The sequence below is a fragment of the Sinohyriopsis cumingii genome, chromosome 12 (genome assembly GCF_028554795.1).
Source record: "Sinohyriopsis cumingii isolate HCF-2022 chromosome 12, ASM2855479v2, whole genome shotgun sequence".
NCBI classification, from domain to species: Eukaryota; Metazoa; Mollusca; class Bivalvia; order Unionida; family Unionidae; genus Sinohyriopsis; species Sinohyriopsis cumingii.
The window spans coordinates 107,699,109-107,824,241 of record NC_142972.1 but is presented as its reverse complement, the minus strand read 5'-3'; the positions used below and the strand labels follow the sequence as shown (position 1 = coordinate 107,824,241).

At 34.9% G+C, this 125,133-nt stretch overlaps 1 protein-coding gene across 2 annotated transcripts; it reads right to left on the bottom strand.

The window, feature by feature from the left end:
• Positions 1-56,763: 56,763 nt before the first annotated feature.
• Positions 56,764-123,047, bottom strand: LOC149787216 (tetratricopeptide repeat protein 38-like). 2 transcript variants are annotated; one of them, XM_089977716.1, is made up of 14 exons: positions 122,908-122,986; positions 118,584-119,410; positions 112,461-112,538; positions 103,886-103,967; positions 103,428-103,587; positions 101,579-101,752; positions 97,151-97,226; positions 93,581-93,700; positions 86,959-87,057; positions 85,759-85,840; positions 77,628-77,793; positions 66,513-66,666; positions 62,851-62,924; positions 56,764-57,793 (listed from the first exon to the last, which is right to left on the bottom strand). In XM_089977716.1, the coding sequence occupies exons 3-14, from the start codon at positions 112,482-112,484 to the stop codon at positions 57,697-57,699; spliced, it is 1,308 nt and encodes a 435-aa protein (XP_089833842.1). In that variant the 5' UTR covers positions 112,485-112,538; positions 118,584-119,410; positions 122,908-122,986; the 3' UTR covers positions 56,764-57,696. The 2 variants fall into 2 exon arrangements, with proteins under 2 accessions (XP_089833842.1, XP_089833841.1); XM_089977715.1 differs by lacking the exon at positions 118,584-119,410 and having other exon boundaries at positions 122,908-123,047.
• Between the last annotated feature and the right edge of the window lie 2,086 nt (positions 123,048-125,133).

Genomic DNA, 125,133 nt, shown 5'->3' with positions numbered 1-125,133 from the left:
CATGCTCACTTCTTACATTAGTTCTAAATTAACTTATATTCTTAGATTAGTGACACTCAGTGTCTTTGGCATAGGTAGCCACAGCTTGTATCAAAAGATTAAAGCCAAGACTTTTTCAGTCATCAAAACCTCTCCAGTGTTAAACCTGTTGTTAAAACTAACTAGCTAAAACAGTTATTGGTTAGTATCAATCGTGGATAATGATCGACAAATATTGTCTTCACACGGAGGTGCACAACACGATTTGTTTTTCGTACACAGATAAAATGTTTGTGGTCATTGTGTCTTCATTCTCTGAACGAATTACTTGTAGTGTTGCCTCCTTGTAAGATAGAAGTCGTGGTTTCATTTGAACATTAAGATATGAACCTTTAATAGCAATTGGTTCGTTCATTTTCTTCAGGAATGCAATGTGTGGACGCTACGCAATTCCGGCGTCTCTCCATAAAGAATGTATTGGTCCCTACTGGTAAATCTTTTGTCATCTTCCTCGCAGTAGTTTTTTGTACACAAACATTCTTGTGATACTAGTAGTAGTATCATCCTTGATGATGATACAAGTGAATGTATTTGCTCTCTCTGAAATCGTGTCATTGCAAAATTAAATTTTCGCGAACGACTCGAGTGTATACTTTCAACGTATACAAGGAAATAAGATGTTTTGAACTTTTTATATTTCAGGAATTTCACATACCGTCGCTTTAAAAAGGCATGCGCCTTATATAACATGAATTCTGCTTTTTTCTGGTTGAAAGCCCCTGTCCGAGCTCTTTTCTATCCTGCGGTTTCATTCATGTCGGCATTCGTTCTCTCAACAGGATGGCACGGGCTTAGCACATGTGATCTGATGAGTTGTCATTTTGGACGATATTGAGTTTGGTACTGCTAATGTCGTCCAACAATAGCAATGTTATGTGTCCTCTACCTCTATGAAGTGAAACGTTGGTCAGGTGAAGTGTGGCTTTTCTATCGGTGAGGTTAAACTAGTCATTGCATTATCGGACGTGTCTAAGTTTGGCGATGATGTTAGACAGTGTTAATGCTACCGGTGTACTAATCTCGATTCCCACAGGAGACTTCAAGCTATTGTGAGGAGTGGAGAGTCTCAAACGATCCTTCCCTTTAGCATGGCGCTGTCTTTTTCGTGTCTATAACAAGGAAATCCGTAACTTTGTTATGAAATCTATTGTATCTCTGGTGGCACTTCAAATTTTAACTAATGAAATTTCACCGTGTGTGTGTAAGCCGTGGTTCTAAATTTTGTGAACTTCAGTTTTGGTTTCTCTCGAATGTGATAATAATTTTCGAGAGCTAGTGAAAGGCTGCCTTTCTTAGTAGATCTGGACTCGTTTGGTCTTGTGACAGAACTTAAGGGTGTTGGTTCAGGCTTGCTCATTTCATATTCAAAGTCAAAGATTTGTCCTTCGGCAAACTCTTTATTTAACTCATAGAGCGACACCGAAAGTCAGCGCTCTCTCTTGGTTTCATTCCTTATTTCTTCTCAGAAAAGCGTAATATTTTCATTTCGATTCAAAACTTTCATTGGAGTTTCTAAACTTACGAGCAATAATTTGTTAGACTTTCAGACTATAAGTAAGAAATGGAAGAGTCAAAATAATTCGACCTTCTGGTCAAATACTTATAGACAGTCTTTCTAAAGTGTAATTCAGATAAGACTAAGGACTATTCCCCTCGAGAAAAAAGTCAATACAAGTGTCAGGAGGAAGTACAGTTTTCTTTAGAATGCCACAACTTTAACAATAAAGAGCTTCAAGAGAATAGAGAGAGACAAAGGTCAAAATAATATGTTATCATTGTCAGGGAAATGGACATTGGACTTCACAGTGTCATAAGAAAGCAAAGAAGATATACTGGAGGAGGAGAGTTCTTCACAAACAAAACGAAATGCATAAACTCAAAACAAGATGAAGTCAATGGAGATAAGAAAAACCACGCCAGGCCAGAGAAGAAATACAAACTAAGAGCCGGACAGTGAAGGAAAGAAAGGCAATGGACTTGTGTGATGTGTTTTTGGATGTTTATTCCTAAGGAATCGTGAGCGTCTCTTTGTCCTGAATTTGCATGTCATGGATAATGAGTTAAAAAAAAAAACAAAGAATGAACTGAGAAATTTAGACATTTTTCAAAACTTTAGTTGCATGATTGCTTGGGTTGGTCAGTATGATACAACAAGCAACAGCATCTTGTCTAATATTATTGGAGCATTTCTTTCCTTTTTAGACCATATTAATTTTTCGAACTTTAGCATTAGCTGCTTTGTGTTTTGGCATTGTTATCAAAAGTGTGAAAAAAGACATCAAGAACAATTTATATAGCCTGTGGTGAATAAGATGGCAGTAAAGTAGTTGACAAAAGTGAAATCATACCAGCCACACCATCTATGAGCAAAATAATAAATCTTTGTTAATCCATATTATTTCCTTTTTGTATTTCATCGCCCCAGATTCAGACAGAATTTACAGAAGGAACTGTAGATCTTAGTTTCAACGAAATCTTTAACCACTTTGTCGTATCTGTTTTCCTACTTAATTGTTGTTGAACTCCCGAAATTGTTTATCAGATTTAATTTACAAATAAGTTTTAATACATCTGTTACTTTGTGTCCTTAACAGATTTGTCTTACTGATTGTTGAAGATACAGGTTCATAATATCTGAAGAAGTTTAATTAACCATGCACAGCCTTTATATGTGAATCATTTGCAATCTGCTTGCTAAACAAAACAAACATGTTCACCTGTTTGAATAATCTACATTTTTTATAACGTTAATTACATCAGCTATCAATTTTCTGTTATCATTTAATAGTACCCTCTCCGTTCTTATATTAAATTTGCAAACACGAACATAAATAGCAGGTGCAAATTCCTCGAAATTGATGCACAGTATCGTGTTCTTCTGAGATATTTTCAAACAAAACTTTGTTGGCTTTTTTCCCTCTTGTTTCAGCGATTACTAGAGGTTATACGTTACTGCCGACATATTAACTAGATTGTTTCAAATGGACGTTTTTCCTATTTACTTTTGCAATCCACCTAGTTCAGTTCAGTTTATTATACTATGTCATGTCACACTGTGATCAGCACATAGTTATAAACTATCATTGTCAAATAATAAATCTCAGTTATCAAAACTATTTAATGTGCGAAGGAAATATTTTCAATGCATTACACCTTCGATCCCTAATAATTTCTCTCCTTAAATTCATTGCAATGATACCTTGATTAAAATGAGTTACACAATTTTGTATTAAAATTGTAATCGCAGGAACGAGGGGTATGTTGTTATTCTAAAGTCATTTCGTTGTAATTGTAACTCTAACGACCTATTGCAGTTTTAAAGTATATCGTTCTGCCATCGGAATTTTTTTCTTCTTGGGATGCTGATGAAATAATTACTTTAGAAGTAGAATTAATTACTGTAACCTTAGAAGAATAGCATAAGTGTGTCTTTTTTTATCTAAAGTTTTCATGTGTTTCATGGATGCTCAGGCTTTGCATACCTTTGTCTCAAATGTTCAATCACTCGTGTATTATACAAATAGTTTCGGATTTAGTGGTCTTGTAGGTAACACAAATAGTGTTGTGGGTAACTTTCATGCATTTCTCTGATGTTCGTTGCGAGAATGAATTTATTTATCTCGAAGGTTTCATGCATTATTTCTGATACGAACCATAAGAAGAAAATTATGTCTTAAATAATTTGTATCGTGTAAGCTAAGAATGTATTAATTTTATATGTATGTACAGGTATGTTACTGAATCGCTAATTAGCAAAGTAACGTCGTATGGACATGGAGTAAATTCCATTAATTCATTTGTATAATTAAGATGCGAATTCCTTTCAACCAAGAATCGATAATATTAGCTATAGGAACATGTGTCAACTGACAGTTTAACTAGTAAGTTCTCGCCCACAGCGGGGTGTGATAGTTACCTAAGAGATCTAATTGTGACATGTTCCAGTAGGAATGCAACTAGCGTCTAACATGAGATTAACATATGAGGATAGGGTGTGTATATCGATATCTGCTTTCGAACCGACCATATTAGCTTTGTTCTATCGAATTGCAATAAGTAAATAACTGACTTAAAAGAGTGTGAATTGTTTTATTACAGGAGAAGCACAAAACAAAACTGCAGTGTATTCGGGGTTGTGTATTATATTTATATTTGAAGGAAACGTAGCTAAAAGAATGTTTTATATGCGGAAAACAGCACAGACTACAACCAAGACGGCAGATGACCCGCAGAGTATAGGTGAGAAAGAGAAGGAAAAGAAATACGGCAACGCCGACCTATAAACAACATTGATTTTGGAAGGCTGGAAACAGCCATGTGCTGCTGACAGGCCGGCAATTTGAGATCGATCTGACACTCATTTATATGATAACATTTGTTATATCTGTGTAATAAAACGACTAATTGAATTTCGCATACATTTTGTAACTCTGTTTCTAAGAGAAAGTAAATCATTCAAATATCATGTTCAATTTCCTTTTGTTTATGATTGATTGAATTGTCATATTTTAAATACCGGGATTTGTTGTGTTCTATTCTCTATATATCTGCTCAGATCTCCGTTATCCCATCGCCACTTATATTGACTCATGTTTCGAGGATCATACAGTCGGCTTAAATAACTCGGAATGAGATGGACCTTCAGAATACAATACACAATCATAGTTGTTTATTTCGTCTACACTAGTAAAAGCAATATCCACGAAATTAAATCCGACACAATTGATGCGCATTGGTCTCTCACATTTCAACGATTTTGTTAAAAAATGCACCGTCGTACAAGTTTGATTTATTTACGCTGATGCGCTTTATAACAGTAGACTGCTGTATTGTGGACGGCATGTTAAAGTAAACCGCGTATAATAGAACAATCGGTTGATAGGACTCTCTAGGAACAGGGCATGATCTGGAAAACTGATGTCAATCAAAACCGTGAGAGAGAAAGATCGTCACTTTGTTTCATAATTAAAAACGATATATGTGTAGAACCTTGCTACAGCTTCTAAGAAAACTAAATAAAGCATTAAATAAACCATAGTATCAGTAGACCAAAAAACCTAGGATTTCACATTGCAGCTCTCACCTCCACCCACCCACTCCCGCCACGTTTAGAGAATGTATTTTATTATTATCTTATATCACTTCAAAAACCTCAATTCTGAAAGGATATCATTGCAGGTTTGCTTTAGGTTACTTGGTGTAGTTTCTATTCCAACGTATGAGTATAGCTTAAAATCTCATTTACTTCGATGGATTTTCACGTGAATTTGTCCCTTGCGCTATGAGAAAGAGACAGAGACTGAGGAAAAATGAAACGATGCAGATGTTAATGTAAATAATAATAATAATAATAATAATAATAATAATAATAATAACAACAACAACAACAATAATAATAATAATAACAATAATCATAACAACACTAATATTACAAATAATAATAATAATAATAATCGAACATGCCTTGTTATTATTGACTGCTGTGATACTTTTACCCAGATATATATATATATATATATATATATATATATATATATATATATATATATATATATATATATATATATATATATATATATATATACACAGGGCCGGCGCCAGACTATCTGGCGCCCTAGGCAAGGTTAGATTCTGGCGCACCACCACCCCCCCCCCGGAAAATATCAGGTGTTTCGGTCAGACTGAATCTACCCGATTAATTGTCCCTGTATGAAATAAACAAGGATAAAACGACCCTAAATAAAACAGAAATGTATTTATTTATTTTTCAAAACTGTTGTTGATTTGGAGAAATGCGCCCCCTGAAATCAGCGCCCTAGGCGGCTGCCTAGTTTGCCTATATGGTACCGTCGGCCCTGTATGTATATATATATATATATATATATATATATATATATATAGAGAGAGAGAGAGAGAGAGAGAGAGAGAGAGAGAGAGAGAGAGAAAGAGACAGAGACAGAGAGAGAGAGTAAAGACATGAATCAAAATGGCAAATAAGACTACAAATAAGGAAACGTGGATCGGGAAAATAATACATATCAAATAAAAACTAACAAACATCATTGCAAACCTGTGTAAAAACATCCTTGTTATATATCAATATTTCTGAAAATGTAAATGTGTAATGAACCTTGCGAGTTGTTTATGTTTCCAAAATCAAAACCCTTCACATCTTTAGATTTACCATGGATCGGTCAATAAGTATGGTGTAGAAAAGAATGGGCTCTTCGTGGCTGAAATATTACAGGGACCATTGTTAATGACTTCAAAACGAGACGTTTGTAATCTCACGCACGCTCATGTTGACAAAATATATTCTACCCATAAAAGGCATGATAACTGCCGCAGATCTCTGCCTTGTGTTCCATCATTTCATGGTTTGCGCAGCGAAGCATATGCAAAAGTAAAGTTTCAAATTAAGAATCTTTTATTTTAACTTAAAGCTGGCTAAAGTGGATTAGTTGTCAGGAGACTAAATATGACCTGGTTTGCATACAATGGCCATCATCCATCTTCTTTGCATACATAAGCTGTCCGAGGCAAAAAATATGACATTGTATGAAGTCAATGAGACAATTACGAAAGACAAGGTTAAAGATGTCAAAGCACATTACCGAAATAAGGTCACGTTGATCTGGAAAATAATAAAATATGAAAGAAACGCCTATTAACAACGTTGCAATCCAGTGTAAAAAAACAGCACATATCTATCCCGAGTTTTGAAAATGTAACAGTGTAAATAATTATGAGAGTTTTTATGTTGCCAAAGTCAGTCTGTCACTTCTTAGGATTATCATGGTTTGGACAATAGGTAAGGTGAATGATTATAAAGAGCACGTCGTGGCTGTGTGGACAAGAAAACGACACGTGTCATTATCGGTAACTTCACAACCAAAACTTTGCAAGCTCGCACACGCTCTTGCTGACAAAATATTTTCTGCCTTTTAAGGTATTATAACTGTGGAATGTCTCTGACGAGTGAGTTGCCCCAATTCTTGGCTTGCACAACAAAGCATATGCAAATGAAAAATCTCAAACTGAGAATGTTTCCTTCAACTTAAAGCTAATCAAAGTAAATTAACTGTCAGACATATAAAGGTCGAATAAAGGAGAAACCATCAGACACGTGTTTTGCATACAGTAGATGTCAGTGGACACAAAATATATAACTATACAAAGAGCATCAGACAATACATGCATGCATTTGCTGTCAAATGATTACATAGGTCTGGTATACGAATAATATAAGACACTTGCTTTGTACGACAACTATTTCTTTTTTAAAAATAATAGAATCTTAAAAGACCCAAAATGACTGCCTTTACATTACAATTTCAACCTAACATTTTTTGCTGTAACTACTTATGTACACAAAAATACAAATTATGCAGACTATTATTTAATCAAGGTATGCATCAACAAACTTTGTCGGCTGATTGCGAATGCATACGTTGTATTCGTTCAAATTATCTCAAGTGTTGAAATAAAGAAAGACGGTGCGGAGATTCATAAAGCATAAGAGGTTCAATGCACCGAAAAATCTTAATCTAAATTTCCCATTTCGTGTTATAAAACCTAAATGAGATCAATGATATCTGTATAACAAAGATAAAATAAAGTCAATACAATACAATACTAATGTTTTACATATAATTAATTTTTCAAACTATACTAATAATATTACAACTACTACTTACTACCACTACTACTACTACTAAAACTTCTAATAAACTTCTTGTAATAAGAATGATCATATAAATGTATGGTAATAAATCTACCAATATATGAATGAATCGACATTTTCTAAAAATGTTCAACTATTACGATCTGAAAATAATTCGTTAGTGGGAAGCAAATAGATGATTAAATGCATAAAACATAAATTAATTATTATGAAAGTGAGTGATGTTTTACTTGCAGAACGCTTTACCTTAACAATGCCACAGAAATAAAGTGGCAAACGTGGCAATAAACCCACGCTATCATATAATTATTACTTCGATAATCCCCAAGAAATACAAATTACAATATCATTTTCCATCAGCTAGTAAAAGCAAACCAGGTTCAATGAAGCAAACAAATTTAATCTAAATTTCTCTTTTGGTGTTAAAAAACCTAACTACATCAAAGATAACATTATTTTGGAGGTAAATAAAGTCAATGCAACACAGCGCGAATATCTTTGTCGCTAAACTCATCCAAATTATTAACTTTTATTAAATAATTACTCAGTTTTCCAGATTCAGCTGATATATTTATTATTACGCTTTTAGATGTTATTATTTTTTCAAGCTATACAAGTAATAATAATAATAATAACAATAACACAACAACGACAATGATAATAATGTATGTGTATTTATCTACCAATAGCTGCATGAATGGACTTTGTCTGATAAAGTTCAACTAGTACAGTCTAACAATAATTCATTAAAGGGAAGGAACCGGATGAATCAATGCATTTAGCACAATATACTTACCATGAAAGTGTATATATTTGTAGGTACAGAAAGTAACACCATAACCTTGCCATATAAATAAAGTGGCAAACGTGGCAATGAAACCACGCTAATGACATATAGTTGACATAAAAAGCTCCAAATTTTACTTTTGCGGTATGAATAATTGGACATGCAATATTTTGCAGCGACCTGGCAGATGATTACTTAATTTGTACAAACCCTTTCCTGACAGGTAATCCCAATTGTGATTTACGATACAGAACAAGATTTCGGAGATCACCGTTGATCAGTGGCTGATAGTATTAAAATCATAGCACTAACTGGCAAAAAATTAAAGATCTTTTTACAAATTATACAAAAGTATATTACGACTGTATGGTACATAATTAAGTAATAGAAAAGAGCGAAACACAACAAGGAACTTCAAAAAGGAATAAGGGAACCAATCTGTGGTTGGAAAGAAGGAAGAATGTTAGAAATATTTTACTAGTGAAAGAGTGGATGTTAACTGCAGTAGTATGGTCTTTTGATTATAATGCAAATTTCACAACCAAACCATATCGTTTCATATTAATCAACAAATTAAAGTATATAATAAATACACGAATACACATTCACAACAGAAGATATATATTTTGTTTTATTTTGAGATTTTTGCATCTGTTTTGAGAATACAACATTCTCAAGGTGGAAGAATATTATGTAAATATTCTCAAACAAACTGGTAAAAAAGTAAGAAAAAATAAATATATTAGGATTTTTTCTATAGTTTTGAGGACTTGGCTGTGTATGAGGAATAAAAAGAAATTCAATAGAAATATTGACACTTTGGCTTGAATATAATGATATGAATAATACAACAATGTGAAAAGGTTATATAATAACCTAATGCATCCACATTTTCAGATTGGAAAGGATGAGTGTATTTTTGCACATTTGAGTCCATTGTCTTGCAATAATTTTTTCCTGTCTTCTATTTGTATAAGTTGCACCGCATTCAATTGCATTGTTTGTTGACAAAATTTTGCTGGGTATCTGTTTCGCTATTTTTTTTATATTTTTCTAGAAACAATATAGTCAACTTTATTCGGCATCCAACGTCCTCGGGTGGTTAAAATATTATATTGAGTAAGGACAATTTTTCAGCACATTATGATCTTTTTCTAAATCTGTACTCTGTTCATATTGTGACACTGTACTCTGTTCATATTGTGACACTGTACTCTGTTCATATTGTGACACTGTATGTAGGTCATTGCTATTCATGTGCCCTATTCGGTTTATTTGAAGTAAAACTATATATCACAAAATAGATATGCTGTTATCTTGTATTTGTATGTTCGATGTCATTCAGAGAGTAGGTCTCAATAGTTTATCTTGACTTTGTGTTTATTGGTATTATGCAGATGTAAATTGTTTCTTCCCCTGGGGCACAATTTGTTTAGAATAAGACTTTGAAATAGTGTTTTGTATCAGAGCTGCTGTCAAGTTGTGCGCTGATGTGTATATGTGTGGTTCTCTCTCTCTCTCTCTCTTTTTCTCTTTGTCTCTGTCTCTCTCTCTCTCTCTCTCTCTGTCTCTCTCTCTCTCTCTCTCTCTCTCTCTCTCTCTCTCTCTCTGTATGTCTCACTCTAAATCTCTCTCTCTCTTTCTCTCTCATTCCGTTTTTCCAAAGCACTTGATCGAAATAAGGTCTCGTTCTCTAGGAAAATAATAATTGTGAGAGAAACACCAATAAAAAACATTGCAAACCTGCTTACAACAGATCATATATATAAAGAATTCTGAAAATGTAAAAGATTAGATAATTTTGAGAGTTTTTATGCTGCCAATATTAGGCCTTCGAGTGTTTCGAGTTATCATAGATCGGACAATATGTAAGGTGGAAAAAAGAATGAACACTTCATGGCTCCATGGATAAGTCATTACACATGACATTCTCAATGACTGAAAAACAAAAACGTTGTAAACTCGCACATACTCTTGTCGACAAATTATAATCTGCACATAGAAGGCATCGTTATCACAACAGAGCATATCCAAGAGAAAAGTCTCAAATTAAGAATGTTTCCTGCAACTTAAAGCTGCCCAAAGTACAGTAGCTGTCATACTTAACGACGACTATTTGACACTTGCTTGGTATATGCATTCTGTCATTCTTTGTATAAAATTTGGAACCTTAAATGACCCAAAACGACTACATTTACATTGCATACGTTTTGCATTAACTACTTATGTACACAAGTATACAAATTATACAGAATAATATTTTGATAATTTATACAGAAAGAAATTCACTCTTTAGCGTCAATGAATTTAGTCGGCAAATTGAGAATGTAAAGTTCAAATTATATATATATATATATATATATATATATATATATATATATATATATATATATATATATATATATATATATAATGAAAATAGAGAAAGACGGAACGGAAATGTTTTCCTAATGGATTTAGATTTTTCAAAACCTGAAAGATGATATTTGGGCTATCATATAATTATCACTTTGATAATCCCTTAGAAATACAAAATACAAATCCATTTTCCTTGACTTATTAAGAGCAAACCCAGGATCAATGCCGCAAACAAACTTTATCTAACTTTTTCTTTTGGTGTTATGAAACCTAACTAGATCAATGATAACGTTATATAGGAGACAAATAAAGTCAATGCAACACAGCGCGAATATCTTTGTCGCTAAACTCATCCAAATTATTTACTTTTATTAAATAATTACTCAGTTTTCCAGATTCAGCTGATATATTTATTATTACGCTTTTAGATGTTATTATTTTTTCAGGCTATACAAATAATAATAATAATAATAATAATAATAATAATAATAATAATGATATTAATAACACAACAACGATAATGATAATAATGTATGTGTATTTATCTACCAATAGCTGCATCAATGGACTTTATCTGATAAAGTTCAACTATTACAATCTAATAATAATTCATTAAAGGGAAGGAACCGGATGAATTCAATGCATTTAACACAATATACTTACCATGAAAGTGTATATATTTGTAGCTGCAGAAAGTAACACCATAACCTTGCCATATAAATAAAGTGGCAAACGTGGCAATAAAACCACGCTAATGACATATAGTTGACACAAAAAGCTCCAAATTTTACTTTTGCGGTATGAATAATTGGACATGCAATATTTTGCAGCGACCTGGCAGATGACTACTTAATTTGCACAACCTATTTCCTGACAGGTAATCCCAACTGTGATTTACGACATAGAACAAGGTTTCAGGGATCACCGGTGATCAGTGGCCGACAGTATTAAAATCACAACACTAACTGATAAGAAAACTAAAGAACATTCATTACAAATTATACAAAAGTATATTACGACTGTATGGTACATAATTAAGCAACAGACAAGAGCGGAAAACTGCATGGGACTTAAAATAAGAATAAGGGAAACAATTTCAAAGTGTGGATGGAAAGAACGAAGAATGCTAGAAATATTTTACTAGGTAAAGTGAAAGAGTGGATGTTAACTTCAGTAGTATGGTCTTTGGATTATAATGCAAAATCCACAACCAAAACATATATTATTATATTAATAAGCAAATAAATGTTTATAACAAATTCTGATTTTAGAATATTCTCAAAGTGGAAAAATATTCGGTAAATATCTTCAAACAAACTGGAAAAATTAAGAAAAAAATTAATATATTAGAATTTTTCAATACATTTGAGGACTTGGCTGTGTATGAGTAATAAAAAGATATTCAAAAGAAATAATGACACTTTGGCTTGAGTATACTGATTCGAATAATACAACAATGTCAAAGTTTATATAATAACCTAAGGCGTCCCCTTTTTTCAAATTGGAAAGGGTGTATTTTTGCATATGTGAGTCCATTGTCTTGAATAAATTTATCATCTCTTCTATTTGTATAAGTTGCACCGCAGTCCTTTACATAGTTTGTCGACAAAATTTGACTGGGTTTCTGGTTCGCTACTTTTTTATTTTTTTAGAAACAATATCAGTTAAAATTATTCTGCATCCAAAGTCCTCGGGTGGTTAACATATCATATTGAGGCAAGGACAATTTTTCATCACATTATATCTTTCTAAATCTGTACTCTATTTATGCTGTGATTCTGGTATATACGTCATTGCAATTCATGTGACCAATTCGGCTGATTTGAAGTAAAACTATATATATTTACTTTATAACATTTAATTCCGTTTGACTGAGGGTGTCATAAAATAGATATTCTGTTATCTTGTATTTGTATGTCCGATTGTCATTCAGACAATAATTAAGTAGGTGTCAATAATTTATCTTGACATTTTGTTTATTGATATTTTGCAGATGTAAACTGTTTCCTCCCCGGGAGAACAATTTGTTTAGAATAAGATTTTGGGATACTGTTTTATATAAGAGCTGCTGTCAATTTGTGCGCTTGTGTGTATATGTGTGTCCTCCCTCTCTTTCTCTATGTCTGTCCGTCTGTCTCGCTCTCTCTCTGTCTCTCTCTCTCTCTCTCTCTCTCTCTCTCTCAATGCGTCTTTCCAAAGCACTTGATCGAAATAAGTCTCGTTGATTCCGAAAAAAATAATTGTGAAAGAAACACCTATAAACAACATTGCAAACCTGTCTAAAAGAGATCATATATATCATGGCAGATGATTACTTAATTTGTACAACCTCTTTCCTGACAGGTAATCCCAACTGTGATTTACGATACAGAACAAGGTTTCGGGGATCACCGTTGATCAGTGGCTGATAGTATTAAAATTACAGCACTAGCTGATAAGAAAACTAAAGAACTTTTCATTAGAAAATTATGCAAAGGTATATTACGACTGTATGGTACATAATTAAGTAATAAAAACAACCGAAAAACTACAAAGATCTTCGAAAAGAAATAAGGGAAACAATCTGAATATGTGGTTGGAAACAACGAAGAATACTAGAAGTATATTACTAGATAAAGTGAAAGAGTGGATGTTAACTTCATTAGTATTGTGTTTGGACTATAATGCAAAATTAACAACCAAACCATATCGTTTTATATTAATCAGCAAGTAAATGTATATAATAAAATACACGAATACACATTCACATCTGAAGATATATATCTTTTTTTATTTTAATTGCTTTTGCATTCTCAAAGTGGAAAATATTCCGTAATATTCTCAAACAAAATGGTAAAAAAGTAAGAAAAAATAAATCTATTAGAATTATTTCTACAGATTTGAGGACTTGGCTGAGTATGAGGACAATAAGAACAAATTCAGTAGAATTGACACTTTGGCTTGAGTATACTGATATGAATAATACAACAATGTAAAAAGGTTATATAATAACTTAATGCATCCCCTTTTCTCAAATTGGAAAGGGTGAGTGTATTTTTGCATATGTGAGTCCATTGTCTTGCAAAAAATCTATCGTCTCTTCTATTTGTATAAGTTGTACATTGTATGTCGACAAAATTCGGCTGGGTTTCTGTTTCGCTATTTTTTTTATTTTTCTAGAAATATTATCAGTCAAATTTATTCTGCATCCAACGTCCTCGGGTGGTAAAAATATTATATTGAGCAAGGACAATTTTTCAACACATTATTATCTCTTTCTAAATATGTACTCTGTTTATAATGTGACTCTTCTATATACAGCAGGGAGGGCGGACAGACCAGGTTTGTTTCCTCGTTTGAAGGCTCCCACGAGAGAATCTTTTGTAGAAACCTCTATTTTCAAAATTAAAAGCTTCTACGAGGTGTTATTTTTGCTCCAGACACATCGACAAGATCACATAGGTCCGGACCCACTGCTGCCACACACAGGTGACAAAATTTTAAAATATTTAGTCGAGACCAATCCGTAATTTTTTTCATTATTATAAATTAAAATTATTAGTATATTAATATTTATGGATGTCGGAGAACCACACTCTGCTAGACTAGCACGAGAGCGACTAGAAGTAATAAAAAAAAACATAAGGGCAGTTGAAGACGCGAAAGAGGGATTTACTGAGTCAACCGAGTTGTTATTCAAACCAATAACTAAAGCCACTGAACGAATTCTACTTGGAGATGTTGAAAATGCTGATGTGAGAAAAGTAGGTATCCTTCCTATGTTGAAACAAATTGAAGAACAAACTCGACCTCAACCTGCACCTGCAGCTCAGCCTAAACTTAAACTTAAATCTAAAGTTAAATCTAAAGTTAAATATAGACCTCAAACTAAGCGTAAAACTCAAGTTGAAGAAACACCTGAGGGCGACACAGACATAATTGATGATGATACAGAACAAATTAGTGCTAGTGTTACTGCTATCGAAAAATTTACCGAAGATAGTATTAACGGTATAAGAGCGGCCAAAAATAATGATCAATTAGCTATAATTGCCATAAGAACATATAGTCAGCGAGGAGATATTTTAAAACCTGAATACGCTGATAAACCTGTAGGCCGTGATACGTGGTTCAGGTGGATATATAATGTCTATCATGGAACTAATCAGGCTAGAGCATCTGATCCTAGATTTATTGAATTTAGTAACGCAATAGATACAAATCTTGAACAATTACATCGACAAGCACAACAACATCCTCCTCCACAAAAACAAATATTTCCACATGAAATATTTACCGAGAAGGCCCTTGATATTTTTAATGATCGAAGTAAATTAATTGATATTGCCATGCAGGGTTATAATCAAGGAAAAATATATATCTAAAACCTGAATTTGTTGAGCAACTTGGAGTGGGTGATTGTATTCCTGCGGTATATTTTGCTTCTGAAAAATCAGATATTAATTTACGTGATTCGGGATATAAAAAATTTCTTACTGAATTATCCGACGCAAGAAAGAAACCTCAGCAAAACACTTTACCGTTGCAAACACAAAAATTAAGAACACAGGGTATACCCTCAGTGATGTTTAATAAAAATGTTTCTGTGACCCTGAAAGATCGTAATAGATTAATTGAGATTGCAGCATTTGATTATAATCAGCGAGAAAGATATTTGGTACCAAGATACGTTGATGAAATTACGGAAGATAAATGGATTCCATATTTATATTTTACTCATAAAAATAAAAGAATTAATCCGGATGATCCAGATTATAAAACATTTATTGAAGAAGTAAATGAGATGAAACAACAACCTAAGGAAGATTTTTATTCTCCACCACAATCTCCCGGTGTTACCGGTAGCGGTTATAATTCTGTCTGCCCTGATAGTGTCATTAATGATGTATCACGATTAGAGGTTCTTATTGGTGGGAAACGAGCTGGAAATAATTCATCGGAAATAATTAACGAGGCAACTGATATTTGTCAAAGATTATTTCGCGGTGGCGTCATGGATGTTCATATTTACAAAAATCTCATTGATGAAATCATCGACGACTACAGCGACTAGTTGTTAAATAGATACAATTAAATATAAAATGATCGTTCACAAACATCATCGTAGACCTACGCAGGTTCGCTTAGTAAACGCTCGGTTGCCCATGTACAGAATTACTTACGGAGACGGACTAGGTGATGTTGTTAAAGATTTCATCACAAGAATAGCTCCTAAAGCTGGATCTGTTGCAAAACAATTATCGATGAAGGCTATGAGCTTCGTTCGCGATAAAGCCGCTACTGCTGCTAGTGATATTGCCATTAAAGCTTTTAGCGCAGTCAAGGACAGAATAACAAGTTTGATACGCAGAAAAAAAAACCTGACGCTGCTCCGGTTATAGTACCTAGCACCGAGGTGATACCTAGCGATGTTAGTAAGGTAATAATTGATGCAGCAAATCAAAAACTAGCGGAATTAGTGAATCAGGAGGCAAATCAAATAATAAATACCAGTGCGATATCGGGTGGTGTCTTCGTTTTAGAAGATAATCTTTATAATAAAATGTTTGCGGGGACATCCAATGAGGCATTTGACATGGATGAATCTATAAGTAAAGATACGTCGGTACATGATTATCAGCATTTCTAGTACGACGCAGTAACACCAAATAGCAGTAGTCGAGTTGAAATTCAGGTTCATGACACAACCAGATATTTTCTACCGTGTGAGGCGTTTATCGAAGTTGCAGGTGAAATTATAGAAAACGACAACACCGTATATGATGCAAATTTCAGAGCAGGATTTGTCAATAACGGTATTATGGCGCTATTTAAGAGCGCCACATACATGATTGATGGAAGAGAAATCGAATCAATTAGCGATAATGTTGATATTGCTACGACAATTATAGGCCTAGCAAGATACTCAGATGATTTTAGTAGATCGGCTGGCCCAAGCATGAAGTTCTGCAAGGATAATTCTAATCACGCCGACGATAGACCATATTTCATGAGACGACCAAAAAAACACTCAACTGCTGCTAATGACGCTGATGTTGAATCAATAGTTATAGGTACTAGTGCTACTTATAATTTAGGTTTTTGCTGAGGGTAACGGTATGCTATCAGGTAATCGTAAAAGATTTTCATGTACAATTCCATTATCTCACATATTCGGATTTTGCAGAAATTTTAAGAAAGTAGTTTTCGGAGCCAAGCACACGATTGTTTTTTATCGAAAAGGTGATAGCAATGAAGCCATCTGGCGAGAGGGTATTGCTGATGCTGCTGCTGATGCTGCTAATAACGGTAAAGTAATATTATCTAAACTCGCCCTGTGGATGGCAGCAATGACTCCATCAATATCTGAAGAAAGCAAATTACTCTCATTTACGAATCAAGGTGGTAAATCAGTAATGTCATGGTTGACAACAACCACCGATAGTAGTACCCCTAGCAAAATTAACGGTAATTTTACTTGGCACATGGCATCACAGCAAGGTGTTTCTGCACCTAGAAATATCTTTGTTGCTTTTCAAAATATTAATCGATATCATCAGCAGCGTAGTCATATGATAGTTGATCAATATGGTGCCAGCGAAATATCGTTGCGAATAAATGGGCAACAGGAACCATCTGAGAAAATATCGTTAGATTTTGCTAATTATTCAGTGGCTCGTGCATATCATGGGTTTTTGAGTTTTATGGGACGAGATCAAAATGTTGACACCGGATTGCAAGTATCACAGTTAGATTTCTTAAAACTTTACCCGATCTATTATTTTTCATTAGAACATCTCGATTTGGTAAAACAATCTGTCGTTGATATACATTTCAAAGCTAGAATAGCTAATCCGACTAACGATGATATTACAGCAGTTGCAGTCATACTTAGCGATAGAACTATGATTCTTGAAGGTATTGGCGGGAGAATGAGAATCATTGATGTCCCAGTAGAAGAAAATGTGAAGATTAATTTAAATCAATCATATAATCATAAATTCCATACGATCATGCTAGTGTGACTCTGACTCATGATCAGATAAAAAAACTCCAATCAAATGTAACAAAAATGTGCGGAGCAAAATAAACATTAAAAAATGTTCAAATTCAAGGTGGTCCAAATAAATTATCGCTAACTAAAACTCAGCATAAAAATTTTACTAAAGCTAAATCAGCGAATACTGGTGTTCACATTGATCTTTCCCCGAGCGCCATCGAGGATATGATCAAAGTGGGTGGCTTTTTCCCGCTTCTAGCTGGGTTGACACCAGCATTTATTGCAAAGGCAGCAATTGCCGCACCGATATTAGCAGCAAAAGCTGCACCGCTATTGGCAAAGGGCGTCGCGTTAGGTGCTGCTTGGTACGCAGGTAGCAAAATAGAAGAAAAAATAACCGGAGGAAGGTACGGTAAAAAAAAGGACTTGGCCTAAGGTTGCCAGGAACGCCACCGCAATGGTACGGAAAAGGTCTTCGACTACCAGGAACACCTCCGCAATGGTATCCGCGGATCCGTTAAATATTTCGCCGATGTCAAATTTTGATTTATCTAACGCAGCTAAAAATAAAAAAAATAAAATTCTTCAGAGGTGTATTTATGCGAGATCAATTACCAGCTCAACCAAATCCTAACGAAACCGGAATTATAAATCTCGATGACAGTATCTGTCCTGGAACACACTGGGTCTCTTACGCGATAAATCCACGCGAAATTATCTACTTTGACTCACACGGGTTAGCGCCAACACGAGAGTTTTTAAATTATGCGAGACAGTTAAATGTTCCAATTTGGTATTCAACGTTACCGACGCAGACACTAACCGATCCGCCAATATGTGGCAGTGAAGCAATTAATGTCCTTGATGCAATATCAACGTCAACAAAACCATACCATAAGGTCATACTTAGTTACACATCTGATAAATTAAATCAATCGCTGATAAATAATGGTTGACATTTATGGAAGATCTCTATCATCGCGAACACTAAAAAAACTCCCACTGATGTTGATTTGTCGAAGTATGCAACAAAGGATGACCTTAATAATATATTAGCGGTATCAGGAATAGATCCCGACGAGCTTGTTATTTTTCAGGATCAACATGGAAAATTAAAAACGAGTAACATCAAATTAGCTGATATAATTCGACGAACCGAGTATAGCGCCCACGTGAGCGATTTTACTAGCATCCAGGAATCTATCAGACAAATTAATGAAAATGCCAGACGAGTTAATGCAAACGCCGCTGAAGCTGTCAAAAACACCGCTGAGGCTATTAGAAATATCGATGAATCTATCAGACAGATTAACGTAACAGCCACGGAAACTACCACAAGAGCCGATGAAACTATCATAAAGGTTGATGAAAACGCCGCTGAAGTAAATAAAAAAATAACCGGAATTAATAAAAGAGTCGCTGATATCAGAACCACCGTTGATCTTTTTGAAGGAACTAGTGTATTAATTCCAGAATTATCGAGAAAACCGGCTTTATTAAGATTCCACCAGCAATAACATCATCGCAGGTCAATAATATGATATTTATCACAGCAACAGGCTCATCAATGTGGACGCCAGAAAATAATACCATCAATTATACCGCAACAGTTACTGGCGTGTACCGGTTATATGTTTTTTCCAAAACAAGATTCAAAATTATAGCTAAAGAGTATGAGTGGAGACATCCCAGCGATAGATTTCTTGTATTTTTAACTATTTTGATGAATAAAAATGTCGAAGAAATATTTACACTGGAACCTCCTGAAAAATCGGTATTATTACCAACACCGTACTGGTGGTGCATGGAATTTATCACTGAATCACCTCAATTGTTTACTGTATAAATATAAAATATGAGCGACGCGTCCGAGTACAGATACAATCAAGCGCATTCGTGGCAAGATTCGTTGAAAAATATCATCGACACGTACCAGGCAAAGATAAAAAAAATATCAACGTCGATTAGTTATCATCGACGTGGTTGTTTATTCGGTATCTGCAACCGTGCTGGAGCTAGAATAATATTATCCGCGGTAACAATGATGGCACCAGTCGCTGTCACAATCTGCAATTTCGCGGCAACAACGATCGCGGGAGTCCTTAATATTATTGCAAAAAAATTGTGTTCTTGCACGAATGAAAAACTATCTTCATACGTGCTTAAATTATAGCGGCAACGGTCGCGTACACAAAATTATCTTCGCTGCTGTCAGAGAGCCTCAATGACGGAAATATATCTGATTTTGAATTCTCAATGATGATAAAAATTTAAAATCAGGTAGATATTAAAGCTACAAATATTAATAATGTCGGAATTAATGCAGCAGATTGCGACAAATACAGACCCACGCAGAACAACAATGATCTCGGCAAGCTCGACTAATTCAGAATTTAACATTAATTTTCCAACAACAATTTCCGCCGACGAGATCGCGCTGGCACAATTGCGAGTTTATCACAGCTGGCCTAATATCAGGTCTAAATCATTTGGTGGATTATTATCAAATAATTCGATTGTTTTTGCTATTAAAACTGGACCTAGTACCGATAGTACTCCCGGTAATCCGGATTGGACTGTCGTTGGATTACCAACAGGTAGTTATCAAATCGAAGAGATCAATAATGAATTATCATATAGAATAAAAAATATAACCGGAGAACGACCTGGAATAAAAATATCCGCGCACGAACCAACGTTAACTTCGATTATCGAGATAACTTCACCTAATTATGCCGTTGATATTTATGCGAGTTCAATTATAACAGTACTAGGTTGGCCTGAGGTTGCGCCGCCATCACCACCAGCGTCACCAGAACCTAAAAAATCAGATTATATCACTGACAGAAAATCTTATCATAATATTGGAGTATATTTCGAATCGTTTTTGGATAGAATAAAATTATCTTCGACTACTGATTTTATAATGAGACCTATTAAAAATATATTATTTGTTTTTCGTGGTAGTTCTAATCCATACATTACGATAGATGAAGTTGGTGATTATTTTGAAGAAATTAATCGGGCGCATAGGGAACAACTACGGCTATTACGGCAGTATTTTCAAGAATGTATCTTTAATGTGTCAGGTTCATGTAGCGAGATTATCAAGCGCGTAGAAGTAATTAATCAGCTCGCATCCGACAAAGAATATATTCACCAGCGATTAATTCAGGTAATAATTGATAATAAATCAATCCAAAAACAACATTTGCTTTAAGTGTTCTCGCTAACCGAGGCGACGTTGCCAGGTTTTAAATTTCACGGATACAACGTTGACGAGTTAAGAGAATCCGTCAATGACCACGTTGATGAATTATTTCCTCAATTACTAGCAGCGTGGATAAAAACATTACCGCCACCAGCTATACTTAGGTATAATAATGATCAATTTGGAGGAGGACGGCATATTTCACCAGGTTTCTGAAATATAACGAACGTCGTCGCAGTTAATCTTAATTGTGACGTCGTCGAAAACAGCTTCAGTCAGTGTCAGATCGGGCTCAACAGGGATTTATTTTTTACTCATTTTCGCCAAAAGAACCTCCTGGATTCTTAATCGTGCAAGAACCAATCAATCTGGTTTATCTGCGGTGTCATAATAGTTTGCTATCGAGAATTAATTTCTCGTTGACGGATCAGTCTGGAAATCTACTTGATTTATGTGAGGAGACGTTAAGTATTAATTTGCTGGTAAAATCCTGAAGATTCCTGAACATCTCTACGTGAATAAAACAGCAAAAAGCAGATAAAAAACGGCAAATACTAACAAAAATAATTTTTTAAATTCTCATTTACCATTTTTCTTAATTGTCTCGCGCGGGTATGAATTAATTTTTTTGATTCATACTCGTCAGACAACTCCGATCTGATCCTCTCGACGGCGTTAGATAGCGCAACAAATTCCTTAATTTGTGACTCATTAACGGATGCCAACGACTGACACATCGCTGACTGAATCTTTTTTGTAAATTTATGTTCACCCGGTAGAACGTATCTACCTTCATGTTTGTTTTGCGCTAACGCGTCAAAGTCAGCGATGATCTTTTCGGTATCCAACTCATCTGATAATTTTATTTTTTTGTTTTTTAATTCTTCGATGGCGTCGATTACATTATTGATATTTTCTTCGTTCATTATACTGAATACTGTATTTCTAATATAAATTTTAATGAATTGAGTTTTCTAATATCAGAGGAACATAGGAAAATTTGATCCATTCTCCAAACTTGTATGAGAACGATGATTTGGTTATTTTTTCTGCAACATGTCGCACTGAGGCTGAATTAATGCCAAAATGTTTTCCAGCAGAACGCATCGACTGAAATATCATCTCCTCACCTGTTTCCACGTTTATTGATTTAACTGTTGTGATTTTTGAGCATCTACCAGTATTACCTCGTATGTTATTCTCGCTCGGCGTAACCGCCTGGAGGTTGGATATGGAATTGTTTAATTTATCTCCGTCAACGTGGTCAATCACGATGCCATCTCTGATTGGTCCATGAAAACACTCGAAGACAAAGCGATGACATGAATATAGTTTTTTTCCGGCACCAAATTGGAGATAACCAGCATTACTAACCACACCAAGTGGTTTTCTTAATTTGTAGTGTCTAACTACGCCGTCGCATGATGCTTCGTAGTTATCAATGATTGGGTGCTTCCTGAATATGGAATTCATATACTAATTATTATTTGTCTAGATCAAAGTTTGCTTGGAAACCTATTTAGATGATCCTCCTCACACTTGATAATTCTGTCATCGTCTTTGATTTTTTTGTCATAATGTCTCTTTAGCTCTCGGTAGCGTTTTCAGCCACAATTTGCACATATTCGATCTTTTCCTCGTATTCCAATGTCACATTTTATACATCTGATTGGTCCAGGATGACCTCGACGAATAGAATATAAATGCTCGCCGCAGAATTCACCTCGGCATGATTTTCCACAACAAGTCAACGAACCGACCAATAGCCATTTGCAGTGATTCATTATTATGTTAGATATTTGTCTAAAATATAACATGAAATTATTTGACCTTGATGAAGCTGAAAATGATATACCTGACGCTGATAAAGCCAAGAAGGAGTTCTTCGACGATGGAGCTACAACGAGAACAATTTCCGTTATTACCCGTGCCGTTATGGTATCGACCAATAGATACTCGACGACAAAATATTGACGTTGACGTGCCAGGGCAAGGAAAAAAAAATTGGTGTTAAATGATATTGTCGCTGTTGATATTAATCTTGTCGAAGAGGCGTTAAACGCAGAAAAATCTCCGTGGAAGCTAGGATATGCAATGACGATTCATTCATCGCAAGGATTAACTATTTCGGATATAATTGTTTGGATTATTGATGATCGCATCGAATGGTCAAATTTAGTTTATTTAGCCGTATCTAGGGTTAGAAAAATATCTCAATTGAGACGAATCGTCCTGGATGAGATGATAATTATCGGTGAAACATCCGACGACGTAATTAAGAAAAAATATCCAGCTATAGTCGATATGATAAAAAAATGATTATAAATTTGACCTAGATGTCAATGCCGTAATGTCGCTAAAGAAACAGCAAAATGATCACTGCTTGGGTTGTAATTGCATAATGTTATGGAAATATCAGAAAAATGATTCGAGACAATTTACCGTGGACCGAAAAAATAATAATCTTGGTCATACACGAGAAAATGTCACGTTGGCCTGTTTAGAATGCAACAGACGTGTTATTTAGGTGATTTAGGTGGCAACTGAGCATCCGCGGAAATTATTTGTAATTCTTCGCGAGTAAATCCACGTTGAGGGGCGAGTGAATCATGAACATAGATTGCTGGTCTTCCAGATGACCTTGTCACGGTAGATATTTTATTTGATGTAACGCTCCAGACGGGATCCATCGCTCTTTTTCTGCCACCTTCAGCTTCACCTGGTTTGTATAAATATCTGACAATGATACTACCTAGAACTGGCCGAGTTGAAAACTCACGTCTCGCTATTGGTATAATTGCTTTGGGATTGCAATTGCTGGTCTCATGTTTATTATTCGCGTTGGTTCGTTATTTATCGCGTTAATCACATCCGGCAATCTTTCGACCCACTCGTGAGATCTTTCATCGATGATAAATTCCCTCGCGTATTGATACCCAAATAAACGCTCAGTTAGTGTTTTATTAAATCTCTCAACAATTGCTTGATCTCGATGAATTCCAGTGTGTCCGCGCCGTATTTTGACGTTATTTTATTTCATTAAAAATGATACCGCACCTAAACATTCCCTGCCAGGGTCAACCTCAAGTAAATTTGGCCACATTAGACCACGTTGTGGTCCGGATCCTCGTTGATAAATTTTATTAAATGCATCTGCAACTTCAGTAGCCGTTTTAGTTATTAACGGTTTTGCTTCTTTATATCTGCTAGCAATATCAACTATCGTTAACACATACTTGTAGGTTTTATTGTTAACAACGTCGTGCGGCAGAAACATAATATCAGCTTGATGAACTTCATTAGGTACACTGACGTCAAAATGTGCTTGTTCAATTCGTTTAGGCGGAGGAAGATAAATTTGCCAAGCAGCCTGCTTAGATAACCACGATGCCGCCACGGGAATCTTTACTCGGGCAGCCTTGGCGAGTTTGCTAATTGCTGCTTTGCCTCGCCAAATCCAACCGGAGAATAATAGATCGATTCCATACTATTAATTACCAGCACCGAATGCTAATTTACTTTTCATCGCAGTATTAATTAACCAGCTAGTTAATTTTTCTCTGATAGATTTTCCAGGAATACAATTTAACGTGTGAATTAAATTTACATCAGCGATGTGTCTTTGTTGTAAATCTTTGCTTCGGTAGGTAATATCATGAATGAGACATGCTTTATCAATGACATTTACTGGATCTTCGTTTAATTTTGGTTTGTCATCGCTGTCAAGTCTAAGATCTAGTCGACTACCACGGCTGCAATGATTATATCCTGGTAGATGTTTTTCTCCGGGGTACTTTGCCCAGGGAGCACCAGGTAACTTTACTAAATTTGCAGCAATGTCACCGCCGTGTTTCTTTCTTTTTTTTTAGATTTCATTTTGGCCGATTTTGCTTGTTGTCCAGATGAGATAAATTTAAATTTTTTTGTGCCACATTTTGCAGATGCACCTGTCATGGCTGATCTATTATTGCGCGTAACAACATGAGTTAATCCTATCGTTGAAGTACGCGAGCGACATTTTACACAATATAGATCCATGAGTATAATTATTTCATGAATGTAATTGATTTTTCCGCCAAAAAAAGGTGAGCATATAAAACATCACGCGGCATTGCCAAATTCCATTAGAATGATAATAATAGGCCCATCTGGGTGTGGTAAAACGCACTTGTTGTTAAATTTGGTAATTAGATGGCTAAAATGGGACAGATTATATTTAGTTGCACCATCTGTTGATGATCAGCGATGTTATGAAGTACTAAAAGATTTTAATGAAAATGCGTCATTATTAAATGAAAATCACGATAATGTTATTGAATTTATCACTGATATCAATGTTACGCCATCAGTTCATGATCTTGACGGAGATATTAATAATTTAGTCGTGTACGATGACGTAATGTTAGACAAACAAACAAACCCAGCAAGGATATTTTCACGCGGACGACATAAAAATACCGACGTTATTTATGTAACTCAGCGGTATACACAAATTCCGAAAGTAATTAGAGATAATTGTTACATTTTGGCTGTTTTTAACGGAGTTGACACGCACACGCTAAGGAATATTCATCAAACGTGGTGCAACGGAGACATGGATATTGTTAAATTTAAAAATTTATTTAGTCACGCTCAGTTAACTCCACATGGGTTCATAACGATAAATTTGCATGATCCACGAACACGATATCGGATCGGTCTCGACCAAATATTTCACAATTTTGTCACCTGTGTGTGGCAGCAGTGGGACCGGACCTATGTGATGTTTTCGATGTCTCTGGAGCAAAAATAACACCCCGTAGAAGCTTTTAATTTTGAAAATAGAGGTTTCTACAAAAGATTCTCTCGTAGAAGCCTTCAAACGAGGAAACAAACCTGGTCTGTCCGCCTTCCCTGCTGCTTAATGTGACTCTTCTATATACATTATTGTTATTCATGTGCCACATTCGGCTTATTTGAGGTGTATATATATATATATATATATATATATATATATATATATATATATATATGATAATATTTCATTCCGTTTGACTGAGGGTATCATAAAATAGATATGCTGATTTCTTGTATTTCTATGTTAGATCGTCATTCAGACATTAATTCCAGTAGGTGTCAATCATTCATCTTGACTTTGTGTTTATTGGTATTTCGGGCGAACAACTTGCTTAGAGTAAGACTTTAGGATACTGTATTTCATCAGAACTGCTGTCAATTTGTCCGAGTGTGTGTGTATATGTGTGTTCTCTCTCTCTCTCTCTCTCTGATCGATCGATTCGACTTTCCAAAGCAATTGATCATAATAAGGTTTCCTTGATTCGGAAAATAATAATTATGAGAGAAACACCAATACAAAACATTGCAAACCTGTTTAAAACATATCATATATATTAAGAAGTCTGAAAATGTAAAAGGTTATATGATTTTGAGAGTTTTTATGCTGCCAAAATTAAGCCTTCACGTGTTTCGAGTTATCATAGATCGGACAATATGTAAGGTGGAAAAAGAATGAACACTTCATGGCTCCATGGATAAGTCATTACACATGACATTCTCAATGACTGAAAAACAAAAACGTTGTAAACTCGCACATACTCTTGTCGACAAATTATAATCTGCACATAGAAGGCATCGTTATCACAACAGAGCATACGCAAATGAAAAGTCTCAAATTAAGAATGTTTCCTGCAACTTAAAGCTGCCCAAAGCACAGTAGCTGTCATACTTAACGACGACCATTTGACACTTGCTTGGCATATGCATTCTGTAATTCCTTGTATAAAACTTTGAACCTTAAATGACCCAAAACGAATACATTTACACTGCATACGTTTTGCATTAACTACTTATGTACAAAAATATACAAATTATACAGAAAAATTATTTGATAATTTACACAGAAAGAAATATACTCTTTAGCGTCAATGAATTTAGTCGGCAAATTTCAATGTAAAGTTCAAATATATATATATATATATATATATATATATATATATATATATATATATATATATATATATATATATATATATATATACATATATATATATATATATATATATATATATATATATATATATATATATATATATATATATATATATATATATATATATATATATATATAATGGATTGGGATTTTTCAAAATCTCAAAGATGATATTTGTTCTATCCTATAATTATCACTTCGATAATCCCCTAGAAATACAAACTACAAATCCATTTTCCAATATTTAATGAAAACTAAACCAGGTTCAATGCCGCAAACAAAAGTAATCTAAATTTCTCTTTTGGTGTTAAAATAGCCTAACTAGATCAATGATAAAGTCAGTGCAACACAGCGCGAATATCTTTGTCTCTAAACTCATCAAAATTATTTACCTTTATTAAATAATTGCTCAGTTTTCAAGTTTCAGCTGATATATTTATTATTAAGGTTTTAGATGTAATTATTTTTTCAGGCATAACAAGTAATAATAATAGTAATAATAATAATAACACAACAACATTAATGATAATAATGTATGTATATTTATCTTCCTCTATCTGCATGAATATACTTTATCTGATAAAGTTCACCTATTACAATCAAACAATAATTCACTAAAGGGAAGAAACCGGCTTATTCAATGCATTTAACACAAATTACTTAACTGAAAGTGTATATATTTGTACCTGCAGAACGTTTTACCTTAACCTTGCCATATAAATAAAGTGGCAAACGTGGCAATGAAACCACGCTAATGACATAAAGTTGACATAAAAACGCCATATGTTATTTTTGTGGTATGAATAATTGGACATGCAATATTTTGCAGCGACCTGCCAGATGACTACTTAATTTGTACAAACCCTTTCCTGACAATTAATCTCAAATGCAATTTACGATACAGAGCAAGGTTTCAGGGATCACCGGTAATCAGTGGCTGATAGCATTAAAATTACAGCACTAACTGATAAGAAAACTAAAGAAGTTTCATTACAAATTATACAAAGGTATATTACGACTGTATGGTACATAATTAAGTACTGGAAAAGAGCGAAAAACTACAAGGAACTTCAAAAAAGAATAAGGGAAACAATCTCAATGTGTGGTTGAAAACAAGGAAGAATGCCAGAAAAAGTATTTTACTAGGTAAAGTGAAAGAGTTTAGGTTAACTTCAGTAGTACTGTGTTTGGATTATAATGCAAAATTAACAACCAAGCCATATTGTTTTATATTAATCAGCAAATATATGCAACAAAATAAATACGCGAATACACATTCACAACTGAAGATATGTCTTATCTTATTTTGATTTTGTTTGCTTCTGTTTTTAGAATATTCTCAAAGTGGAAAAATTCTGTAAATAGTCTCAAACAAACTGGCAAAAAATGTAAGAAAAAATATATTAGGATTTTTTCTATAGATTTGAGGACTTGATTGTATATGAGGAATAAGAACAAATTCAATAGAAATATTGACACATTGACTTGAGAACACTGACATGAATAATACAACAATGTAAAAAGCTTAATTAATAACCTAATGCATCCCCTTTTTTCAAATTGGAAAGATTGAGTATATGCTTGCATATGTGAGTCCATTGTCTTGCAATAAAATTATCCATTCTTTTATTTGAATAGGTTGCACCACATTGCTTTACATTGTTTTCCGTCACAATCTGGCTGGGTTTCTGTTTCACTATTTTTTTATTTTTCTAGAAATAATATAGTCAAATTTATTCTACATCCAAAGTCCTCGGGTGGTTAGCATAATATATTGAGGCAAGGACAATTTTTCAACCCATTATAATATCTTTCTAAATCTGTACTCTGTTTATACTGTGACTCTGGCATATACGTGATTGCTATTCACGTACCTAATTCAGCCTTTTTGAAGTAAAACTATATATATATATATATATATATATATATATATATATATATATATATATATATATATATATATATATATATATATACACTTGATAATATTTCATTACATTTGACTGAGGGTATCGCAAGATAGATATGCTGTTATCTTGTATTGGTATGTTCGACCGTCATTCTGACATTAAATCCAGTAGGTGTCAATAATTGATCTTGACTTTGTTTTTATTGGTATTTTGCAGATTAAATTGTTTCTTTCCCGGGCGAACAAAGTGTTTGGAATAAGACATTGAGATACTGTTTTGCATCAGAGCTGCTGTCAATTTGTGCGCATGTGTGTATATGTGCACTCTCTCTCTCTCAGTGCGTCTTTCCAAAGCACTTGATCGAAATAATGTCACGTTGATTCGGAAAAAAATAATTATGAAAGAAACACCTATAAACAACAAAGCAAATCTGTTTAAAACATATCATATATATCAAGAATTCTGAAAATGTAAAAGGCTATATGATTTTGAGAGTTTTTATGCTGCCAATATTAGGCCTTCATGTGTTTCGAGTTATCACAGATCGGACAATAGGTCAGGTGGAAAAAAAGAATGAAAACTTCGTGGCTGTAAGGATAAGTTATTAAACATGTCATTCTCATTGACTGAAAAACAAAAACGTTGTAAACTCGCACACCCTCTTGTCGACAAAATATAGTCTGCACATAAAAGGCATTGTTTTCACAATAGAGCCTATTCAAATTAAAAGTCTCAAATTAAGATTGTTTCCTTCAACTTAAAGCTACCCAAAGTACGGTAACTGTCAGACTATACGAAGACCATCTGACACTTGCTTGGCATATGCATTCTGTCATTATTCCCTTAAACGCTGGAACCTTAAATGACCACAATCGACTATACTTGCATTGCATACATTTTTCATTAACTACTTATATACAAAAACATACAAATTATACAGAATTCTTTGATAAGTTATACAGAAAGAAATACACTCTTATGCGTCAATAAATTTTGTCGGCAAATTGCGAATGTAACGTACTAATTATATATATATATATATATATATATATATATATAGAGAGAGAGAGAGAGAGAGAGAGAGAGAGAGAGAGAGAGAGAGAAATAAAGAAAGATAGCGCGGATATTTTTTCCGAATGGAATGGGATTTTTCAAAACCTGAAAGATGATATTTGGGCTATCATATAATCACTTTGATAATCCTCTAGAAATACAAAATACAAATCCATTTTCCATAAGTTAATAAAAGCAAAACCAGGTTCAATGTCGCAAACAAACTCAAATTTAATATAAATTTCTCTTTTGGTGTTATAAAACCTAACTAGAACAATGATAACATTATATCGTAGACCAATAAAATCAATGCAACACAGCGCGAATATCTTTGTCTCTAAACTCATCAAAATTATTTACTTTTATTAAATAATTATTGAGTCTTCCAGTTACAGCTGGCATATTTATTATTATGGTTTTAGATGTAATTATTTTTTCAGGCTTTACAAGTAATAATAATAATAGTAAGAATAAGAATAATAACACAACAACAATAATTATAATAACGTATGTGTATTTATATACCAATATCTGCATGAATGGACTTTATCTGATAAAATTCAACTATTACATTCTAACAATAATTCATTAAAGGGAAGGAAACGGATGATTCAATGCATTTAACACAAATTACTTACCATGAAAGTGTATATATTTGTACCTGCAGAATGTGTCACCATAACCTTGCCATATAAATAAAGTAGCGAACGTGGCAATAAAACCACGCTAATGACATATAGTTGACATAAAAAGCTCCATATTTTACTTTTGCGGTATGAATAATTGGACATGCAATATTTTGCAGCGACCTGGCTGATGATTACATAACTTTTTAAAGCCCCTTTCTAGACGGATAACCCCAACTGTGATTTATGATACAGGAAAAGGTTTCAGGGACCACAGTTGATATTATATTATTAAAGAGTAGATTGTATTTCCAGTGGATAATAATTTGATTAAATAATTCCACCCAAACCAAATGCTCAACACAACAATACAAATGATTCTTCTAACGATGTTAAATGTAAGGATGATAAATATTTACAAGTAAACAAGATTACATACAAATCTAAGACAACAATACAAGAGCCATGATGTAGGTCCAAAGTTAATGTGAAGAAAATTATACGTTGAAAGTAGATAAAATGTCGCTGAATTGTATATATTTATTATTTATGAAGACATGGAGTAGAATGTACCCGGGTTTCGTTTCTGTGTACAGCTTTAAATGAGGGTGGTTTATCTGTATCTTACATCATTTCCATATAGTGAGTTCGGCTCACTCCATGCTGCACGATAAAAAGTGCCTAAGATGGTAAATCATACTTTCCTTTAGCGCAGAAATCGGGCATTTTAACAAATACGCTCATAGTGCATACGCCGCAATATTTCCAGCTGTAGAGTCATGTGAATTTTATTTTCCTATCTGTATGATAGAAAAGAATTGTTTTATTCTAATATTTATTGTGCATTTTGTATAGTTTCATACTATGTAATTCAAACTCGCCTCTGGCAAAAGGTCGATCAGACGGCCACATCTCCGCTTCAAGGATGTCTGCAAGCGCTACACGAAGATCTCCTCTAGACAGATTAAGCTGGCGACATGCTCTGATCACTGGCCTGAAAGCCGGCGAGGACAAGCTACGCTTCCTAGCTGATGAAAAACGATCGCAGAGGAAGAAGAAGCAGCTCCAACCAACACCAGACGCAACCTTCAAGTGCAGCATGGACTGCCACTCCCGTGTTGGACTACATAGCCACAGCAGACGCTGCACAACCACCAACCGGGACATCTCTCATGGGCGCACTTCCATCGTCTCTCGAGACTAACGGATGCCAATACACAATGCAGTGTTAGATTTTATACTAATCTATTTTAAAGTTCACCAGTGTACAACTGAACAGAAACTTTTTATTCACATGAATGTTGCATGAATTAAGGTACGAGAGAACGTAATCAAGTTTTGTAAGATTTTTGTCAGAAATAGCTTCAAATATGAATCGGATTATGGCGATAAAATTATACAATCCACTTACGCGCAAGCATCATGAATGTCATTGCATGTTATACATGACCGTGTCACTGGTATTAAATATATTTAGATATTATATTTTCAGCTAAAAGAGATGAAGGGCTGATGAGGTGACGGAGTGTTAGAGTGATAGAAACAGGCTATGCTGTATCTTTGTGTTTGCAACGTACTTAAGTCTTTGTTATAGTCCTGGTGCTAATTACGGTTGGTATATACCCTGTGTGCTGCTGTCGGTGGTAACGTTGGCCCTGAGGAAGATAATGGTTATCACGTGGTGAGGGACCATATCTTCAGGACCAACGGATCTGCAGGGAACAAGAGGTTCAACGGATCCTTAGACAGACCGTGAGGAGCAGGGCCATTCGTGGTGGCTCTTTGAAAATTCTGCAGAGTAGTGGGGCTGCATTTACTTGTGGTTATAAATTAGACGCCACGAGATATATCTCCCAATTTATATTTAATCGGTTCTTATTATTTGAGTGACAAAAAATTGTCATTGTTTATATGAAACCAGTTATCACTATTGGAGTGAAAACATGTCACTGTTTATATGAAACCAGTTCTCACTATTGGAGTGAAACCTGATCATTGTTTTGAAATTAACATATCATTGGCTGAGTGATTAATTATTGTTTGTTTTTGTGCTTAATTTTTGTTTAATTTCAATTCAGTTATTGTTTTTGACTGTTAATTTCGAATGACATGCGGTTTGTTCCAGATAGTTACCGTATCATTGTTTGCTATATTATTTCAGTTATCATTCATTTATTTAACACCATGCACATCATTGTGTTAAAAAGCCAGTCTTGGAATTAATGCACACGAGTTTGGTGTAGGATTTTTTTCTATCTTTATTCATGTACAAATAAATATCTTATTTTCGTAATCATTCGTAGTGTCCGCATTGTTATAATCTGACCCCAATCCGGTTTATCTTGTTACATAAAATCAGTTACTCTAAAGATTGTGGTCCAATAGGGTCTTTAAAGGACAATAGATGTGTCCTTTGCCTAGATACAAAAACATGTTTACCTTTATTGATAATGATCTTAACCCACACTCATGAGGAAATAGTATCATGTATGATTTGTCTATAAATTTAAAGTACCTTATCAGGTGCACAATGAACTTGACTTTGGACAAGATCGAGTCTAAAGTACATATCACAAAATCATGGAGGAAAAAAAACAAGAACAATACAAATTAAATATACGTGACAAATATTTATAATTCTGTTTTCTATCTTTTGTATATAAACTGGAAATGAGAGCATTGTTGCTATCATTTTCTGTATTTTCTACGACAGTTTGCCCACCCCTGATCTAACTGCTATACGTCTCAATCCAGGGAATTTGTCCAGATAATAAATAATGTACAACACAAATGCCATTTGTTTCTACCAGATACACATTTTCCATAATAATACTACTGTTATGATCAGTGCCTTTTTGATCAGTTTTCAAATCATTCAAGAGGAGAAGAAAAACAAACCTACAAATGAAACTAAAAAAGGCGGAAATAATATCATTAAAATATACAAATATAAATTTAAAACAACATTGTTTAATAAAAATGGTCAAAGCAAAGAATCTCCTAACTTTGCGAACAACTGAAAGCTGATATAACGATTATCGTGATTGCTTAACGATGCGAAGTTATGAATAAAATATCCAGAGAGAAGCAGATTTATATCGTTTATGACTTTGGGACTATTGATATCTGTAAAGAAATTCATGGAGAACAAAAAAGATATATCTGACGAGTGGACAAAAGAGAGGAACGCGTTATCTTTTTCTAATTTTCCGAGAACTTACATGTGGATATTGACGCAATTTATAGAGCTAATCATGATTTTTTAAGATTAGTTCCTAAAAGAGGAATCTTCATAAAGGGAACCCCTTTTGCAAATTCAACCACACTTTCCTTAGGACGGGATACATACATACATCCATACAAACATCCATCCATCCATCCATATATATATATATATATATATATATATATATATATATATATATATATATATATATATATATATATATATATAAAGTAAAAAGTGTTATAATAGTGACAACTCTATCCTAACCAAAAACAAAATGAAATTCTTTAATATTCATAATCCTATTTTGAAAATTACAAGCATTAAATCTTAGGTAAGAGTACATTGACCTAGAGAGCAACAATTTTATGTGCATATGCTGTTCAAGACACACAATACTCAAATGCAAATTGCTAATTTAGACTTTTTATCCATACTTGTCTTTGAGAAAGCGAACGTGGAGACGTACATGTACAGTGTTAAGATTATTCACTATATTCAGTACAATAATGGAATAAAAAATAGTGATAATATACAAACTGAACAAGTTGTAAATTATAAAATAGAATCTATGAAGTCCGATATTAAAACTCATCAAACCAGATTCAAGATACGGAAAAGAGAGATCAACAAATAAATATTCCCAAAATAAACAAATCCTGCAATGCAAGGATAACTGGAAAGTGTTGAAAATCAGATACGTGGTACCGTGATGGATATGTTAGGGAAATTAAAGATATATGACATGAACTCCAACTGGAAAGAAACAATATTAATAATTAAAAGACTGAGATAAACGTTTTTATTTTCAAATAGATGTTAGCAATATTTGTTATAACCACTGTAATAGGTATGACCATGTCAGTTATTACTCTGCCTGCAGCAATATTTGTTAAAGTTTTAGTTGGGGTGGATGAGGATGTGAAAACAGCCGTTGAGTTCCATCTGGAATCAAAGATGATTCACGCATCACCAAAATGTAAAATATATTGTTCATTATTTATCAGAGGTAAACAAAAAATTATCAAACGCATTACATTGATTTATTGACACATGTAGTAAGCTGGCGTTTTCATACAAAACGGAAAGGTTTTGTAGTTTTGTGCTGCATATGTTGCTTTGCTTTTTCTGGCATTTGTGAGTTTGTTATTTATATAGTTGATTGACGCTAAAAAGAAAATCGTTGAGAATGTAAACCTATCAAAGCACATCGAAAACAGATTCATAATCTCTCTCGATTTTTAAAAGTAGAGTAGTTTGTTTGGCCATACAGGTGTGTGCTGGGATGCATTAAGAATTGTGCGATTACGTTGTTTAAAATTCTACACTGCTTCTTTCTGGAATCGCAAATTCCAATCTGAAGCCATGGTGTGGGGACTTATTGTTGATAATTTTGTGCAAAGAGTTGGTATGCTTCGCCTGAAGATCTAAGACCGAAAGTAGTGTCCAGAATGCACCAATGTATACAAATTGCATAGTATTACCGCTGGTGAGTTTATAGCCATCCACATTGGAGATTCAAAACAGTAACATTATGTACCTGTAATTCTAGGTATGATGAGAGCATTGAAATTGTATGTAGGAACACATTGTCTAGAAACAACGTTCATAATATATGACGTAATTATTTTATCATTTCAAATAAAGATTGAAATACTGGAAAACTTGTACATGTCAATAGATTTCTTTATCCAAGAAGAGACCATACGTCAGCTTGCTTTGCCACAAGCACAAGGTTAAAACCTTTAATCGATCATACAGAGAAAATCGCCTGTTTCGATAGTAGAAATAGTTGCAATGCAGAAATCCAGACTTTCAACAGTACTGCAAGGTTTAGTTCTAGAAATGGTTTCGAAGGGAAAATACACAGTGACCAGGGACGAAACTTGGCTAACACAGTAATAAAATACTATAGAGCCTGGTTTTTGCTGAATATAAAACTCACACACCTCCTCATAACTCCACCTGTTTTTCATGACTATCTTGTACTTACAGACCTCAATAACAATATACGAGGTACTTATGGGTACAATGAAAGACTCAAAAGCATGCATGATTTTTGTCTACAAAACAGCTTCCAGAGCAACACAGAAAACGAAAATGACAATCAGGTACAACGACCTTTTAGTTCCAGAAACTACGCTAAACCAGATCATATAATCCTGGAAACACATGTCGGTGCTATAGACCAAATTCGCTCACAAGTGGGAGAGATATACATCTATTGTCATTGAACTCCGATTTACTAGTCATGAAAGTGATGAGAGAAAATGTAAAACGTTCAAGACGTACACTCCACATAAATATGATGCTCCTGTACATGTATTTTTCGTATGAAGCTGTGGATGTCGTAATACCGAAGCAAAGCAAAGTTACGAGGCTTGAGAGTATAAATCAGGCCAGCATAGAAGATAACATCGGATGTGTCAGGTACATGTGCGCGAACTGAGTGAGACAGTATAAGAGTATTTCTAATTCGGACATTGATGCTGATGCTGGGTATATATCATTTGCTAGCGTAGAAAAATAATTAGACCAAACATCTGATGCAGAGACCCATTCTGAGCACGCAGTGTAATAATGATGCATACAAGTGAACTTCGATTTCCATTTATTCTGTTCATCAGATACAAGCAGCTTGCAAATGGTAATATTGTGCCATTACATTTATATACTGCTTCTACCGGTGGTATTTATCTGAAGATTGTTCAAGCAAATGAGAACAATCTCAATCCATCGACTTCCAAATCATCTCATGATTCCATTTATCCATACAGGCCACAAACTCCTTACTCATTTGAACATTGTGGGCATTTATTGATCTTACATTCTTTATTACACTCCTTGTTTCGCAACAAGAGGGAACGTATTCACCGAATTAGATATAATCAGTACACTTAAAAGAAGCAAGAATGTCACAGACTGGGTGGTAAACGGAAAAGACCGTCCTATATGCTTGTAAATAATGGTGCAAAGAAAGGTTGACACAGAAAAGAAGGTATGTCAATTTTGTTGTGCAAAAACATTTAATAATGATTTTTTTCTAACGATTTGAAACATAAAGTGATGTACTTTCTGCTATGCTGTTAGCAGTATGAATCTAAATTTCAATGTTAATTCTCTAAAGAAACAACAAATTTATAATTAAAACTGAAATCACCGTAGCGGAAGGAGTGTGGCGGAAGGAATAATAGCCTAACTTTCTTGAATACGCTGTAAGTAATCAATGGGGTACATACGACTTGACGTTTCGTGTCATCGAAAGAGTTAGTAAATAGAGTCAATGGTATTTTGAAATTTTTGATCTTGTGCGTCTCATAATAAAAACGTGTGGAAAAATATTTTCCAAAAATATACACCCCATTCGCGGCAAATGGGAGACTCCCAATAAATCCTGTTCCGGCTTTGCCGATGGGTAGTATTCTAGCTATGGTGGTTCCCAACATGTTATTTCTCCCGCAAGTGTATTACAATGCAAACAGTCCCCAGACATCTGCTTCTAACATAAACAGATTTTAAGATATGTTTAACCTAATGAGAGAGAGAGAGAGAGAGAGAGAGAGAGATTTGTTGATTCGTATGGAGCTGCATAGAATAAAAATGAGACAGTCCTAAATAAGAAATTACAAGTTGAATATATATTGAAGATATAATACTTAAATGGTGATAAAGTAGTTTCAAAAGTGATATCGCCACCATTTTACGCCCACATATCTTTAAATATCTCATTATGAATATATCAAACAAAATATAGGATATATACGTCTTTATTACACATAATAAAATATTCCACTTGGCAATATGCACCTCTAATGACAATACTATGTTTCCACTTCAAGAGCGAAAAATGTCCTCAGATATACTCATAAAAAAAACGTAGATTTTCATTTTATTACATAATTTGAAAGCAAAAAGTCAATTTTGCATGGAATTTGTTTCTAAATTCTGTGCCAGTGTGATTAACGACTTCATTACTACATAAATTACAAATGGAGGTACAGAAACATTACACTAATTATAGGACAGCGACCTGATACAAATTTAGCTTGTACAGATAACGCTTAAAGTTGTGGACTCTGTCAAATGAAGGACTGAATTATTACGGATTTGAGTTGTTTATTTTCATTCACATGTTGATTGAGCATTATAATGGAGTGAGCATTGGATGGAGTGAAACTGCGGTATAAATATACTAGAGATTTGATAGACTTCATATTGCAACATCTTTAAAGAAAAAACTTTACTGATTGCGAAATTACGTATAATGACTGCATTTTTATTGTGTTTATTTCTGCAAGCAAGCTTGATCATTTCTGATATGATCATGGCATGATGACAGAATAGCTGCACCCGTTTCGTCCTTGCCATTTATTTTGGTTTCGCAATCAGATCTCATAAATGCCTGATTTTTCCATCAGCTTCTAACATGACTGTAATTATTAGGAAAATTAAAGTCGCTACCATAATTTGTTTATATATTAAGTTAGAGTTTGTTCTCGTAGAGCCTAACAGTTATACCATACTGTATGACTGAAACAGAATATATATAGCAACAGGTATACAAGTTCAGTCTATACATATTACGATATGTTGAGAGAGAGAGACATGCAAGAGCAAGAATCAAGTAGACACAAATTTGGAATTACAGATTTCAACAATTCACGTAAGACCAGATATATTAAATAGTAATATAGTAGTAGCAGTTCCATTGTGGATATTTCATTTTTCTGATATATATATATATATATATATATATATATATATATATATATATATATATATATATGTGTGTGTGTGTGTGTGTGTGTGTGTGTGTGTGAAATCAGCATAACAGCACAAAAGCTATAAATGTTTAAAAGTTTAAATTAAATTCACCAGAGAGAAGGTGACGATCAAGTGACAACGACCCGATTAGAACTATCAAAGAATCTTCTTTGGTATGGCACATGTGACAACAGTGGCTGTCGAGATCACAGATCACTGACATCCCACCTGTCTGCGTGGGTTCAAGACTTTCGGCTCGACCAACGTGGGTATGTGAGAAAACATGCCACTCTCGCGTGCTTGTGTTTCTTCACGGGTTGTCCCGCCACCAGATATACTGGCCGACATGTATAGCCTATCAAGTGCTGAAAATGGTGCTAAACCCACACAAAGAAATTACATGTACTTACTATAACAAGTGAATAGCATGAGTATTGTACAGACCCATGGTTTTGTAACGTTTAGCATCTAAATTAATTTTGCTACACGCTGCACCTATCCTACTTTGCCATTAATAACTCCTACCAAAAATACCAAAAGGCTGGACCCACCTCTGCATCATACAATATGCCGATTATTGTATTATCTCAAACTTATAGCGTAGACCATGCTCTACCTGTTCGTTATACTACAGCAAATCTGAGGGTTTTTATGGTTGAAGGCTGTCGTATACACTCGCAAGTATGATAATGGACTGCGCTTTTTCCTAACATGTAAAATTGAATCAAGCGAGGTCACGGTTATCATACACGGTGTTGTATAACGGAATCTGCATATTGCTATGAACATTACATGCTCCTCCAGGCTCCGCATGTGATCGCATCAATATCTCGTAAACGATCATGTCTCACTTTTCTCACGGAGATACTGCATGTACGCGTCACCGCATTTGGCATGGATCTAATGAGAAAAAAAAAATCGAAGTCATACATTAAGCAGTATTTGTCTGCAAATAAATGTTGTCTAAGAACGCTTCTCCAATTTGGACCTGAGGTAAGCAATTTTTTTCTTACTGAAACTGATGCCTTGCTGGATAAATATTTTAATCTGTCTATACAGCATTTACATTAATTTTCGCAGCATTTCTTCGTTAGCAAATATGTCATCCTCTTGTAAAGTTTTGCCACACCTCGTTAGTTCGAGTTTCGGCTCGACTAATGTGGACATGAACTAAAGCTTGCCATTATCTTCCCGGGCCTTCCAGGTTTCATCCTCCGCCAAATATACTGGCCGCTTCGTATAGCCTACTATATGCCGAAAGATGGCGCTAAACCGTTCAAATTCAAACTAAGCCATAATAGCATTTTTAACATGAGAACTGACATTCTTTGACTAAGAGATATCTAAAGCTTCTTTCCCCAAGCATAAACTCTGTTGACAATTTTATGTCACTGAAGTTCCACAAATGATTTTATAGATGTAGATTTATAATAACAAGTATTTCGACAACCCCCAAGGCATATGTTCCCTATTACATAAAGTATATTATGTTTGGTCCTGTATGATAATTTATTTACTTCGTACTAAAACCAGATACGTTATTTTCGATATATTTCAATATTTGCGCTCCCTGAGTTTTCCTGCAAAAAATCTGTTATCTTTAAAGACATCATAACGTTCCACATAGTAACCTTTACATTTCCAAAATCATCGCTTAAATATGTTACAAGATTGTTATCATTGTTGTTAAAATGAATCGAAATTTATAGGACAAAACAAATTTAAACAAAAGCAAAGCTAAAACAAAATCCTTGCTTTGTAATGTTTTTCAAATGTTTTTTGAAATATATATATATCACAGAAATGTGACAATTGTATTTGATATTTTTTTCATGACATATTGACAATTGGAACAAGCTATGTCGTTGACATGTTTATAAAGTGCTTGCAGCGTTTACTATTCATAATCGTTTCATTGACGTTAGGTTTCTTATTTTATTCGGAGGTGTGAGTCAGCCCGTACATATTTCGAGATTCAATGACTTTATTGAAATCTACTGTGTAATCCGTTTCGCTTAGTTTCTTTTTTATTCGTTTGCTTACACTTATGACTTGTTATATTATAATAATTTTATTTGAATCACTATGCAGTATTAATCGGAATGATCTCAAAAGCACCTCGAAAATACTACAGGATCCGCCGTCGCATATTTCGGTGAATGGTTTACCAAACGACATCATGTGCACATCGCTCACCAGGCGTTCACCTTTAAAAATCATTCGTACATGTCACCTCTGTCCGCGTAAGGTGGAGTCTCGGCTCGATTAACCTGAGCGTGTAAGAAGGCTTGGAAGTAGCTTTAAGTAGGTCTGTGATTCTCTTCAGAGTCGGCCCCGGTTTTTCCTACTAAATATACTACCTGCTCATTATAGCCGACATGTGCTTAAAAATGGCGCTAAACCCCACAAAACCAAGCTAAACCAAAACCATATTTACTTCAGGTGAATCAACATTCTTGGCTGAGACATTCCCCAGTTTCTTATCTATTTTCATAAACCCTGGTGATAATTTTTCTTTCACTGAACTTGTGCAACTGATTCCATAATGGTAGCATAATTTTAATTTCCCAAATTGGATTTTTACATCAATCTTTTTACAGATCTGTTTCAAAACCTGATGTAGGAGTGAAAAGTAAAACAAACAATTGGCCTCTTGTGATACACCGTGAATGCGCCATCGTAAAACAGACCTACTTTTAAAGATCGTAGTTAACATAATTCGTATAGATGCACAGGAAATGTAACACCGTAGAACATACCTAATTATAAACATAGTAGTTTAAATAATACGTTTCTATACACAGGGAGTGCGCCATCATAGAACAGGCCGAATAGTAAATATCATAGCTAAAATATTTGGATACACAGGGAATGTGCCATTTTAGAACTTATCTATTATTTAGCACTGTATTCAAAATAAATAGGTCATATGGAATCAGATCACAATTAATGTTACTATATATTTTCTACATTCGCTTCTCAGTACTGAACATTCCATTGTGTCTAGCATAGTATCTTATTCTAAAGTGCATTTAAAAAATGAACTCAAGGTGAAGTTCTTGTCAAAGGTTGTCCGGTATTGTTTGAGAGGCTGAACAAAACACTGTACATTGCGTAACAAATTTCACTACCGGATCATTATCAATGCCTCATTAATCCCTGTGCACTCTCGCCGAGATACACACAGACAACCACACCATAATTCTCAAATTATAAATAATAAACAACTGTCTTTATATTAACAACAAGAATGCCTAGATCTATTTTTGTATTACCACCAAAAAGGAGAGACAGAACAAATGCTTTACAAATATACTGCGACTACATTTGTGGTACTGAAACGGAACTAATAATTGTGTTCTGATTCCTCTCAGACCAAATTATTTATGGTCAAATTTTATTCAAACTTTTAAATTTGCATAACACAATTATGTCAAATGTATGCATGAAGCCTTTTTGAATTTCATAGGAAACAAGGCTTGTGGCAACTGTCAGAAGCTGTGTAGTGCTGATGTTGTGCAAGTTTCGGGCCCAAGTGTTCTTCACAAATTAAAACTAAATGTGCCACGTCTTCCTTAATTGTATGCATTTTTCAATGCAGTAAACACTTAATTCTAAAACAAGATAATGTCGTCTGAAAATGTTTCTGAGAGTTGTTAGATATGACGATTTCTACAAAACATTAAGGGTGCAACCGCGTGAGAAAATAAATAGTATACCTGATATAGTGACACTCAGAGATGTGAAGCAATGGGTACATATCAAAGTGATTATTTATTTTAAAAATATATGACATTTCTAGAAGTATATTTAGCATTTACAGGCTAAATGACTAATTAATTACACTTTGTATCCTAATGCTTGAGGCAATGTGGGGACATTGATTTTTAATCATTGGTGCATACATTAATACTTACCAGTAATCAGGGAAGTTAACTAAGCGTCGAATGTTGATTTTTCTGAGTTTATGCTGGTATAAGCTGTCAGTTGCCGACTCGCACAGTAAATAACGCCGGAAGGACGTTATATAAGCTGTGTTAGTCGGTAACTGACATTTTCTACCACGATAATAAACTCAGAAAAAACAACTTTAAACTCGTATAACTGCAATTCATTTTCATTTATTTTGTATTGTTATTTAGTTTTGCTTTTCATAGCTATTTTTATCAGTTTTAGAGCCTGTTTAAGGGTGTGAATTTTTGTTCAGGCGTCTGCTACGTATTTATTTATAGAACAGGAGATTCACCATCTGCATTGTCATAGCTACGTCAGTATCAAACAATTTAATTGTAGACTATCTAAAGTTTTGAACCTTCCACAGCATGGTCTTAAGCTTTTATCTAATTTGGGATGTTTGCCATGTTTGATCTGAGCAGAAGTTCAATATTCAAGGCAAAGGATGTGATAGTTTCTTTCACATACGGATGACTCTTGGATTTTATTATATTCTATATGATTCTGTCGAATTAATTTATTCAATTTTCTACATAAGCTATAAACCCACCGTTTTTATTTCGTTTTAAAGGCATGCACTGGGAATGCTTTCCAGTTCAGTGTTTACTTTAGTTACTTTGCACGTGTCTTTATTTATAAACATTAGCGTAAAGTAGTTCTCCGTACAGTTTGTACAGAACTAAATGCAATTGGATATGATCATATAATTATGTTGTGACCAATGGAAATATTCCTTGCAATTACCACCTGATGTAACGGCAATTATAATGCAGTAATAAGTACAACACAGCATTGTAATATCACAATAATAATGAAAAAATGTATAACACTCTCAAGTATTTATTATTTTAAAATTTGTACTTGTAACTACTTGTATTTTCTTAATTTGTCTTTAAATATTCATTGGAAATTGCAATTAAAGTATAATTAAAACCAGAAGTAGTATGTGATGATTTGTAAGTTACTATTCTAGTCTGTATAGTTTGCACGGGGCACTTAACTTGAAAATGATGTATTGTCTTAACTTATTTGCACTTAATTTTATTTAGTTGGGATTAAACTGAAAGGTTCAGTTACTGAAATGACAGGTGGATTGTGTAATGACACCTATTATAAAGTTCATTGTATAATGTGATAGTACTTGTAGGAGGTTTTTGGCAGATTCAATAACATTTACTACTGTAATACTGCTTGGGTTTGTTGGGGTCGTTTGAACTTTTACTTGAGTAGTAGCACTTGAGTTTGTTGGGGTCAGTGGAACATTTACAGATGCATGAAACAGTACCGCAGAAGAGGTTTGAATAGGAAATGCTACATTCTGAAAATACGTTTGAAAGAATGTTACTCGTCTGTTGTTTATGTTGAGTGCTGTTCCTTGTGTGAGGTTTCAATGATAGTTCACTGGAGTGATCTGATGGAGACATAATAAGCCACGCAGGAAATTTGGCATATCTTTTTGCATTCATAGCTGTGGTACTAAGAGAGTGTGCATTATATCATGCAGATACTTAGTCATTGTTGCATATATCATGCATAAAACAGCTAAATTGAAATTTTCCAACACATGGTGTGGTGCACCATATACGAGACAACTGGTGATTTTCAAAAGCATTTTTATCAGTTTGAAAAATTTCCAATGTATGTTTTAATGTAGCATTGTATAATTGTCTGATATCACATTCCGATGAATTATTCAGCTTAATACTTGTTTACTGACACTCTTAAAAATACACTAACAAAGTTCAAATTTATCATTTGAATTATACATTTGATCTTAATAAATGCATTATTCTTGTCCCTCATAAGGAAATGTCCATCCTTGTTTACATCAGAAAATCAGAATTTTGAAACGTTCCATGTATGCATTGGTATTGGTTCCAAAAGGGATGGGATAAATTACTACCGTACTCACCTAACCATTTAGAGATCAGAAGTTCACATTTATGAGGCACACATTTGACTGTATTCACTTGCAATATCGAAAATTGATACTTCCATCATGAATAAAATTACTTAAAGTAAACATTTTTAATTTAGTACATTGCCACGTGATTACAATACCAGTGGGTGGTACAGGAAAGTAATATTTCCACTGGTCAGAATGTTACCACGTGATCACAATGATTTACGTTTATTTACGAGTTTAATGTTGTTTGTTCTTAGTTTATTGAAGTATAAACTGGCAGGCATGCAGTGGGTATGCCTTCCAGTTCAGTATTTACGTTAGGTACTCTGTACGTGACTCTTTCAAATTTAGTATAAAGTAGTTCTCTTTACTTAGAAACCTGTCATAGAACCCTGACAATACTGCCCTTTGCCAAGTACTACATTAACATTTTATCCTACCTAAGCATTTTCATAATGAAAACAACATCTTGGGATTTTTAAGCGCATACGGCCAGACATGTGACTTAAGGATCCACCATTGGTACAATGAGATCCTATATGCTGTACCGAGTATGATCCAAATGTGAAATAATTCGGATCCCAAACATTGTTCATGTATGTGATAAGTAACCATGATAAGATCAGTCGTACAATGTTAAATTAAAATAATTTGTTTGAATATTCCTGGTGTAATATATAGAGTGTTAGGTAACAATTGTTCTTAGTAATCAATAATGCATAATGTAAAATGGTTCATTAGAATTCGGATCATATCAGCTTAGGTCAAAATGCTGCAATATGTCAATGTCTTAACCAAACTCAACAGCAAAAATGGAAATCATGTTTTGTTCAACCTGTTTTATTTTGCTGTTTTCGTACATCCAAGGTTACCTATACCTGTGGATAATATATTTTATCCCTTTGTCCTATATTTGTTTTGACATTTTACATTCTTTGGCAGTTTAAAATGATTTATTACGCAACTTGAGCAAGTTATACTATAACGTTTTTATATATGTCATTGTGGCCTATATTTCACGCCAAGCCGTATCTGATTATCTTCATAACTTTTAAAAAGCATCGGAATAATGTTATATCCTTGAGCTGTCTTTGTTTCCTCCGTCCGTCCATCCAGAAAAACATAGATCACACAAACAGTCAGGTGGAACTTTTTGTAAACATTGATAAACATTTGCAAGACCTTTGTCACCCTTAGCTCCTGTGTCAAAGACGAAATACACCAACTGCAATTACCACGACATGCTAAAACATTGTCTAACTAAGTATTAAATATGCGATTACAACATCAGATACATGACAAGATTTTCATTATGATAAACAGGACTCTCTGGGGTGAGTAGCATGTGAATATGGGTTTTGGATTATGCATGATAATGTTGTCGAGTTTTTCAATGGCAAGCAATGGCAGTCAATATAGTTATAATTTGCCGAAAGGTCACGAACAGTTTAGAACAACAGGTTTTTTTATTCATTTCCTTTTGCAATCTATTCATGAATGGGGATACTTTTTTCCGTCTAGAAACCTTTGGTAAATTATTTATCGCCAAAGTCATAAATAATACTTCAGAAATTGCTTTGTTGAGTAAACATCAGAATCTTGAACGTTTCATGTATCCATTAGTATTGTTTCCAAAGGGATGGGATAAATTACTAATGTACTCACCTAACCATTCACAGTATGCGGAATATATAATGATTCTCTACTATGTTATTTGAAATTGCAATAATGAATATGGTACTGCTCTTTAATTCAGATTCAAAGAACGGTGGATCTCAAAGAGGCTATTGCCACTGTCCGCATCGGGTGTGTGTTCTCTGGTGCCAAGTTTTAGCGTTTGCTGAAACAAGAAGAGAACCACGTCAAAGAAATTTCCAAACATAGATGGTAAAACAACGCTTTATACAACCGTGATCCAAACGCCGGAGGAAAACTTTATACCACTCACGGACAGGTATATTATTTATATATTTAATGATTTACTTATTTATATATTTGTTAATTAATTTATTTTAATTTTATATTCATTTTGTTAAAGTTGTTATTTTATTGTTTCTTTTGTTAATTATTTACCTAATTAGCTAGTTAGTAAGGTTGGTAGGGTAGACCATAAATATTACACCACTTTTGAAGTCAATACTGGAGGAGAATCCAAAGATCTGAATAATGTATAGCACTGTCCGTTTTGTAAATGTGTTTGCGAGATCTGTTTAGTGTTTATATAGCATCGTACGGCAAGATATATTTTAAGTTTCACTTCAGTTTCAAAAGGATTCGCGAAAGTCAATGACGTCACAATACTCTAATATGTACAGATGGCTAACTGAGTACTGAACAATATTTCACCTAAGTTCATGAGGCCCTGAATGTCCATGCTTTCTACGGCATTATACGCCACATAAACAAGTTCCCAATACTTTTAAATACTGAGCCAATAGCTGTTATATTAAATACTTATAAACAAACAATGTATTCGTGTATTTATGTTAGCCTTCTAACAATGAAGCACAAATTATTTAAAAACAATTTTGAGCTTTTTACACGTCGTTCATTTCAATCATGAAACCCCAACACAGCGCATAATGCATGTAACTTTACTATCACGGAGAAGCGCGTGTACATGCCGTGATTCTCATTACACACTGAATGAAACTAAATTTTGCTAAAGAGGATGGAAAGTCATGTAGCCTAATATAAACAAGGAAATAATGATACTTAGAACAAATTACGCAATATGTCGAAAAACTCTGAAGATATCAAAGATGACCCAGGAAAAGATCAGTCTAATGATATCATTGTGATTGTCTTAATGCCGCCGTCATGGTGACACGATGCAGGTGCATTTAAAATAATGTGTGCGTCACGATCGTTGCTGTGGAATTGTGGGCCATCGGTCTCGGGTCATGCCTCAGAAAAGGATGTAGATTTGTTTGGGATTTTTTAAACATGTTGCGCTCAGTTCAGAGCAAATAAAACAATGCGATTTACGATGGATTAAAGTGTATTGTGTATCAATGGCTGATTACATACGTATGTTCTTTTTTTTTTTTTTTTGCTTACTGTTTGACATGAACTTTAGAAAATGCTCCCCGAAAAGACGAAAATATTCATTCTGACAGACGTTGCACATTTCATTTGTTGTGCGTAAAACATAGTTCCAAACATAGTTGAACTAGTAATTAACGTTTAAAAGTAGATTATAAACTTTTCTTACAATCTGTTAAAGAACAAGCTTCATTCCAAATAAAAAGAACATTTTACACAGACAAAATTATTTTTCAACACAGAATGTCTAATACTCGTGATGTCACATTGTTTGATGCAGAACCGGTTAGAATGCAGTAATTGGTTCATGTTTACGTAACGTAACATTTCACTTTCAAACTAAATATTACATTGTTGTATTGGACTTAGAACAGCAGAATGCAGAATATAATAATAATAACAATGAGGACTTTGTATAGCGCCTAAGTTTTAGAAGCTATAGGCGCTCTACGACATTAGAAAACACCTAAAACATCAAAAAATCCATATATAATGATTTTATTGCAAAAAAAGCCAACACTATGAAATTAAGGAACATAAAAAACATGCTGAAAATATTTTAAGGTAGGGAAAATTATTAGGTCTTTAAGTCTGTTCTTGCAGTCGAAATAAGTGAGTTTTAAGAACTCTTGAATGGGATCACTGTCTTATTAGGTTTTGTACTGACTGTGTGAATTTAATGTTGGTGTTGCTAATATTTATTGTTTGAGGTAAAGGATGTGCCTGAGAAAGTCTTTGTGTTGTGATCAGAATGGCCTCAGTTTTATCATCTTTCATCAGCAGCTTGTTCATTCATCTGCAGCTTGTTACATGTCATCTGTGATTTCACATCAGTTAGGCACCCCTCTATACCATGGATGGTAGCATCAACTTCAGTTGGGTAGCTAGATTTGTATATGTGGGTGTCGTCAGAGTTCAACTGGTGAGACACTGGATGATGATCTATGAGTGTATAGAATGAACAGAACAGGTCCAAGAACAGAACCCTGTGAAACACCACAACTTACGTTAAGTGGGCTGGAGTGTATTCCATTTGCAGACACAAATTGTGTCCTGTTCACTAAGCAGGACTTGAACCATAGTAAGGCTGTATCATGAATGCCAAATACATGCTGAAGACAGTGAAGTAATATATCATGGTCTATTGTGTCAAATGCTGCTCTCAAATCAAGGGGGCTGAGGACTGTAATCTTCCTCTATCCAAAGCAAAGTGAATGTCATTAACTACTTTTAGAAGAGTAGTTTCAGTACTGTGGCAAGTGCGATATGCAGATTGTACATGACTATAAAGACTGTTTGAATTCAGATGAGATACAAGCTGGGATAGAACAACCTTTCCTAAGACATTTTATATGAATGGGAGATTAGAAACTGGGCGGTAGTTCTTTAAATCATTATGGTCTAGTGCTGGTTTCTACGGCAGAGGCTTTACAATGGCAGTTTCGAAAACTGATGGGAATTCCCCAGTATTAATAACATCAGTTAGTGAAGTCAATACTGCATTTAAGCAATCAAGCAGCAGTGATGCTGGAATTGGATCAAGTTCACGTGACTTTGGTGCACCCTTCGTCACGATTATACATACTATATCCATAGAGACAGGTTCAAATGCTGCTAATGGTTGCCGCTGAAATTCTGTATCCTAAATGTATGGTGACGACGAGTCAACTGAAATTGTGTTGTCAAGCATATCTCTAATGATTTGTACTTTGTCACAGCAGAAATTTGCAAACAGGTCCGGAAGATCGACTAGAGAGAAGGTATTTTGAAGTGGTGTTCATTTGTTCCTTGACTATAGCTTGTTAGTAATCTCGAAGAGCTCTTTGCAGCTGTAACTTTCCATGATCCTAGTACTGGATTGGGCTGCTTTCGCTACATGGACTATGTTTGTGATGTTCTTCTTAGCAGCTTCATCGATTTCTTTATGAATAGTGAGTCTGGTGGAAAGCCAGAGCCTCTCAGCTTTACGGCGGTCTCTTTTAGCAATGCGAAGCTGGTCCCTAACACTGATATACCATGGAGAACACTTTTGAATTGATACTCTGCACTTGGTAGCTGGGGCATGTTTGTCAAGCAGTGAACGCAGGCAGTTATCGAGTTGTTCTGCCGTAGGAGGTAGGCAAGTTGTTAGGTTTGCTTGGATGTCATGCATTAGTTTGGTTCTATTTATCATTCGGAGGTTCCTCTTAGTAGCGAATAAAGGTGGAGGTTAGGGACTGATACGTCAAGATGGCATATAATACAGAGGTGATCTGATGAAAGTTCGAGGGATATCAGGGAAGAACGTATAATATTTTCATCAGGTCTATGAAGAATCCAGTCTAAAATGTGAACATGTTATGGGTGGGTTGGTTAACTGATTGTTTGAGGTTGAAAACATTAATGGAATTTAGGAGTTTTGATGTGTTTGGGCTTCCGGGACAGTGACAGTGAAAGTTGAAATCTCTTCGAATAATCATTTTGCCGCCTATCGAATTTCCATACTCCATGAGATTCGGAAACTGTTCCAAAAACATAGATTCAGTCAGCTTGTTTTTTCTACTAGGAGGAGGGCGGTAAAGGCAGGAAAAAATGGACTGACCTTTGTTCCAGTGTAAATGTGGTTTGGAGTAGTTCAAACGATGTTTGGTAGAAATTGAAAGGTGTAGTGTGATTAAGACGTTTGATCATGGAGTTCTTTGTGGCGACAGCAATTCCACCTCTGCGAGAGTGACTGGGGGACGACTCGATGAAGTAACCAGTGGGTGTTAGATCTGCGCACTTGGGCTCATCGCCGGATGTTTCTAGTTAGGTTTCTGTCAGGCAAAAGACGTCGATATTCTGATTGTTGATAAAATTACCTATTTCTGTACGCTTTTTTGGTGGTCCTAATGACTGGGCATTGAATAATGCAATACGCAGAGGTTACTCTTGGACAGTTGACACAAAGGTTGACGATTTGATAGGGATTTGAATTAGGTCATCTAAATTAACGGTCGAATTTTTAAATTGTTGAGCCGGAAAGGGCATAAGGGAGATAACTGGAATTCTTCGTCCTGTTCTACGCCGGCCAGCTTTGAAACAACGTTTCTTTTTTCGCTTCTGTTTGCATTTAAGTAATGATGAATGTAGTCCCAGTTCATTTAGTCTAGAGCATAATGTAGTGTGGAGAGCCAAGAAGTGATCATTTAAAGCAATTAATGAGCGTCCATCATTGCATAAATGGGTTGACTGGCGAGTATCACGTGATGGCGGTGTGCTCAACAACAAAGAAAGTTTTAGCAGTGGAGCAAGACAGCTGAGAAAAAATCTAATTGTTCTCATTTCCAAAACAAGGAGATGAAGAAACATATACGAACTGAACAGCCAATGCACGATGAACACAATAACGTAGAAGACAGGCAACAAGCACATATATCATGAAAAATGGCACAAAAAAAAAGCGAAACAGCTGCTTCAAGCCAGTTAAGCGATAGCAGCCATCTTGTACATATGTAACCAAAGTTCATTTTGAGTTGGAACTGCATCACAATATTAGTTACCGCGTAAATATGCAGTGGTTTGATAAACTTCTGTCAGTTTGGACACCGGTTTATGTCCACGTTCTTCTGTGAACAGAGCTGAGTTTATTTACTCATGTAAGTTAACACTTTAACCACGCTTGTATATAGGGTGGATTCCATGCTTCAGGTCTACAAACCTCCTCCAACCCCAACTTACACAATCACTATGATCTGTGTGTGAGAGAGATTTGGATTTTTAACGTAGCTTTAACAATTTTTCAGTCATAAGCTATGATGTCTTCAGTGTGACAGTTTATAGTGATGTCTAGAAATGAGGCATCATGCCGCAGACATGTAGCATAATGTCGACCCAGTCATATTATCCTGACTCCAGGCCGACCAGTCCTAACACTAACCTCTTGATGCTGAGCGCCAAGAGAGGCCAATGTTAGTACCATTTTTGTAAGTCTTTGGTATGACTCGGCCGGGGATCACTCTGAACTGAGTAATACCCTTAGTTTTACTTGTTGTTGTTGTTCTTCTTCTTCACTTGGGGTTTTAGCCATTTTTTATCTTATATGTTACACATGATATAACAAACCCCAGCAGTGGTAAATTTACCATACTGAAACAGACGATACCATTTTTCATCCATTTCCCTTTAGCCAGTCGATTCAAAAAATGGCGGCCAAAAACGTTCATTGAAAATAAAATAAATTCCCAGAAGGCGGGGATAAAAGCGATTTTCCACAATTGCAGCCAATCAGTAAAGAGAATATTGCACAATAATTTCAATGGCTCAAATGGACCAATCAGAATCACATATAGTGATATTTTAACGTGTGGTATTTTAACAAATATTAAACTGCACATACTAAAAAAACACAATACCTACTATGTGATAATAAAGTATATATATGCCTTTTCAGTGCACTCACAAATCGACCACTGGGTCTTCACTCGTCTTACATGGCCATGTCTTTGGTTGCAATATCATGTTACCTGGACAACATCCTGCAGCATTATCAGTGACTTGGATCTCACAAGACATGACAACCCTTGTTGCCAATCTGGACTTATCAACAATGAAAATTCTGGCCTAGTACATCTCAACAATTGTTCACTTAGTTATGGAGTTTAATACCCATGCAGCATATTTTGTATCCCCCTCAGGATCAGGCATTAAAATACTACACAAGGTAGCATCTTACTTTTGAAGAAATTATATCCGCATGGGAATTCCTTCGCCTATTAGTATGTAGTCCTGGTTTGCCACTGGATCACTCTCTCACCATTTGCACCAAACTGAGGCACTATCTGCAGGACTGGGAGAAACTTAACTGGACTCATATACATGTACAAATTCAACCGCTCGAGATTATTCTATACCGATGCAAGTACGGAAGGCTGGGAAGCCCACCTGCTACCTTCTTTCTGGGGACGTTAGTGGTGCATGCTGTCCCCAGAAATGACATAACAATGACTCCGAAGAGAACGGCCATTGTGAAAGGCAGGAATATTTGCATGGCAAGGAAGTTCTCATTCTTTCCGACAACTCTACAATAGTAACTTAGCTCAAACGACGAGGAACTCAACCCAAGGTGGTGATTTATCTCCAGCGATAGGGAGGATCCTAGTCCAAAGACCACTGCCTCATGGTGTGGAACGTTTCAGAAGTGATGTAGTCATCTACAAATTCACATACATACTCGCCATATATCTGGGACGCTTCAACATACTGGCCAAATCTTCATCACGAAACAATCGACTAGTACAGAAGGAATGGTCTCTTCACCCCTCGGGTTTCATTCAGATGTGTACCCGATGTGACCGACCATTGATGGACAAGTTTATGCAGTGTATCCCCCAGGGGTGTAAAATTGAGGGTAAAAAAAAAACAACCTTGGTGTCGTAACTGGGGGTCAAATAATAAATGTGGGGGTCAAAAATGTACTGACAAATTTTTATATGACTTGTACTTTTTCAGCTTGAAATAGAATACTGCAACTTACACAACATACTCTCTCTCTCTCTCTCTCTCTCTCTAAACATACAAATAAACCAACATGCACAATTAACAAACATAATGCATTGTCCATTCAAAGAAAAATTGTATTAGTTAATTTTTGTTTTAAAGTCGTACTTTTAACAGTCTCCTTATAATCATTATGAAGCAATATTATAGCCCAACACAGTATATACAAGCCAATACAAAAAACCAAATAAATCTTTTAAACAAAATGGCAGTCAAATTACTCCCTTTCATAAAATGTGTACTATCAACGGTTTCATTGTACTTCGCCCTAGAACATGTTTATCCAAATATTAAGGAGGATAATGATTCATTTTCTTTCTAATAAGTTACACTTGAACTTTAAGATCCATCTTTTATTGCTGCAAAGTTAAAAACTAACAAAATCTGCAATGACCCTCTGACTTTGTAATCCAAATAACGCATTTGATATGCAAGTTTACTGATTTCTTTGTTGTGAAAGAAAGTCTTGGGCTATAATGTGTTCTCCAGATATCTTGTGGCGAACGAGAGCAGATTTTTTAAAATTCTAAAACCCTGCCATGAAAGGATTATTCACTTTTGCAGTCTTTGCAATCACGCGATCATAAGTCACACTGGTAATCCTAATGTATGAATACCGTATTCCAGTCAAGGGTATTATTTTCTCCATTTTTCATTAAAGTTAGATCCACAGTTACTCTTTTGTGTTCTGCTTCTTTCACTTTCTTCGCAAATGATTTTCAGTGCACGTCATTTTAATCTGGAGATCACTTTCTAGTGCAACAAGCATTGAGATTAAACATCTAGATGACAGTTTGCTGAGCTCGATGAAAATCGCGTGAGAGCTCGCGAGATTAGGGGAAGCTATTCCGTCATAATATTGCCTATGCTAGTCTGGTTCATTGTTCCGAATGTTCCCTGCGTTGCACTCTGCTATACGAATAGAGGAGCGCAAGGCAAGGAACAAACAAAGCGGGGAACTAGTCAATGCCTATGCTCGAAATATATACGATGCTATCCCTCGTCCAATGCATTGGGTATTAAATAAATCCTGATCACATTATGAAAATCCTTTGCGTCCAAAAACGCACGGAAACAAAATGTGTGCGTCAATTTTCTCCAGCATGCGTCCCTGACGCACAAATGTGCGTAAAGGGAAACACTGTTATGAAAAGGTGGATTGACAAAATTCCAACCTTTGTCTCACCTGTCCTAGACCTAAAAGCTTGCACAGTCTATGCCCTATCGTTAGAGTAGATCAACCTGAACAAAATCGCCTACCCTCCAACATCCTGGAAACCATAAGTGATGCAGAAAGCAAGGGAATCATCATGTCTCCTCATCCGTATCACACCACTGTGATGGGAAAGTCGGATATCATCGGCCCTTCAATTTGGCAGTGGAAACCCCGCTGAAAATGTGGGTTTTCTTTCATCTACTCAAAAGTCATGATGGCAGTAGTTCCAACCCAATGCAGAGCTCCTTAACCTGCATGTATGGACCATATCAAACAGGCCCTCAGATTCAAAACATTCTCGAAACCAGTTGAGTAGAGAACCACTCAGGCACGATGAACTTTCACACTGAAAGCATATAAAGGAAAATGGCACATTTTCATCCAGTGGTGCTCAGTAGAACATATTCTGCCTCTCCATGCATCTAAACCACAGATAGCTAACTTCCTACTCTGGCTCTTTGAAGCTAGTACAGAGTACCATCAAAAGCTACTGCTTCCCGATCACTGGCATATTTTTTCATCATGGGATAAAAGATATCTGGCAAATCCAGGACTTGTTTGATCTACTTGCCAACTTAGTGAACACTCAGCCAAATGTTAACCATATGCCCAAAGTACTACATATCTTGGGTATTATCAATGCATAACAGACACATTTATTAACCATTTTCAAAGCCATCTCTGCCATTCATTTTCCTACAAGACCTGCTTCATCGTGGCATTAGCAATGGCAGACAGAATGTACGATTACATGCCCTATCAGCAGACCAGAATTTCATACAAGTTCCAACAAGACAGGTCATTCTTCCTCATGACAGCATCCTCTTTCATCATCAAGAACAGTCTCCTTTCCACGGGTAAACCATCTTTTGTCATGAACTCTCTGTCTCATCTGGTCACATCAACTGAAGGCCACTTACAAGGTCCAGTCTGGTCCTTCATGTGTTAATCTAAAAAAACAGCTGTTGCATCGAGGGAGATCACGCTTCTCTATACTTCTCATAAAAGGAGAGGAGAATATATTAAAACAAACTATCTCGTCCTACAGTGATGGGTTACTTGCCTAGCATATACAGAAATAACCCCAGCTTAATCACCTTATTACTCATTTCAGTTCAAGAGGTCTAAGCTGTTGCCACCAACCTAGTTTCACACCGAAACTGTTCACTAACCGACATCATCCATTTTTTTAACTCTTAAGTCAGGACAAAATGATATATCAGCTCAGACTATCGTATACTGGATCAAGTGGGTTATTCACTCAGCATACAGGGAAATAACCTTGGCTAAAGTGAAATCATTACGCATCTCAGCTCGTGATGTTAAGGCAGCTGCCACTATTCGAATGGAACTTTTCTCTAGCTGACCTTATTCAGGCTGTAGGATGGACATCGAAGTCCACATTTTCTAGCTTTTATCTCCAAGATCTGTCATCCCAAAGGGCCAGATTCTATCTGGAAGACCTATCTTTGCAGCTCAACAGGTCTCTCTTCCAGGTCGATTGACAGCTTCTTAAGATATGGCTTCACGACTTCCACTTGATTTGTAGGAGGGGGATTTTTCCATTTTGATGCCGCGCCATGATAGATGGGGCACCATCGTGATAGGTTGCATATAAGCTATTTCACATGCCATACAAATGAGAGATGATATCTCCAGGTAAGGGAATGTTCCACCCTCTACCTCTTACCTATTCCTATTCTCCTCAGGCATTATGATTGAGTAATGTATTCGATGAAGAAACCAATCTTCGAAAATACTTACCCAATCCTAATACACATACACCCTCCCAGACTCCCTACAGTTACATCCAAAGGGAGCATGCCGTCTGCTCCAGTAATAAATGAAATATCCTTACTCATTGCCACCAAGTCTTAGAGGTAAGGTGAAATCACTCTGCCTGACCGCCACATGGGTCAGCAGACAACTTTTAACTCCCTTTAGCTAAAAGTAGTATCTGGGAGGGCTGGATTTGCGAGATAGTGGCAGTGCCCCTAGGCTATTATGACTGGGTAAGTATTTTTGAAGAAACATATTTTACTTAAAAAAAATTGGTTCATCATACATGAGAGAAGTCATAAATTTACACTGTCCTTTTAATGACCTTGATCACTGAGCTATGCTGACCTTTTCACTTTTAAGCTACATTACTTAGGACACGTATATACATATAACAAACTTTCTAATCATGATGTATGCTGGAGTGAAATTCAACATAAATTTAAAGTAAGTCTTAAAATGTTAGACACAACTCACAAGAAAGAGGTCAAAAGGTTAAATTTTCCTCACCATGGTCTTGACCTTTAACCTATGTTGGATAAAATTTCATCAAACTGTGTCTTTATTTTACAGACCATCCTAAAGTATTAGATGACTGGATTACAAATTCCTAGCTATGATCTTTACTGGTATATAACATACACCCTTGCTATGAACACAAAGTATGTCATACCTCCAGTGACAGGTGCAAATGTCTGCAATAAAGAAAGGAAAACAAAGTACATCTATTAAATTTTTATTATTTAATGAAATCACTAGGAATTAAAAATGGGTAATTAGCTCGTTTCTGTTAAAATCTGTCTATCAATGTACAATTTATTAGGAAATTATTTCAAAAGCATGTACCAGAAATAAAATAAAAAAGACTTCAGATTTGATCTAAATTCTCTTCATCATGTAGTAAACATCGGAATATGTCAGTCAACTACAAAATATGCATAATAAGAAAAGGTCATCAAAGATAAAAACTGCTGCAACAATTGCTGGTACTGGTGGTGAAAATCTTACCCTACCAAGTATGGGGAGATCACTCTGCCTGACCAAAACCAAGCAATATAGAATGTTACCCCAAAACCAAACTACTGGGCAAAACAAACATTAATCTTTCATTTCTTGACTACATACAACTTCAGAAAATCAAAGTAGTAAAGGCTGAAATTACTTTTAATTTCTTTTATAGAATATATGTATGAAAATATTAATTAATCTTGTGATTTTAGGAATGAGATTTTAGCTAATGGTATTGTTTACTGTTTGACATGACATATAGAGTGATTAAGACATTTGTCCCCAATTAAATCAATCTAGAACCAACCCTACCAAAGGAGAACCTATCAATGAATTTCACAAAGAAGAAATAATTAGTTTTAAATAGGCCTTCTGATCAACAGTAGGGGGTCTCTATCAGTATATCTCCATTAATATTTTGATTGAGGATGCGGGGGGGGGGGATGACGAGAAAAAATCAATAAAAAGCTTAAAGAATTATATTTATGTTCACATGAATAAATTTTTCCTGACATCATATAAATTGCTTTCTGGAGTCACATGACTTTGAAGATATGGATATTGAAAGCACAGTTTTAGCCATGAAGAGCATCCTGAGTAGGACTGTCTAAGTACTGCCACCTGTATTGCATAGGTACTTGATTGTTATGACTCTGCAGAAATAGCTGCTTGGACTTTCTCCAGCAATCTATCGACCATTGGGGACCTCTCCTTTAGCTGTCTTCTCTCCAGTAACAGGGATCTAAAGAAACAGTTATAATGTCTAATTACCTTACAAACTCTTAGAAAAGTCCCTTACATTAATATGTTGCAGCCTTCATTTTGCCTTGAAATTGTGATCTCAGTCAATGAACAATGTATTAGGTCAAGTGTGCAATAGGTGAGAAACAAAAACACAAGTTTTTACTTACAACTTAACTGATAGTCCAGTATCAAAAATGTAACTTATCTACAAGTAGATATGATACTATGAATTCATCTACTATAATAATCAACTCTCAAATCATGTCCATATTGAGAATCATGTCCAGTCCTTGTATCGAGTCTCGGATTCGGCCAATGTGGGCATGTGAGAGAGCTTGCCAGTAGCTTCTTGAGGGTTGGTGGTTCTTTCCGGGGATTTCCTGGGTTCGTCCTCCACCATTAATACAGGTAGCCATGTATAGCCTATCACATGCTGAAAAATGGCATTAAAGCCTACAACAACAACAACCAGTCCTTGTATCATTCTATCTAGTCCATATATAAGATCATATTCAGTCCATGTAAAGAATCTGACTGATAGTGACCCATGTATGGTATCTTATCCAGGCCATATGTAATTATATCTAGCCCATATATAGTATCATATCAACTCCATGTATAGTTACACTTGGTCCATGTAGAGTATCATATCAACTCCCTGTATAGTTATCCTTAATCCATGTACAGTATTATATCAACTCAATGTATAGTTATCCTTAATCCATGTACAGTATTATATCAACTCAATGTATAGTTATCCTTAGTCCATGTAACAGTATCATATAAACTCCCTGTATAGTTATACGTAATCCATGTACAGTATCATATCAACTCCCTGTATAGTTGTCCTTAATCCATGTACAGTATCATATCAACTCCCTGTATAGTTATCCTTAGTCCATGTACAGTACCTTATCAACTCCCTGTATAGTTATCCTTAGTCCATGTACAGTATCATATCAACTCCCTGTATAGTTATCCTTAATCCATGTACAGTATTATATCAACTCAATGTATAGTTATCCTTAGTCCATGTAACAGTATCATATAAACTCCCTGTATAGTTATTCGTAATCCATGTACAGTATCATATCAACTCCCTGTATAGTTAACCTTAATCCATGTACAGTATTATATCAACTCAATGTATAGTTATCCTTAGTCCATGTAACAGTATCATATAAACTCCCTGTATAGTTATTCGTAATCCATGTACAATATCATATCAACTCCCTGTATAGTTGTCCTTAATCCATGTACAGTATCATATCAGCTCCCTGTATAGTTATCCTTAGTCCATGTACAGTACCTTATCAACTCCCTGTATAGTTATCCTTAGTCCATGTACAGTATCATATCAACTCCATGTAAAGTTATCCTTAGTCCATATTCAATATCATATCAACTCCATGTATAGTTATCCTTAGTCCCTGTACAGTATCATATCAACTCCCTGTATAGTTATCCTTAGTCCATGTACAGTATCATATCAAATCCATGCAAAGCTCTATCTATTTAATGTACAGTACAGGTATTGCTATATCTAGTCGATGTCAAGTACCATATCAAGTCCATGTATAATGTACAGTATCATATCCAGTTCAAGTATAATTATATCTAGTCCCAATAGAGTAACATATCCAGTCCATGTTCAAATATGTTTATTCCATGAACAGAATCATATCAAATCCATGTATAGCTAAATCTAGTCCATGTACATTATCATATCCAGTCCATGTATAATTATACCCAGTCCATGTATTTTATCATATTCAGTCCATGTAGAGTATCAAGTCCATGTAAAGATATTTCTCACCCATGTGACAGAGATATCTACCTGTTTTGCTAGCTTACTTTTCCTATCTCAGTCTGGTTATCTCAGAAAAGTCATCTCAATTATGGTATCCATATGCTAGGGACTACATTATCAAGAGATGCAAGCATTGTTGTCTTCTGCTTGGCCTGACGAAGTTGTTTTCTGATCAAACAAACGAAGACACTCAGGGAAATTTACCAAAATAGTTTTTGGAGGAAAGAAACAAATAACTTACAATAAGAAGATTTTATTTAAAAATAAACGATAAAGGTAAATCAAAAAAAAAAAAAATGACTCTTAAAGGTAGGAGAACAAAAATCGTATAATGTTTACTCAAATGTGCCCCAGTTGAATCAAACATGTACCTGCAACCATTAATGATAAAAATTGCACTTACCATGAGAAGGAATCATTTATTTGTCCACACATAATTATTCCACAACTAGATTTCCCTGTAGCATATCCTTCTACTACTAGTAACAACACTTGCCATATTTCCAAGAGAGAAAATATAAATATTCCAAGAAACTGTGAACTTGATAACTTCAGCACTTGGTTATCTACTAGAGTCTGTATTTGGAGGGTGTTACATACATGGGGGTAACTTCACAATCAATATTAATTACAACACCAGTATGTCATAACAGTTTCACCTCCTCCAAACAAAAGGAGAGTTATATATGATAGTGACACAGATCTCTATCTCTATTTACCCATGAATAATCCAATCACGGTCACCCATGCCACATTTAAGTCTTCATTATGGTCTGTATAGAACTGTGTTCCCAGTATCGTTTCATTATTTACAATATAAGTTTTCTAACTTGGAACTGATGAAAATGAAACATTTTCATAAAATAAATATTAATTATTTATTGTTAATTTCATATAACATCCATATATTAAATGTGATAATACCTCAAAACTATCTAAAGCTTTATGATATTTTTTTTGGTCACGCATAAAGATTGTGTACTTAAGATGGAACAGTCAAGGCACAGCCCTCATTAATGTATTTGTATTAATGCACCACATGTATACAACTGTACATGAAGTATATTGCAAAAGTGAAGAATTTTTTATTTTAAAGTAAAGGTAATTATTGGGTGAGAAAAATAATCAACATTGGGGTTTGCAACGAAAATAAGGAAATCCCAGTCACGGGATTACATTATATGTCTCCCCACTTGGCAAGTCTCATGGGAGACAGATAATGTAACCCCTTGACTGGGATTGTCTCAGTGCAGACCAAGCATAGATTCCATTAATCTAGTCAATATACAGCATCATATCCAGTTCGTGAACAATTATATCAATTCCATGTAAGATATCACATCCAATGTTTAGTTATATCCCGTTCATGTACAATGTTATATCTGATCCATATACAATTATATCTAATCCATGTACAGTATCATATCCAGTCCATGTAGAGTTATATATAATCCACGTACAGTATCATATCCAGCCCAGGTATAGTTATATATAATCCATGTACAGTATCATATCCAGTCCATGTATAGTTATATCTAATCCATGTACAGTATCATATCCATTCCATATATAGTTAAATCTAATCCATGTACAGTATCATATCCAGTCCAAATATAGTTATATATAATCCATTTACAGTATCATATCCATGTATAGTTATATCTAGTCCATGTACAGTATCATATCCAGACCATGTATAGTTTAATCTAATCCATGTACAGTCCTAATATCCATTCCATGTATAGTTTTACCTAATCCATGTACAGTCCTAATATCCATTCCACGTATAGTTAACTCTAATCCATGTACAGTATCACATTCAGTCCATGTATAGTTATATATAATCCATGTACAGTATCACATCCACTCCATATATAGTTATATCTAATCCATGTACAGTATTAAACATCTATACACTGAATCTGCCTGACAGTGTATGACTACCTAAGTATCCCATATTACTATGTCCCCATTTCTCCATGTCTCAGTTTTGCCTAATTTCCTTATCTCTGTATATGTCTCCATCTCATTCTGTACATCTGTCTGTGTGTCTGCCCTTAACTTGACTGCATGGCATACCCATCCATGCTTCTCTCTCAAAGTCTGTACAACCAACTGATATACATATGACCCACTAGCCAGCCTGTTGGTTTTGATCTACCTCTGAATGTATGTCTGTGTGTCCTTTTATTTCCCCACTGATTGATAAGAATGAAGATTTTTACATGAGACTTGATGAGCAGTTAATATGAATACAAGTACTAGACCTACTGACACAGGCCACAGATACCATGATTTTTTTCACTTTGAGTATTTGTTTTCATGGTTTAGTCAGAGATTGCATTTTTTTAGCACAAGAATTCATGGGTTTCATTTTGGCATATTCAGACTGGCTTAGTATTTTATGCCATAAGATCACAAATTTGGACTGGCTTAGTATCTATGGCATATCATGACATATTTGGACTGGCTTAGTATCTATGGCACATCATTACATATTTGGAATGGCTTAGTATTTATGGCATAACATCACATATTTGGACTGGCTTAGTATTTAATGGCATAGTATCACAATTAGATTATTTAGTGCCAAGGATATTGGAGTTAATTGGCTTCCTCAAGGACACAATGTGGTGGCCAATATTGGCTGATCCAATGGTAGGATTCAAACCTGCATCCATCAAGTCATCAGTCCATCATGCTAACTGCTGAGCCACCATGGCTCCTGCGCTCTGACAGAAAAGGCATCAATAGCAATGATACTATGTATATAAATCTATGCCTTGCAGATACCACAAGATACCACAATATCCATGAAAATACTTATACAGCCTCATCATCCTCCACAATCAAGTCATATCCCAAATATGCAGCAAATAAGGTCACTGAAGCAGGAAAAGTAAGTCACTGTGACCTTCTTTTACTTCTAATGAGCAGTACCCTCCACAATCAATAAACCTATAACCATTCATGATTGCACATTCAATAGTTTCCTAGAAAAGAAACTATATGACAAAGATTAACACTCAAACTACCAACAACAATCATAAGTACTGTTGGAAAATGATATTACCTATGCTTCAGAGACAGAAGAAAAATTGGTACCCCACCAAATAGTGAACTGACACTATACTTCTGTCAAGAATAATTCTGAAAATTGTCGATTTGTCATTGTTGTTTTTTCAGGTAAACAATATATCATAAATTTTAAATAAATAATTGTTCAGCAATTTTGGAAATGTTACCGTGCTATCTTGTGATGTATGGGCTCTTTAGATTTTATTGCAGCATGAAGCAGCAGCAAGTTAAATACATCCCTCTGAAAGAGAAAGCAGGAGTAAGTTAAACACATCCCTCTGAGACATAAAGACTGTTTGTGAATATTCAACACAACATTATAACACATGATCATAAGTTTAGGTTTCATAAGAAAACCCCTTTCCTCTATCTATATCCATGTGACTCAAATTTACATGTGAACACCTCCACTTGCTTCTTCTCGGTATCTTTACTCCCTGTGACAAAGTCGTGACTTTCTTTTCTGACTTTCTAAATTAATCAAATTTAGATGCAGAAGAATATTTAAATTTGAATCAAACTCTGCAATTTATTTCCAATATTTAGTTTTACCTGTAGATGTAATATTTAATGTCATACATGTGATATCTACAGCATCAATTAAGCTTATGATCTTTAAATTGAGAGACCTTCTCTCCGACTTTTTATACTTGTAACCATTTTGTCAAATTTCATGACACGTTTACTGAATTTTCTCCATAATTGGTTTATGTTCATATTTAAAAGTTTCCCTTATTGTAAAGCAAAAATTGAATGGATCTGGGCTTTGGTAATTTATGTATATCACAAGTGCTTAATTTATTATCAGATAAAGCTAAGAAAAAGAATGATACCTACAATTCTTTAACTAACTTTACATGTGAAAATGCAAGACATTTGGCTTGGCAGAAACACAATTACAACAATGGCCTCTTTATCAATGGAATTAAAATTAAATATTTTAAGTCCCAAAAATATATTTAGCCTCTGTGATGACTATTTTAAGTTCCACAAAGCATTTAAGTTTCAAACAGAATTTTAAGTTTCAGAAAATATATTTAGGTTTTAGAAGGAGTATTTTAAGTCCCAGAAATAACTTAAATTTCAAAAGGATTAATTAATTAATTTCAGCAATATGTAATGGTTATTCAATGTCATCCACAGCTGCCTAGAAGCCCAAGGCAAGAATTTGCAAGGTTTATTTTCATGTCTGTTTCTCAAAGTCAATTCAAGTTACGTGCCATACATACCTGAAAATTATTACTCAATAAGCATTTTGTCTAAAATGTTCTTCATTCATTTTGCTTTCTTTTTCTAGTAAAAAACAAAACAAATTTTAGAAAAAATAAGAACAATAAAAAGACAGACCTCCAATACATTCCATACCAATCTCCTGTATAAATGGCACTAGTCCCCTGCATAGGAAACACCAAACTCCTGTATAAATGACACTAGTCCCCTGCATAGGAAACACCAATCTCCTGTATAAATGGCACTAGTCCCCTGCATAGGAAACACCAATCTCCTGTATAAATGGTACTAGTCCCCTGCATAGGAAACACCAAACTCCTGTATAAATGGCACTTCTGTCCTGCTTAGGAAATACAATCACCTGTATAAATGGCACTACTCCCCTGCACAGGAAATACCAATCTCCTGTATAAATGGCACAACTCTCCTGCATAGGATGAACCACTCCCCTCTATAAATGGCACTAATATCCTGCATAAGAAGAACCAATCTCCTGTATAAATGGCACTACACTCCTGCAGAGGAAGGACCACTCTCCTGTATAAATGGCACTATTCTCCTGCTTAGGAAACACAATCTCCTGTATAAATGACAATACTCTACTGCATAGGAAACACCAATCTCCTGTGTAAATGACACTAATCTACCGCATAGGAAACACCAATCTCCTGTGTAAATGACACTAATCTCTTGTATAGAACACACCAGTTTCCTGCATTGCAAACAATAATCCCTAACATATGAAACTCTAATTATCTGTATTTGCAATTAGGACTTATCCCACATATGGAATGTTTACAAGCACCTGAACCATGTCCTAAGTCATTTTAAAAAAATCATATTTCTGTCATGCAAGAAAGTAACACTGTTAAATAAAACTGACACAGTTATGTTACTGTAAGAAAGTAACACTCTTCCAAAACTTGTCCCAGTTCTCTAAGCGCAAAACAGTATCAGTCTTCCAAAAATGACCCAGTTCTGTAAACGCAAGAAAGGAACACTGTCCCAAAAGATGACCCAGTGCTGCAAGCACAATAAAGTAACACTGTTCCAAAAATGACCCAGTTCTGTAGGTGCAAGAAACACTGTCCCAAAAGATGACCCAATTCTGTATGCACAATAAAGTAGCACTGTCCCCCAAACATTTACTAGTTCTGTAAGAGGAAGAAAATTATTCTATGCCAATAATTTTGCTGAATGACTTTTTTTTCTCCATATATATCGATTCAAATACCAATAAACAAGTTTCCTGAATTTACATTAATCAGATGCAAGTAAACTGCACATGCTGAAGACTCAACTATTTTCTCTTTTTATTTACATACACGTTTTGAATTAATAAATCAAGCTGCACTAATTTTACAAAAGTAACTGCAAGGCATGGTCATTAGTTTTACATACTAACATTTTAAAATCCACTTATAAGCAACATCAAGGGAAATTTTAGTAACATAAATTATTTGTTTTCTGTGAGACATTGCTCTTACAAACAGAGAATGTTAGGTGCTTTTATCTAAACATGTGTGGCATCATATGTATTATTATCTGTATACACAATCCAGGTTACCCCTGAAACGTACTGGTAATTCATTTCCTTTAGTGGATATCAGTTTTTGCAAGTCTGCAAAGAAAGACAACTTTGCCCATATAAAAATTTATATCCAGGTTATGTGCTCTTTCCACAAAATAAACATTGTGCACTACATCTTGAGATCTGTGGTTTGTTGCAACTACAGAATCCACATAAATTGGTTCCCACAAAAAATAAATATATATTTAAAGAATACAAATCATATTGCAAGTAACAGTCCTTTCAAGTGCACAGGATCACGTAACGGATCACATGTGTCAGGGATTGATTAAGATAAATGTAATAAACTGACAACAAACTGTGCAAAACTAGAATCTAACTAGCCTGTGCTCTTTCAACTCATAATGAGTCTTTTTCAAAGGCAAATATAAAACATAGACAAGACAAAGAAATAAAACAGAAAAACCATGTATAGGCTACTAAACATCTCCAGTAAGATTCCCAACTGGAGTTCTGAAACCAGGAAAGAAAAGGAATCTTACTGGATATGCCACCTTAGAACATTGACACCGAGTGGGTTAAAACAAGAAGACTAGAAAAAGACAGCCATGCACAAATAAAATTTTCTTTTGCAAACAACCTATTTTCTTTTAGATAAATCTCCAAATTTTCTTAATAGCCTGTAACTACTACTATAACGATGAAATATCCAGGACATAATTTGTGCTTACGTAAATTTACATAAAATAATAGATGTCATTATGGCTCATCGATTTCTGTCAATAAAAATATTTTCCAGCATCCTCAACGAGCTGAAATAAACTAGTTGAAACATAATACATTTAAAGGTTTATTTCCTGTAGAAACAACCATGTAAAGTTTGGCAAACACAATGATTTTTCTGTTTTATTTGTTTGCCTTTTCTATGTTTTGTATTTGCCAATACAAAAGACTCATTCAGAGTCAAAAGCACTCAGGCTAATTAGATATTAGTTTTGCACTGTTTGTTCCCAGTTTTCTGCCTTATATATATATATATATATATATATATATGTCTCCCTCTGTAACCTGAGAATGACTCCCTCCAATATGAATGATGTTGTATCTGAGAGGCAGTAGTATATCAACTGTCCCTGCATAATCCTCCACCTCGTAACACTGTATGGCCTCCAGAAGAGGAATGGATACTGAAGTAATACGTTTCATGTCTCCTTGACCATGCCTGAATTCAAAGAGGTTCAGAAATTAATGCATGGTCACTGTTTTCAAAAACAACTCCAGATTCCACTAGACATTTTCTGATCAAGTCATGTTTATAAATAAAGAAGTATGCTCTGTCAAACTGAACTAAAAGTATGCTGCCTTTCAAACAAACTTCTATATGTATTATATATCTTCAAGGAACACAAAATATGTTTAAATAATTATTACAATTAAACAAAAATGGCTGAAATAGAATGACTGTACTAGAAAAGATTCAATGCAGTTACCAAAAAAAAAAAAAAAACACATTTTCCACTCTTCAACTCTGATGTCAATCAGTTATATGAAGTTTACCAAATAGTGGATTATCTCTGTTCAAATTTGTTGTCATTGCTTTCCAGTGGAAAAAAAAGAAGAGAAAAATATCAGTGCATCTCTGCGCAGTTCACCTTAATGTTGAAAGCAAGATTTTTTCCCAAACACACCAATCAGATCTTTTCATTGCTGTTATTAGATTGAAATCATATTCTCTTCATAATTAATCCAGTACAATTTGTGACACTGTACAGTATGACCAGACAGAGTGGAACATTAAGATAGATATGTATACTACAAAGTATCTTTAAATATTTTATATCTGAATTTGTCTAATACTGAATTGTATTACTTTTCATGCTATGTGAAAAAATAAGCTATTTAATTCATTTTTTCTATTTTTCATGCATTCTGCTATAAAGTCTTATATCAGTGAGTTACAGTGATACAGTATGTTCAATGTACCAACCCATGAGGAACATTATAATCAGTGAGCAGTGAGTTACAGTGGTACAGTATGTTCAATGTGCCAACCACTGAGAAACTTTATAATCAGTTAGTTACAGTGATGCAGTATGGTCAATGTACCAAACCATGAGGAATATTATAATCAGTGAGTTACAATGGTACAGTATGTTCAATGTGCCAACCACTGAGGAACATTATAATCAGTGAGTTACAATGGTACAATATGTTCAATATGCCAACCACTGAGGAACATTATAAACAGTTAGTTGTCACAGTGGTACAGTATGTTCAATATACCAACGACTGAAGAATATTATAATCAACACGATACAGTGGTACAGTATGTTCAATGTACCAACCACTGAAGAATATTATAATCAACACGATACAGTGGCACAGTATGTTCAATGTACCAACCACTGAAGAATATTATAATCAACACGATACAGTGGCACAGTATGTTCAATGTACCAACCACTGAAGAATATTATAATCAACATGATACAGTGGCACAGTATGTTCAATGTACCAACCACTGAAGAATATTATAATCAACACGATACAGTGGCACAGTATGTTCAATGTACCAACCACTGAAGAATATTATAATCAACACGATACAGTGGCACAGTATGTTCAATGTACCAACCACTGAAGAATATTATAATCAACACGATACAGTGGTACAGTATGTTCAATGTACCAACCACTGAAGAATATTATAATCAACACGATACAGTGGCACAGTATGTTCAATGTACCAACCACTGAAGAATATTATAATCAACACGATACAGTGGCACAGTATGTTCAATGTACCAACCCTTATGGAAAAGTATAAACGATGAGCAAAAGGATACAACATTCTAATAGATACTACATTACATGTAGACAAAAATAGAAACCAATTCACCTTGAGACCTCTGACCCTAATGACCATGACCTCAGTGATCTCTGCATAATTTGTATATGTGTGCAGTGACACTTCTCAGCACCCCAGCACAAGAATGGTATATGGTGCTAAAAGATGATAAAGTTTAAGGAAAATCCTTAATATATCATATTTCAAGAATGTGTAACAGTAGAACCTGACTTGAAAGACCACCCTTTGTGCAAAAAAAATAATGATCTCTCAACACAGGTGGTCTCTCATAACAGTTCATAGCACTATATAATCAATAAATATGTGCTGGTCTCTTAAAATCGGTGGTCTCTCATAGCAGTGGTCTCTCAATACAGGTTTTACTGTACAACTGTCATTTTAGTAATTATCAAAAGGAAACCAGTACATATCATAAGCTGTAGTTCATTTTCACTTTTGTATACAACACTGAAACGCTAGTTATTGGAGGAGTATTTCAGGTGTACATATATATATATATATATATATATATATATATATATATATATATATATATACACAGTGTGACCCCGCTAAAGCATGCTCCATTATAATACAAATTTGGATATAACACAGGCGTGGTGTGGCTTACAAAATTTCATATACATGTATTTTTCTCATACATAACGAAAATTCTTTCTTAAAAGTAGGGACAGAACATAAAAAAAATTCATTTTGGGGAAGAGATCACATGTGAATATTACAAGATGATCATGGCATGGCTAATGAAATGTTATATGCATTTGTCTTGTAGACAAAAAACTAGTTTTTTCTTCTTATATGTACAAAAAATAACTGATAAAAATAATTAATCTGGGATTGTGTCAAGCTTTGCCAATGTCACAAACTTGGATTTTACTTTCTTACTGGTGGTGAATATACCAACTGGGGATGTTTTTCATTGGCAACATTGTTGGCTGATTAAAATTGCAGATACAACCATTGGTTTGGAGGAGAAATTCAGAGGCTCTATGACAAACCATCTAAACAGTGCATTGTTACATCATAATCTGCTTATCTTGATATCTAGCATGAGTACTGTATGTTGTGAGATATCTGCTTTTTTGTTGTTGGCATTTCAGCTAATGGAGATCAATGGACCAGGCATTATCTTGTAATTTTATCTTTTGTCAGATTTTCAGATACTCACTAGTAATTAATATATTTACATAGACTGACATTTTTATGTGGATGGTAAGTAAAATTAATTTTCTTTCACTCAGAATTAAATCCTTTAGAACACTTACATTTTCTGTAATAATCCCTGTCATCAAACCAGAATACCTGCATCTCTATCTTCCATTGACCCTTTGTTAAATTTTTGATGCATGCGTGGAAGGCAGCATCAATCCACTACCACAAATGTAATTTTTTTAAAAACATCCTACTTGTTGGTCTGTTCAATAGGCAGTAAGGAACAGTAACTTCACTAGATAAAATGACAGCCAAATCTTTTTAAAAAATGTACCCATAAAAATAGTTTGCTGAAATTTTAAAGAAAACATATTACCTCTGAAGCACTGAAAACGTTATGAAAACATACCTAGCAAATGGAAACAAAAATCAGTCTCGATTATGCAATACAATTATCTGATGTTGCTGCCGCAATAAGAAATTGGCATTTCTTTGGTTCTCCAAAGCTGTCCTTAAGTGGTGACTTCAATAATGCATGCACCCTTCATCAAAGCAAGCCGACTACAATCTTTAATAAAAGCACTGAGAACCTTTTTCAAAGGATGGATATTTGCATTTTCCAACATGACTAGAACATGTTAACTGTGCTATGAAAGTTTCCATTTTGCAGGGAAAAAGTTTATGCTTACGAATACTCCCAACAGTGGTTTAAAACACAAACTAAACTTTACCAACTTAGGACGTACTGAAAAGTAAATGTGCTTCGTCATTCATTATGTGGTTGTGGTTTTCCCACTGGATTCAGACTTATATGACCTGTGACAAAATTACTGAATATTTTAAATGTGTATGTGCATATTTTCAATGGTGTGTGTGTTTGTGTGATTTTAATTTTTATCATAGCTTTAACAATTTGTCAGTCATATCAATATGTGCAGTGTGGCAGTTTATAGTGATGTCTAGCACTGGGGCATCATGGCGCAGACATGTAGCGTGATGTCCCACCCAATCACATTATCCTGACACTAGGCCGACCAGTCCTAACACTAACGTCTTAATGCTAAGCACCAAGTGAGGCAGCTGTTAGTACCATTCATAGGTGAGTACAAGGTGTTGATGCTTTATTCATGCTATACACTAGACATATATATATATATATATATATATATATATATATATATATATATATATATATATATATATATATATATATACACATATATACAGTAAACACACATATTTACCAATTCATGGTTTTCTAAATAAAGTAAAATATTATATATGCCTTCTCTGTTTTCACTACAGGTATATTTCCCACATAATATACATTCATTTAAGATGATGAATGTGCCACTGAAGCACATATTTTACCACCTGAATTTACCTCCTACCCCCCACAAATTTATTTTGGTACATGCATCAATTTCTTCAGATAACTGACCTGGTTGCTTATAACATGGTTCGATCTACAACACGGTCAGGTTATATGGCTTCCAAGTATCATGTTATTGAGGAGTCACACTGTATATGTATATATTCTTGAAGATTGAAGGTTTTAAACATTGTACTGCTGGTATTTAAAGGATATTAAGACACTAATAGCATCCACCTGTTCTTTAGTGATCCCTCAAAAGTTTTCTGAGGTCATGGCCATATACAAATAGGATTTTCTATTTACCTTGAATGCTCATTATCCAAACCATACTCATATATACATGATAATATTAAAATCAAAAGAAAACTGACACCACTGATCTCAGCATGTCAGTAAAACTAGAACATACTGTATGCAATTACTTGTGAAAATATGGCAATTTTCCCCCATTTGTAATCCCTAGGTCAAGCTCAATTTAGGTTCCTACAGAATAAACCATATCCACCAAAAACTGATTTGTGTTGTCACCTCATTTTAATATGACCCACCTCATTTTTCAAAGAAATAACTGAGTTTGATTTCAGTCAGTTATCACTGAAGAGTTACACTGTGTTGTAATCCAACATACTAAGAGGCAATTGAGTGTCCCAGATCACATATTCACATAACAGTATGCATACATAGCATGTTATGTTCTTGGACCTGTTCTCTTCATTCTGTACACTCACTAGCCTGTCTCAAGTGTCATAGATCATCATCAAGTGTCTCACCAATTGTACGCTGATGACACCCAAATATACACATCTAGCCACCCAACTGAAGTTGATGCTACCATCCAAGGTGCATTTCTGATGTGAAATCATGGATGACTTGTAACAAGCTGCATATGAATGATGATAAAACTGAGGCCATTCTGATCACAACATAAAGACATTCTCATTCACATCCTTTACCTCAAACAATAAATTTCAGCAATGCCAACGTTAAATTCACACAATCAGTACAAAACCTAGGTGTTACTCTGGACAGTACTCTCACATTGCACCAACATGTCATGAACATATGCGAGGCTGCATATCTTGAGCTGAGACGCATCAGCTCAATTCGCAAATATCTTTCAGTTGATGCCATGACTAAAACACCTGTGTGTTCATTAGTACTTTCAAGACTGGACTATTGTAACTCAATTCTGTCTGGTTCATCTCAATATCTACTCCAGAAACTTCAAAAAGTTCAAAACACAGCTGTTCAGATCTTACTTAGAGTACCACAATCAGAGCACACCTCCCCGCTGCTCTGTACCCTACACTGGCTATCCATTTGATCCAGAATCGAACACAAAATTTGTTCTCTGTGCTACATTTCACTCTCGGACTCTAGTCCAACATACCTATCTGACCTCACCCATGTGTACACACCAGCAAGATAATTACGCTCCTCTTCTGACAATCGTATACTCATTATTCTCACTATGAAAACAAAGTCATATGGACAGCGTTCTTTTGCATACCATGGGCCAGTAACATGGAATGAATTGCCCACTGAACTTAGACACAAAGACACAGTGATCACATTCAAGAGGGCTCTCAAAACTCACTTATTTTGACTGCAAGAACAAACGTAAAGACCTAATAATGTTTCCTACCTGAAATATTCTCAGCATGTTTTTTATTTTTTTAATGTTTTTCTAATTTCATGTTGTTTGTTTTTGTATTAATATTATTATGTTTCTTATCTTATAGGTGTTATCTAATGTTGTAAAGTGCTTAGAGCTTCCACAGATTAGACGCTATATAAAGTCCTCATTATTATTATTATTATTATTATTGTTCAGAACCATGTAGTATAAGGCCTAACATATAACATGTTATTCAGACCCATGTAGTATAATGCCTAAAAAATAACATGTTATTCAAACCCATGTAGTATAATGCCTAAAAAATAACATGTTATTCAAACCCATGTAGTATAATGCCTAAAAAATAACATGTTATTCAGACCCATGTAGTATAATGCCTAAAAAATAACATGTTATTCAAACCCATGTAGTATAATGCCTAAAAAATAACATGTTATTCAGACCCATGTAGTATAATGCCTAAAAAATAACGTTATTCAGACCCATGTAGTATAATGCCTAAACAATAACATGTTATTCAAACCCATGTAGTATAATGCCTAAACAATAACATGTTATTCAGACCCATGTAGTATAATGCCTAAACAATAACATGTTATTTTTAATCCATGTAGTACAATGCCTAAATAACATGTCAATCAGATTATTTTACCACATTTGTAGGTCACTCAAAATTATCGCAGCTTGCCTAAGCTCTAAATCTGATTGGTTAAGATGCAAATAAGTTATCATAAGAATGACAGGTGAGTTCCATTCACTAAAAGACGGTAAAGATGATAAAAATACTTGATGCTCATGGGAAGCCTGATATCCAGATAATGTCATTACTCAGACTGGCTGAGTATCATGGGAAGGCCTGAAATCCAAATTATGAAATTACTCAAACTGGTTAAGGCTCATAGGAATGTGTGATATCCAAATGATGCACCAAAAAGGACAACTAGCGAAAAACATGTCATATTTACCTGTATATAAGCAAAATCATACATGAACATTGCATAGGCCCTGGATGTAACCAACACCAAACTGCACACTGTATAAGCCCTAGATGTAACCATCACCAAACTAGACACTGTATAGGCCCTGGATGTAACCAACACCAAACTGCACACTGTAGAAGTCCTAGATGTAACCATCACCAAACTAGACACTGTATGGGCCCTAGATGTAACCAACACCAAACTGCACACTGTATAGGCCCTAGATGTAACCATCACCAAACTAGACACTGTATATGCCCTGGATGTAACCAACACCAAACTAGACACTGTATAGGCCCTGGATGTAACCAACACCAAACTGCACACTGTATAAGCCCTAGATGTAACCATCACCAAACTAGACACTGTTTAGGCCCTGGATGTAACCAACACCAAACTGCACACTGAATAAGCCCTAGATGTAACCATCACCAAACTAGACACTGTATAGGCCCTGGATGTAACCAACACCAAACTGCACACTGTATAGGCCCTAGATGTAACCATCACCAAACTAGACACTGTATAGGCCCTGGATGTAACCAACACCAAACTAGACACTGTATAGGCCCTGGATGTAACCAACACCAAACTGCACACTGTATAAGCCCTAGATGTAACCATCACCAAACTAGACACTGTATAGGCCCTGGATGTAAACAACACCAAACTAGACACTGTATAGGCCCTGGATGTAACCAACACCAAACTGCACACTGTATAAGCCCTAGATGTAACCATCACCAAACTAGACACTGTATAGGCCCTAGATGTAACCATCACCAAACTAGACACTGTATAGGCCCTGGATGTAACCAACACCAAACTAGACACTGTATAGGCCCTGGATGTAACCAACACCAAACTGCACACTGTATAGACCCTGGATGTAACCAACAACAAACTGCATATGGTAAAGGCCCTGTATGCAACCAACACCAAACCACACAATGTGTACGCCCTGTATGTAACCAACACCAAACTGCACACATTATTGGCACTGTATATAACCAACACCAAGCTGCACACTGTGTAGGCCCTGCATGTAACCAACACCAAACTGCACACTGTATAGGCCCTGTATATAACCAACAACAAACTGCATATTGTAAAGGCCCTGTATGCAACCAACACCAAACCACACACTGTGTAGGCCATGTATGTAACCAACACCAAACTGCACACTTTATAGGCCCTGTATGTAACCTACACCAAACTGCACATTGTATCAGCTCTGTATGTAATCAACACCAAACTGCACACTGTGTAGGCCCTGTATGTAACCAACACCAAACTGCACACTTTATAGGCCCTGTATGTAACCTACACCAAACTGCACACTGTATCAGCCCTGTATGTAATCAACACCAAACTGCACACTGTGTAGGCCCTGTATGTAACCAACATCAAGCTGCACACTGTATACATCCTGTGTGTAACCAACAACAAACTGCATATTGTAAAGGCCCTGTATGCAACCAACACCAAACCACACACTGTGTAGGCCCTGTACGTAACCAACACCAAACTGCACACTGAATCGGCCCTATATGTCACCAACACCAAGCTGCACACTCTGTGGACTCTGTGTGTAACCAACAACAAAATGCATACTGTATATGCCCTGTATGCAACCAACTCCAAACCACACACTGTGTAGGCCCTGTATGTAACCAACACCAAAATGGACACTTTATAGGCCCTGTATTCAACCAACAACAAACTGCACAGTGCATAGGTCCTGTATAAAACAAACATCAAACTGCATAATGTATAGTTTTTATGTAATCAACACAAAGCTGCACACTGTATAGACCCTATATATAACCAGGAACCAACTGCATATTGTATAGACCCTATATATAACCAAGACCAAACTTTACCCTGTATAGGCCCTGTATATAACCAACACCAAATTGCATGCTGTATAGGCCCTGTATATAACCAACACCAAATTGCAAGTTGTATAGACCCTGTATATAATCAACACTAAATTGCAAGCTGTATAGCCCTGTATGTAATCAACACTAAATTGCAAGCTGTATAGACCCTGTATATAACCAACACCAAATTACAAGCTGTATAGACCCTGTATATAACCAACACCAAATTGCAAGCTGTATAGACCCTGTATATAACCAACATCAAATTGCAAGCTGTATAGACCCTATATATAATCGACACTAAATTGCAAGCTGTATAGACCCAGTATATAATCAATACCAAAGTACAAGCTGTATAGACCCTGCATATAATCAACACTAAATTTTTTGCTGTATAGGCCCTGTATATAACCAACATCAAATTGCAAGCTGTATAGACCCTGTATATAATCAACACTAAATTGCATGCTGTATAGGCCCTGTATATAACCAACACCAAACTGCATACTGTATAGACCCTGTATATAATCGACACTAAATTGCAAGCTGTATAGACCCTATATATAATCAATACCAAAGAGCAAGCTATATAGACCCTGTATATAATCAATACTAAAGTGCAAGCTGTATAGACCCTGTATATAACCAACACCAAATTGCATGCTGTATAGACCCTATATATAACCAACACCAAATTGCATACTGTATAGACCCTGTATATAACCAACACCAACTTGCATGCTGTATAGACCCTATATATAACCAACACCAAATTGCATGCTGTATAGGCCCTGTATATAATCGACACCAAATTGCAAGCTGTATAGACCCTGTTTATAATCGACACTAAATTGCAAGCTGTACAGACCCTGTATATAATCAATACCAAAGTGCAAGCTGTATAGACCCTGTATATAACCAACACCAAATTGCATGCTGTATAGACCCTATATATAACCAACACCAAATTGCATGCTGTATAGACCCTGTATATAATCAACACCAAATTGCAAGCTGTATAGGCCCTGTATGTAATCAACACTAAATTGCAAGTTGTATAGGCCCTGTATGTAATCAACACCAAATTGCAAGTTGTATAGACCCTGTATATAATCAACACTAAATTTCTTGCTGTATAGACCCTGTATGTAATCAACACCAAATTGCAAGTTGTATAGACCCTGTATATAATCAACACTAAATTTCTTGCTGTATAGACCCTGTATATAACCAACATCAAATTACAAGCTGTATAGACCCTGTATATAACCAACACCAAATTGCATGCTGTATAGACCCTGTATATAACCAACACCAAATTGCATGCTGTATAGACCCTATATATAACCAACACCAAATTGCATGCTGTATAGACCCTATATATAACCAACACCAAATTGCATGCTGTATAGACCCTGTATATAACCAACACCAAATTGCATGCTGTATAGACCCTATATATAACCAACACCAAATTGCATGCTGTATAGACCCTGTATATAATTGACACTAAATTGCAAGCTTTATAGACCCTGTCTATAATCGACACTAAACTGCAAGCTGTATAGACCCTGTATATAATCAATACTAAAGTGCAATCTGTATAGACCCTGTATATAACCAACACCAAATTGCATGCTGTATATACCCTATATATAACCAACACCAAATTGCATGCTGCATAGACCCTGTATATAACCAACACCAAATTGCATGCTGTATAGACCCTAAATATAACCAACACCAAACTGCAAGCTGTATAGGCCCTGTATATAACCAACACCAAATTGCATGCTGTATAGAACCTGTATATAATCGACACTAAATTGCAAGCTGTATAGACCCTGTGTATAATCGACACTAAATTGCAAGCTGTATAGACCCTGTATATAATCGACACTAAATTGCAAGCTGTATAGACCCTGTATATAATCAATACCAAAGTGCAAGCTGTATAGACCCTGTATATAACCAACACCAAATTGCATGCTGTATAGACCCTATATATAACCAACACCAAATTGCATGCTGTATAGACCCTGTATATAATCGACACTAAATTGCAAGCTGTATAGACCCTCTATATAACCAACACCTATTTAAAACCTGAATGATTTATGATTGCAAATTGCAGACCAACCATACTATCAAAGATGAGTGTATAAAAACATCCTTACTTTTTCTGCAGTTAAAATAGCAATATTGAGGAACATATTGGCTTCATAGAATTTTATTGTAATTCCTCCCTATATTAAAATAAAGGCAGATGTTCAAAAATAGCTTACTCAGCAAAATCTTTCAGAGATTTCATCACTTGTTTGCATTTCTCTTGGTCATTGCCTCTGCTACATCCCATAAGCAGGTGTGCATCTTCAAAAGCCCATGTGTGTTCCCATTCTTGATTGACACAAAAGTCATAAATTGTCTTCCAACGATCTCCAACATTGGCACCTTAACAAAAGAAGCAAAAAAGCACAGGTTGAGTTCAGCTCAATATTATACCATCAGTAAACCAATTTTTCCCAGCAAAATCTGTTTCCACCAAATTCTGATACCAAAGGGGAGATCACACTGCCCAACTGCCCCATAGGTTGGCAGACAAATTTAGCTCCCTTTAGCTAAAAGTAGTGTCTGCGAGAGCTAGAGTTGCAGTGCATAGTGGTTCCCTTAAGGTAGTATGATTTTGTAATGTATTTAAAGCATAAACGAAATGCCAAATAAAAACTGGTACAATAGCCTTTCTGCCATATGTCATACATAAAACATATTTGTACTACAGGACTTCTCTCATGTGTTTAACCTACAAAACTGATACTACAGTCCTTCTAGCACATGTCATAGATCAACCAAATTGGTTCAAAAGCTGTTTTAGTATAATGTGATAGATCAACAAAACTGGTAATACAGCCTTTGTATTAAAGCCTTTCTAGAATGATGTATATCAACCAAACTGGTACAAAGGTCATTCTAGTATTTGTGATAAATCCACCTAACTGGTACTACAGCCTAAGTTTGTAGCATGTCATAAATCAACCAAATTGGTAAAACAGTTGTTGTAGAATGTCATACATTAACCAAATCGGTTCTACTACATTTTTAGTACATGTTATAGAACAACCAAATCGGTACAAGTCTTTCTAGGATATTTCATAGATCAACCATATTGGTACTACTGCATTTCTAGCATATGTCATAGATCAACCAAATTAGTAAGTCGTTTTAGCATATGTCACAGAAAAACCAAACTGGTACTACTTACTGCATTTCTAGCATATGTCATAGATCAGTCAAATTAGTAAGTCTTTCTAGCATATGTCACAGATCAACCAAACTGGTACTACTGCATTTCTAGTACATGTCATAGATCAATAATTTTGGTAGTAAAGCCTTTCTAGCATATGTCATATATCAACCAAATGGGTACAACTCTTTCTAGCACATGTTAATGATCAATCAAATGGGTACAAGTCTTTCTAGCATATGTGATAGATCAATCAAACTGGTATAAATCTTATCTATCATATGTCATAGATCAACCAAATTGGTACAGATCTTATCTATCATATGTCATAGATCAACCAAACTGATACAAGTCTTTCTAGCATATGTCATAGATCAAACAAATTGGTACAAATCTTATCTAGCATATGTCATAGATCAACCAAATTGGTACAGATCTTATCTATCATATGTCATAGATCAACCAAATTGGTATAAATCTTATCAAGCATATGTCATAGATCAACCAAACTGATACAAGTCTTATCTAGCATATGTCATAGATCAACCAAATTGGTACACATCTTATCAAGCATATGTCATAGATCAACCAAACTGATACAAATCTTATCTAGCATATGTCATAGATCAACCAAATTGGTACAAATCTTATCTAGCATATGTCAAAGACAAACCAAACTGGTACAGATCTTATCTATCACATGTCATAGATCAACCAAATTGGTACAAATCTTATCAAGCATATGTCATAGATCAACCAAACTGATATAAGTCTTATCTAGCATATGTCAAAGACAAACCAAATTGGTACAGATCTTATCTATCATATGTCATAGATCAACCAAACTGGTACAAATCTTATCAAGCATATGCCATAGATCAACCGAATTGGTACAAATATGATCTAGCATATGTCATAGACAATCCAAAATGGTACAAGTCTTTCTAGCATATGTCATAGATCAACCAAACTGATACAAATCTTATCTAGCATATGTCATAGATGAGCCAAATTGGTACAAGTCTTTCTAGCATATGTCACAGATCAACCAAATTGGTACAAATCTTATTTAGCATATGTCATAGATCAACCAAATTGGTATAAATCTTTCTAGCATATGTCATAGATCAACCAAATTTGTATAAATCTTATCAAGCATATGTCATAGATCAACCAAATCAGTACACATCTTACCTACATGTCATAGACAAACCAAATTGGTACAAGTCTTTCTAGAATATGTCATAGTTCGACCAAATCGGTACAAGTCTTCCTAGCATATGTCATAGTTCAACCAAATCAGTACAAGTCTTTCTAGTATATGTCATAGCTCAACTAAATGGGTAAAGGTATTTCTAGCATATGTCATAGTTTAACATGTCTTTCTAGCATATGTCATATATGAACTATATAAGGTTGTCAGCATTATAATATCTATATCACTGTATATTTAAAATACAGAAGACCTTAAAAGGACTGGCCATGTAATAATGTTATGGTGAGATATTTACAGCAGGTAAATATCATACTGTCAAAGTACCATAATTTTAATTACATGTAATTCACCTTGAAAAAGAGAAATAGATGATCTAGCTTCAACAGGCATCGATGCTAGTTATGGAGAATGGGTATAAAATGGCATGTATATCAACTTTTATGTTTGTAAATTTTCATGTATATCAATTTTCATGTGTAAATTTTCATGTATATCAACTTTCATGTGTAAATTTTCATGTATATCAATTTTCATGTGTAAATTTTCATGTATATCAATTTTCATGTATGCAAATTGTATGGGTATAAATTTTAGAGTCTGTGAAATTTTATGGTAATTTTCATGTATATAAATTTTTGTGTGTATAAAGTTTCCAGTATATCACTTTTCATGTGTGTACATTTTCAGGTATATAAACTTTAATGTGTATAAATTTCATGAGCATAGAATTTAACTGTTAAAAGTTTTCATATGTATAAAGTTTCATGTGCATAAAATTTCAATTTTTGAAAAAATTCATGTATATCAATTTTCATGAGTGTAAATTTTCATGTATATCAATTTTCATGTGTAAATTTTCATGAGTGTAAATTTTCATGTATATCAATTTTCATGTGTAAATTTTCATGTATATCAATTTTCATGTGTAAATTTTCATGTATATCAATTTTCATGTGTATATAAATTGTATGGGTATAAATTTTAGAGTCTGTGAAATTTTATGGTAATTTTCATGTATATAAATTTTTGTGTGTATACATTTTCCAGTATATCACTTTTCATGTGTGTACATTTTCAGGTATATAAACTTTCATGTGTATAAATTTCATGAGCATAGAATTTAACTGTTACAAGTTTTCATATGTATAAAGTTTCATGTGCATAAAATTTCATTTTTTGAAAAAATTCATGTATATCAATTTTCATGAGTGTAAATTTTCATGTATATCAATTTTCATGTGTAAATTTTCATGTATATCAATTTTCATGAGTGTAAATTTTCATGTATATCAATTTTCATGAGTGTAAATTTTCATGTATATCCATTTTCATGTGTATAATTTTTCATGTATATCAATTTTCATGTATAATTTTTCATGTATATCAATTTTCATGTGTGAAAATGTTCATGTATATCAATTTTCATGTGTAAGTTAACAGGTATATAAACTTTCATGTGTATAAATTTCATGAGCATAAAATTTAACTTTGAAAAATTTTCATATGTATAATGTTTCATGAGAACAAAATTTCATTAAGAAAAAATTCATGTATATAAATTTTCATGTGTACATTTTCATGTATATCAATTTTCATGTGTGTAAATTCATGTATATCAATTTTCATGTGTATAATTTTTTATGTTATTATCAATATATGGCCTTAAAATAAAGAAAAGAGAAATGCTACAAATAATTTATTTCCCTACAATACAAAGAGAAAATATAAAAAGAACATACAATATTTAGAACTAAACCCCAGATAATCCTAGAATTACCAACACAAGTCCTAACAAATACATTTCTGAATAAACGTTAGTGGTATTTCAAATAATTTCCAACGCTAACATTTTGATGTGTCTGTAGTGACCTGTAATCTCGATTGTACTAATATACCAATGGCCAGAACTTTAATGGTGTGTGAACAATCCTTTTTTGAATCACAGTAATATAATCCAAAATTTCCTTATCCGAATTCACTATAATTACAAGCTAATGTCTCTGTCCAAGAACATAATAAAGCATTTTGTATTTCCTGCGATAAAAATAATTTCACCCTAATCAAAACCTGAATTCAAAAATATAAATGATTTCTGCCCAGATGTTATGGCAGCAATAAATAATTTTTTCCAGTTAATAGGACTATATAAATATCTAAGACACAAAACGAGAGCCAGGATGATGGACAAAGGTTCAGTTCCAGAACAATCAAAGCTATAATTTGACAAGGTCTGTTACTAAAATTAATTGAAAGAACAAGGTAAACATAATGTCTCTGAATCGGATGAAGGTAATAATTTTATTATTTATCCTTCACTCACAGAGAAACATAAATATGAAATTTAAAAAATCAAAGATTCTGGTCAGGTAGACAACAAAATTGGTTTTGTACATAGTCAGCTAAAAGATACAAATTTACATAACCAAAAGAAATAAATAATAAATAATAAAAAAAGAAACACTAATAAAGAATAACTAATAAACAAAGCAAATTAAATATACATAACAGCAGTAAGGTCTATCATGTTGGATATATTGGAACACATTTTTGTAATAGACTCTTAGAGGTGTATATAACGAGAGAATTGAGCAGAGAATTCAAGTGTATGTGTGTGTGATTTGGATTTTTAACACAGCTTCAAAAAATTTTCAGTCATATCGCTATGATGTCTGCAATGTGGCAGTTTATAGTGATGTCTAGCACTGGGGTATCATGACACAGACATGTAGCATGATGTCCCACCCTGTCACATTATCCTGACACCAGGCAGACCAGTCCTAACCCTAACCTTTTAAGGTGAATTCATACCTATTTTGGATTCATTTCTATTTTGGATTCTTGTTTCAAAAGTTTAAATCAGACTGCAGATGTGTCTGATGTTGTGTTTAGATGAGGAAACACTTGTTAGGATTATTATTGGAATGATAAAGTGCTCATTGGACTAAAATGTTATTCTGGGACTATTGTAAATTATTCAAGGGAGTTCTGGACAATGCCATTGTGATGTATACATTTAAGGATCTGAAATTAAATTGGAACAATTGATTATTTTGGACTTGAATAGGATTATTTTGGATTCAGTTCAAAGATTGTAAATTCCTTTAATTTTCATTTTATAATTTTGATAATTAAATAATTTTTGATAGGTTTTACATAATTTGTATGATTTTCTTCTATCAGTTAAAAGTTTTATCACCACTGAGTCACAACAAACTTTTCACTAATTCTCACTTATAATACAGAAATCAAAGTTGGTAGCTGCATCACCATTTTGCAACCACACCCTCTCTTGAAGAATGTAATGGATACAAAGGAAATGCTTTATTGAAGCCCATAGTTTTACACTCTGTCGACCCCTTTCCATTGAATTACAGCAGGATTTACCATATTGTAATGACACTCTGTGGACCCCTTTCCATTGAATTACAACAGGATTTACCATATTGTAATGACACTCTGTGGACCCCTTTCCATTGAATTACAACAGGATTTACCATATTGTAATGACACTCTGTGGACCAGTCATTGTATTAAAGCAATGAGCAAAGTACATATGCATTTTCTGTCATGACAGTTAAAAATATTAACACCAAATATCAACATTATATTATATCTAAGACTTAAAGGTTTGTTTTTGCCGTTATAAGTAAATATTCTACTGACATCTTGTAATGTTTTAAGACCAAGAATTGATACTCATTCTTTGAATGTAGTTGCATACTGAATGGTTCCTGACCCGAGCAACAATTTATGTTTGCATGCATCTTATCTTCCAAGGAATAGTCCAAGCACTTGTGTTTCCAAGGAATAGTCCAAGCACTTGTGTTTCCAAGGATTAGCCCAAGGATTTAATTTAAAAGAGGCAACCATTTACCTATGTTCCCAAAGAGTAGCACAAGGAATTATGGACCCAAGGAGTAGCCCAATGACTTCTGTTTCCATGGTGTAACCCATGTATTTATGTTACTAATGAGCAGCCCATGGACTTGTGTTCCCAAAGAATAGTCCAATGATTTTTGGTCTCAAAGAGTAAGCCATGTAGTTATGTACCCCCAGAGTAGCTCATGGACTTATGTATCAAGGAGTAAACAATGTAGTTATGTACCCCCATAGTAGCTCATGGAGTTATGTATCAAGGAGTAACCCATGTAGGTAAGTATCCCCAGATCATGGACTTATGTCCCAAATGATCAGCCCAAGGACATATGTTCCCAAGGATTTGGCCATGGACTGACATTTCCAAAGAGTAGCCCATGGACTTCTGTTCCTAAAGAGAAGCCCAAGAACTTATGATTTTGTGGACAAATCTTGGACTTCTGTTCCCAGGGAACAGTCCACAAACTTATATCCCCAAGAAGTAGTCCATGGACGTATGCATTAAATTGAACTTGCATAAAGACACATGTCAGAAAGGCTCTAATTAATCCAATGAAAATGCCAGTGAGTATTGTGAAATAGTTTGTAATTGCCAATCTTTCTCAATGTAAAGATTTTTTAATTTAAAGAATGAGATAACGGGTGAGTTGTCTAAGGCACTTGTCTTTGCAGATTGCTCACATCTCACTTTGGTCCATGCGGGTCTGAGTCTCATCTCATCAACACATACATATGTACACATCTCACATTGGCCCATGTGGGTCTGAGTCTCATCTCAGCCAACACATACATATGTACACATCTCACCTTGGCTCATGTACACATCTCACCTTGGCCCCTTGTGGGTTTGAAGCACATCTTAGCCAACACAAACATATTTACACATCTCACCTTGGCCAATGTGGGTCTGAGTCTCATCTCAGCCAACACATACATATTTACACATCTCACCTTGGCTTATGAGGGTCTAAGTCTCATCTCTGCCAACACATATGTACACATCTCACCTTAGCCCATGTGGGTCTGAGTCTTGTCTCAGCCAATGCATACATATGCACACATGTCACCATGTACACATGTCACCTTGGCCCATGAGGGTATGAGTCTCATCTCAGACAACACATACACACATCTCACATTGGCCCATGTGGGTCTGAGTCGTATCTCAGCCAACATATACATATGTACACATCTCACCTTGGCCCATGTGGGTGTGAGTCTCATCTTAGCCAACACATACATATGTACACATCTCACATTGGCCCATGTGGGTCTGAGTCTCATCTCAGCCAACACATACATATGTAAACATCTCACCTTGGCCCATGTGGGTTTGAGTCTCAGATCAGCCAACACAAACATATGTACACATCTCACCTTGGCCCATGTGGGTGCATGTCTCATCTCAGCCAACACATACATATGAACAAAACTTGGCCAGTAGCTTCCCATGAGTCAGTGATTCTTCTCAAGGTTTTCCCAGGTTCTTCTCCATGACATATAATGGCAGTCATATAGTCAGTTTATCATGTACTGAATAATTGTGTTAAACCCTTCAAAATCACTAAAATCTGGAACAAAAGTAAGTGTATTTTGTTTCCATGATAGACAACTGCCAATTGTGTGAAATGCATTGATATAAAGGACCGCTCCGGTGGCCTAGTGGTTAGAGCATCCACCTCGGATGCGGGAGGTCGTGGGTTCGATCCCCGGCCGAGTCATACCAAAGACTTACAAAAATGGTACTAACAGCTGCCTCGCTTAGCGCTCAGCATTAAGAGGTTAGTGTTAGGACTGGTCGGCCTGGTGTCAGGATAATGTGACTGGGTGGGACATCATGCTACATGTCTGCGGCATGATGCCCCAGTGCTAGACATCACTATAAACTGCCACACTGCAGACATTGTAGCGATATGACTGAAAAATTGTTAAAGCTACGTTAAAAATCCAAATCACACACACACACGCATTGATATAAAGACTTCAAATGATTTTGATGAAAGTATGGTACATGTGAGGAGGGTGTCCTTTGCATCAACGTATACATTAAATCAGGTTTTAAAATACATTAATGTTTTCCCACCTTCAAATTCCAGTCTGTATAACAAGGATGCTGCATCGGTCATAGTGAACCAGGATCCACTACTCTTCAAATGAGAAGCAATCTGAAATGTTTGGAAACTAAAAGCTACACACAAATATTACATGCATGTGGAAATATTGATAAACATTAAACGAAGTTTCAAATATAAATTATAGGCCACTATGACCTCTTTTATTACAAACAACATTAGGTTTATTATTTACAGAGACACATTGTAGTTTCCTTTGCTAACATTACCATTCAAAGCATCTAAATAAAGTTAGGGCCAAGTTATGCAATGCTGTAATTCTGGATAAATTATAACAGTTACTGAAAAGTTTCAAAAAGAAGTTTCACTAAATTTTAAAAACAGGACACAAAATTCTGATAAATGACATATGGACTATATAACTTAGGGATATTTAGCTTCACATGACAGGATTGTAAAATTCAACTTGATTTCCTTAGTGATATACCATTTTTGCATTAAATGCATATACTCTGTGTGTGTGTGTGTGTGTGTGTGCTGAAACTCATAACAACTAACACCTCAGTATACTGCAATCCCTCAAGACTGAATACTATTTTTAGTCCAAAAGTTTCTATGCTTAACACCGCAGGTAACCCAAAATGTCTGGGTCCCAAGCGCTATTTGTATCTATATATTTTGTCCATGATTGTAGATGGTAATGCTTATTTATAAACAACATATTGCAATATTAATATTTGTCCATAATTGTAGATTGTATTTTAAAAAAAGATCAGTTGTAAGCAACATGTTTAATTGGATTCATTTCAAGATTTGGTCTGCCTGACTGTTGTAAGGTCATTTGCTTAAAGTTAAGTAAAAAGTCCTAACCTTGTTTACAGATTGGATGGAAAATTCCGAAGAAATTACCTCTATACACTGATTCTTTTAATTCTAATTAACACTATTTCTTTTAATTCTAATTTACACTATTTCTTTTAATTCTAATTTACACTAATTATTTTAATTCTAATTTACACTAATTCTTTTAACTCCAAAAATTCTGATTATTAATTTACAATAATTATTTTAATTGCAATAAATTAAACAACATTGTATTTGTATACATAGACTACCTTGAAACTATCTACCAGATCTGTCTTATCAGTCTGAAAACCTATATCTGCCTGTTTACCTGTGTTACCTGTGTTTGTTTGGATTCATTTGCTTACCTGAGAATCAAATACAGAGAGTGCATTCTCAAAGTTACCCTCCTCTATATGGTACAGGGACCAGTGCCAGTAAATATGATACGTTACATGACTTAATGGCTACAATGAAAATTGACATAATGAAATTTATAGGACTATATAATAGAGCAGAATTTAATTTTCAAGAAAGGAAATTTTGGGTAATAAATTAAAAAATCTACAATATCCTAATTTATTTATAATCATCTGATTTAAATGTGACAGTCAAAATAGGGATGATTGGTATTTGTAAAGCTTGCCTTAAACAGCCATTAGTTTCTTAGTAGAGGGGCTTTTGACAACAATTTTATCAGAATTTGAAAAACATTTACTGTTAAAATGAATGATCACTTAATAATAGTGACCTTAAGAGTAATTTAATAGTAACAGTACAGTACATTGTTTCCTAAAAGACCATTACTAAGATGCACATATTCCCAGAGTTTTCAGGGGTAGGGGTAGTGGTTGAGTTTAGGGGTGGGGGTGGGGGTGAGACTCAAAAACTGTGTTTTGAAGTCTAAGGAGTGTCAGTCCACATGACCAAAAAGAGTGATGCCGTTGAAGTGAGAATAAGCAGTCTTTTGATATAAGCCTATACAAGAAAATGTATGGAAATTCAAATTGGAATTTAAAAAAACAATCACATAATCACATTCACACTGACATTAAATCAATAATGCATCAAGTTAATGTCTTTAAGCTCCATTGGATGATACTATATATGCATTATTTTGATACAGTATTTGCAATAGTTCAAGGTTTTGACGGTAATGCAAGTGTCATTAGCGTTCATCTTTGCACATACTAGAGACTCAACTTCCCCATTGGATTCTCATAGTAAATTCTCCTCAGAACAGAGTTGTTCATGATGACCATAGAAAAATGAATATATATCACATTTAGGACTGATCATTTCATTGTTGAAAGGGGTAGAACATAATACTTTTAAATTTAATAAAGTATTTACAGGTGATACAACATTCATAATTGTCCAGTATGGGTAGTACCAGCAATACTTTATCAACACAAATCAATTGTGCAAACACAAGCATGTACTTACTGTCTTTCAAATAATCAAATTCCTGGCCAAAATCATCCTGAAAAGCATAGGCCAATTAATAGTCAGAATTTTAACAATATTAAAATAAAAAAACCGAGAATAAAGGGAACAAATATATGGTCACTTCAGCATGTCAAATATGCAGAGCCAGATTTAGATAGCAAGGTCTTAAGCTATGGGAAGATGAAGAGTCCCTATTTGGTATAAAATAAATTTGAGATGCCCCACTGAGTTCAGACTGTGAGGCCCTAAGCTGTAGCTTGCTTAGCTTTTATCTAAATCTGGCACTGCAAGTAAGTTACATACAAATGGAGCTCCTATTTCGATGGACATCACATACTTCAGAATGACTAATGCTAAGATATGTATGTTGTATGTGCAATGAATTAAATTCTCTCCCTTGCTTTTGTGCTTAACAATTAATTATAACTCCCTTAACATGCAGTTTGACATTTATTTTTGCTGGGCTTTGATGATTTGCTAATAGCATACTACTCCCTGAATCTCACCACTCAAAAATGCTTCACACTTGAATACAATTCCAACCACTGAAAAGATCATTGTTTTGCATTCTATATATGGAGCAGAATTCAAAGAAACAATGCTTTAGTTCACTTACTTATTTAATTAAGGTTAGCTTCAACATTCTCATTTAATGCAATTAAGTATAACAATATAAATTTTTCACCATACTTCTTTGATGTACTTAACTTCAGGTGAATTGGGTTGTTCTATTTTATAAACTTTACCTATGCAAACTAGCAAAATGGACTTTCCCAGAGCATAATTTAACTAGACACATCACCCTAGCAGACTTAGCTATTGTTGGCAAAATTAAAGCAATCTCTGAAAGGTGGTATGTTTTCTAAGACTGCCTTACCTCTACATCACCTCTATCCCCTATGGTTGGTTAAGCCAAGCTATGAGCAGGACTGCTTATTTTTCATACATACTGATTGCAGACATATCTTGCAGTGGTGTGGAAATGGTTATTTTTGTTAAAAACCTTTGCAGCTAAGATTCATGAAAATCATGTGTTCTAAACATGACCATGTCAGGTGGTTTGAAAGTTCAAAAGCATGTTTTTCGTTTGACATGGAATGTGAGGTATGATGATGGACAATCGGCCTTCAGATTTTCAAAGTACAAATTCATTGATTATTGCTATGTAGTGCTATGACCTGTCGTGAGACTATAGGCCTTGAAATATTTCTTGGTAGATGGGATTTTTTTTCAAGACTTGCTCTACTGTACTGTATATCAATTCTCAGCTGAATATTATCAATGTACAATAAAGTCTGACAAATCCATATTTATTTGTATGAAGTTATCTTAGGAGAGCTATCAAAAGTGTCAGCACAGACTTTAAACTCAATTAATTCTCTTGCATTTAATGTTGCATTGCTAAGCATAACAGTTAAGTACGGTCTGCAAAATATAACAAAAAACACGAATCTTGACCATGTGCACTCAACCAGATGCACATTTTTTGTCCAAACAAAATTAATAAATGCTCCCATGGTTATCATTAGTCTGACCATCCATGTCTGTTGATGCCAGCAATGATAGAGTGACACAAAAATGATGAAAGTGATGGAATCTGATGGATTTTTTGCATTTTCCAACGAGACTGGAACACTTTAACTGTGCTGTGAAAGTTTCCTTTTTGTAGGGAGAAAGTTTATACCAACAGCAGCTTAAAACGCAAACTAACCTTTACCGACTTCCAACGTACTTCAAAGTAAATGTGCTTCGTCATTCGTTACGTGATTGTGCTATGTTTTTCCACTGAATTCAGACCAATATGACCTGTTACAAAATTAATGAATATTTTAAAGCTGTGTATGCATATTTTCGAAGGAATCACTTGTATTGTGGATTCAATGTATATGATGAGGTTCGCAGGTGAGTACACTGCGTTGATACTCTGATCATGCTATACATTAGGCATTTATATATAAACAGTATTCACGTATATGTACCAATTCATGGTTCTCTAAATAAAGTATGATGTCTTCTCTCTTTTCACTACAGGTGTATTTCTCATTTAATATGCATTAATTCAAGATAGCAACTGTGCCGACGAAGCACGTATTTTACCGCCCGCATATATTACCCACCCCCCATTTTTTTGGGTGGGGGGGTACATTTTCTTCAGTTGAGTTGGTTGCATATAACATGGTTCGGTTCATAACACGGTTCCATTCTATGGCTCCCAACTACCGTGTTAAAGCGGGGTCCCACTGTACACTGTAAATAACAGTATGCAACAAAATTTTTATCAATGAAATTGTCAGTAACAGCAGCATTTTAATAAATAAATTCCAATTAAATAATATTGTGTCAAGTGAAATGCGTGTTTTAGTTATAGCTTTTAGTTTGGTTTAAGTGTAAAAGTTCATAAATACAATAAGCCCTGCTATATTCAAACACGAAATATGTCAATCTACCGTAACAGCTGTCTGCGAGCATTTCTGTGAGAACCTAATTAAGTGCTGATGGTGGTTTGATACCTAATTTGTGTAAGTATTTGTGGTATTGTTGCAATGAATTAAAAGCTGTCTCCTTGCATTACAACAATAATTATATCTTTGTATCAAATAAAGGGGGTGGTCTAACTGTGGAATTAAAAGGCATGCAAATCCAACCTGCTTAAGAGCTAGTTGTTGTTGCTGTTGTATGGTTTAATGCCATTTTTCAGCACACAATAGGTTATACATGGCGGCCAGTATTAATGGTGGAGGAAGAACCCAGGAAATCCCCAGAAAGAACCACCGACCCTCGAGAAGCTACTGGCAAGCTTTCTCACATACCCACATTGGCCGAATCTGAGACTCGAACCCACGCAGACAGAGGTGAGATGGCAGTGATCCGTAACAGACAGCGCTTTAGACCACTCGGCCACTTGAGGCCCCTGCTTAATAGCTAGTGGCCCCAGTCGAATGTCATGTGAACTCATTTCAGGTGATGAATTGAACACTCTTACAACTTTTTATGTGAAGGTAACCTAACTAAACTACCTTAAATTAAAATACTCATTAACAAATGTTATCAACAATAGCTTGACAACCAAGCAAAATGTATACTTGATGATGTAAAACTGTTTCACGGGTATGTTTTATTAATGTGAAGCTAGTTTCAGAGCTTGTAGCTAATTTGTAATTCATCGATTGGCACTCAGAAATTTCCTCACAGATGAGAAGAAGTTTCACTATTACTTACAATGAGATCATGGCATCAACATTTTATTATAGAGTAATAAAAAAATACTTTTGACAATGACAGTTGAGCTGTTTCATGCACTAAATGTTAAATTTTCTTTAATAAAAGGAATCTTGTTTGAATTTGAATAAATAATTAGTCTGGTTCCCTACTTGGTATGCTCCTTGCATCATATTCTACAAGTGTAGAGAGCAAAAGCAGGGAGCAGACGATTCAGGGAACCAAACTACTCAATAACAACATAAAGCAGTGATGTAATACACAGTGTTTTCATGTACACATGAAGGTTGTTAAAACCAGTTGGAATTATGTTAACAATCTCTTAGTGGCTGGGCATCTTGAAAATAAAGGTCATTTTTACATAAAAAAAAGAATAACTTCATTAGAAAAAGCACTTTATAAACAATTATTCCCAACATGATTTTAAACAAGTATTCAGCCATTAAAGAGACCAGGTTGCCACCTCCCCCCTCCCCAGCGGTTTTCCCAATGTCCAGTAAGGATGGTTACCATTTCATATTATTATGGAGGTCCCTTGATAACTCATGCCCTTGCTTATAGTGCAATCTATGTTTTTGGACCACATTGTGCAAGTTATTGTTGAACTCGATGCAAAACTTTTCACCATTAGGGTTTTAGAATTAGAAGCATATTTACACTGAAAAAAGGTCGAGTGTCAGGTCAACTCATTTCAGCCGATCAATCTAACACTCTTATAATTTTTTTAAATATGTGAATATAACCTAACTAAACTACTTAAATTAAAATACTCATTAACAAATGTTGTCAACAACCAAGCAAAATGTATACTTGATGATGTAAAACTGTTTCACGGGTATGTTTTATTAATGTGAAACTAGATTCAGAGTTTGTAGCTAATTTGTAATTCATTGATTGGTACTCAGAGATTTCCTCACAGATGAGAAGAAATTTCACTATTACTTGGCATGCTCCTTGCATTATATTCCACAAGTGCAGAGAGCAAAACCAGGGAGCATACAATTCAGGGAACCAGACTACTCAAAAACAACATAAAGCAGTGATTAATACACGGTGTTTTCATGTACACATGAAGGTTGTTGAAACCAGTTGGAATTATGTTAACAATCTCCTAGTGGTTGGGCATCTTGAAAATAAAGGTCAGTTTTACATAAAAAGTAACAACTTCAATTATTCCCAACATGATTTTAAACAAGTATTTAGCCATTAAACAGACCAGATTGCCGCCTCCCGCCTGCGGTTTTCTTGATGTCCAGTGAGGATGGTTACCATTTCATATTGTTATGGAGGTCCCTTGATAACTCATGCCCTTGCTTATAGTGCAGTCTATGTTTTTGGACCCCCATTGTGCAAGTCATCGAGGGAGATGTGTATTGTTGAACTTGTTGCAAAATATTTCACCATTGGGGTTTATAGTTAGAAGCATATTTACACGAGTCCACTGAAAATGGATAAAAGCTGCCATTAAATAACCCTCACAAAAAAGCTTGAAAAGCCATGAAAATTAAACAAGAGAAATGTATACTTATGCAAGTATTACTTCCAAAATCATTGTTAGATCAGTCGCTCCTTTTTCTCTCTCCCCCACCCCCCAAATGGCAGATGATTTTTAATAAATGAAACAAAAGCCATTATGGACCCCCTCTGTTCCCTTTGTTACTTATAATGTTTCAATAACTATCCCACCTTTGGCATTAATCTCTTCAAATTACATCAATGACATAATGACAACATCTTGTTGTGTACATGTGTCAGCCATTGTGTAATAATTCTTGGTTGGATTACTCAATATGCATCCTTGCAACTGGTGGAACAGTTCTATTCCCCAGCAGACAGGTTCTGGTGAAACAGTTCTATCACCCAGTAGATTGGTTCTGGTGGAACAGTTCTATTCCCCAGTAGACTAATTCTGGTGGAACAGTTCTATACCCCACTTAGACAGGTTCTGGTGAAACAGTTCTATCATCCAGTAGATTGGTTCTGATGGAACAGTTGTAATCCCCAGTAGATTGGTTCTGGTGGAACAGTTATATTCCCCAGTAGACTGGTTCTGGTGTAACTGTTCTATCACCCAGCAGACTGGTTCTCACAAGCTCTATTCCCTAGTAGACTGGGGTTCTAAATGGTTTCCGTAATGTGTGGAAAGATAAACCTAAAGATACCATTTTTCTCAAACAGACTCATTCTTAATCTTTCACTTTTCAAAAGTGGTAGATTTCAAATATAAAACAGTATTTACAGTAGATAGACTTATCAATGGCATTTTTGTTCTGTCTCTTCTAGGATCACATGTATGCAGCTAAATAAATAAATAACTTTTACCGCCCAGTCTGATTCTGTCGCTGACAAGAATGTTTCCCCTTCTCGAGTCCGACCCATCGTTTCCATGACATGAGCCATGGAATGCGTAGCCCAAGAATCTTGGCGGTTCAGTTCTAATGCCTGTAGATGCGATTAAAAAAATACATTAGTAAAAATATAACACATTCCTATATAACCAACATAATAAATAATTCAGATGATAAAACTTCAGTCTCACATGCTGATTATTTACATTATAAACATGGATCAATAACCTAAAACAGTTTTGCATCTCACAGTCTTATATCTCAAACAGTCTTACATCTCACACAGTCTTATATCTCAAACAGTCTTACATCTCTCACAGTCTTATATCTCAAAAAGTCTTACATTTCACACAGTCTTATATCTCAAACAGTCTTACATCTCTCAGTCTTATATCTCAAAAAGTCTTACATTTCACACAGTCTTATATCTCAAACAGTCTTACATCTCTCACAGTCTTATATCTCAAAAAGTCTTACATTTCACACAGTCTTATATCTCAAACAGTCTTACATCTCTCACAGTCTTATATCTCAAAAAGCCTTACATCTTGCATGATCAAACTAGATTTAGGTGATTTGATGCATGTAGTTTTATTATTTCAGTCATGTTCCAACATTTGAATTGAACATTCTGTTTAATTACAGGCCTTTCTGTGGTTAAGAAACAATATTCATGGAAATCAAAACAAGTTATAAATGAGGAAGCCTAGACTAAGCGATAATGCAATATGAAAAAGTCATAACTGTGACCAACTGATCACTTTGTTATGTCATTGTCAGGTTTATATACCCCTTGGTTGCTGGTGTTGCCAGTAACAACAGTGCAGCCAGTATAGTTACTTGTAAAGTCATGTGACTAGTATCGTTGTGACTTACAGTTGTGGCATCTGAGTTCTGAATTAATCAGTCTCAGAGCCAGGTTTTGGATACACATATAAATGATTTAAAGAGGGGAATAACTGAAGAAATGACCAGCAAATTCTTATGAATTTTTTATTTTTTTTATTTACAGAAACTAATAGTTCCATAAAGTTAATTTATGTAGTGCAAAACATAATAATGCCATGCTGTTAATGTGTACTACATTATTGTTTTGGTGGTACCAAACTGATTATAAGTTAAAATCCTTCTTAGGGGCCCCGAGTGGTCAAGTGGTCTAAATCACTCACTGTTATGGATCACTGCCATCTCACCTCTGTCTGCATGGGTTCGAGTCTCGGATTCAGCCAATGTGGGTATGTAAGAAAGCTTGCCAGTAGCTTCTCACGGGTCGATGGTTCTTTCTGGGGGTTTTCCAGGTTCTTGCTGGCCACCATTTATACTGGCTACCATGTATAGCCTATCTTGTGCTGAAAAATGGTGTTAAACCCTACAACAAAAACAACAAAATCCTTCCTTAAACCATTCAGGGGTCTAGAGTGGCTGACCAGCCTAAAATGCTCACCATTACAGATCACTGCCATCTCACCTCTGTCTGTGTGGGTTTGAAACTTGGTTTCAGCCAATATAGATACATGAGAAAGCTTGCCAGTAGCTTGTCATGTCAGTGGCTCTTCCCAAAGCTATTTCCATTCTTCTTCCACCAGTTATACTGGCCACCAGGTTATTTTAGCCTGCATTCTGCTGAAAAATGGTGTTAAACCCCATAACAACAAAAATACATTAATTCCACAATTGACAAAAATATGTGGAATTGTGTCTTGGAAGGTGTTATTTTCACTTAGCCAGTAAATGTATGGTTTATTAGATATCACAGTCCTAAGGAAGGAAATGAAACTGATGATTGTCCAAAATATTTTATCATGCTAGTATTGGTTTCTCTTGGTTACCAAGATTGTGATGATAGTGCAAATTCATGTGTATAGGATTAAATGTTCATATGTAAATACCAATCACTCACAATGTAAATAAAGTCCAAAGGACTTTATGTTAATTTTGTGAGTAATTAGGTAAAATTTACACATCGATAAATATCCAACCATGATCATTTAATCCTTATAATTCCAATTTACTTTCTTTATGTCAATATATCAGCAGATTTCAATAACAAATCATTCACTTTTAGGTAGCTCAAAGTTTTCTTTCATTTGCCTCTTCACTATAATAGAATACATAGCCCAATCTTCATTAGCCAAAAATGGCGGATTTTTATGTAGTACCGGTTATAAAGGGCAGAGTGTCTGAGTGGGTTATGTCTGTTATCCAATCAGCTTGTTATGATCATTTTTTATGGCTGATCCTGTATAAGACAAGTTATTCCTATTTTTATCTTTATGCTTACATATGGCAAGTGTTGTTATAGCATTCATTGTTTTTGCTTTATGCGTATTTCATTCTTTCAAAAGCAAACCCATGTCCATTTTTAGTGAGATCCCTTGCTCAACAAATGACCCTGACCTTTAATAATAGCTACTGGAGTATGTTATCATAGTGAAATCCAATTATTTCTGAAGACTGGCTTGTAAAGCCTGCCACATGCCTTCTTCGGCTAAAGGGGTGAGTGTTGGAGTGCAGTAAGGTTCTGTGCAATTATACTGTTTGAACTTTAACAGATGATTTTAATCTGGGGGGTTTAAAGTTTGAAATGAAAATCACAGGTGGGTGGGTGGGAACTTGTTATTATTATGGTCTAAGGTGTTAATACAGATAAAACTTCACATAAAATAACTTGGAAACAGGAAAAAATAGGTAGTCAGCAGAATTTATTGATGTGTAAAAAATTCCAGATTAGTATCATGTGGTCACTTACGTCGAATCGAACTGTAGAAAACGTGGTCCAATTCACAAAAGTTGGAATTATAAACATTATACAAATTTTGAGTGTTTTGTTTTTATTCCCGTTTTAAATGGAGGCTGTACAAAGTTTCTAACAATTAAGTATACTGATAAGTAAAAATATGTATATATAAAAGATCTCAATATACTGATAAGTAAAAATATTATATATAAAAGATCTCAATATACTGACATTTGAATTGAATTGCTGTTTTCCATTCAGCAGGGCATTATATAGGTAACATAGAGTCACACCAGTGAGATGGGAAGGATATATCAGAATCAGGGATATTAACCAACTCTTTTTATATGGATTCCTATGGCCTTAAAATCTTGCTCAGAGGATAGACACAGGACCATTCAGTTAATGGCCCATTCGACAGACCTGGCAAAGAAAGAAGTGTTTTGCCCAGGGATACGATGATGAAGAAAACGCTCCTATTGTACGACTAATATATTTGTGTCTAAATGAAAAGCTATCTACAAAGAGCCCACCATGCCATTCATAAATGCCCTTCTCGATGCCAAATATATGTATTGTTATTTATGAAAGGTTTCCTACTGCTGAGGTTAAAGCTTAAATGTAATGGGTGACTCGAATGGGGTGTATGATTCAAAATGGGTTTAGTGACTCAGTTGGGTAAGATGACTCAGGTTGCATGACAAAATAGTCTAGACAGTATTAAATATTTTGAGGAAAATGGATCAGCTCTCTTGAATGTAACTTAGAAACTATGACATATTTATATATATATACATTAGTATTTACCTTTCTTGCTGTTTTTTCAGCTTGATCAAATAGGTTTGTCTCCTCTAGACCAAATGCATAGAGTCCCAGAAGGTACCTGAAAGTATATGACAAAAATGGTTTCAAGCAATCTTAATACTATGTAATTATTATTATTATCATTATTGTTATTATTATTATTATTATTATTATTATTATTATTATTATCAGCTAGAGATAGGATATAAAGAGAGGGTCATCACTAAGACTGATAAAATCGTAACAGACATTTTTAAATTGCTTCTGTTTGCTATGTTTGGATGCTATCTGACAGTGAAAGACTTTCAAATCTATGGCACATCTGATAGCCAGCAAGCACTTCAAATATTAATTTCTTCACAAGAAAAGGAAAAGCATTCATAAAGTTTCTCAAAAGATGGTGTAGAACCTGTTTTCTTGTTTTAACTGTTGTCTTTATTGAGGCATTTCAAACTGATCCTTTGACCAACTGATTCAAAAATCATCAACTTCTTTGTCATAACAAAAAGGAATTCACAAGGTTTCTCAAGACAGAAGAACTTTAATGGAGACGTAATGGTAGATTAAGCTACTGAACATCCTAGAATATACCCTGAATTACAATTGAACTGTGCATCCTAGAATATATGCTGAATTACATTCCAACTGTGCATCCTAGAATAATCCCTGAATTACAATCGAACTGTGCATCCTAGAATAAACCCTGAATTACAATCGAACTGTGCATCCTAGAATATACGCTGAATTACATTCCAACTGTGCATCCTAGAATAATCCCTGAATTACAATCGAACTGTGCATCCTAGAATAAACCCTGAATTACATTCCAACTGTGAATCCTAGAATAAATCCTGAATTACAATCGAACTGTGCATCCTAGAATATACGCTGAATTACATTCCAACTGTGCATTCTAGAATAAACCCTGAATTACAATCGAACTGTGCATCCTAGAATAGACCCTGAGATAAATTCCAACTGTGCATCCTAGAATAAACCCTGAATTACAATCGAACTGTGCATCCTAGAATATACGCTGAATTACATTCCAACTGTACATGCTAGATTAGACCCTGCGATAAATTCCATCTGTGCATCCTAGAATAAACCCTGAATTACATTCCAACTGGTGGCCGAGTGGTCTAAAGCGCTCTTCGTTACGGATCACTGCCATCTCACCTCTGTCTGCGGCGGTTCGAGTCTAAGATTCAGCCAATGTGGGTATGTGAGAAAGCTTGCCAGTAGCTTCTCGTGGGTCGGTGGTTCTTTCCTGGGTTTTCCCAGGTTCTTCCTCCACCATTAATACTGGCCGCCATGTATAGCCAATCAAGTGCTGAAAAATGGCGTTAAACCCCACAACAACAATAACAACAACAACAACATTCCAACTGTGCATCCTAGAATAAACCTTGAGTTACATTCCAACTGTGCATCCTAGAGTAGACCCTGAGATAAATTACAACTGTGCATCCTAGAATAGACCCTGATTTACATTCTAACTGTGCATCCTAGAATAGACCCTGAGATAAATTCCAACTGTGCATCCTAGAATAGACCCTGAGTTACATTCCAACTGTGCATCCTAAAATAGACCCTGAGTTACATTCCAACTGTACATCCTAGAACAGACCCTGATTTACATCCCAACTGTGCATCCCAGAACAGACCCTGAGATAAATTCCAACTGTGCATCCTAGAATAGACACTGAATTACAACTGAACTGTGCATCCTAGAATAGACCCTGAGTTACATTCCAACTGTACATCCTAGAATAAACCCTGAGCTACATTCCAACTGTACGTCCTAGAATAGACCCTGAGTTACATTCCAACTGTACATCTTAGAATAGACCCTGAGTTACATTACAACTGTACATCCTAGAACAGACCCTGACTTACATTACAACTGTCCATCCTAGAATAGACCCTTTGCTACATTCCAACTGTACGTCCTAGAATAGACCCTGAGTTACATTCCAACTGTGCATCTTAGAATAGACCCTGAGTTACATTACAACTGTGCATCCTAGAATAGACCCTGAGCTACATTACAACTGTGCATCCTAGAATAGACCCTGAGCTACATTCCAACTGTGCATCCTAGAATAGACCCTGAGCTACATTCCAACTGTGCATCTTAGATTAGGAAAGGTATTGCCATATGGAAGAATAAAATTACTGAGGTTTGTTGTAATGGTGGAATGAACAATATAAGTGTCCATCTAACCTGACATCACAAAATGACAGGGTTGACAGCATCAGCAGCTGGGTCATCCAGTAACACTACTTTGACCATGATGAAATGTGACCAAAAAAACAATTCCATCAACGCCTACAGTTGTACCTACATATATACATAAACTGATTGATGTAACAACTTGTTTCAATTTTTTGTTCATTTGACTACCATTTTAAGTCTTACAAGGTTGCATCACTTAGAAATGTTGTATTTTTCAAGTAGTAAATGTTACAGTGATAATTGTATTGTTTTCCTTAAATGTTACTGTATTGCAAAACATATTGCAACATGGGTTTGTTATATCACAATATATCACAATATCATTTAAGGCATAGCATTGCACCGCTAGTATTATTATGAGCAGGTGTCCTAAATATTCAAAATGCCACTAAATGCAAAGGAAACCCTAATGCCATTAACACTATATATGATACGTACTTTGCATGAATATACCTGTAGTCCAGCATATGATACATACTTTGCATGAATATACCGGTAGTCCAGTATATGATACATACTTTGCATGAATATACCGTTAGTCCAGTATATGATAGATACTTTACATGAATATACTGGTAGTACAGTATATGATACATACTTTGCATGAATATACCAGTAGTCTAGTATATGATACATACTTTGCATGAATATACTGGTAGTACAGTATATGATAGATACTTTGCATGAATATACCAGTAGTCCAGTATATGATACATACTTTGCATGAATATACTGGTAGTCTAGTATATGATACATACTTTGCATGAATATACCGATAGTCCAGTATATGATAGATACTTTGCATAAATATACTCGTAGTCCAGTATATGATACGTACTTTGTATGAATATACTGGTAGTCCAAGTCTCTAATGCTAGAGCCAACTGCACATTACAAAGTAATAGTTTGCCCAGATATGGTACAGCATTTACTGACCTATATTTTCTAACCAAGGATACATGGAAATATGTGACTTGCAAAGAATGTGTAATATGACAAATGCTAATGAGTCCATGTCAAAATACAGCAATGAGAAACAAGACTCATGTGAATGAGTTTACCTGAAGATACAGTACATGATTAGCTTGAAAAACAATAATGAGTTTACATGAAGACTAGGTAAACGAGTGACTCAAAAATACCTAATGATTTTACATGAGGATACAGTAAATTAGTAACCTGAACAACCTGAATGAGTTTACATGACAATACAGTAAATGAATAGCTCAAAAAACCCTAATGATTTTACATGAAAATACAATCAATGAGTAACTAAAGAAACCCTATTGATTTTACATGAAGAGAAAGTCAATGAGTAACTCGAAAAAACCTAATAAGTTTGCATGAAGATACAATAAATGTGGAACATGACATACTATTGAGCTTGCACGATGATACAATAAATAACATTACCTGGTAATTAATGCAAATGAGCTTGATTGATGATACAATACATGACAAACATGACACATGCTAGTGAGTTTGCATGAAGGTACATCAAATGAGTAACATGATATGCTAATGAGGTTGTAAGATGATACAATAAATGAGTAATGTGACACACACTAATGAGTTTGAATTAAGATACAACAATTGAGTTTAACATGACACTAATGAATTTGCATGAAGATACAATAAATGAGTAACATAACACACTGATGAGTTTGCTTAACATACAAAACCTGGGTAATATGACACTTGCTAATGAATTTGCATGATGATACAGTAGTGAGTAAAAGGACACATGTTAATGAGTGCAATGAAGGTACAATAAATGAGTAACATGACACACTAGTGAGTTTGCATGAAGATAAAAAATAAAAGAATCATACTCTCAAAATGTCCACAGATTCTTTGTTACAAAATGCATCCCTGGAGCCTGGGGCAGCTGAATTTGGACTTTTCGATAGAGTGACATCACCCATTAACATTAACAGAGTGTCATCAAAGACTGAGATGACAGAAATAAAGATTATACATGTTTTGTACACATTTGACAAAACCTTCTGTTCCTTACTTTTGACCCTTGATTAGGTTCAAGCACTTTCTTCGTGATTTGATAAATATTGCACAAAACAAACTATGATATTGTTCCTCACAGTGTTAGAAGAAGTGATATTCATAAGTTGCACTTAAAATAAAATTAAAATTAACATTTTGCATTGTTTTATTTTAAGTTAACAAATTCTTACCCGTAAAGAGGGTGACTGGTGTTCCACTGTGGCAGAACACGACACACAGTGTCTCGGATCTGTGCTGATTGGCCTAATACGAGATAGCTCATGTAAGCAAATCGAAGAGCTAGAATGTCGTGTGGGTGGTCTATCAAAATCCTCTCCCAAACTTCACAGGCTTTCATTTGCTCTCTGTAAGATTTGAGTACATATTCATGAAATACAGTGGGGCTATAATTATTTATGAAATACAGTAGGGCTACAATTATTCACGACATACAGTAGGGCTACAGTTCATGAAATACAGTATGGACTACAATTATTCATGAAATACAGTATGGACTACAAGTATTCATCAAATACAGTAGGACTACAATTATTTATGAAATACAGTAGGGCTACAATTATTCATGCAATATAGTGGGGCTATAATAATTCATGAAATACAGTAGGGCTACAATTATTCATGAAATACAGTATGGACTACAAGTATTCATGAAATACAGTATGGACTGCAAGTATTCATGAAATACAATAGGGCTACAAGCATTCATGAAATACAGTAGGGCTACAATTATTCATGAAATATAGTTGGGCTACAATAATTCATGAAATATAGTGGGGCTACAATTATTCATGAAATACAGTAGGGCTACAATTATTCATGGACTACAGTAGGGCTACAAGTATTCATGAAGTACAGTACAGACTGCAAGTATTCATGACATACAGCAGGGCTACACGTATTCATGAAATACAGTAGGGCTACAATTATTCATGAAATATAGTGGGGCTACAATAATTCATGAAATACAGTGGGGCTATAATTATTCAAGAAATACAGTAGGGCTACAATAATTCATGAAATACAGTAGGGGTACAGATATTCATGAAATACAGTGGGGATACACTTATTCATGAAATACAATTGGGATACACTATATCATGAAATACAGTAGGGGTTCAATTATTTGTGAAATACAGTATGGCTACAAATGTTCATGAAATACAGTGGAGCTACAATAATCCATATTCATTTGCAGACATTTTTATTAGATAATCAGAAGCTTGAATACTCACTATAAAGCACATCACTATAACATGGTCACTGATATAACACAGATCTCATTATACTGGTTTAATTATATATATCACTATAACATGGTCACTGATATAACACAGATCTCATTATACTTGTTAAATATATATATATGTGTGTCAGTGTGTGTGTGTGTGTGTGTGTGTGTGTGTGTGTGTGTGTGATTTGGATTTTTAGTGTAGCTTTAAAAAGATTTAGTCATATCGCTATGATATCTGTTATGTGTGGCAGTTTATAGTTATGTCTAGAACTGAGGCATCATGATGCAGACATGTAGCATGATGTCCCACCCAGTCACATTATCCTGACACCAGGCCAAGCAGTCCTAACACTAACCTCTTAATGCTGAGTGCCTAGCAAGGCAGCTGTTATTACAATTTTTATATGTCTTTGGTATGACTTGGCCATTGAGTGAACCCGCAATTTATGTACCCTTCTGCCTGATGTTTCGTTAGTGTACCCTTCTGCCTGATGTTTCGTTAGTGTTATAACTTGTGTACCCTTCTGCCTGATGTTTCGTTAGTGTTATAATTTATGTACCCTTCTGCCTGATGTTTTGTTAGTGTTATAATTTATGTACCCTTCTGCCTGAAGTTTCATTAGTGTAATAATTTATGTACCCTTCTTCCTGTTGTTTCGTTAGTGTACCCTTCTGCCTGATGTTTCGTTAGTGTTATAATTTGTGTACCCTTCTGCCTGATGTTTCGTTAATGTTATAATATATGTACCCATCTGCCTGATGTTTTGTTAGTGTTATAATTTGTGTACCCTTCTGCCTGAAGTTTGATAGCCTGTACATGCAGCTTCTCCCGAGATGTTACATTCTGCTTTTCAGCTAGCGCCACCAGTTGGTCAAGCTCTGCAGCGTATTTTGCATCCTGAAATGAGTTCTTCCTTGACAGGTGATTTTTTAGTGCCAATCCCATCACTGCCATTGGAAAAAATGGCAAAATATAGCATAGTAGAAAGAAAGTGAACAGAAAGTGAAATTCAATAAATAAGATTGCAGGTTTATGCTAAATATGTTATAAACTGACCTTATTATTATTATCATTATTATTATTATTATTATTATCATAACATGTTGCATTATATAAACTTCATTTACAGATAAGGAATACATAACAGATCTCTGAAGAAGCCCATCAACTGTTGAATAAGTCAATTAAGATATATATATATGTTTGCTGTTGGTTTGTTTGTCTGTCAAGTTCAGTATTGCTCACCAAAGTTGGGATCGGCTTCCAACATTTTCTGTAATGTGGTTGCTGTTCCACCAATAGCTGGATCCTCACACATTTTTGCAATCTAAAACAAATTAATCAATGTTGAAAAGATGGCATGATATAGCTATTGCCACAAAGTTAAACTGAAATGCTTTCTTCTCTGTAGTTTTTAACTTGTGTTCAATGTGTAGGATCCTGGTAATTATACATTTACATGTTGCCACTTATATGTGTGTATTCCATAAATTTTTCCTATTAAATCCATTAAAAGCCATAATGCTTGCCTTTTTAAATTGATCAGTATGATAAATCAAGGAAATTAATTTTAGGTAACATACCAGCATAAAGATAGTTCACAATGATCGGATTCATAATATCCCATAATACGTTAATTCCACATTCCTGACAACTTAACAGAGAAAGTTTAGTCCACATTTGTGTGATTTAATGTATCTATTAAACATCACTATCTAATGCCATCTGGTTGAAAGTCCAAGAATTTGTCCTCTGTCAAAGTTCTGAAATACTCTTTAGTAGTATAGTGATTGTAGATTCTATATGCCTTGAAAATATCCTCTGATTGTATTTCTTTGGCTTCACTGTCATATGTAGAGATTGCGTTTGGGTTCTGTCAGTAACTCTTTGATCATACAGCTGATGAAATGTATTGAAAGCTGCAACTGAACATATGTGAACTGTGCAACAAGATCACACAAAAAATACACCCACACCCACAGATGGTATATGTATGTACGTATGTATGCATGTATGTATATATGTATGTATGTATGTATGTATGTATGCATGCATTTTTGTATGTTAGTGGCATCCATATCAGCTCCATCCTGGTCTATCCCATTGTATCCATCATTACTTGCAATTCTGCTCAACAGCTATGGAAAGACTTCATGGATGTAAACCAATGTATTAGGTTTAAATTGAAAAGATCAAGTTATACTTTAACTATGTATGACAAATGCTAATAGATGTATGGTCACTAATTGAAGTAGAACGTTGACCTCAAATCAGATCTGCTCAATCTTGACTCCATGTCATATTACTTGTACAACAAACCAAATTAAGTGGAATTTAACTAATTATGTAAAATAATAAACATCCAAATGGCAAAGATGAATTGAATTCACTGCTGAAAGCTTTTGTCTGCAATAACAGACGAACTGAACACACTGCTGAAATCTTTTGAATGCAATAACAGATCAACTGTATTCACTGCTTAATGGTCCATCCTGCAATAAAAAATCAAATGAATTCACTGCTGAATTATGTTTCTTGCAATAACAAATTATATGAATTTACTGAAGAATGATATTTCCTGCAAAATAAGATGAACAGCAACAAGATAAAAGACAACAACCTGATATAATAAAGAAAGTGATACAAAAGCTCACAATAAAGCAACAACTGGGGAAGCACTCAGGCTGATTTCATCGATTTCAAGTAAACTGTAGATTGAAAGGGAAAATCATTTTGCTGAACAAACATTAACTGAATTTTTAATTCCGAGTCAAATCTAATGAAATCGGTTAGAACAAATTGATGATCACCAACAAATGGAGAACGATACAAGAAAAGAACAAATTAAATGCACAACAAAAAAAAACAGATATGGAATTGAATCATTCAAGATATAAATATTTGAATCTTAGGAGATCTGGATTATGTCATTCTGGTTATAACCAAGGCAAATTTGAAACAAGATTTGACTGTGAAGAATGACAAATCAAGAAAAATACAAAATTACAGAAGAACATCCAACTTTTCCTTAAAATGCTTTCTTTCAGTATAGAACAAAGTGTTTTATGATTCTCAATGCTTTTGTGATTTTGAATCCGTTCTTGCAATATTTACATCATTTAACACACTGCAGAAAGTCCATTATGTATTTTAATTCATACTAATTTTAACAATGAAATAATTAAGTTTTTTACATTTTGGATTGTGCATGATGTTGCAATGATAACTGCTAAAACAAACAAAAAATGTATCTGCATTAGTGTAAATGAGCAACAATGTCTTGTGCTACAGTCATTTAAAGTGTGTACTGGTTTTGACATATAATATGGTAGGACTTAATCTCCAAAAGTTTACATTGTTTTGATTTTAAATAAATTGTTCTTTTATTTACTGTATTTAACACATTATTTTATTTACTGTATTTAATACATTATATTTTTTACTGTATTAAAACATTATATTATTTATTAGACTTAATACATTATATTACTTACTGTATTTAATACAATATATTGTTTACTGTATTTAGTGCATTTAATTATTTACTGTGTTTAATACATTCTATTTTTACTGTATTTAATACATTATATTTGCAACCTAGTTTAAGTCATTGAAATTAACCAATCCATTAACCTTTGGTTTGCAGATCCAGCCATTTAAAGAAACTGAACTATTTCAGTCAGTTACTATTAATTTCTACTCAATGTTATAATTGTTTTTCACTTCCTGATTGTGCATTGCTGATTTAATATATGAACTACGACCTTGCAGAAAAATACGTTTTGTTTGTCTGTATGATATCTTACACATCTGAATTAATTTATCTGAATTAACTTATCAGCTATCAATGATTGTGAAGCTCTGTATGCTAATATAGGCCATTGCTTAAGAACTTGTTCATATATATATATATATATATCAACCCCGCTATACCGCGAATTCGGATATAACGCGGTCGTGGCGTGGCTCCCGAAATTTCGTATATTCATTTGCATATAAACAAATATTTTTTTTTTAAAGTGCATGAAATAGTGTATAAAAAATGTATTATCATTATCGGGAAGAGATCGCGTATGAATTCGAATTTAATATGATCGTGGCGTGGTTCCTGAAATTTTAAATACATGTATGTGTATTTTTTTCTCGTACCGGGAAAGAATTTTTTTTTTAAGTACGAGAAATAGTGTGTAAAACGTTTATTATCATTTTGGGGAAGAATTCACGTATGAATTTTAATATAATACGATCGTGGCGGTGCTTCTGAAATTTAACAATATCACCAGGTTCTTAAAGTGTTATGCCAAAATAACATTATCGGAAATGTTACTTATTACTGGTTCATGAGTAAAGCCAGTAAGTCGTCTTTGTGATTGTCTTCAATTAATTCTGTATACAATCGTTGCTCAAACAATAGCCAACACATGTTTCTTCTTTAACTGCATACACAACCAAGCAGCAGACAATGCGGTGGTTGATAAAAGATTCTCAAAGTTTAATAAACATCAAAAAACAAAAGCCGCCAACATGTTTGCTCTGCTTGGAGTTGTTACTGCACTTAGTTTTCTGATTTTACATGGGTATGGTGTTTGTTTATGAACTCGTAATTAATTTCCTATTTTTTATAGAATTATTTTACCGTTATGGAAAAGCAAGTTCACAAACGCAAGTCGTTCTCTGCACTTTGCACAATGTTTAGCATATTAGTTTTCACACGTTTCTTTCGATATTCACAAAGTCTGAAGTAAAAGTTGTATGCAAGCTGAAAGCATGTGTTGATTGTTAATTATTATTGCTGTAGTCGTTAAAACGAATAGGCGTACAAAGCGTTAATAACTGGAAATTTACAATGGATAAATGAACACGAAAACGCATATGAGAAAATTTTAGCAGTATGAAAATTGTACAGATACCGTCCGTAGACTCCGGAACGTAATGAACCGTACACGTGCTTCGTCTTTCTTAGCCTAATTTTGCTGTTAATTTTTCCCACTGAATTCACAGATAATGATGTGGGACAAAATTATTGAATAGTTTAAATATGTATGCAATTTTTTCAATGGAATTACATATATAATGGATTAACTGCAAGCCCCGACGGTACGATATCAGACGGCAAGTAAACGGTGTTGATACTATGTTCATGCTGTATATTAAACGTTGAATTCAGACACAATGATCTGAGAAAAAAATTATGCAATGAAGGCACGATAATAAACGGTGTTGATACCCTATTCATCATATACATTAGAATGTGTGCCAATGAGTTGTTCTCCGTAAAAAGTAAAATAGTGTAACGCGACCCCGATATTAACTCGATCCAATATTTTGGTCCCCAATTATCGCGTTATAGCGGGGTTCCACTCTGTATATGTGTGTATATATATATATATATATATATATATATATATATATATATATATATATATATATATATATATATACGCTAGTATGCATGTGTGTATGTATGTGTGTATGCTTCATCCAGTGTTAGCTTGTACTGTAGATAAGAAAATCACAATTAATTTAAATAAACTAAAATTAAACTAATAAAATCTGTTATGGATCATCAGGCATCAGGTAAATTTAGTGAATTTATATGAAAATGGTCAGTGAAGCTGTTTTAACAGCTATAAGTAATGAAATAACAATTAACTTTAACAATCACCTATATAAACATACAATCCTAATGATACTGATTATTAGTTATGTCATTCAATCCATTTTGTGGTTTTAACAGTGAGGTTTGTTTTTCATTTTGTTTTCTGAAAAGACAGTATTATAAGGAAATGTTTAAGATTTGTTAGTAGTAACACATTCCGTGTTTTGGAAAGAAACAAATATGTCTGTAATTGGTCCCAACATATATTAACAGCACCTCTGCACTCAAAATCCATCAGCTCTACACATATAACAACAGAAGAACTAAGAAACACTCAACAAAAAATATATAAATAAACTAAATGGCATTATAACTGAGTTCTCGTGGATTTATATTTAAATTGTAACGAACAGATATTACTATTTTCTCTTAAAATTTATATGGATTAGTGATGCTTCATTTTTCATAAAATCTGGATGATTTCATTAAAATGTTGAGAGTTTGTGGCCTGACATTTTCATAAGATTTTGGAAGTTGTTGGTTTATGATTTTTCAAAAAATTTGGATGTTTAGTAGCCTGGGATTTCAAAAAGTTGTGATTGTTAGAGGCTTAGGATTTACATTTCATTTTCAGGGCTAATAGCATTAGAATTATTTATAAAAACATAAATATAGATCGCCATTGTCAAATTCCTACAGTATTTTTTGCTTTAAATGAAATATGATGGAGGACCATGTGATTTAGAACAAAGTAACCTTAATGATCAGGGATGGTTTTTTTTTACAAAATAGAAGTATTAGCTATACCCTGGACCATGGAAAATTGCAAACACAGCAGTAATTGTATGCAGTTATGGTATGATATTTTCAATTCAATGCACAGCAGTAGTGAGTTAATGGGAGTGTGACATTATTCTTATGGTTAATACATTCTACATCCCATGACTTTACCACCTTTGAAAATGCATGTTCCATGTTAAATACCCATGAGTGAAACAAATGGCCTCTCAAGTGGAGTTGCCAGTGGTAAGCCTTGTGCCAAAAACGTCAGCAAGGACAAATCCGTGAAAATTTACTTGAGTTTTAATATGCGCAAATCAATTGCCTGTTTTGTTTCTATTTTTACGCAAGCACTCCGGTTTTCCGTTTTAATCAACACGATCTTGATCTGAAGTGTTGTTTTCATCCTCAACTGACACCAGGTGGTTTGCTACTTATATGAAAATCGCTCTGTGCTGAATCAAGAACCTCTGAATAAAAAAAACAGAATGTATCTATTACAAAATTACTGTTATCAATATAGTTCTAACAACTCTTCCAACTGCTGCATAAATGACTGTTGCCAGGGTCACAATTCAGCAACATCAAGGCCAACGGTGATCGCAGCGCCTATTCCACAAATTGCAGCAACGACAACAGTCTTTTTAATGATTTCATTTTATAGCTGTTGTTCTGCTTTGATAATATTTTTGTTTCAAAAACCTAGATGTTCAAAGCCACTTTAAGAGTTCATCGCAGTTCTTCTATTCATATTATCACCACAAAATAACATTGCATGACAGGCAGACCTTGTCCAGATTCATAACAATCTGGTTTTTTGTTTTTGTTTTTTCCAGACGAGTTACTGTAAGTGATTCGATGTAATTGAGGAATAATTTGATGACAGTAGAGTTGTAGGTGAATTCTACTTCATCGTTGTAGAATCAGTCCCTTTATGGTTTTTTTTTGTATGACAGTCTAATTGTTTATGTGTGTTAATGCGATGATTCTCAGATGGCCTCAAGTTAGTACTGGCACAACAAGGTTGCTTCAACCATCGATTTCTTTTTCACCCTTGGTTGTATTTGAGGGATTATGGATACTGTATCCACGCAGATATTTGTCAACATGTGGCATGAAATCAGGATCAATATTAGCACTCTCTCCCAACTGGTACAATAGACTGTCTGCTAATCCGACTCTAACACCATCATCGCCTAGAATAAATTGTGCATCCACCATGTATAGGAAGCTGTCTCATGGTTAGATGCGGCTTGCCTGAAGGAGGTCCTAATAGAACGAGTATGTCAGTTTGTTATGTGCCTCCTGCTATCCGTAAAGGAGTTAACCATAATCGGTAACAAAAGTTTCAAACTTCATTATCATAATACTAACAAAAAGTCACTGATGGATGCCAATGTATTATTAATACATTTAATCAATGAATTATTATCTTTAAAATAACAAACAATTCAGAAGAAAGAAAAGAAAAGATAAATCAAAGTTAAATGAGACCACGAGCCAGGCAGGGAGATTCTACAGTGCAGCTCTTTCATGTAACCATATATTCAAACATGTTAATGTTTGTATAGGTCACTTAAACACTTGATCAAATGTTAATAAAAAGAAAATGTTTTTAACTCACTTCCTCCAAAGGGCGGCCGTTTTTTTAAAATCAAAAGCTCAAAAGCCATCATGGACCACCTTTGATTTCTTTCATACTTATAAAACCTCATAAAGCGCTTGTTCTGCCTAAACTCTCCAGAATAATTTTATTGGTTAAAATCGTGTTGCATTCACGTGTTATCCTTCTTAATGAGATTGATGGGCTACGCACCATTTCAGCTACTGCCAGAACAGTTCTAATCTTCAAGACTAGTTATATCAGATTCCTGTAATGCATTGATAAAACGTAAACATATCGTTTCTTTTTATTTTTTAATTTTTTAAAATCTGTTAATTTTCAAAAGCTATGAATTTCAACCATAAAACAGTATATATGGTAGACGGCCTTAAAATCTATTTGTAAAGTAATGAATTTCGAACTGTATTGAACCTTAAAGTTGAATGCATTGAGTCGAAATTCTTGAGTCTTACATTTCCTGAGAGAGGAGAAGGTTGGCTCGAGGAAGCCTAAAAAGAATAGTGCTTTCCTCGTTAAACAAGAAAAAGGGAATAGGTGGCTGTCTTGTAAGAAAAGACAGGGTTTAGTACTAGGACAAACAATTTCTGAAAGAGAACAGCATTAAGGTATGCAATTTTATTTTTTCATGCATTTTTCCATTTTTGACTGTTTGTTTTACACAAATGTGTTTCATATGACTAGGACCCATATTATTATCATTTATTCAATTTCAAGGAAATCTGTTGATGCTAGAGTTGTCATGCAATGTATATCTTTAATTTTACAGTTGCTAGTTAGCTGATAGAATTGATGATTGCATCCTATCCAAGTTTTCATATGTGTTGGATTTCATAGGGTTATATGAAATAATTTCCTTTGTTTGTTAGGACGATCCTGATTGTCGTGAGTTAACGATATTCGCATATTTATATCTTATTTTGTAATGTTTAAATAATCTTGTAAATTAGAAATTGCTGTGAGCTAAAATTTTGTAAATTGTATGCAATAGTAATCGAGCATGCGGTAGCGTAAATAAAGAGATACCGTAATGTTGGATATACCGCTCACTTGTTAATTTATGGCGGGTCGCTGTGAAGCGATGTTGATGTTCTATATTAATGATTAAGTCAGAATTTATGCAGTGTGTGGATATCTAGCATGCTTCTGAGTAACATCAGTGAGGGAATTTTATGTACATATAGAAAATGTTACATACATAGATTTATGGGTAATTTTGTTCTTTAAGGAACAGCTTTCTGGGGAGAGACGTGACAGTCCGAAGACGGAAATCCGAAGAATAAAAAAGTGACGAGTTCAGAATAAACGACCAGGAAGTCCAGGAAGGGGTGAAGCGTACAGAATATGAAGGCTCAATGAAATAGGAAGACGTTGATACACGGTCAAGGGAAGAAGGTGATGCAATCAGTCGTGGACAGTACGCTCTTTTCACCACTCATTAAGATGAAATAAATCCAAATTAGACACTGCTATTAAATTATGTTGACATAACTTAAGTTGAATTGGAATTGACTATATTAATTTGTTTTAATTAAATTTGTTAGTTTTCGGGGGGGGGGGGCTCGTATTGCATCATTTCTTCCCAGTAGTCTTGTCCAGATCGCCGTTGAACTTATATCTTTCCGCTCCCACCGGGCTTTAATATCGAGGGAGGTCATCCTCTACATAACGCCAGGCAAATCCAATTAACCACCCTTCTTACTAAGAGGGTAACGTTACACTATTCAATTGTAGAACTGTGTTAATTAAATTCGTTGGCTATATAGGCATTTATGTTTTCACATTCAGTGAAATTTTATAAACACGGTTTTGCATTATACCTGTGTCACTGTAGCATCAAACATTTTGCAAGCCTCGTCACTGGGTGTGGTCAGAGACAGGCCCTCTGCCCGCCATTGCTGTAATGGAAATAATACAATATGGCAATGTAATTACAAGATTAACAAACACAGAATTACTTAATACATCATAATCTGGAAAAACGCATATACCTTAGTGAAGACAAAACAAGTAGAGAAAGGTTTGAAAATCTAATAAAACTGGCTTACAATGTGTAGATGGACAAAAGAACCAAACCAAGACGTTCTAATGCGTATGATTTAGATTTTAACGTATCATTAACAATTTTCCAGTCATATCGCTACGATGTCTGCAGTGTGGCACTTTCTAGTGATGTCTAGCACTGAGGCATCATGCTGCAGACATGTAGTATGATGTCCCACCCAGTCACATTATCCTGACACAAGGCCGACCAGTCCTTACACTAACTTCATAATGCTGAGCGCCAAGCGAGGCAGCTGTTAGTAACATTTTTAGAAGTCTTTGGCATGACTCGGCCTGGGATAGAACCCACGACCTCCCGCATCCCAGGCGGACGCATTAACCACTAGGCCGCCGGAGATAAGAAAGTTGACAAAATCCCTGTCCCACTTAATATTATCATTGACAAAATCCCTGCCCCACTTGATATTATCATTGACATAATTTCTTTCCCACTTGACATTATTACTGACAAAATCCCCGTCCCACTTGACACTATTACTGACAAAAATGTATCCCACTTGACATTATTACTGACAACAATTTGTCCCACACATTATTACTGAAAACAATTTGTCCCACTTGACATTATTACTGACAAAGTCCCAGTCTTATTTGATATTACTACTGACAAAATCGCTTTTGCTAATTCAAAGATAACTATTGTATATAATAAATGTTTGCTGGTTCCTTTAATTTTAATGAAAACAGTGAGCGTTTATTTGTAAACTTTAATTGCAAAGCGTTTGTAAACAGTTTTTCTTTGTTACTGATGAAAGGATTTAAATGGAATTTTATTGAAATCGTCCACTTTGAGCATCACAAATACAATTGCTTAACTGTTTTAGAAAAATCGTCCTAAAGAAGAAATTTTAAAACTTACAAAACAGGTATTCAACTGGAATAATATTAAATTTTGTGTAAAAAGCGCAATAACCTATGTTAAAATTTAGGCAGCCAAACTATGTATTACAAAATGAAACTAGCTGATGGAATAAAATTCCATTTAACAGCACCTTGATCGCCTCTATAAGATGTATAACACGTACTGTGTTATACACCTCATTGATCTACACGATGGTATTCCAGACTGTTGGACTTGGCAACACCGTATGTTCCAATGAAAACATTATTATATAAAGTAGTAATATTAATAATTGCTATAGTATCCAGTAAACTCGATGACTGGTGGAAATTATTGTTATTCGATCTCTTATTTATAGCAATGAAGTACGTGTAAAGTACGCGCTAGGTACCTTTATTTAGATTCAGTCCAAGTGTGATAATGAAATCTGCATTAATTAGATAAAATAAAATAAACCACAGAAAGCATTTTCCAGTTATCTATCTTCTGTTTCTCCCATTTTGTTCCTAATTTAAAAAGAAAACAGTAGTTGTCTCATCTGCTCTATGTTCCCATTAAGATATTTAAAATGATAAAATGTCAGCAATTTAAAAATTTAAAACAGTTGTTAATCTAAAGATTCACCGAAAACTCAGTTGTTTTCCGGCTCTTCTTAACACTATTCATAAGGGGAACGGGGGGGGGGGGGCGAGTTACGCTGATAACAGAAATTTGCATAATGCGTAAGAAATTTTAAAAATTGTAATGGGCCGAACAGAATATGGGACAAATGCAACACAGGGGCTGACTGAACAGAATATGGGACAAATACTACAAAGAACCCAAATAGAAACAAGACAAATACAACAAAGAGTCCAAATAGAATATCAGATAAATACAATGCAGGGGCTAAACAGAATATGAGAAAAAGCAATGTAGGAGCTGAATGCAATATGAGAAATACAACGCAGGGGCTGAAGGCAATATATGACAAAAACATCGAAGGGGTTTCACACAAAAAAGTGATCTGCTTAAAAGACATCAATGTATGGGAACATGAAGGCTATTTAACTTACATCACCTGGCAATATCTGTTGATATTTAATTACATAATCGACTTCCATGGTTTGATTTTGCAACAAACAAGTATTACATTTCTGCATATCATGAGCTGGAATGTGTGCATACTTTAACTAGAATCTGTTTTATGAGGTTGGATTGGCCAGGTATTATTTTGATCGCACTGATACTTGATCCTGTATCAATCAGCATTTGTCTGGTCAATCCATTTCATTGATACTTGATCCTGTATCAACCAGCATTTGTCTGGTCAATCCATTTCATTGATACTTGATCCTGTATCAATCAGAATTTGTCTGGTCAATCCATTTCATTTAGAATAATTTTTAATTTAAGTTGTTTGATATTTCTTCAAAACATAATTGTCTTATCTATCGCTATGATTACTGACACTTTCTTGTGCAATATTATACTTTGTCTTACGCTGTGTATGTCATACGCTGTGTACGTATGTCTTACGCTGTACATGTATTATGTGTAGTATTCGAGAAAGCATGATTTATATTAAATAATAAGACGCAGAAAATTTATGTTGCGCATTTTACGCGTCAGTATTCACAATAACAGTTTTCATAACTGGATTGCTTCGTCTGTTTGACTCGAAAATAGCTGCCATCCTTAAATATGGGCTGAGGTTTGAATGGTTTAATATGCCAATGATACTGAAAAGAGTTCCTCATTTTATAAATATAGTATTGGTACATCTATGTGTACTCCAAATACATTCGTATAAAATTAATTAGGAATGAAGATATGCAATATTACGTATTTTGAAATATTGGCTAAAAATTCAAAAAATGCCAGAAAACAGATTTCCAAAATGATGCTAAAATTTACAGTTAAGATGGGGAGGAATTGTGATTGCTGGGTTAACAATGTTGAAAGACTTCTATATATTTGAATTTATCAGTTTTTGGAGTAATCGAGGCGTACATTATGAAAATACATTTCTTCGTTTGTTCGGTCGGAGACGTGAAGATATTTTTAGGCTAAAGCTGCAGGATGTAAATAAGTCGATGGAAAGACTGCGTTTCTATAAGTCACTGGGAGTAGAATTCACTTATCAAAATTATATAGAATTGTTAGGAGATGGCAATTTTTGTGATATAATCACTGTGCTTAGAATCAGGAACCTGCTAATCAGAAAAAACATAGGAAGATATGAAAATATTTGTTATGAAGAAAGATTGTCACATTTGTAACGTTAATATCGAAAATGAATTTTTTTTATTACTGCTTGTCCGCTACATGGAGAATTACGAAGAAAATATTTGCCCACGATTGTATATAAAAAATACAACTTTGGAAAAATGTATGACTTTAATACAAAATGATATTTGTCAAATTATGATGACTAATTTATCAATTTCTACTATAAAAACCTTATAGATTAGAGAAAGCAGTATTATTCTGGTAGCACACTATATCCCTAATAAAATGCACGTGGGACCAAACGTCCCAGCCAAATGGTACTAAGCAAGAGTAGCGTTAGGGCCGAATCGTTCCGGAACGACGTGGTTTGGGGCCTAAATGACACTAAGCCATCCAAAGTAACCGGCCCAGATCTGACTGCACTGTAGCCAAGAAAACTGCCTGTGACTGTTTTCATTTTCTTTTTCCTTATTCTGATGAATGCAACAATTTCAAAGAAGTTAAAGTAGCGCACTTCTTCAACACCACCACCCCCAAGTAATGAAAGACAAAAATATATTCTACAAAAATAATTGTCTACATTTTAGAGTTGAAATGATAACATCAACAGTCAGCAAACGAATTGGATTCAATGTCGGACAGGTGTATATCAGCCGTGAAAATATGTTTCCTGATTCACAACAACCTGATTATATAGAATTTGCAAAACAAATATTCAGGATATAAAAACTACGCGTCAGAGAAGTAAATCGTATATTATATTGCTGGATAGTTTCGTGCGTGACAGTATTTATATTAAATGAGTGCATGACAGTCCGATAAATCAGCAGCCAAACCTGTACTGACATTGATGAACGGTTTCACATCCGATCTCATCTCTTCGTAAAATCATGCAATTTACGCAGATATAACTGTCCGAAACACATTAGTGAAATGTTTCTGACATTTATTTCTCGCGGCTAATGAATTACAGTGGATAGAAGAGGCCTTTCGATGATATGTACAGGATATTTCCAAACCAAAGTCTGTTTGTCATCTTGTAAATCCACATGGAATAGCAAAACTACCTTCTGCCATCATTTCGAATTTTATGACTACATCCGATTGTTACATCATAATCGCTATAATTAGCCGCGATGGTCGAGTCGAGCCACATGACTAAAGCAATCCGAAATTTTAAAATGAGCGAAAGCCACATCTGACTGGTTTCTGGATCTGACTGGTGGGAATGATTTATGAACCTAATCGTAAGCAACATGAATTACATACATGAAATTGACAGAGAACAGTTTGTTTTTTATTTTTAAAAAAATTCTTTACGCCAGGCTTGACATGTTATAAAACACGTGTCCAATAATTTGAGACTGAAAATGCAGCCAACTTCCTTATTCACACTTGGCATGACGTTAATAATATACACACCTCTTGCGCGCGCGCATAATAATGAAACATTTACATAACGATATGTTCGATTTTACGAGATCTGAGAGGGCTAGCTACAGGGAATGACAGAAAGTGTTAGTTATACACCACAAATACAGAGCCTTCTACAAGAAAACGGTGAACATCCTGTCACTTTAATTTACCCGAAATTGGTGGGCCATATGTGCTCAAGTTTTACATATGTAACAAACTCAGTGAACTAGTATGCAGCTCACATTAGTCATAATTTCCTTTAAATTTTTGCGCAGTTATCCGTCGAATATCAATTCTTTACCTTGCCGCTTGTCCCGCCATCTTTTCTTTATTGCTTCTAAAATGATTCGTAGACTGTATAGTTATTAATATCATCTACTGCAATGTCTACCATGTGCTATATTTATGAGATCTTTTTTTCAGCATTTTCGCGATCAGTCAGGTTAGCGCGAAAAGAAAACCTTGAAAAATAATGTTCCAAAATTATTTACTCTTCATTTCTTAGCTACTTGCATTTATTTGGAATGTATTATATAAAACCTGTTCATCACCAATAAAAAAACGGGGCAAGAAAAAAAACCCAAGGATATACCAATGGATAATTTGTTGTTTATTTTTTTAAAAAAGTATTAAAATTCCTATCAGCAAAAGGCATTTCTGGACCACTAATTTTGTAAAGTCCCATAGAGATATTTCCAAAGTTACCGGATGGTTTCAGACTAATGTCCAGTAAAGGAAAGTATGATTGATGGATGGATGAATTAACACAAATGGATGAAAAGGTTTACAATACTGCAAATGATGAAATATTAACTGTAAATGACAACATTTACACCACTAATCTATTAAGTGTACCAAAGTTCATGGATGTATTTTCGGAGTTTTGCCCATAGTGAAAGTGTGGATGGATCGATGGGTGGATGACAAATGGACAAAAACATTATTAAGTTTTCAACTAAAGAACTGTATACAGCAAACGACACGTCTAGACCACTATTCTCATACATGTACCAAATTTCAGTCAGACATTTTGAATAGCTTTGTTATTGTGGGGCGTGATATGATCCACTTATGGTGCTCTGCTTGTCGTTACCTAGGAGATGATCGACCATATTGTTATTGCCCAGATCCAGCCAACTATAAAACAAAATATTAAATTAATGCAGGAATGACCGAGATCAAAGATATAAAATAGTACAAGACAAGGTCCCGTATGTAAAATAGAAAAACTGAATCAATTACACAAACAAAATGAAACTAAACATGACATCTGAATGATACATTTTCTCTTAGAAATAGAATTATACAAATTATGCGAAATGCAATTAGCCGTTCTGTTATACTGATAAAACAATTTCATCATATAATCGAGTGAATGACCGAACTCAAATAGCCGGCATATCAGCATAACCTGGTTGCTTGTGGTCCCTTCCAAACCACTCTTGGTGAGATGTCAGCGGTGCCGTAATTCTTTTCTCTCTCTCTCTCTCTCTCTCGATCCATCGATCTTCTTCGGCTCATCAACCTTAACTTGGTTGTAGTCTGCACTCCTTTCCACTGTGTAGCACAGGTATGGAGCTATTTTCCCCCTTTGTGCCCTTTTGAGACTAGTTCTTTCTTTCCTCAAATTCTTCCACACCATGGTCCTTGGACGAGTTAACGAGATATACTTGTTATTTCTCGGATGATAAATTAATACTTCCGACAAAAACTAAGACTGACCAATTTCGCGAGGGAGGTTACTTAAGACCCTTGAATTTCGCCTAGACACCACCACCATCACCTCCACCACACACCCGTTTACCGTAGCCAATCAGGATTAACTTTATCTAACCGCCAAAGTTTTAACACTCCCATCGAAGTCAGAATAATTCTGTCTAGTCTGACTTTATGAATAATATTCCTGAAAAATTTCATTTTTATGACACTTATTTCCAAATGGTCAGGGTCATACATGGAAAGAAAGTCACGTTTATTTACAATGTGTCTTGACCCACAATATGCGAAAGACAATATCACATTTAAGTGTATCACGCACAGGTGTCCAATATTTTCGTGTTAGGTCAACTTTGAACACTATCGCTTGTTTGTGCCAACAAAGAAACGCACAAAATGGAATGTGCTTATCGTCAATTTAAATCGGTGATGCTCTATATATTCTGCAGTAGTATTAAGCACTGGCCCTGACAGATTATCTCCATCGAAGATCAGTCGATGGACCGACCGATCGATGTTAGGCTAAAAAATATAAAAGGAATGTTAAATAACAAACAAACAGTATATACTCGCTTATAAGAAGAGTTCAACTGCAAACTGCGTAGACCGAGACCTGCCATTGCATCACGCGCTGACAGATCTGGGTCTGTGCAGTTTGTTATGAGTAATCAGTAGAACGAACAACATAGACACTGATCTGCAGGCTAATTATGCGAGGGTACAACATGATCTTTGTTGATTGCAGTTTGACTCGACTTTTAAGTGAGTACAGACGGTATCTGTTTTTACAAGTGCATCTATTATTTAACAGAGATTTCTTTGCTACGCCACTGAGTGTTACAAGACACATAGCATATACTGTATAAAGTAGGGGTGACACTTCGAGAAACAAAGGCAATAAATTGACTGGGATTTCGTTGAGGCTAGGATGCCCCCATATACTACTAATGATTTGTCACAAAAAGTGCAGAGTCCATTAAGCTACATAGCAGTTACATTTAAACCCCAATATAGCATTCGTAATACTGTGTGAAAGAGAGAGAAAAAGAATGGGAAGAAGAAAGAAATCTCAGAAGCTAGTGAAATGAAGACAATACAAGCAAATGCAAATATATAACACCACCACCCACATATTACAAATGTTTGACTTCTGTTTTCAAAATACCACTCCGAAAGAGTAAACGAAGACCATACATATCGATCTTAATTTTCATGTTGGTTTTCTAAGCAGCTTCAAAATTATATAGCTACAAAACAGTGCTTATGTTCCTGACCATGAAATTACAAATTTGAACCCAGCGCACATAACTATTAGTTTCATCCTTCTATTACTAAATGCTCGTTCTTGGACAGCAAGGGAAAGCTTACACTGCTGACCCCTTAGTTTGACTTCTGCCTTAAGTCTGATACGCAACATCTAGATTAATGTAAGTATACCACGTGAGTGAAAATGAAAGTGTGACAGATGGGAACATGAATAAATATACGTATAACGCAAGGGGGGGGGGGCATCTCTGTACCAATGTTCAGTCTGAAGTGGAGAGGGAGGGACAGAGAGACAGGGAGGGGGATTGAAGGAGTGGCATACTGGTACTGATGAGCAAAATACCCTGCAAGCAACTAAAGTTACAATTTTATGATAGTAGCTTAATACCCACTGCGCAGACTCAAGCAGGCTCATAGATACGTAATGGACCCAATGCGATCTAAGGCATGCCAAATGAGGCGACTTGTGGAAGCAGTCGCAGTGGTGCCTCCGTGGTTAGCGCGCTGGACTCGCGACTGGTATGGTGCTGGTTTCAATACTACCAATGGATCAGCCTGGATCGACTACTGCTTTGAGTCTTTGGGGAATACCCTGTACTTCAACTGCATCAACACTAAATAACATTCTTGTGTTGATGTACGGTAAAACCACAGGAGTCTGTCGCTTTATCAATAAAGTACGACGAAATCTCTAACAACATGAACTCACCTTATCAGTACTATAAGTGAACACAAGTAGTGCAAACGTGACCAAAACCCTCAGCTCGATTCGACTGTTCTCACGCGTCTTTTATCGCTTCAAAATCGCAAAACAAACTGAAAAACTAAACATATCGATTCAAAAGACAGTAACTTACCAACGCATAACTCTCGGACGGCCATCGCATGAATCCAATCCGACGATTTATTTTCACCATTACGGTCACATCATGAAAGTAACTTCACAAAATAAGATGTTTAACTTGCTTTTTATTTCAGGCTGAATCATTTGATAATTTTATATAACTTTCCAGAAAAGAAACAAGTAGTTAAAGTTCAGATAGTAGAAATAACGGTTGATGACGTCGTCACACTGCAAATAATAAAATCTAGACGGATGCTGGACCCGGTAGATTTAAAAATGTGTTCGATCGACTTTCTAGAAGTTGCCACATTATAAGATGATCTTTTGTTTGTACTGAGGTTTTTTCATAACAGAAACTAATAATGAAAAAGAAAATATGATACTTGTATGAGAGATGTATTATTTATTATGATGATGATGATAACGATACAGAGAAAGAAAGAAAAAAAAAACAAAAGGAAAGAGGAAAAACTGATACTTTATACCACTGATGATGATGATGCGTGAGAGAGAGAGAGACAGATATACAGACAGACGAGGCAGGTAACACTAAATACTAAAATTATCAGAATTAATGTGTATACAATGCAAGGACAGTCTGAGCGTTATCAGCAACTGTAGGCCCATGTATGTATGCATGCATGCATGCATGCATGTATGTATGTATGTATGTATGTATGTATGTATGTATTTACAGAGTGAGAGCATTATTTTTTTACAACTTTTGAAAATTGTAGCAATATAATACTGTAAATAACATTTTCATGATGCATTCATTATTCTGAGCAAATTCGGCTCATCGATTGATTCCGCATTATTACATTTCCCATTTCCCGGCTGACACATGTCATTTTCACCGCCCCGGTGGCCTAGTGGTTAGAGCGTCCGCCTCGGATGCTGCAGGTCGTGGGTTCGATCATCGGCCGTGTCATACCAATGACTTAAAAAACGATAATAGCAGGTGCCTCGCTTGGCGCTCAGCATTAAGAGGTTAGTGTTAAGACTGGTCGGCCTGGTGTCAGGATAATGTGACTGGGTGGGATATCATGCTAAACGTCTGCGGCATGATGCCCCAGTAGACATCACTATAAACTGCCACACTGCAGACATCGTAGCGATATGACTGAAAAATTGTTAAAGCTACGTTAAAAATGCAAAATCACATCACATCACACCTCACAAATTACCCAAACATTAAAAGATAACACGAATTCTGCGCCGAGTTCGGTACGATTATTAGACCCTAACGCATATTTTCTGTAGGGTAGAAACTGGTACAATGGATTACTTCCGTCTGATGGATTCTGCTACGTAGGATTTATGACCGTAATGGTAAAATAAAGGTTAGTTCGCCGAAGTGGATTCATGCGATAGTCGTCCGAGAGTTAGTCGTTGGTACGTTACTGTCTTTTGAACGAATATGTGTAGTTTTTCAGTTTTCTTGCGATTCTGAAGCGACAAAAGACGCGTGAGAAAAGTCGAATCGAGCGGAGGGTTGTGGTCACGCTTGCACTCCTTGTACCGATAAGGTGATTTCATGCTGTCAGAGATTTCGCCGTACTTTATTAATAAAACGTCAGACTCCTGTGGTAAAACTCAAACCGAAAGTTACTGTGCAAGCCTGCAGTTATGGGATTGGTAAGTTAACGAGTTTTGCTAGAAAGTGACGACGACGCGTATCTTCTCTCTCCCCCTCCCCTTCAACTTCGTACCTAGAGATGCATTCCTCGTGGCATATACGCACGTCCAGAACCGTCCTCCATTCAAATAAAGGAATCCTTTCGGACTGAATGAATTGCGCTGAGAGATAATACATCAAACATGAAATTATTATGTAAAGACAAAATCATTTATAAAATCTAATAATACTGTATCATTAATTCATTAATAACTCGGTTATTTAACATACCTGACTGTCTTTCCAGCTCATGTTGATTTTATCAATACAGAAAGAACTTTGTCTAGGCCTACAAGTCATGTGATTTCAGTTCTATTTATAGCTTAAATATCGCACAAACCAGATTACGGTATGTAACGGATATAGACATGCCAGCATTTGTTTAGCCGGCACAAGTAACTAGGAAATAACACCCTCTTTCTTCTGCATGTTCTACTTCTTGTGCTCATATTCTTCTCCTTTGAACAGGAATACCTATAAAATAGGTTTAAAATATGGTGGCAGTATATGAAGAAATCATACATCAGTCAAATAACATTCAAACATATGAAATGAAAGAGTTTGTAGTCACACTTTGTTTTCCCAAATTATGAGCAAATGATGTCAGGCTTCAGGTTTTCATAACGTGGATTAAGTCCTCCCCCTACATGAATTGCTGCACACTTAAAATATTACGTAATATCAAAGTTACATGAATACTGCACTGAGAGAGAGAGAGAGAGAGAGAGATTTGATGACGCGTAGTTTGTGTTAAGTTAATAACGGATATGAGTTATCGAATGGGTGAAACTGGGTGAAGAGTTTGTGAGTGTTTAATTCACGAAGTTAAATATATCCGCTATGTTGGCCAGCTAAAGTGTACAAAGGACTGAAATAGCAGATTTCTTATAATAATGTTACCTGTTCAACGTTTATACTTTGGTTTGTGTTGATTTGCACGGAAGATACGAGTAATAACATAAATCTCTTTCCTATTACAATGTTTAAAAATGTACATACAGTGCATGGAAGAAACAATCAAGTCCACAGTGGGATTAAAACGTAGTAATTAAGTCCACATTGGGATTAAAACGTAGTATTTAAGTCCACAGTGTGACACAAACGTGGCTGTTAAGCCTTCAGTGGGATTCAAATGTGGCAATTTAGTCCACGGTAAGATTCAAGCGGTTTTGATTTTTTGCGTGAGAGATCCAAATACTACCACTGCACCTAGCGACTGAACATGCGGATGAAATTCTTTGGTCGTAATGTTATCGATGCCTGTTGAAGAAAACAAAAATAATGGGTAAAAACATCTTCGTTTTCTAAGGTTCGGATATGTTAATGCTATCTACACTTCGGTGAATCAAACATATATTTCAGTGCTTTGTCCTAGCGACACCTATTGGATTTCATGAGTTGCCTATTTTAGTATGTAAATGCCATTTATCCAGTAGCGTATAAGAGCTGTACATTTGTATATCAGCCGGAAATGGTGGAAGCAATTGACTTAGAAAGTATATTTTGTAAGTTTAACATCAAAAGTATGACTACGTACCAGACAGAAGCCTCCATTGTAAGCTGGACCACTATGTCATGAGGGGTAATACCCAGAAATGAATCAGATATTTCCTGAGACAGATCGCTGAGGGTTATAGTAGATGGAACAAGATCAGACCCATCACCGGTTGCTAGTGGGTTCCTCAAGAGTGTGTTTTGGGTCCCATCCTCTTCTGGCGTTCATCAATGACCTACCTGCCAGTGTCAAATCCAGCACAAGACTTTTTACAGATGACATTATAGTCCTAGGACTGTGAGATCCTTCAAAAACAAATCGGATCCATTGCAAGCAAAGATGGGGTAAAAAAATATAAAATTGACAATTCGCTCCATTGAATTATAAAAATTATTTCTCTTGGAAAATCCACTATTTCACGAACTTGCAAAAAAATATTGTTTAATATAAACAAAACATACTTAATAAATTAATAAGATGACAATCAGATAAAGTGCTGTCCTTTCAAAAATCTAACAATATTTATTTCGGTAGAAAACAAATATTTTTGTAGGAATGCTATCAAACGTTTTCTTCTTCTTCTTTTCATTATGCATTGAATATATTAATATACGAGAGTTAACTACATACGAGATTATCTACTTTTATCCTCACTAGAACTGCATAAAGGATTGTATGTGACTTGAAGACAACTACTGCCTCGTGTGCCTATGTCTTCACCACTACTACATAATGTTGTTGTTGTTGGGTTTAACGCCATTTTTCAGCACACGATAGGCCATATATGGCGGCCAGTGTTAATGGTGGAGGAAGAACCCGGGAAAAGCCTGGAAAGAACCACCGACCCACGAGAAGCTACTGGCAAGCTTTCTCACATACCCACATTGGCTGAATCTGAGACTCAAACCCATGCAGACAGAGGTGAGATGGCAGTGATCCGTAATGGACAGCGCTTTAGACCA

Bases quoted from the DNA above. Each gene is read 5' to 3' on its own strand.
- LOC149787216 (XM_089977715.1), bottom strand. From the start codon at position 122,976: ATGACTTGTAGGCCTAGACAAAGTTCTTTCTGTATTGATAAAATCAAC. The intron at 103,968-112,460 runs GTATAATGCAAA...AATTTGTTTTAG, and splicing joins TTGATGCTACAGTGACACAG to ATTGCAAAAATGTGTGAGGA. The intron at 93,701-97,150 runs GTAAATACTAAT...TCGCATCTACAG, and splicing joins CTGAAAAAACAGCAAGAAAG to GCATTAGAACTGAACCGCCA.